We start from the raw sequence: 106,061 nt of genomic DNA, 5'->3' as shown, positions 1-106,061 counted from the left end.
CCACCGAAGCACTAGATCAGAAAATCTCTGACAACAAACTGCAGGGGAGAGAATGAAAATGAAGAGATAAATAGAGCCTCTTACTTGGCAGCCAGAGTGACTTCTAAGAAGATGATGCCATTGTAGGGCCACCAGTGGAGACCTCCAATAGCAGACAGAACAGCTTATAATCAACAAGTTCAAACATTCACATGAACAACACACTGTCTGGGATGATGTTCATTTGAAGGGTGATTTCTTTTGTAATCCAGAAACATCTGCCACTCCACTGACAAGCTCTTTAAGGGGTTTGGGATTAGGGTTAGATATTTCCCTATATTATATATGGTATTTTGCATTTGGCATTCCTAAATAGAAATCTTAAAACAAAAGAACTGTGAGCCTGAAATATGTGTAAGAGGCTGGATTTGAAAGGTAAAAGCTTCTAGTTTAGGAAAATACGCTTGTGTAACCTAACCATGTGGATGTTAACCCTCTGAAATCTAAGTGGTCACTAGTGACAACCGCAATCCTTTCTCTAATCCTAACTCTAACCCTAGGCAATCAGAATATGTAATTTTTGTTTTTCCTAAATTGCTTTCCCTAGTCTTGGGATTCAGGGAACAAAGAAAATAATCATTCTAGCTGAAATACATAAAAAACTATTCACATTTTTTTCCAAAAGGTTTCGCAAAAATTTAGGGTTGGAGTATTATTAGGTTTTGGGCTTTACTTTTGTTGGTGGTTCAGTCAACTTGTAAATGTTACATGGAAGAAAGCTTCTGTTGCAGCATGGTGTTTGATACTTAGAGTCCCGATTAAGATTTTAAGTTTTTACTTATGCGCTCTAGCAACAAATATGAAAAGCAAATCTAATTTGAGTTGTTTGTATACAAGTTGTTATTTTGGGAAATAAACAGGAAACGGAATCTCTTTCTGTGGATGCACACTATTGACACAGGGCTATAGTGATATCCTACCTACAAACCGGATTCCAAAAAAGTTGGGACACTAAACAAATTGTGAATAAAAACTGAATGCAATGATGTGGAGGTGCCAACATCTAATATTTTATTCAGAATAGAACACAAATCACAGATCAAAAGTTTAAACTGAGAGAATCTATCATTTTAATGGAAAAATATGTTGTTTCAAAAGTACATGGTGTCAACAAATCCCAAAAAAGTTGGGACAAGTAGCAATAAGTGGCTGGAAAAAGGAAATTGAGCATATAACGAACAGCTGGAAGACCAATGAACACTAATTAGGTCAATTGACAACATGACTGGGTATAAAAACAGTGTCAGTGTCTCTCTGAAGCCAAGATGGTAAGAGGATCACCAATTCCACCATTGTTGCGCAGAAAGATAGTGCAGCAATACCAGAATGGTTTTACCCAGCGTAAAATAGCAAAGGCTTTCAAGTTATCATCATCAACCGTGCATAACATCATCAAAAAGATTCAGAGAATCTGGAACAATCCCTGTGCGTAAGGGTCAAGGCCGTAAAACTCTACTGGATGCTCGTGATCTCCGGGCCCTTAAACGTCACTGCACCTCAAACAGGAATGCCACTGTCAAGGAAATAAGAGAATGGGCTCAGGAATACTTCCAGAAAGCATTGTCAGTGAACACAATCCACCGTGCCATCCGCCGTTGCCAGCTGAAACTCTACAGTGCAAAGAGGAAGCCATTTCTAAGCAAGCTCCACAAGCTCAGACATTTGCACTGGGCCAGGGGTCTTTTAAAATGGAGTGTGGCAAAATGGAAGACTGTTCTGTGGTCAGATGAGTCACGATTTGAAGGTCTTTATGGAACACTGGGACGCCATGTCATCCGGACCAGAGAGGACAAGGATAACCCAAGTTGTTATCAACGCTCCGTTCAGAAGCCTGCATCACTAATGGTATGGGGTTGCATGAGTGCTTGTGGCATGGGCAGCTTGCATGTCTGGAAAGGCACCATTAATGCAGAGAACTATGTTCAGGTTCTAGAACAACATATGCTCCCATCTAGATGTCATCTCTTTCAGGGAAGACCTTGCATTTTTCAACAAGATAATGCCAGACCACATTCTGCAGCAATCACATCATGGCTATGTAGGAGAAGGATCCGGGTACTGAAATGGCCAGCCTGCAGTCCAGATCTTTCACCTATAGAGAACATTTGGCGCATCATAAAGAGGAAGGTGCGACAAAGAAGGCCCAAGAAGGCCTGTATTACAGTAGATATGAATGGGAGAGAATTCCTATTTCTAAACTTGAGAAACTGGTCTCCTCTGTCCCCAGACATCTGTTGAGTGTTGTAAGAAGAAGGGGGGATGCCACACAGTGGTAAAAATGGCCTTGTCCCAACTTTTTTGGGATTTGTTGACGCCATGTACTTTTGAAACAACATATTTTTCCCTTAAAATGATATATTCTCTCAGTTTAAACTTTTGATCTGTGATTTGTGTTCTATTCTGAATAAAATATTAGATGTTGGCACCTCCACATCATTGCATTCAGTTTTTATTCACAATTTGTTTAGTGTCCCAACTTTTTTGGAATCCGGTTTGTAATAACAAAGGATAGGGCTGTAAAGTGAGGAAGCCAGTGGCCCATCAGCCCTGTATTGCTTTGTGTTATTCATCTGGAAGCAGTCATCAAAATCTAGGCTATGGTTTAAGATCTTATACCACCAAAATATATTTATGTTTTTCTGTTTTTCATCATACTTACTTAGTTTATCAACTATTGTGTCTCTTTGACTGAAAAGCACTTTGGGACTGCTCACATTTTATTTAAATGTGCTATGTAAATGAAGGTGACTTGACTTATCCAGTCACATTTAGTTATCATTAACTTGTAGATTTAGTATATTGTGCAAAAATGTACTCTTTGCTCTGTGTATTTTAGACTCTCACTTCTTAATTGTTTCCTACCCTCAATATATCCATCACTATGAACAGGTGCATATTTGAGATGTGACATACAATATATTCCCTAACAGCTGTCCTGGAGTCAGTATCGCTGGACAAATTTATTCCTGAGTCACCAGCTACCAATGAGCCAGGTGACATGTCTCCCTGCCGTTCACCTTCAACACCGAGGCATCTCCGCTACCGTCAGGCAGGAGGTACAAAATGTACAAACACACACATGCACCTATTGGTTTCCATCTGCTGTGGGGACCAGATTCACAATCATCACTTATGGGGGCCATGCTTTTCCAAGCTTAGAAGCATGAAAAAAAAAAATCATGTTACATGATTTCAAATGTCTGAATTGATGAAGTTATGTTAGCACCAGGCTTTATGGGGACTTATGAAAAGTTAAGTGAACATGGCTCATGGGGCTCTTATTTACATAATTCACACTTTTTTTTTAAAATTATTTCTGGGGACCTTGCAACAATAAATATATTACTAATGGCAAGTAACATTCATCTATATTAAGTCAGTCCCCGGGATTACTGTGTTTGTTCAACTGAATTGAATTACATTTTATTTAAATAGTGCCAAATCACAACTACAATTGCCTCATGGTGCTTTATACTGTACGGTAAAGACCCTACAATAATACAGAGAAAACCCCAACAATCAAAAAGACCTCCTATGAACACGCACTTGGCAACAGTGGGAAGGGAAAAACTCACTTTTAACAGAAAGAAACCTCTGGCAGAACCAGGCTCAGGGAGGGGCAGCCATCTGCCACAGCTGGTGGGGGTGGAGGGGAGGAAGATAGGACAAAAGACACACTGTGGAATAGAGCCAGAGATTAATAAAGTAATGGCTTAAATGCAGATGTATGTGATGTATAAACACATAGGCCCGGGTTCCCATACAGGGATTAAGCCCTAGTTCTCGACTAAATCACATTTTAAACCAGGATTTATGGAAATGTCAGAGTCAGCAGTAACCTGCTGAATGAATTTGGCAACACAGATCTTTGTGACCATTTAAATATGTACAAAGACAATACAGCTGAAATATTTTGTTTGCTTCAGACAAAATATGTCAAAATATACCATGGAAGGTATGCGGAACCTTTCATGGTGAAACAGGAGATTTGTACGTGAATCAATTGTGTGCAAAACAGTGCACAAAGTCCAAAATGAGAGAGGCTTACATCAGGTTTTGTGTTGCTGTTGATGAGCCCACCTTCAAGGTACAGTTCTATGAAAATGGGAACTTCCCTGGAGTAACTGGCTGTATTGATGGAGTTCATATTCCCATTAAGTGCCCTTCTGCAGAACATGCTGTGCTGTACAGGAATCTAGAAGGATCTAAAAAGTGGTTTTCAGTAAATGTACAAGGTGTGCACTCCCATTATGCAGTTGCATAATAACATTGTTGCATGTTGGAAAAATTGAACTCATGATTCCAGGGTTTTCCAGAACTCCTCTTTTTGCGCTCAGTTTGAAACAGGACAACACAGTGGAATTCTACTTTGTGACAGTGGCTATACACAGACAAATTTCATCCAGTCAGACTTGAGCAGCAGCACTTTAACTAAGCTCATACCCACATCAGAGGACTAGTAGAGTGCATGTTTGGTATCTGGAAGAATTATTTTTGCTGTATCAGGAACACGTTGCGTATTGAACAAAAAAGATGCTGCATTGTCAATGTAGTAACAGCAGTGCTTATAATGTCCTCACACAGCATGTTTGCCTAGGCCCACAAACTGAATATTACAATAACCTACATGTTCCCATGGAAGAAGCAGATGATATAACTGGACACACTTACAGAGACACTTTTGCTTTGCACACTTGTCTTGAGTGATACACAAGCAACTGACATCTGTGTTATTTTGCTTTTTATATTACATTCTGTGTTATCTGTATTTTGTTTTGAACATAAAAGATGGTTCATTGCTCTACTACATTTCACCATAATACAAAAAAAAATATAGGTTTTTATAAGATTTCTATTTCACAAAGGTACATAGATAATAGGGGCATTGTAGCAAAGACCTATTGCTCCTGCTGCTGCTACTTCATGTCTCTCAATCACAACTCATTTGAGTTCATGTTCTTCTTTTAAGTATTCTAATTTATGCCCATGAAATTCAATGGTAAGTTTTGTTTGAATGGTCAGCCTGGTCAGATAATCATACTCAGGTCATGTTTTTCTAGAGAAGGATTCCAGTATTGGACATAAGATTTCAGAAGTTGAAGCCATTAATTTTCAGCGTGCTAAAAAAAATAACACTATTTACCAAATAGGAAAGCTCATGGCAAATTAACGAGTCCTATACTAAATGAGTATTGGTATAGGCCTCGTTACTTGTGCTCAAGTAGAGTAGAAAAGCGCTATATACGAACCAGTCCATTTATTGGAGTCTTTTTTCTCACCCGAGCTGTCGAGCTGTCTGATCATTATCTGAGATACCTTCTAAGGGTTGTTGGTTTTCAGTCATCCCAGTCAAAACTCTCCCAGCTCTTCTGACTCTGGTTTAACTGGGGGTCTTCTATAAGCAATGGCAGTTTTTCAAATCTGTTTTAATGATTTTCCACAGGACCTTTTAATGGCAATACAGGAATTGTATTAACAGTTGTGTTATATTAGTTTTTGTGGTTGAATCATGCTGTTTTCAGTTGTAGGGTGCTTTGAAATAATTTCTTGCAGTCCTACATATTTGTTTAATCTGTGCATTGAAGGACATATCCTGGTCAGAAATGACTCCAAGTTGTCTCACAGTGTTACTGGAGGCCGAGGTAATGCCATCCAGAGTAAGTAAATAAAACTGGTCCTAGCACAGAACCCTGTGGAGCTTCATAATTAATCTTAGTTTGTGAACAAGTGATGAATTTGCAAGTAATGGTTTAATTACTGCCACCTTGAAGGCCTGTGGTGCCATAGTACGGTAGTGAGGCAGGCAGGCTGTGGACCCAAAATGCAGAACTTAGAGACAGAAGTGTAAACTCAAAACACAGCCTTTATTGCTGGCAGAAAATAGGGAATGAACTAAACTTAAAGAACATGGTTACTCAGACAAACTGGAGACACAGCAGCAAACCTCACTACAATGAGGGACGACAATGAACTAAGAAAAACTGAGGGCTTAAATACACACTGGGTGATTAAGGAAAAGGACACAACTGGGGAGAACAGGTGAACTGAATAAAAATAACAAAACAAGGGAAGCAAAACTGAACATAATGCACAAGAGACCAGACTGAGAAAACAAAACAGGAAGTGACATAAACAAGACAGAAATGCAGACTTGATACATGAGGTGGCAAGCATGCTGAAGGAATCAACACATAACTAAACCATATGCATATGTAACTTAAGCCCTAAGAAGGGCTTAAGTTACAAATGAACTAAGAACAGAACCCATAACACAGAACACCAGAAAATGTAACAAAGGGTTAAGTTAATCTGTAACTACAGGAGCAGTCAAAAGTTTGGACACACTCACCCATGGGTAAGTGTGTCCAAACATTTGACTGGTACTGTATGTAGAATTAAAAAATACAGTAGTAGTACATCAATAACTGTTCAAATAATGAGATTTAGCTTTGGATAGTTGTTTATAGAAAATATAGAAATGTAGAACAAGCCCTGGAAATGGTGTTAGTGATGGAAAGCATCATTCTTGCCTAGAAAACCCAGTGCTGTGCATATAGTCATCTTTACAAAATACCTATTTATGCCTGACTGATTGACATTCCCAGGTTTGATAGTGATATCAGTGTGATTTAACTCAGTACTAATGAATGAAGTAGTATATAGTAGTATATCTTCAATTGCATATAAAGGAATTGAAAAAAGAAGTGAATAATTATCTTGATATTTCCCAGTCCATATTATACCCACAAGTCAAAGCTTTAAGCCTTCTCCTTTTCATTGTTATGGCTATTCTTACTTTAATCCTCATATAGTCACATTTTTTTCATATATTTAGTAACAGCAAAGCATCAGCTAATAACTACTACTGACATGTAATATTGCTATAACTATTAAATATGACTTCAAGACAACATTTAAATTGCAGAATTCAACTTTTAATGAGTTCAGCTTCACAGAGTAACTCAATTGATGTCAAATGAATATCGATTGAGAAAACAAATAAACTCTTGTTGCCTGAGTTTCAAGAAAGGATTCCACATTAAAATAAACTTTAAACACAACTTTATGCTTCCTTTCAAATAACGGGCATTTTCCAGTTAGTGGCAAAATGTCTGAATGCTTTTCAAAAGGTAAGAAATAAGTTCAACATGTTCAGTAGACCTTCAGAACATATACAGTGTGCACTGCAAGGATCTACAGTACCAGTCAAAAGTTTTGTATATATTTCAAAAGAGACAGCTCTGGGAGTCACATCCTCCTGCAGGTGCAGGAGGACAATGGTATTTTCTGGAGTGTGTCATCATGACCAACAGTCGATGGTAATTCCCACTGCAATGTGAGCAGGAACCGAACAGTAGAGGTGGAGCTTTTCAGGTGGTCATGGAGGAGGCTGACGAGAATTGACAGAAAGCCGACAACAGTGAAGAAGAAGAAGCACCTCAGAAGGCTTGGCTTACAGCGGAAGAGAGGAGATCAAGCCCCTCAGGAGTCCAGAGAGGAGCCATGTAGCAGCATAGACGGAACCCCCAGGAGGTTTAGGAGAAGGCTGGTCACAAGAAGACAGGCAGGGACTTGGCAATGAAGATGGAAGAATCCCTCAGATGACTTGGCTGGAAGTTGGAAGTGAAGAAGGAAGGAAGCCAGCAATGATGAGGATGTCTGAGCTCCTCCAGAGGCCAGAGACTTGGCTGGAGGCCAGCAGTGAAGACAGAGTCCCACAGGAAGTTGGGCAGGAGGTCAACAGCAATTGCAGGAGACTAACAGCTGAGGCAGAACCCTGCAGTGGCTCAGGCATGTCAGTGGTTCTTTCATCCTACAGGAACTGCCTACATACCCTCGCCACATGAGGCCAGTCATTGTCACGCACCAGGAGGAACTCGGGACCCACTGCACCAGCGTAGGGTTCTGACAATGGCTCCAAGGATTTCATCTTGATACCGGCAGTCAGCGTGCCATTGCCTAGCCTGTAGAGGTCTTGGCATACCCTCCATGGATATGACTCCCCAGAACATAACTGACTCACCACTAAACTGGTCATGCTGAATGATGTTACAGGCACCATAACGTTCTCCGTGGCTTTTCCAGACCCTTTCATGTCTGTCATGTCTCCCACACGTGCTCAGGGTGAACTCTCATCTGTGAAATACACAGGGCGTGACTGCCAAAATGCCAATCAGGATCTATGGTCCTGGGCAGTGAGTGCAGGACCCACTAGAGGACTTTAAGTCACCCTCATGAAATCTTTTTGATTGTTTGGTCGGAGACATTCACACCAGTAATCTGCTGGAGGTCATTTTGTAGGACTCTGGCAGTGCTCATCCTGTACTGGTCCTGTTGATGGATAAGAACTTTCTATGGTATTGTCCAGGTCTTCTAAAGTAATTGCCTGTCTCCTGGAATCTTCTCCATGCTCTTGAGACTGTCCTAGGAGAGACAGCAAACCTTCTGGCAATGGCACATATTGATGTGTCATTGTGGAGGAGTTGGAGAATCTGTGCAACATATCTAGCGTCCAGGTATTGGTTCATACTACCAGTAGTGACAATGGCCCTAGCCAAATGTAAACCTAGTGTAAAAACAGAAAATATGAAGGAAAAGATGTCAGTGGCCTTCACCTGTAAAACATTTCTGTTTGGGGTTTGTCTCATTGTTTCCCCGGAAGTACACCTGCTGTTAATTTCATTAACAACAAATCAGCTGAAATTGATTAAAACTCCCCTCTAATACTTAACTGACAATATCAATACCCCAGAAGTTTAATTGACTTGACACTATACTCTAATTAAAATTTTTTCCTTCAATTTTTTTTAGCAGTGTACATAATAGACTGTGCAAAGAGAGGAGGCCCTGTTTTTCCTTGCTATTTTTAATGTCTCTGGCTCCTTGCAGTTACATCAGGGGAGAACTCTCGCTGCGCCATGTCACCAGCTTCAGCGTTTGCCATCGCCACTGCTGCTGCTGGGCATAGCAGCTCCCAGGGTGAGCATGTCAACTCACAAAGATCAAAAGATGCATGATAGAGGGAGGGAACTGTTGTTTTGGTGTCATTTCAATTACAATTAAGAGGTTGCTAGATGTCAGGATTGGCATGAAATCATGTGCAGCAAAGGCTTGTACAGACTGCATTTGCTGCTGCACATCTGTGCTTAGAAAGGCGCACCTTCCACTCTGGGGCTCTAAAATGTCATACAGAAGATAGAAACTTACATACAGAGTGTATTCAGACTGTTAAATAAATGTATTTTTCTCATGCTCCATCATGATTTTTAAAACAGCAGCTAAAAGCCTAAATGTTACAACCATTTATTATTTAAAATGTGTGTGCAGTGCCCTTCTTATGCTGTTTTTGGTATTTTTTTTGTTTCTCGGAGTTCCCATTGCACTTTGTAATTTCATTTTATTAAAAATGACCTGTTTTGCCTTTTCATATTTTTTGTCATTTATATACTGTTCCACTGATGGATGCTCATATTAAACATCCCCAGGATTCCAAATATTGAGGCATGTGTATGTTCAAATAATCAATGTTAGCTAAAAGCTCAGGCTTCAAACTGCTCTAAATTAGGGTTTAATCCCGGGATCCGGGATTCCCGGGAAATGCGATCAGAACCATTTCCCGTTTCCCGGGAAACGTTAGACGGGAAACCGGGAAAAAAGTCGCGCGCGTCGATTTGACTTTCAGAAAGAAAAGAAAGCTTCAGAATGTTAAATTTAAGGAAATATTGAGAGAAGGGTTCGTTTAATGCGAAAAGCATTACTCTTCATTTCAGGCACGTTCAGCCTCCGTTTAAGGCTTCAGCCTTCATCTCAAGCGTTTTAATAGAGGTATTACACAGTTGTACTTTTTTCCTCTTTAATTTGTTGAAATCGTAGGCAATGTGTTTACCCTAAGGTATTTTGTATTATATAATTTTATATTATTATATATTGTTATATTGCATTATATAGCCTATAAAATATGCCTGCCCTGAACAATATAGAAATATCTGTTTAACTTCGAGTGTTTCTTTTCCTCGTTTGCAGCCGCTTACTAACAATCATGAATTAGGATACGGGCCTAATGTGTGAAGAAATTATCATGAAATAGATTGCTTTAACATATTTCGCTTTTAAAATGGAGTTGAGTAAAATGTATATTTTTTAGGCTATAAGGATTGGCCAGTTTTTCAATAGACGATTCACAGCGAACCTACTTTAACCCTCAGACACGGTGTTATAAATTTGTTGTTGCCAGAATGGCAATGACCAAGTCGTGGTGCATTACTCAAGGCCCTGTGTTATGCCATATTATAGTGTAGTACAGTAGTTAACTTTTCAATGACTATTACAGCGTTCCACTGGTGGAGATATAGCGCAACAGATGTCGCCACGACAGCGTGGCTGAGCCTTTATCAATGCTGTGGAGATGAACCGTATTGTTTTGCACCAGCAGTTGTAAAATATCTTGGTATAATTCCATGTACAATGGAGGAATATTCGAATTATATTTGTTAAGGGAGTGTTGAGGAACGACACAACACCGCATAGCTCGAGCACTCGAATGTCGAGATGTAGGTTTTATTGCGTTAATCAAGCCGACGTTGCCCCCTACTGGGCATAACAGGACATAGCTGGAAAGCTACCTCTACAATATCACAATAGGTTAAGGCCGACACAGGCTACAGAAGGCCTAATTAAAATAAATAAATAAATAAACTTTTTCCCGGGATTCCCGGGAAATGGCTCGTCATTTCCCGGGATTTGATTCATGTCATTTTCGGGAAAAATATTAAACCCTACTCTAAATGCTCGGATTCAAGCAGTTTTTTTTCTCTTCTGGCTCTGTATGATGCCATAAAGAGTAGATATATCAAATATGGTCATCTCAGGCATGGAGCTGTGGCTGTTAGCCCCACCCACCTGCTGTTCAAATCTTCTAGTTGGTAAGGGGCAGCAAATCAGAAAAAAAAAGTAAAGGAAAGAAAGGATGGCCTTGAAGGGATTGTTAGGCAGCAAGGAAGCGTAGCCTAACAGCTACTGTCCCCAGACTTTGACCCTTAACAAAATCCAAATATAATTTATAAAAGACAGATTTAGGATGAGTGGAAGAGAAAGAATGGATGGCTGAAAAGACAAATTCAGTTTTGTTTCTACTCTTGGGTGTGTTTTTGTCAAAGACAGCAGATCACCTAATATGTTCTGTAAGATACATAGCCATTTAGCACAGAGGTTCTACCTACCAAAACCTATTTTGGCTGCAGCCAATCAAAAGAAACAGCTTACTTTAGACACTGGAGGGGCTTCACCAAGGCCTAATGTAAGATAAGTAAGCATCATTTCAAACTGTTGATCATGCAAAGCTACTCTGTTAAAAGTCCAGGAAAAAAATCTACAACTGATTCCCAGTTGTAGATTTTTCAACTGGTCACTTATACAGTACCAGTTTGGACACACTGTGTGTCCAAATTTTGACTGGTATTGTATTTTTCAGGTTTATTAATGGTTTATTAATAATATGTTACAAGTTACACCCATATGAACCCTTGCACCTTGTGAACTTTAATAACACTTTGGACACTATTACCTTCCTTTTTTTTCTTTCAATAATTCTGCTGGGTTCGTGCTGGTATACAGCCCATGTTTCTCCCATATTGACTTCTCTTCATTGGCTCTGTGTTAAATGCAAGATCAAATTTAAAATCCTTCTCAAATACAAGGTCTTTGATAATCAGGGCCTACCTTCTCTTGAAGTACCATATGAGCCCAACATTCTCAGACTACAGGTTTACTTGTGGTTCTAAGGGTATTTAAAAGTAGAATGGTAGGCAGGGCCTTCAACTTTCAGGCCCTCTTCAATGGAACCAGCTCCCAGTTTCTCCCAGTTGGGTTCAGGAGACAGACAGTCTCTTTACTTTTAAGATTAGGCTCAAAATATTCCTTTTTGATAACGCTCTCAGTTAGGATTGGATCGGGTGACCCTGAACCCTCCCTTAGTTATGCTGCAATAAGGCCTAGGCTGCTGGGAGTCCTCCATGGTGCACTTCATTCACCTCTTTTCATTCTCTATGTGTTTATACACCACATTCACCACATTTAATCATTAGTTATTATTAATGTCTGACTCTCTTCCACACTTTTGTCCTGTTCTGTCTCTGCCATGACCCCCAAACGGTCATGGCAGATGGCTGCCCCTCCCTGAGCCTGGTTCTGCTGGAGGTTTCTTTCTGTAAAAAGGAAGGTTTTCCTTCCTACTGTCACCAAGTGTTTGCTCATAACGGGTCATCAATGTGTGTATGGATGGATGGATGAATGAATTTAACTATTATAGCTAAATCAGTTGAGTAGGTGATCCATATGCTGTAAGGCTACTGCAGAGGCCAGGGTTCAAGTCTGCCCTGGGCCATTTACTGCATATCATTCACTCTGCTCTCCTGTGAGGAAATGCTAAAAGCCAAAAATAAATCTCTGATATGTCTGGAGTAGGTTTTGAGTGGTAGTAACTCAAAATTAAAGCCACTAAATATTGCCTGATTGTAATCTTTCATGTTTTGTTCTTGTAGGTTTTAGTAATTCTGAGAAAGCCTGTGACAAAGAATTCATCATCCGCAGAGCTGCTACCAATAGAGTTCTCAATGTGCTGCGCCACTGGGTTTCTAAGCACTCCCAGGTAAGTCCTCCAGTTGTATAAATCCACCTCTATAAGGACCCTGTTGCTTTTCTAAATCAGTATACATAGTTTTCCCGTGTAATGTCAGTCCAGGGGTGAAGTACAGACCTCTGGCCCCCAGATGACAGTCTGCTGGTCATGCAGTTATGGTGGGTGGTTTAGTAATAGGCTACATGAAAATATTCATGGAACTGTACACAGATAGCCTGTGATGGTGTCATTAGTACAATCAAGCGCTAAAGAACACTATACATTTGTAGCAGGTAAATCTGTATACAGCATACATAGTATGCATTATGGGTGGAGGAATGTAAATAAATATAAATGTATATGTAATATATGTATAAGGTGCACTGTATGCATAAAGTGATGACAGTGCAGGTAAAGTGTCCAAGTGACTTATGACTGCTTTGGTGCTTTGGTGTGAGTTGATGGCCATATGCTTTAGGGCTTAAAGTCAGCGGCCTGGGTTTGAGTCCAACCTATGGCCTTTTGCTGCATGTGTTCTCGTGCTCTTTCTCCCTTCTTCACTGTCGAACTATCCAGTAAAAGCCAAAAATTAAAAAAAAAGAAACCCACAGCTTACCTCGCCCACTGATAGGTGGAGAGGTTATGTTTTCAGTAGCGTTTATCCGTTAGCAGGATAACTTTCATGAAACTATGAATGGATTTCGATGAAAATATCTGGTGTTGTTCAGGGTAGTACAAGGAACAATTTATTAAATTTTGGTCGTGAACCGGTCAAAGGTCAGAGCCTCCAAAAATATTCAAACATTTTAAATATCCCATATTTCAGAAAGCTTTGAACCAAAATTCATGAAACTATTTCATTTTCAAGGTCAAAGGTCATCATCACCAAATTTTTTTTTCTAAAAAAAGTCCCTATCTCATCATTGTGAAAAAAATTTAAATTCATATCTCTGTGAATTTTTCATCAGTAGCAATGCAATTTGGCACTCAGGTAAACAGTTACTTTTGAGAATTTACTTTCTTTTTTAAAATATTCACAATAATTCAAATGAACTAGAAAACCTACAGAAAAATTATATACACATATACAATTCATATCTCTGGAAATGTTTTTCTTTTTTGAGAATGCCATTAAGGTACATAAACATAAAATATATCCAGACTATATGCCATTATCTGTTCATGTGCATCTCATTTTTAAAGATAAAAATATAAAATCATGTTTTACAGTTTTGAAAAACCAAGAAAAGAAACTTCTAGGCTTTGTGATCTAGTAATTTATGTAGTATTACAGCATTAGGTGGTAAATATTGCAGCGTAGTATTGACACATAGGCAATTTAGGCGAGGTATGCATGCTACTGAGAGCCTCTCTAGTCTGTTTTCATTGTGTCTCCTCTACGATCACTCTTTTCCCTGATGGAGGTGCTTTTTGCTCTGCATGTCTTGTCTCCCACCCAGGATGCATGGAGAAAGGTCAGTGTCTTCCCCAGGGACACTGAAAGGACTATCATTTTCATCTTACATTATATAAGATGCTATTTTTGTAGCTGAATGTTGTAGCCTGAAAAGTAAACTTTTGTTATTTGGGTCTAGGATAAGTGTTATGTGGCCATGACCTTTCAGTATTTTTTAAAAATCATCCTTCAAAGGTCTGTTCAGTTTGTGGCTTTTTACCCTCCTCTACTTTATTGCTATTGGTCCTATAGTTTTAATCTAATTTTCAGGCCTTTAGTGTGAATTTCCTATAAAATCACACTTTGTAAACATAGATATTAAATAATTGCATACTATTAACAAAGTACCAACAGGTTCACCTTATCTCGAAAACATCACATACTGAGAGGGTGCCAGCTGAAGTGCTGGAATGTTGCAACAGTAGGATATGATATATTCCACACAATGGGGGGGGGGGGGGGGGGGGGGGGTCATCCTCAGAAAAATAGGTTGAGAGTTGGTTTTGGTTGTGCAGCTTCATTCCAAGGAACATCTCTGAATGCATAGCTCCTGCAGGGTCCTGTTATTACTAGCTCACTGGTTGGAGTCATAACTAAGTTCCTTAAGGAGCCTGTTGTACTCATAGACACTGAGCCTATGTTCCATCCAACTGACTTGGACCTGTTAAGGTTTCTTTGGTGGCCAGTTGGAGATCATGGTCAGGATCAGGTGGAATATAGGATACCAGTATACTTGTTTGGAGCCACCTCATCGCCAAGCTGTGTAAGTTTCCCTGGAGGAAATGCACAGAGGATAACAGGGAGCAATTCAGACAAGAGGTTGTTGACACTGTTCTACATATTTTTTTATGTGGATGATTATCTTGCCTCTGTTGGTTCCAAAGTGACGCAGTGTCACACTGTCAAACACTTTCTGTGCTAAAGGAGGCTTTAAGCTTACCAAATGGATTAGCAACAGACGAGTTGTGCTTGCTGCCCTACCTTAGCAGGAGAGATCAAAGGAGGTTAAGGATTTGGATTTGGACAATGACACCTTGCCAGTAGAGAGAGCATTGGGTGTTCAGTGGTGTATCCAATCAGATACATTCAAGTTTACAATCATAAATAAGAACAAACCTCTCACAAGCAGAGGGATATTATCCACCATAAACTCTATCTACAACCCCTTGGGGGCTTTGCCACCTGCTGTGTTATCTGCTATATTAACCCTTCAGAAACTCTACAGAGATCATCAGGTTTGGGTTGACATGTTGCCAGCCACTGTTGCAAAAGAATGGAGCATCTGGCTGGATGATCTTCACCTTGCAGTTTTTAAGGTTGATGGGTGCTTTGAAGAAGAGTTTCAAATGTAAAAGTACTGGAGTCAGTTTTTTTGGACTGATAGTACCTTTGTACTGCAGTATAGTAGTACTTTTATACTGAAGGATATCAGAAACATTTCAATTCAATTCATTTTTATTTACACTGCCAGTCAAAAACTTTTGACTGGTACTGTATATAACCTCAAATCACAGCTTTATATTGTAAGATAATTACCCTACAGAAATACAGAGAAAACCCCAACAATAAGATGGCCCTTAATGGCAAGCACTTGGCAACAGTGGGAAGGGAAAGCTCCCTTTTAAATGGAACAGGAAGAAACATCCGCCAAAACCAGGCTCAGGGAGGGGCAGCCATCTGCCCCGACCAGTGATTAAATACAGAGTGGTGTATAAACAGAGTAAAAGAGGTGAATGAAAAGAAACACTCAATGTGTCATGGGAACCCCCCAGCAGCCTAGGCCCATTGCAGAGTAACTAAGGGAGGTTTCAGGGTCACCTGATCCAGCCCTAACTGTGAGCTTTATCTAAAAGGAAAGCTTTAAGCCTAATCTTAAAAGTAGAGTGGGTGTCTCTCTTCCAAACCCAAACTGGGAGCTGGTTCAACAGAAGAGGGGCCTGAAGGCTGAGGGCTCTATTCTACACTTAAATACCCTAGAAACCACAAGTAAACCAGCAGTCTTGAGAGCAAAGTGCTCTATTGGGGTGATACAGTACTATGAGATCTTTAAGATAAGATGGGGCGTGATTATTCAAGACCTTGTATGTGAAGAGAAGGATTTGAAGAATTAAATTTCATCTCGGATTTAACAGGGAGCCAATGAAGAGAAGCCAGTATAGGAGAAATGTACTCTCTCTTTCTAGTCCCTGTCAGCATTCTTGCTGCATCATTTTAGATCAACTGAAGGCTTTTCAGGGAGATATTAAGACAACCTAATAATAATGAATTACAGCAGTCCAGCGTAGAAGTAATAAATGCATGAACTCGTTTTTCAGCCGAGACAGGATGTTTCTAATCTTAGAAATACTGTGCAAATGCAAGAAAGCAGTCCTATATATTTGTTTAATAGGAAGGACATATCATGGTCAAAAATGACAAAGATTCCTCAGCGTGTTACCGGAGGCCAAGGTAATGCCATCGAGATTAAGCATCTGATTAGACAATAACCACAATGGACACAATAACCTAAATGGATTTAAAAGCATGAAGTTAAAGGTCATCTAGGTTGTTATAGATTTAAGACATTCCTTGTCAAGGTTAAAAATATTTGAAGCAAACCAGGTTACAGAGATACTTGAATCATCCATACCTTTTCACTGGAGATATGGCAATACATTAAGTAATCCTGCTGATCTGGTTTCTCGAAGAGCCAAAGTGCAATCTTTTTTGAAGGCTGACACTTGGATGACAGAACTGAAGTTTCTTACTGAACCAGAAACAAACTGGCCAGTGAACCCTGATGATTTTGAACGGGGTCTCTTCAGATGATCCTGATGTTAAGTCAGCAAATACTGTTGAGGCAAATGAACATCTGAAAAGGATGTTGCATGGCTTCTTAGGTAGAGTTTGCTGCTGGAGCTAAGGAAGAAGAAGAAACAGCTGAAAGAAGTCTTTGAATCTAGCCTGGGTAAAGAATAGTTTGAGGAAAGAGAATCAGATGGAATTATGTTAGAGAATAGAATAGAATAGCTTTATTGTCATTATATGTGACACATAATGAAATTATATGTCACATATAATATAACATATAACAGATAAGTTCCTGGAGATATGGTTATCATTGTGGATGATTCTGCACCTCGCAACTTATGGTTGACTGGAAGAGTTGTGGAAACACTTCCTGATTGTAAATGACTTGTATGTCAGCTTCATATCAAAACAAAGACTGAGTGTTTTTATAGGCACAAGGTGTTCCTTATTCAAAAAGCAGAGAATCCATTAAGATTTGTTTTGACCTTTGGCAGCTGTTTACTTCTCTTATTTACAATGGACGTGGGCTAATTCTTTGACTATTTAGAGTAAGTAGTGGCATTTAGTTATAGTATAAATATTTGTGATGTAGTATCTCCTTCATGGTAGTATGATGTAATTATTGCTCTGGAATAATTTGGGCCAGGACGTAGGAGCCATTGATGCAAGTTCTTTGTTTGTGTGTTGGGTTTAGTTTTTGTACGTGCACTTCATTAGGTTTTGGTTGTGGGGGTGTGCCACTTTGGGTGTGTCTTTTAGGGTTAAAGGTAGTTGCAGTCACCTGTTTAGTGCACCTGGTGTTGACAAGCATGAAGGTAGGTGAGCATGGGGGGTGAAACTTTGTGTTGATCAAAGTTCATGTGTTGCAGTTATGTTTGGCTTTTATGCAGTCTTTGTGTTTGTTGATGGTTTTCCTCCTGCCTGGCAGCTCGATCTTCAACATACTTTGTCCAGTATATCCACTATCTCTCCTTACACATGTCCAAACCATCTCAGCCTTGCCTCTCTAACTTTGCCTCCAAACTGCTCAACCTGAGCTGTCCCTCTGATATACTCATTTCTAGTATTGTCCATTCTGGTCACTCCTAGTGAAAATCTTAACATCTTCAACTCTGCCACCTCCAGCTTGGTCTCCTGTCTTTTTGTCAGTGCCACTGTCTCCACCCCATACGTCATAGCAGCTCTCACTACCATGTTGTAAACCATCCCTTTCACTTTTGCTGCTATCCTTCTGTAACAAGTCACCCTGACGCTCATCTCCATCCTGCCTGTACCTTCTTCTTCACATCTCTCGTGCTCTGTCCATTGCTATTGGATGGTTGACCCCAGGTATTCAAACTCATCTACCTTCACTATCTCTATTCCTTGTATGTTCACCTTTCCACCTGTCTCCTCATTCATACACATCATTCTTTCTTGCATCTACTGACTTTCATTCCTCTTCTCTCCAGAACATACCTCCACCTCTCCAGGGTCTCTTCCACCTGCTCACTATTTTCTCTAGAGATCACAATGTTGTCTGCAAATATCATAGTACATGGAGACTTCTGCCTGACCTCACACCTCACCACTGTTTCATACATGTCCTAGACCACCCTCACCCTCTGCCATTCCTGATGCTGCCATTCCCATGCAGTTTCACAGTTCCTCTCTTGGCACCCTATCATATTCTTTCTCTAGATCCACAAAGAGACAGTGCAACTTCTTCTGACCTTCTCTGTACTTCTCTATCAACACTCTCAAAGCAAACATCACATCTGTAGTGCTCTTTCTTGGCATGAAGCCACGCTGCTGCTCACTGATCATTAAGCGTCTTCTCAGCTTAGCTTTAACAACTCTTTCCCATAGCTTCATGGTATGGCTCATCAACTATATCCCTCTGTAGTTACTACAGCTCTGCACATCACCCTTGTTCTTGAAAATCAGTACCAGTACACTTCTTCTCCATTCCTCAGGCATCCTCTCACTCTCCTGGATTGTGTTAAACAGTCTGATCAAAAAGTCCACTGCTCTCTCTCCTAGACATCTCCATACCTCCACAGGTATGTCATCTGGACCAACCGCCTTCATCCTCTTCATAGCTGCCCTCACTTCCTCGTTACTAATCCTCTGCATTTCCTGTTTCACTAGCTATCCTCCATTTGTTCTCCTCTCTCTCTTATTTCTTTATTTATCAGCTCCTCAAAGTACTCCTTCCATCTTCAACACACACTCTCTTCACTTGTTAGCACATTTCTGTCTCAATTTTTAACCACCCTAACGTGCTACACATCCTTTCCATCTCAATATCTCTGCCTAGTCAGTTGGTACAAGTCATTTTCTCCTTCCTTATTGTCCAGCCTCACATACAACTCACTATAGGCCTTTTCCTTTGCCGCCTCTCTTTTTGCTGTATGCCTAGCCGCCCACTACTACTGTCTACTTTCTTCACCTGCCAGACTATTCCACTTTTTCTTTGCTAACCTCTTCCTTTGAATACTTTCCTGTACTTCCTCTTTCCACCACCAACTCTCTTTGTCCTCTTTTCTATGTCCAGAGGATACATCAAACACCTTCTTGGCAGTTTCCCTCAGCACTAGAGCTGTACTTTCCCATTCATCTGGTAACTCTTCCCTACTACCCAAAGCTTGTCTCAACTCCTTCCTGAACTCTGAGCAACATTCTTCCTTCTTCAAGTTCCACCACTTAATCCTTGCCTCTTTCTTCACTCGCTTCTTCTTTTTGATGTCCAAAGTCATCCTACAGACTCCCACCCGATGCTGCCTTGCTACATTCTCTCCTGCCACCCCCTTGTCGTGCCCTTTCAGGTGCAATCTGCATAAGATGTAGTCCATCTGTTTGCACCTTCCTCTACTTTTATATGTCACCCTATGTTCCTTCTTCTACTTAAAGTACATTTTCACCACAGTCATTTCCATCCTTTTTGCAAAATCCACTACCATCCATCCTCCTGCATTTCTCTTCTTACCACCATATGTATCAGTACCTCCTCATCACCTCTGTTCACTTCACCTACATGTACACTGAAATCTGTTCCAATCACCAATCTCCCTCCTGGGAACGCTCTACCACTTCATTCAACTTCCTCCATAATTCCTCTTTCTCTTCTGACATCCATGCATATGCACATTAGTTTTAAACGCGTGATCCTGTCTGACACTCTTCACCTTACATACTCTTACTTTAAAATGAACCCTACTCCATTTCTCTTCCTATCTACATCACAGCTGGAATCCACCTCCAATGCTCCTGGCCTTGCTTTCCTTCCACCTGGTCTCCTGCACACACAATATATCAAGCTTTTTTCAGTCCATCATATCAGCCAGCTCTCTCCTGTTACCAGTCATAGTCCCTACATTTAGAGTACCTACTCTCACCTCCACACTCCTGCCTTTCCGTCACTCTCGCTGCCTCCTAACGCACCTTCCACCTCTTGTTATGCTTTGTCTTTGGCCAACAGAAGCACAATTTCCACCGGCACCCTGTTGATCAATAGCACTGGAGGTGGTCATTGTTAACCCAGGCCCTGATTGATCTTGTATGGAAATCTCATTCTTTATGATCCATGATTGATTTGGCCAAGATTTTATGCTGGATCCCCTTCCTGATATAATCCTCCCCTTTTATCTGGGCTTAAGACTGGCAGTCAAAGTAAACTGGCTTGTGTTGACAACTTCAATGTGGCAATATCAGATTGTGTCAAATTAGTAACTTTAGTACAGTCAGGGTCACTGTAATTAAAAAAAAAATAAATTCCTGTGTCCATCTGCAGTAATTTATATTTGGAAAGAAACACTGCGTTCCAGGACCTTAGTTTGCACTAGTCAGCTATTATAGCTATACTGCCTGGCCAAAAAAAAGTCACCACCAAAAAAAGGGCACACATTAATATTTCGTTGGACTGCCTTTAGCTTTGATTACGGCATGCATTCACTGTGGCATTGTTTCGATAAGCTTCTGCAATGTCACAACATTTATTTCCATCCAGTGGTGCATTAATTTTTCACCAAGATCTTGCAGTGATGATGGCAGATTCTGACCACTGCACAAAGCCTTCTCCAACACATCCCAAAGTTTCTCAATGGGGCTGAGGTCTGGACTCTGTGGTGGCCAATCTATGTGTGAAAATGATGTCTCATGCTCCCAGACCCACTCTTCTACAATTCGAGCCCGATGAATCCTGGCATTGTCATCTTGGAATATGCCCGTGCCATCAGGGAAGAAAAAAAATCCATTGATGGAATAACCTGGTCATTCAGTATATTCCGGTAGGCAGCTGACTTCATTCTTTGAGCACATAATGTTGCTGAACCTAGACCTGACCAACTGCAGCAACCGATCATAGCACTGCCCCCACAGGCATCACTTCACGATGGGTCCCCCCTATCCTTCCAGTTTTTAATAATGCGTTGGACAGTTCTTAAACCAATTTTAGTAGTTTCTGCAATCTCCTTAGATGTTTTCTCTGCTTGATGCATGCCAATGATTTGACCCTTCTCAAACAGACTGACGTCTTTTCCATGACCATGAGATGTGTCTTTCGACTTGTTTGTTTAAGACATGAGAAGTAACTAATTTCACCAGTTGGGGTTAAATAACTTGTTGCCTGCTGAAAGATAATCATCCATGCAGTAATCATCCAATAGGAGGCTCGTACCTATTTGCTTAGTTAAATCCAGGTGGCGACTTTTTTTTTGGCCAGGCAGTGTAGGTTAAAATGTGTATGAGATTTTTGACTTAGTATTCCCATTACCATGGAAGAAAGGTAACTTTAGCTTATATGGGCGAGTGACTCAGGCTGCTACCACTCTAAAAGAAATGTGATCTTTTTGGCTCTAATTAAATCAAACAAAGTAATATAGACATTGATATTTTTATGACCTGCCTAGCCCTAACTAAAAAGCTAAGTGTAAACTAAAAGTTGGGTAACTAGTAAAAATGAATAAGTTAGCAAACCAAAGAGACTAACCAACTCTAATGTGTATGATGCAGTCACATATGAATGTGTATGGTACTGGTGTATGGTGTATTTAACTAGAGGTTAAATACAAAATACACCACAGAAATTAATCTTTCAGCACGCGCTACTCTAATCCTAACTGTAAGCTTACTTATAAATGTATATGCATGTGTTTTTGTTTTTTTTTAATCAGGACTTTGAAATGAACGGTGAGCTGAAGATGGGGGTGATTGGTCTCCTGGAAGAGGTGCTGCGAGATCCAGATCTGCTCCCGCAAGAGAGGAAAGCTACAACAAACATATTAAGGTAAACAGGGACTGCTTCAAAATATCATTTGTACTTGTCCTTATTTTGTTCTTACACTGTCCTAGAATTTTTCTTTTCTACAATAGGCAAGGTGAAGTCATAGACTGTGTATAAGAAATAGACATATCAACCATGATGTCGCCCATTGGTTTGTGCATTTTGAAACACCATGAGTATTTTAGCCCCTGTGATGCTGGGGGGAGGGTTTGGACTCAGATGTTGCCATATCTGGAAAAGAGGTTGGTCTGCATTGATAAATTGTATGGGGGCAACACAGATATTTGGTAATTAGTGCAGTTTGCAAATATCTGTTTTCAGTAACAAACTAACACAATACAAGTTTCTTAGATGGTCTATACAAAACAACTGCTTGTGTCTGTGCACCTGTCAAACAAAGCAGATATGCCCTAACTTTAAGGCTTGCCTGTAAATACAGGATAAGTGAGTTAAACATGGTTTTCAGTGCTGTTAATTTGGGCATTTTAACACTAGAATTTGTTGGGATTGACTCACACTTGGAGGCAAGTGCTGTTTACCTACTTGCCTCTAGGATCATGAAGGTAAACAGTAGATTATATAAGAAGAACAGATACTGCTACTTCAGTTCCCTCTGTTGTTAGCCACATGACCCTGCTCATGCAGGCGCGTTTCAATACCATAAACTGTATCTGAAAGATAGGCGTGGCCACCGTGACACCACCCATTGTGAGGTCTCTATGTGAATCCTCAAGCTGAGTATTATCACCTTCACCCTCTTAGGTTTTTGAACCAGACATTGTGAGTGCAGGGTGGATATGACTGTGAAACCAAGGCACACTGCATACTTTATTCAAATAATGTATACCCTGCTTCATTGTCCTTTTTGACCAATGAGGACCATAATTTACAAAATGCTGTATTGAAAAACACCTGAAAGTAAAGACTGAGGGGAAAAAATGATCAGAAGGTGTTTACCAAGGTCAAAGATCACAGGAGCCATTTGCTTTCTATGCAGACTTCTTTTTGCAACCAGAGAAGTCGCCCCCTGCTGACCATTAAAAAGAATGCAGGTTTAAGGTACTTCCTCATTGACTTTGTTATTTTGACCACAGCTGTCTATTATATGCTAGTCAAGAGTCTCCTAATTTCAGGGGTTAAATAACTATTACTAAATTGATGAATAATAATGCATACAAATTTTAGATAATAATTTTTAAATGGAGTCATTTTCAATGCAACATGAAGTATTGTTGTAGTTTGCATAATGTTCATGAGTACAAATACAGAACACCCTTCGTACTGCATATATATAATGCTGTTTTATTTTTGCTCTCCAGTGCAATTTCTCAAGAAGAACAAGACGACACTCAGCTAAGGATAGAGGACATATTACAAATGGTCAGTATCATCTCATTAACAGAAGGGTTTCATTGAAGATTTTCCTGACAAATTTATAATCCTTTCAATGATTGTTGAAATCCTTTATCTCATGAATGACACAGAAAAGCTGCCCCCTCCTACACTTCATTGTGGTAAGAATACTGTTCTTGTTATGAAGACCTCCTTCCCTCATGAAAAAGACCAGCTGTGGTTACTCTGTACTGTGGTGAATTCTGTTACCTCCCTCATCGAATATCCACAGGTGGTTTCCTAATATGTGGAGTTACTTTGTGCTTGTGTGGTGCTGTAGTCCTCTGTAGCTCTTTGCAATTCAGTACTATTTTGTACGCATGCAGTTTGTTTGTCTGTGAATGTGTTTTTAAGGCGGAGAGTCCCAAAGCAGAGTGTTTTGAGTCTCTCTCAGCTATGGAACTGGCAGAACAGATCACCCTGCTGGATCACATTGTGTTCAGGAGTATTCCTTATGAGTAAGTATATTATACAGGACATTCAAACTCTCCTTGCATCAGCCTGGAGTTATTTTATATGATCATCCTTTTGAAATATTTTAGTATAGGGTACTAGTCAAGTGAGCAGCTTAACTAGCATCTGCAGGCAAGATATATGAGATTTGCCAAATAGATGAGCCATGAGCTGATGTGGGCTGCCAGTGAGATCAGATTGATTAGTATAAAATGGAAATACTTAAGTAAAGTACATGCCAAAGTTACACTTACAGTAAATATAGTATTTGAGTCAAAGGTATCTTCACATCAGTGGCATAAGACTAGGTGAGGTAAAGCTGAGAGACTGTAGGTAGCAGGTTATGACATGTGGACATACAGTGTGTGCAAAATATGATCCTGCATGTTTCCTTTCCTGCAGGGAGTTCCTAGGTCAGGGCTGGATGAAGCTGGACAAAATGGAGAGGACTCCGTACATCATGAAGACCAGCCAGCACTTCAATGATGTAAGACTTAACAGTGGTGTGGTGGTGTTTATGTGCAGCTTTATTTATTTATTTTTTTTTTAACTTTATTTTTTATTCTTTTCCTTATTAGTGGAAACAAAAATAACACAGTCAACACTCTTTAGCTTCAATACAATCAACCCTAATTCAGTCCCCCAAAAAAAAGAGTATTGGGGGAGCTAAAGAAAAACAAATGTTTCATACTGTCTCCATCTTATTCAATTCAATTCAATTTTATTTATATAGCGCCAAATCACAACAAACAGTCACCTCAAGGCGCTTTGTATTGTGGGTAAAGACCCTACAATAAATCTTATGTCTTCTTTCTTTTTTTTAACATATACTTGTTTTATAGAGAAAAGAAAAGAAACAAGAACATTTTGACAAAACAAAAACAGAGAGGGAACATTAACATGTAGCAGTGTTTAACCTAAGGGGAAGATTGCAAAAGTAAGAGTTTAGCAAAAGAAAGCAAGACAGGGTTACATTTTCATACTTTAGGTAGTTCCTCATTTACTTCAAGTAAAGTTAGGTATACATTTTCTAGCATATTTCTCCCATTTCTCCCAGTGTTTAACAAACATATCCATCTGTAGATTCACAGAAAAAGTCATTTTTTCCATTTTATAAATAGACATGGTCACCTCGTTCCAATCTTTAACAGTTGGTTCATGTTGTACCATCCATTTTTTTCATTATTGTTTTCTTCCCTGATGCCAAAAGAACATTCCACAGATATCCATCTATTCCTTTAAGTTGTGGAGGTTTGTATCCTAGATACATTATTTTAAAATCAAGAGGAATGGCAGATTTGAAAATGAGTTGCATTACTCTATCCACCTCCTTCCAGTAATTCAGAACCTTTGGGCAACCCCAGAAAATGTGATAATGATTTGCATTCTGGAAGCCAGCAATCGGCAGTGCCTCCTGTATGCGCAGCTTTATAAAGGCCCAGATGTCTGGCTGATGGTATGTCACTCCTGTTCAGTCAGTGGCAAAAACCAGATAATTTTTATAGGAGTGGCCAGGCGGAGACCATTGCTTACAGTACATTGGCATCTTACCATCACTTATGCTGTGAGCTAGAGGGAGACAGAGCTGAGATGATGCAACAGACGTAACATTAGAAAACATTCAGTAATCAGAAAGTAGTAGTTGAAAAAATATAAGTAAAAGTTGTGCCTTTAAACAGAACTAAATTAAAATATATCCGTAATTTTGAAATAGTGCATTACTGGGTTCTTACTGCTGAAAGGAGAGGGAGCATTTCACCGATCTAGCTGAATTTGCGGTACAGATAGAAAGCATAGACTGCAGGAGTGCATCATATTTTATCAGTCTATCAGTTTCAGGTGGAGGATACTATATGTGGGAGTCGAGGGTAGCGCCCTGAGCATCTGTATACTGACATGCTGCTCTATAATAACCATTGGTGAAAACTGGTAATTAATAGTTATGAAACTTTTGTCAACAGTTGTTTTACTCTTAACGACAATTTTATTATTCTTAATAATTCTATCTAATCCTTATTTATTTATGTCATTAGTTTGCATAAGTACAACAGGCTTGAGGTGACTGTTGTTGTGATTTGGAGCTGTGTAAATAAAATTGAATTAAAATTGAAAGTATATTTTTTATAATATAAAGTGTTTTGTATGGTGGCATAGCTGATAAGAACAATTAACACTTACATTCTGATGACATTTGTCACACATAATATTGTATATTATTTACTATGTATTATAATATTGTATTAGTGAACACACACATTAATGAGACGGGACTCAGTCCTAGCTGGTCATATTTCATTAGTTAAGGTTTATTTTGGGTGGTGGTGGTGGTGTTTTATATCAGCAAATAAGGGCATATCTGTGAAGATAAACTAATTATTGGAAATAACTCTCATCTCTCTATTCCTTGCTTCACAGATGAGCAACCTGGTAGCGTCTCAGATAATGACCCACACTGATGTGGGCTCCAGGGCTGGCTCCATTGAGAAGTGGCTGGCAGTGGCTGACATCTGTCGCTGCCTCAACAACTACAACGGTGTGCTGGAGATCACCTCTGCACTTAACCGCAGTGCCATCTTCAGGCTGAAGAAGACCTGGGCAAAAGTCTGCAAACAGGTTCATATCACTTCTTTGATGCTACAAATAAAATAAAAATAAATACTATAAATACACTATACTATAAATAAATACAAATAAAATAAAAAAAGCTGCTACAAATAAAATCGCATCTGCGTACTAAACAATTTGTGCTTTTTTCATTGTTTTCAGACAAAGGCACTGATGGACAGGCTGCAGAAGATTGTGTCATCAGAGGGGCGGTTCAAGAACCTCAGAGAGACACTGAAAAAGTAAATGCTACCAGTTACCAGAGGAAAGTAATGGCATACATGTCTCAAATCAGTTCATAAACGCTGCCTATTTTTGCTTTGCGTGTGCAGCTGTAATCCTCCATGTGTCCCTTACCTGGGCATGTACCTCACTGATCTGGCTTTCATTGAGGAAGGGACGCCCAACTTTACAGAGGAGGGTCTTGTTAACTTCTCCAAGATGAGGATGGTAAGAAATACTCTTTCCTAAAACTGTAACATGGCACAAAACTCACAATTCATTGTAAATTTATGATTTCTATATAGCCAAAAAAATGAAAGAGATTCAAATCTGTTTTTCTAAAAACAGACAAGGCATTGAAATCTCAATAATAGAATCCAGATATGTATAACGGACAGATCAGGATTTTAATATTGAGTTTTCAATGCCTTGTCTGTTTTTGGAAAAACTGATTTTAATCAGTTTGAGGTGTGCATACCATACGGTATTGCATACTCACTAATGGTCATCTAGCACTCATGTCATCTACTGAGGCACTAAACATCTATGCACACAACTGCTGTTACTGTCCTGTGCCTAAAGTAGTTATAGCACCTGTGATGTGATAGAAAAACACCTGAAGTCACAGTTTTGGTTTTGACTTGATACCAAAATGTCTGTTCTGGCTACATCCCTCCAGCTGCTCAGTCTTATAAGTTGTAAATTTGCACAAAAGATGAATAAGTTGCACAAGAAAATTACTTTCTTATGCATCAATTACTGCTACTCTTTTAAGAATTTTGGCTTTGAGTTAGTACCCAAGAATCTGTTGTGACTACATCCTTATAGCCCTGCAGTCTTGTTAAGTGTAATTTTTTATGTTGCTTTTGGGTTTGTCTGTTTTTTTCCTTTTTTAATCAGATTACTGTCTTGTGTGCACAAAATACAAAAGTCTTCATCCACCCCTCATTTCTTTATATTTTGCTAGGAAAATTGGAAATAGGGACAGTGATTTACTGAAACATGTGCAAACATATTGTAAATGAAAATACAGTATATAAGGCAAAACAGTGTTTGTACAGTTCTAATGAGCTTCAGAGTCAATATTTAGTATGACCCCTTTGAATCTTCAACACAGCCTGAACTCTCTTAGGCAAGCTTTCCTATAATTTCTTTAAGAAGTCTTCCAGAATAGTTCTCCAGGCTTCTTGAAGGACATTCCAAAGCTCTTCTTTGGATGTTGGCTGCCATTTGTTCAGTTTTCTGTCAAGTGCATAGCTCTTGGTGATGTAAGGGTTGGATGCAGCTGCTCGGCCATGAAAACCCATTCCATGAAGCTCTATATGCACTGTTCTTGAGATAATCTGAAGGCCACATGAAGATCGGACGTCTGCAGCAATTGACTGCAGAAAGTTGGCGACCTTTGCGCACTATGGGCCTCAGCATCTGCTGATCCTTTTACATGGCCTATCACTTCATGGCCGAGTGGCTGTCATTCCCAGTCGCTTCCACTTTGTTATAATATCACTAACAGTTGACAGTTAATGATGTTTTTATCATTGTCTGCAGCGAGACTCTTTTTACATTCAATGGTGAAATGAAAACTTGATTAGCTGAGTTCTCTAAAATATATCATTTAGATACATCGTTTATGATAAAGCACATATGCTTTATCATTAATTATCAAGATAAATACTTGTTCCCACAAGGAAACTGTGCTGTTTGCACAAGATTAAAAAATATTAATCTTACAGGACTTAAGGGGCTCCATATTCACTGAAGAATTAAGCTATATGAAAACAATAAAAGTTACTACTTGCAGTTCTTAAAATCAAGCTAAGCTTTGATACATATTGCTCACGTTTGTTATAAAACTAATTACCCTTGCAGTGATTCAATTTATATTACTGTAATTTTGTTTCATATAATATTAAATCTGCAAAGGTTTGCGAATGTGAAAGATTTTGTCGTGTCAGACTTCAGGTCTAAGCATGTTGCCGTCTTCTGGAGGCTAAGATACTCATCACGGATTACAAGGGCACATGTTTAAGGAATACATGTGCTCTAATTTAAGATGCAGTTTAAACTTTTCCACTTAAATTGTTTATCAACTACATTAATTATCTAGTGTTGACTTTAGGCCTTGGATGCATAAACAAGAGTATTGTACTGGCTCCCAAAAAGGCCTATACTCCATGTAGCCATAGGATTGGAATTCAACCCAAAACACCATTTTTGATTAGCTTTTTTTTTACAGTATTTGCTTTGAAATACAAGCATGTGGCTCCAAGCCAGTAAACAGGGAGTAACTTCAGGTTACTGGTTTGAGGCAGAAAAGTCCCTGACCAGGACAGATAATGGTAAATAAATCCCCCACCATGGAGAAACTCATCCTGTCTGAAACTTTCTAATGACTCTGTCTTTCTTCCCTCAGATTTCTCATATCATCCGGGAGATCCGTCAGTTCCAGCAAGCACCCTACAGGATAGAACACCAGCCAAAGGTGTGTCTAATAGGATATCATTAAATCCACCATTTAATAATTGTTCTGATTTATTTATTTATTTTAAAGTAGGGGTTATATGAGCTATTTATATAATTTAAAAAAAAAATAGAAAAACTGGAGCACTGGCATGGAAGTTAAACTGCTGTGGACCGTACAGCACCAAATGTATTTCAGTCATCTAAAAACAGGATCAGAGTAAGTGTGGGCTCTATTCAGAATTGTTTTCACTGCTTAACTTGCCAAAGCTGAGCTCCTGTGTTGGCCTGTGGGCTGTATACTTTGTGGACAGCTGACTTTGGAGAGCTTAATATAGATTTAAAAAAAAATCTAAGCTCTTTCACTTAACATATGTTTTCTGTCTTACCTCCTTCCAGGTGACTCAGTTCCTGCTGGATAAGACCCTAGTGATGGATGAAGATACTCTCTATGAACTCTCACTCAAGATTGAACCCCGAGTACCACCTGGCTAATTTTACCTTAGAATAGATATATTGTTTATATATACATAATTTCCAGCTCACAGCAACACAATGTGATTCATTCATTATACAGCAGGGTTTGTTACATAACATGCCACCAGTCATTGTGCTTAGGAAACTCAGGAGAAAATGTGCCTTATTGAAGTGTATATTTATTGAGCAGGCTATAAAACAGATACAACTCTTTGCCATGCAGTGGTACAGTTCTGACTGTAGAGATATTAGCTACTCAACGTGATGTGGCGCTAGAAAGTAACCAGTTGCTGCTATCATGCGGAAAATACAAGATATTATATAATACAAAATATTCTGCCTATAATATTGTACATAACCATTTTCAAATGAGCTCTACATTATTTGCATGATGATGGCCAGATTAGCTGCTTAGGGGCCTCGGCTGACCCCTGGTTCACCTTCTCTCTGTGCGTTGTGTTCAGAACTGTTATGGTGTAATAAGGCCCCAGGTTTGCTCTGTGGGAGTTTCCAAGCAGATTTAGGGTCTCCACGAGATGTGTAAAAAAACGATTGTAGCCAACTCTCTGCTATGCTGCTCAGTATGTGAAAACGATTTAATTTGGTGACTCACCCTGTTAGGACGTTTAAAGAAGTGCAGCACTTGAGCTGTTTAATGTTTGATTTCCCCATAGCATTATCCCTCATCCACCAAACTTGACAGTTGACATGGTGCAGTGAGGTAAATAACATTCTCCTGGCGTTTGCCAAACCCACACAAATCTATCAGGCTGCCAAATAGAGAAGTGTAATTTGTCACTCTTTACAACGATCCATTCTTTCACAGCTGTTTATAAAGGCTGATTTACATGGCTAGGCACTTGATTTTATACAGCTGTGCCAATGAAACTGAAAACTCCAAAAATTGAAAGATTAAGAGGTGTGGCCCAGTGTTTTTACACTTTAACTGTCATCATATCATGTCTGTTGAATCAGTTGTGCTTACATAAGTTTTCTTCAACATAAATCAAATCAACACAAACCAGATACCACACAGTAAATCTGGGGTTGTTGGGGTCCCTGTAGCAAGTGAGCTCTGTGTGTGTGTGTGTGTGTGTGTGTGTGTGTGTGTGTGTGTGTGTGTGTGTGTGTGTGTGTGTGTGTGTGCGTGTGCGTGTGTGTGTGTGCGCGCACATGCGCACGCTGGGTTTCCTAAACAGCTGAAGTTCTTCACATATTCTTGCTCGTCTGTGTCACAGGAGACGTCATCTCACGCTTCAAATTTTATATCTCATTCTCTGATAAAATTAAAGTTGTATGTTCTCACGCTTTCTCTTGGATGTTAGAGCAAAAAAAACCTTGTAGATTAAATACATTCCAGATTTTGAAATTTGCTCATTATAATTTTTAAGATATTGTTATTCCTCTTGCCCATCAAATCCTGTCTTTTGAGTTTTTTAATGTTCATGATTTTGTACACAAAACTTTCTGATCTTCACTTTTTGAGAGTTGGTCTAAAAGGGTTCTTTCATAATACAAAAGCGCAGTTAAAGAAATACGGCGCCATTCTTAATAGTTCCCCTCCCATTTTTCATATTCGTATATCAAATTCTATTGACTGTATTAGTGAATTAGTAAGATCTTTGCACTATTAATTTATAAAAACTTTCATTAGACTGTAAACTTGTTTATAGCATGAATATAGCATGATTTCCCCATCCTTTAAATGATTTCTGTAGGGTTTTTGTTGTTTTGCTTATTTTGCCCCATTTCAAAGGTGAAGAATCTACTTTGTTACACTGCTACACTTTGAAATGACAGTTTTGCTGATGTATTTTTCCATGCATTACTCTGTGTAATGTACAGATATTTACATATTCCAAGCTTGAAAATAAAATCAAAAAAGAAAAAAAAAAACTTTGTTAAATTGTTTTTATATTGAGCTGAGGAAGCACACATAAAAACATCAACCACAGGCGAAAATCACCAGATAATTTTACAAAACTAAAACGTGCACACAGACAAACACAAGCATGTGGAAAGGCTCCTGAACCATGTGGAAAACTCACTTGCAGAGCCATGCCACAGAAGCAGAAAGCTAAATAAAAGGTGGCTTGAAAATTGTGTTGCAGATGTGCAGCAACAGAATTGTGCACCCTTTATGAGATTTGCTGATTGGACATGTACAAGGGTATCAGCTAAGCCATCAGCCATAATATTACTGATATTAGAAAATGCTCCAAAAGGACACACACAGAAACGCCGTCCCTGTCTTTGAGACATTGAGCGCAGGTCCAGCCGTCAGTTTCAGCAGAGACCGTTCTCCTGGCTGTTGGACTCTGGTGATGGAGCAGTACGTGGCTGAGTTAATAGCGAGCGCTGTTTCCCTTAATGGCATTTTTCAGCAGGTGTCCACGCTGGCAGCGCCATCTACCCAAATCAGATGTCAGGTGTTCCTCTGTTCATTCCCAGTGAGGCACTGGGGCAAGAGCTGCAGTGTTTCAGGAAGCTGGTCAGAACTCCAGGCCTGTGTTGCAAAGATGAAAAACTGAAACATGTTCAGTCTTTCAGGAGGCAGGTTCTTGTGTTTTTAAACTCTCCATGAGACAGAAGTAATGCACTGGGGAGGACACTATATGATGTATTCAAGCATGGGCACAATTTAATGTTTTGAGTGTGAAAATGTGGGGCACAAGAGGGCTGCACAAGTGTACGGAGTTAACAGAAGTATCTGATGACAGCTTGACCAATACTAATGTTACAGAGTAACAAAGGAAGGAAGATGATGAAGGTTAGTGGAGACAGTTGGGAGGGAGAAGAAGGCAGGCAGCATCTGGCTGCTGGTTCTCAAAGAAGAGGAGGGGAGCCAGGTTTTCTTGGAGAGGAGGACATGGATTGTGATACTGACTCTGACTGTGTGTCTGTGTCGGAGTCACAGTCACACACTGGGGACTTGCACACTTTGGAAGAAAACAAAGACTTTCTGGATGAAACGTTTGGAAAATGTGTTAAAGTGACCAAGTATTTCACAGACACAGAAAAATGCATCAGTAGTTGTATGGATCTATTACACGAAAAAAAAAATTCCAGCTAAAAAAACCTGAGTCTCAGAAAGAAACTTAAAGCTGATGGTAAATGGACTGGTTTTTATATACCTCGTTTCTACTTTACTTCGAGCACTCACATGCCTCATTCACCCATTCACACACATTCATGCCCCATCGGTTGTATCGAAGAGCAACTTAGGGTTCAGTATCTTGCCGAAGGATACTTCGGCAAGTTTAACAGACTACTGGAGAAACTACGGGAAGAGATCTTTGCCTCTTCACCTCAAGTTCTTAGAGGGTTTGTTGAAGATCCTACACTTTCTGGCCAATGGAATGTGTTTCCAAGCCTGGTTGTTTCTCCTGCTGCGAGACAGTGGCAGGATGAGGACGATATCCTGCTGTCTCTAGAGACCTCAGAGTAATTATTCTCTTATCTAAATTGATTATTTTTCTATTTTGAGAAACAAGTTCAAGTGAAAATTAAGGTTTGTGTTAAAATTCAGTCCCCTCTCTCGCTCCTCTCTCTCCATTTAGGCTGTCACAATATTACAGTTTTTCACTGCATGGTAATCTTTACCTAAAGAAGTCACATTAAGGATATTATCAAAATATTTTTAATAATAAAAATCAGCAAAATTCAGTTTTGTTTATTTTGTTGTTGCTTTTTATGGGCAAATGAGCTATGGTCAACATACAAGGGCCAAGGAGAGGATAGAGCAACTAACCAGAACTATACAAACGAATATGAAAAAAAAAAAAACACTTACACAGTTGTTTACAACAAAAGAAAGCCATGCCATTCTTATATGGCACAGTGGCTCAGTAGTTAGCAAGTAGGTCCTGGGGCTCTGTGGCGTTTGTGTGTTTTCCCTGCACTTGTGTGTAGCTGTACCCTGGGAGCTCTGGTTTCTCTTGGCATCAAAACCATGCTAAGCTAAAGAGGTTTTTAATCTCGAGAGTTTCCGGTCCTGGTTAAATACAGGTGAAGGACATGTAGAAAAATAAAGTAGAAAAGCACTATGTAAGTACAAGCCCACATATCCAGACTTCTGAGATATGTTTAGAGATATTCTGGTGTACCAACCACTCCACTAGGCTTTTCTCACAAAATTTTACTAAATTTTATCCCTGTGGATTTTTGTAATATGCAATATGCAATCAATTGCTGTCAGTCAGGGTCTGACTGATGATTCCAGTCACTTACTCTCAACTGTGGGATCATTCTGAAAGGCAGAGGCAAAATCATAGCACCGTTTAAAACATGCAGCATTTCTGTATTTAGATGTGCTTAATAACTTTTCCTGACTTGCTAGTATTTTATGTTAAACTGCTGCTGTACAGAGCTCTCAGGGTCACAGTGTGTGTGAGAAGTGGAACAGGAGACCATGTCCAAATATCAAGGTCAAACTGGACAGTGATATTGGAGCCTTGGGGTTCATGGTTAATCATGGCTCAGCACAAGCATACTGTACCTCCATTGGCTTATTATCATTTGTTTCTGAACTTATGATTGGCTTCCACGTTTTAATCCCACATGAGAGGGCGGAGCGTCGTGTGAAAGGAGAGTGAAAAGCTCTTTAACAAGAGACCCTCAGCAAGAAGGCAGCAGCTTTTCTGCAGGTACTGTACCGTTTTTCTTTTATTTCTCCTACAGAAAGCCTCTATTAGCTGTACAAGCAGCTTGAGAATAAAAAAATCTGCTTGTAAAGCTGGTATAAAGATGCAGCCTGTATACATCTTAACTTTGTTTCTTTTTTTGCATGGTTTTAAAGTTAAACGTGACAATTCAATGCTTTGAATAGGGAAAGTGGATGGAAGGTGAGGCAGGGAGTGACGATAATTTCAAGGTGATTTTTAGCTGAACAACTACAGGAAGTCCCAAAGAGAAGTAGAAAATCAAGGACAGACTAAAGAATAAAACAAAGCTTTAGTGCTATTTTTTAAATGAAAATGTTCCAGTTAAAAGGTCACAGTGACCAGAGGAGGGGAGACTGATCCCAGATTCCAGCCTGTAGAGGTTTGCATGTAATCCCAACTAGCTGGCTGGCAGACTGATCTCTAGAAATAACTCTTACAGTTCCACATTTCCTTCATTTCTGTCCTGATTTTCATCCTGACCTCTCCTGTGCACTTCACCTTCCGTCTCCCCTGTTTCCCTCTCTCTGTCCCACTGTCTTGGCCTTTTGAGGCTCTGGTCTTATGACCAGTTCAGAATGTCACTGCGTGAGCCAGACATGGCTAGGATCTTGGCACTGAATCCTGGCACCGCAACTGCCTCCCCCCAGTCTATAAATAATACTCCCATTGACCCACAGTGTGCACCGTCTTTAACCTGCACAGCGAAAGCACCTGATAAAAGCATGTGACTTCTGAGTGACTTTAAAGTTCATTTCTGACTTGGATTAACAGGAGTAACAATGCGCTCTCAGCTCCTCTCTATATTAAGACTCTGTCTCATGGACATGGTCCACAAAGGGCAAGCTAAAATATGACCTTCCAGGACAGTTTCATGAAACTAAATTTATTGGTTTTATGGGACATTTCAACAAAATTTACAACACTGATTATTAATTTCATTTCTTTATAAGAAAGTCTGGCATTTTTTGTGAGCTTAGAACTGATTTCTTAGTGTAACTGCATTAATGGTTACATGAAACCTGCCGTTCTGTGGGTGATAATGATCAGGCGCTGAGAGCGGCTGCTACAGCCCCTCAAGCTTCTTACAGTATTAAACACAAATTAGTTAAGGGCAAGTTAGGAATAAACATTTCCACCAAGAAGAAATGCAATAAGAACATTCATTCAGCTGATGCAGCTGAATGAAATCATATTTGAGAAAAATAGTAATGAGAGATTTGTAAGTTAAGTTTGTGCTGTCTGTCTGCAAACTTTGCTCATTGAAACCTTCTGTTTCTGTTGAAGATAGCTGCTCAACTTTGGTGATTCCCTTAAAATCAGTTGGTTTTATTGCAAAATGTTTCCAGTTTAAAGGGTAATGTGGCCTGTCTGAAGTGTCAAGTTGTAGTCAAGTTAGGGTACTTTCCTTGCCTTATTAGATTTGAATGATTAGATCTGGATAAGACAAGGTGCTTGGTATGAATAGCCCTGTAAAGCATGAATGAAGCAGCTAATTTGTGTGATTTTGGTGCTTGGTCTATTTATGTGTATGTCCATGATGTCTATACATGTGTATTTTAGTACTGTACGCAAACCATTAACAAAGCCTTGTCCTTTCGGTTTTTATGTGTAGTCATTTTGCTACCGAGAGTTACTCAACTAGCAGAGAGATGGCAAGCTCTTTCACGCGCCTGATCTCCAGCCGCAATGCGGCTGTGCTGTTGGCCAGCCTGGGTGCAGGAACAGTAACTACTGGATACTTCCTCAGTGAAGACAGTTCTCTAGCTGCCGAGGCAAGGAAGAAGCTTTACCCTCCCAGGTAAGCCAGGGCAACATTAAGGCCCGCAGACGCTACATGAAAGATGGATGCAGCTTCTCATGGCCTGTTGCATAGAAGTGAATGTAAAAATTACCTTTTGGCTTGCTTGTTCTATGACCTCAGTAGGCTCCTTCTTGACCAGTTTATGGTCTCCACCACTAGTCTAAAGTCTTATGAATACAACATGATGTTCATTTCGTAAATTATGACGAGAATAAAAAAATGAGGATAAAGTCAGGCATGCTTTAGAGTGGACCTATCTTGTGATTGACAGGTTGTTACAGTATGAGTATGTATCCCACAGTCAGAACCACCCCTTGCTAGCTGCATCTGCATGAAAATGCCAACATAGCAACCAAAATGTTTAGCTTGAACCTTCAGGACAGGATTTTACTCTAGATGATGGGGCGCAAGGCTCTGTGCTGGAACCAATTCTATTATACATTACATACATTTTTACTGTCTTTCACACGATCTGATGTTTTGCCCCTTTTGATGTATACCCTCCTGTTTTTACCTCCCATGAGTTTCTTCAGATGTCAGATATTGATTTTTAATAGCTGACATTATTTATCCATGAAGATGATACAAGTCATCTAGTTAAATTACAGGGATGTCTTAAAGGCATAAAGACCTAGATAACCTCTAATTTCCTATTACTAAATCCAGACAATGAGTTATTAGGTTAGGAGGTTATTGTACTTGGCCCTAAAAATCTTGGTGTCTAACAGGATACTTACTCTGGATGGTATTACGTTGGCTTCCAGGATTATTGTGAGGAATCTTGGAATCATTTTTGACCAGGATATGTCCTTCAATGCGCACATTAGCTACTTAAGTAGGGCTGCCTTCCTTCATTTGCACAATATCGCTTAAAATGAAAACTGGGCTCAAAACTTTCCTTTTTGATAAAGCTTATAGTTAGGATCAGATCAGGTGACCCTGAACCATCCCTTAGTTCTACTGCAAGAGACTTTGGCTGCTGGGAGGCTTCTTGTGATCCACCGAGTGTCACTCACATCTTTTCACTCTGTGTGTGTTTATACACCATTATTGCATTTAATCATCAGTACTTATTAAACTCTCTTCCACAGTATGCCTTTTGCCCTGTCTCTTCCTGCTCTCTTCTCTTTCCCCTCACCCCCAACCTGTCACAGCAGATGACTGCGCCTCCCTGAGCCTGATTCTGTCAAAGGTTCTTCCTGTTAAAAGGGAGTTTTTCCTTCCCACTGTTGCCAAGTTCTTACTTGTTGGGGGTGGGGTGGGGGGTGACTGCTGTTTTGGATTGGTGCTATATAAATAAAACTGAATCTAACTGAATGATGTTATAGTCACCATCTTTTACATCATCTATGGTAAACATGAAGAAAGACAGTGAAAAATATGATGGGGTCACTTCATAGGAACAGATGATTATAAGACAGATGAGGACTGAGCAGAAAGCTGTATATGCAGTGGATGGATGACCTTGACCAGTCAGTGAGTAGCTGTTATGCTGTGATTATCTGCCTTAACAACAAAGAAACCAACTACGTGCCTCACATCACTTGCACATTTCACAAGAATGACTCACTGCAAAGAGCTCCGACAACAGAAGAAAGCGGAAGGTAACATCACCAGACCATTTATGAACTGATTCATGTGTTCAAAGTATCATGCAGCCTCTTCTGTATTTTCTATTTAACTGGTTGCTGTCGCACAATTTCCCAACTTTTGAGATAAATGAGGTATTTCTTATCTTATGCACAGAACGTGTAGCATTAATAAACTATCTTTAATATTTTGAAGGTCAGTATGACTGTGGGGATTGTACCAGCACGCTGCAAGTGAACCTCTGAGAATATCAAAGAGTGTACGAGGTCATGTTAGGCACACTGGCAACGTCCTGCAGGATCAGTGACGCTCTCACGTTTCATCTGTGTTACCTTTGACTCACACTCGCTTACTCTTTCACACTCTATTTTATGCCTCTCCATTCACTTACTGCGTGTATACAGTACACTTGGCTCTATGGTTTTAGAAGGTAATTCTTTGACACTTGCTGAGCTCATTTTAAGGCTCCAGAATAAATTTGGAGTGATTAAATACCTACTTGGTGGCTGCATGCTGAATCAGAATCTAAAAGAATCTTTCAGAAGCCAGAACGTCTCTGAATATAAGCACCACTGGCCTTTGCCATTGACAAGGAGAGCAGTGTGTAACATGATGGCTATTTCCTAAGCGAGAGCTGATCCTGTGGAGCCATTCCAATTGTTAATACCACTGTACAGTGGGCAAAACAAATTCTATTACAGTAACTCATGACTCTGCAAAAACTGTAATCTGTATTACTATATTGACAATAGATATGCATGGGTCATATTTACAAATTATACTGTCTATATAACTCTCAATTAATTTTAGTTCAATTTTATTTATATAGCGCCAAATCCCAAGACACACCTCAAGGCGATTTATATTGTGGGTAAAGACCCTACAATAATTACAGAGAAAACCCAACAGTCGAAACGACCCCCTATGAGCAGCACTTGGCGACAGTGGGAAGGAAAAACTCCCCTTTAACAGGAAGAAACCTCCAGCAGAACCAGGCTCAGGGAGGGGCAGTTACTTGCAGTGACGGGACAAAAGACACCCTGTGAAAGAGAGCCAGAGATTAATAATAACTAATGATTAAATGCAGAGTGGAGTATAAACAGAGTAAAAAGCAGTGGATGAAAAGAAACACTCATCATGGGAAGCCAGTATGGGAGAAATATGCTCTCTCTGTCAGTACTCTAGCTGCAGCGTTTTGGATTAACTGGATGTAGTGTAACTCAACCCTTTCAAAAAGGAGGGGACCAACATAGCAGTGCCATTCTGTAGTTGTACTGTACAAACAAAGAGTTGAATTAAAAGAACATAAATTACCCCAAAATCTCCCTCTACAACCCCAAACCAACAACGGACACACCTAGTTGTCTATTTGCGTGCTGCACAGGTTGATGGGAGAATCATGTTGTTGCCATTATTAGCAAGCAGAAATATTAGAGTGGGTGGAGTAACTCTCAAAAGGCTGAAATTTCTCCAATTCTTCTTCTGCTGAAGCTCTGATTTCCCTGACCTGAGGAAACACAACAACTGCATGGCCTCTGCTCTTACTCCAGCCGTTTATGCCAAACTGAGGGATAAAGTCACCCCCAACAACTGGACGTTGGACCAGTGCATCCAAACTGGAGTTGACAACCCCGGACACCCTTTCATCAAGACAGTGGGCTGTGTGGCTGGTGACGAAGAGAGCTATGAGGTAACACAAAGTTTATTTCGTCTAAATTATCACCCTGCACTCTGACCAATAAGCTTAATTAGCCGCACAGCTGTGAGTGCTTATTTGGATATTTTGCCCTCTTTTTCATCTGCACACGGGCTGGTTACAGCCCAGTCTGAGCTACTGTTCTATTGACTTGAAGCTGAAAGTCTGCACTTCATATTGATAATATGATTTAAACTCTACCCTGATGGTGTACATAGGCAAAATTTACAAAAATGGACCTCACTGTATCTGCTGTTTGAAATGAATGCTGACTGGCCTTGTTGTAATGGTGCAAATCCACATGATCTCACAAGACATCAGTTGTCGAAGATACTTTTTGATGTTCTAAAAACAAACCTACACTGCTGACTTTGTCTGCTGGTGCCTCCAGGTGTTTAGTGAGCTCTTTGACCCTGTCATCAAAGACAGGCATAATGGCTACGACCCCAGAACCATGACACATCCCACTGACCTGGATGCCTCCAAGGTTGGCCCATAACTCCTTGCCACTGCAATATCAGTGCATCCATCTACTGTTTCTACCTGTATGCACCAGTTTTTTCTTTTGCTTCTGTCTGCACTCCAGATAACCCATGGCATGTTTGATGAGAATTATGTTCTTTCATCGCGTGTGCGGACTGGACGCAGTATCCGCGGCCTTAGCCTCCCTCCAGCCTGTTCGAGGGCTGAGCGCCGCGAGGTGGAGAGGGTGGCTGTGACAGCCCTAGCTGGTCTTAAGGGAGAACTGGCTGGACGCTACTACAGCCTAGGAGACATGACAGAAAAGGAGCAGCAGCAACTCATTGATGTGAGTTAATAATTTCAGGGAAAGGCATACTTTCCTTTACACTTTTGTTTTAATGTGATTTTTGACTATTGTTCAGTTTGAATGGCAAATTTAGGGATTTAGGGTGGATGTGTGTTTGGTTTTGAAGGTACTTTATTTAAATAGAGTTTAAAACCTTCCAAAATTAACTAAAGCTTTCTTCAGGTGAAGAAACAACACCTCTGTCATTATGTCCAGGTCATCCGTGTATTTTGTTGCAGCAATATCAACTGACATTGAAAAGGGACAGGTTGTACTCTTGTGTAATACCACTTTAAACCACAAGTTGGTGCAGTGAGTCTGTATAGCATCTGTAAAGGACTTTCATCCATTTTTTAAACAAATCTCATTCCAGAAAAAAATGAATGGAAATATTTTCCCTTCATTTCAGCCTTAAAAAGATTAACATTTAGGACACATACCCTCTCATATTAGCCTGTGAATCTTTTCATCACCACATTATAAAGAAGTCTTTCTGCTCTTTAAAATCCTTCTACCCCTGTTTCCTTCTTCATCCTCCCTTTACCCTGCTCACCTTTAGGACCACTTCCTCTTTGACAAGCCTGTCTCTCCACTGTTGACATGTGCCTTTATGGCCAGAGACTGGCCAGACGCTAGGGGCATCTGGTATGGTCCATTCAGCTCTCCCGCATGTCCGCTGCTGTGTGACATGAGTTATTATTGTGCTTGTTCTTGAAAAATAAGCCACTAAAACAACAGGAAGTGTGTTTCTGTGTTTTCTATTTGGTGTGCATTGTCTTTTATAAATGCATGTTCAAATTAAGCCTGCACAGACAAGCAGCATGAATATCAAAGTGCCCACGTAGCCAGTTCCATAATGTCCATGAGTCATCAGCAGTAATGAAAGGTGAGTTTTGCCTGGAGAGCTCTTATTTAGTTCCCTTAGCTGCTTCTCCTCAGGCACAACAATGAGAAAACCTTTCTCATCTGGGTGAATGAGGAGGACCACACCAGAGTCATCTCCATGGAGAAGGGCGGCAACATGAAGAGAGTGTTTGAGAGGTTCTGCAGTGGACTCAAACAGGTACAGTGGAGTGTGAGCAAAGACTTTTTTAGAATATAATTCTGATAATTAATGGAGCCTAATTTCTTTGGATATAGGATGGTAATGTTGCTCTCTTCTACTCGCTGAAATATCTCAACAATTCCTGGATGTATAAACATTAATTTTGATACAAACCTTCATAAATAGAATTAAAAGGATAATAGAATGCTGCGTTGTGACACATTAAACCCACTGCGAGATATATACTCAGTTGTAAAGTTGCAGTAACTCTGTTTGACCTCTGGTTTAAAAAAAAAGCATCACACTCACAACCTGTATATAAGAGATGGGCAAAGCCACCATGACATCCCCCATTGGTTTTGAAATCTGCATTTTGAAGCTTTAATGTTAGAATTTTGACAATTGTTATGTTGCTTTGGTGAGTCAAAAGAAACCATATTTGGACAAGAGGGTGGAGGACCAAGTTATCAGCTTGTGCTACCAAGCTTGGTTAGCAAGCTGGATCCATAAACTATAGAGATGCAAGGGGCATATTACACATACCTGCTAAGCAGCACACTAATATAATATAATATAATATAATATAATATAATATAATATAATATAATATAATATAATATAATATAATATTATATATGGTAAATGGACTAGTTCTATATAGTGCTTTTCTATTTTTCTATAAAATTTACCTGTTGCTCTTATTTGCCCATTATTAAAAAAGGAAGAATTCATACAGTATTCAAAACCTCATTTCATAAATGAAAACAAAGTTTTTTGACATATTTTGATTCATAATAAAATAAAATTGTATTTATTTTGGGTATTTATTTTGTTTAGATGAAAACTCCACAGGTTAAATGTTGGATATCTAGTAATCAAATGCACTGATGGAACTTCCCCTCCTCAGCTATAAATCAAACCAGTGCCAAAAATCATTATCTTGCTCAGCTGTTATACTGTATAGAGATAATATGTAACTGGTCAACTGTTACAGGTGGAACGGCTCATCCAGGAGAGAGGGTGGGAATTCATGTGGAATGAACATCTGGGCTACATTCTCACGTGTCCTTCCAACCTGGGCACTGGCCTCAGGGCGGGTGTGCATGTACGCCTGCCCAAGCTGAGCAAGGTAATATACTGACACAATAAGACACAACTTTAACTTTTTAAAAAAAAAAAATTTAGTTTACAGTTGCATATCTTTTTCTGAGCACACTTTTCTACTTTTTGCTTCATTACTTTTGATTCAGTCCCCATATAATTGGTTCTGCTGTCCCAAATACCACTAAAGTTTATTAATGCACTGCTGAAAGTGGCAGTGGTGTTTCAGTGGTCAGGAATGAACTTTGTCTCCATTTTCAATACAGAGATTTTTAAAGCATTCAGAAGCTCCATAGAGCGTAGTGATTAAGACCTAACCCACAAAAGATCCCTAGTTCAAGACTGGGAGAAGACACAAATTCCAGGGAGGGCTGCATCAGGAAAGGCATCTGGGATAAAAAAAATAAATAAAAATTTGTACTAAATCAAATATACAGATCTGCTGTGGTGACCCCTGGTAAATAAGGGAGCAGCTAAATATTATTTCTGTTCTTCAAGAAAAAAATAAGTGCAACATTTTATAAATGATTCAAATTCACAGGACCCACGATTCAGCAAAATCCTTGACAACCTACGGCTGCAGAAACGCGGCACAGGGGGAGTCGACACAGCCGCCACCGGCGATACCTTTGACATTTCCAACCTCGACCGTCTGGGGAAATCCGAGGTAAAGATCTTCTTCCTTTGTTACCTCTTGCAGCACTTCCCTTTTCATGCTTTTCACTCCCATTAAAAAGCTCAGTCTAAGCTACTGTTGTGTTGGTGTGTGTTTCTAGGTGGAGCTGGTCCAGCTGGTGGTCGATGGGGTCAACTACCTGATTGAGTGTGAGAAAAAGCTGGAAAAAGGCCAGGACATCAAAATCCCAGCTCCCATTGTTCAGTTTAGGAAATGAAAACTGAACTCCTCTGTGCCATAAGGATCAGTCATCTGATCAGTGCTCTGATGGAGCCGACTAGAGAACCTGAGAGCGACATCCATCAGCTGTTACAGAGGACGCGTTCTCCTGACGTCTCCTACAGAGTGCATAACTTTAAGATAAATCATCTCAGAAATGTTCTGAATTTAGAGGGAAACTCTACCTCAAGATAGTTGTAACCCCAATTTCAATTAAAAAACTACCAAATATTTTGATGCTTTCATTTTACTTTTTCTGTTGCCTCTCTGTTATTCTGTAGTCCACACTGGCTGGACAATAACGCGGGATTCTGTTGGAATATGTGCAGAAAGTGGCTGGACTTTCTTTTCTTCTTTAATACTGTAACAGTCAGACTATTAGATAAATGAGTTATGACAGCTGTACTGTACAGTAAACTACACTCACCAGCCACTTTATTAGATACACCTCGCTAGTGCAGGTTGGACACCCTTTTGTCTCCAGAACTGCTGTAATTATTAATGGCATAGATTCAACAAGGTGATAGAAATATTCCTCAGAAATGTTGTTCCTGTTGACAATACCACACAATTACTGCAGATTTGTCAGCAGCACGTAGACATCCCAAAGGTGCTCGATTGGATTAAGATCTGGTGCCTGTGAAGGCCGTTTGAGTACAGTGAACTCAATGTCACGTTCAAAAAACCAGTTTGAGATTATCGGAGCTTGGTGAGCATCCTGCTGGAGGCAGCCACCAGAAGATGGTACCCCTGTCATAAAGGGATGGACATGGCCAGCAGTAATACTCAGGTAGGCTGTGGCATTTAAAGAGTGCCTAATTGGTACTAATGGGTCCAAAATGTGCCAAGAAAATACCCTGCACACCATTTCACCACCACCATCAGCCTGAACTGATACAAGGCAAGATGGATACATGCTTTCATGTTGTTAATGCTAACATTAATTCCAAATTATAGCTTCAAAAATCCTGTTCTTAGCCAACAGGAGTGCCACCTGGTGCGGTCTGCTAATGCTGTATCATCAGCTGCAGTTCAGTTGTATATTCTTGGTTGTAATGTGTAGTTCTTTGAGCTGTCCTATTTTCTATAAAGCCTAGAGTTGATGTACAGGAAAAATCCGAGTAAATCTGCAGTTTCTGAAACCCTCAAATCAGCCTATCTGGCTCCAACAACCATGCCAAGCTCAAAGTCACTTAAATCACCTTTCTTCCCCCTTCCAGTGCTCGGTTTGAACTTCAGCATCTTCATCTTGCCTACATACCTAAATGCACTGAGTTGCTCACAAGCTGTTAAAAAGCATCTGAGCAGGTGTACCTAACAAAGTGGCCAGTGATGGTAGTGTTACCCTTACTTCTTATCCTGATAATAATGAATTCAATTCAATCCAGTTTTATTTATATAGTTCCAAATTACAACAGTCGCCTCAAGGAGCTTTATATTATGAATACCCCACAATAATACAGAGAAATCCCAACAATCAGACGAATGTCTGGTAGCTAACTCGAAGTCCTAATCTGAACCCAGCTGTAAATACTCCTGTTGAGACTACAGAGAACAAAGTTATGCCTAAAAACCCACTATAGTGAGTACAAACTGAATGAGATGAGAATAATAACAGTCACACAAAGGCAATGTAAGCAATAGATCCTGCAGGTGCAAATGTGCTTAAGAAGAGGCCCTCTACACTTCCTACAGGATTTTCAAAGCATCTGTAATTTTATTTGTAAATGCATCTTTACTGTAATGTTCACTAACAATAAGTACTTTATAAAGAGGCCAACAGAGGTGGAAGAAGTTTAATTCTATTTCTCAAGATACAAAAATGATTCAATGACGTGAGCGTTCTTGCATTTTCAGAAATTTCTTTGCTCCTTCATGGAGTAACAAACTTGAACTCGCTTAAAAATCTGTAAACAGGTCTGCATAAGCTAATGATTAATCTGAAAACACATTCAGCATTAAAGTAAGCAGAACAGCACTTTTCGTTGATTTTACTTTCCAAGATGCCACCTCAGAAATTTTTTTTTTTGGATTTTTTTTCTAAAAAGAAAATCAGTAGAAAGAAGTCAACAACCAAAAGGTGACACCTAGAGGCCAGAGCCTACCTGTGCACCAAAAAGTCCTGCTTTTCTTTTTTTTGGCAAAGTGAAACAGCAACACAAGCCTCTATTAAAGAGTGGTTGAAGAGTGCTAAACAATGCAGGTTTGGAGAACAGGCCATCTCTGTGAAACAAGGGGATAAGAACAGAGAGTCAGGCTGGGTTCTTTGAACAGGAAACAGAAGGAAGCCTAACAAGCAAGTCGTCAGTCTACAGGTCGTTTTTCACTGTGTTTCTTTGTGAACTCCTCCGCATTCTTCATGAATTTCGCACGGTTTTTAGTGAACTCCTCTGCCAGGTCAGCCCTCAGCGGATGCTCTGGCTGAGGCATGTTCACCATCGCAACCAGACACTGAATCACTGGAGGAAAGAGGAAATGAGGAAGGTACACGTGAGCCTCTTTGGTACAGATATACAAGACAGCAACAACAAGGAGGAGACATTTGGTTTCACCTTGGTAGGTTTTTGTGGCTGGCTTCCAATTCTCCACACTGATGATGGGCAGGCAGACCTGGCCCTTTTCATCAATGTTGGGATGGTAGATTTTTGTCTTGAAGGTTATCTTAGGTGGCTTGAAGGGGTACTCTGCAGGGAAGATGATCTCAATCCGAAATGCTCCTTTGTCATATGGAGCACAGTCCTTGGAGAAAATAAGAGTAAGTGACTTAGTATGTGCTGTTTTCATATTTGTAATTGTAAATATTTTACAAAGGTTGTCAATCTACTTCTGATCATTTCCCACTTCTAATCTCTATAATGTAATATTCTGCAGTGGACTGTGGCTAACAGACCTAGAGTAGAGAAAATTACTGCTGCAGAAGGCTTGGTGCAGATGCTTTATGCCCAATGTGACAAGACAGCCGCAAATACTTAGCCCCCATAATAGTCTGTTATTTGTAAGAACAGAACACAAAAGCTTTTTGATTAATTGCATTTTATCTCTCAGTAGTCAGAGAGGCAAGTTTGTGTCATGGTTCTGTTTGTGCCATGCAGCCACTAAACAGAACATGTTGGGATCCCATTTGCTATTTAATGGGACCTTTCTGCTTATTACTAGCTCCATATTTTCTTCTCAGGCTCTACTAGAGTAGCTTTGTCTGAGTCACAGTTCAAAATAACATCGGGCCTTTGTGCAGCTCCTTAGTATGTCTGAAACGAGCCCTCATCCCCTTAACCCAACTTTCTTTAGATCAGTGGTCCTTATAAGACAGAGTGAACAGCAGGTGGGCGGGGCTTCTGTAGTTCTGACCATATTAAGGATACCCACCGCTACATCATCATATGGAGCACAAAGCAGACAAAGCTGAGCAGCCTGAGCTTTCGACTGACACAAAAACACCACAACAACAAAACAACAAAAATATTTAGATTAAAAAAAACAAAACAGAACTGGTCATGGACTGTAATTATATAGACTATAATAAGAAAATATCTGTCATATCGGCCAACCCTGAATGCTACCAAAATGTTCAGAAAAGAGGAGAGAGAGGGAAAAAAAATAAATAAAAAATAAGAGTAGGTCCTTCTCAAACCTCACAAAGAGGGATCTGAAATTAGAGATATTAGAGAAACATGTAACACCAAAAAAACCCAAACAAACATAAAAATATATTTTATCCTGGGGTCAATACTTACAGGAATAATAAGCCCTTGCCAGTTCAAAATATTTGATTCATCCACTTGAATGATTCGGAAATTCTTTATCCCAGAATCACGAATGTCTTGAATTTCCTGAAATGAAACAAAGGATTCAAGTTCAGTGCAAAAAAGAGAAAAAAGTGCATGTATTATTCACCAGTCAGCCACAACATCAACAACAGAACATCAACAAAAACCTACTAAAACTAATCCAAGGAAGGAGAAGAAAGGGGAATACTGACCCATGTGGTCTCATCCCACAGAAGAAAAATTACAGCTGGTTATAATTTTAAAAAAAATAAAAAATTAAAGTGTCAGCACACAGTGTGCTGTGTATGACACTGCACAACACGCAGACCATCAGAACCGACATGAAAGTGGCCTTGTCTGGGGAACATGATAGACATCAAGGTGCTGACTTAGCCCCCAAATTCCCCAGATCTCAATCCAAATGAGCATTCATGGGCTGTGCTGAGATAAATCCAATCCATGGAGGAGCTGCCTCATAAACAGGACCTAATGCAACTGCTGTTAGAACTGTGCCGATACCTTCAGAGGTCACAGCTGTTTTGGTGACAGAGTGAGAGCTGTTGTAAGTTTTAAAGGTGCGGCTGATTGGTGTTTATGAAAAGTGATAAAAAGTCAAGAAACCAGCCGAGGAATCAAATCTGCTGGGTGAAGGGGATTCACAGGAGCCGTGTAATATGGCCCTGATGGACTGAGTCCAGTCAGACAGTAAACAGTTACATCACTTCCTCCACAATGACTCACACCCTTGGTTCAGATTACCGTTCACACAATGCATTTTTCCCTCTAGCCTGTTCACATAAATACTGCAATACTGTCACAGCTACTGCTCTGTGGCTGAGATACAGACAATTTCTTTTGTGTTTTTTTTTTTTTTTTTGGAAAAGGGGTGGCCAGACCAAGACCTTTGCGATAGCACAAAGTGGCACAATGCAATTAAAATGTGCCTGTTTGGCAAAAATGGCTGAAAACGGTTCCAAAACAAACAAAATTAATAATAATAAAAATTCAGCAATAAAATTAGCAGTTACTGGATGTTAGTCTAATTCTAGTTAGCCTGCAGCAGGTTTCACTACTGGTTCTAGGTTCTTGTGGTCATGGCCACCACTTGGTTCTGTTCCTGCAGTCTACTCTGATCAAAGAACCTCTAAATGCCCAGGAGTTCCCACTTTTGTATAAGCGCTTTGAGTGCTCTGACTGAGTAGAAAAGCGCTATATAAGAACTAGTCCAATTACCCTTTACTTTGCAGGGTTTAGTTTTGTGACAGTCACCTTCAACACCTACAACAGTGCGCACGTGCGCACACACACACACACACACACACACACACACACACACACACACACACACACACACACACACTTTGTTTGTGGTTTAACTACACTGCCAATGTCTAATTGTTGCTTGTAAAGAAGCGCTAGCAAAGGAGCGCTTTGCTAGCGCAAAGCAATCACCATGTATTAGCTGACCTTCAGCAAATGGCCAAAACCAGCCTTCTGTAAGAAAAGGTAAGTGCTTTGTATTTCACTTCAGACCTATATTCAAAACTGTATTTGTGAAAACCAAAATAATATGTGGACTTTTTCCATCCACAAGCATGTGGAAACAGTTATTTTAGCAGTGTCAATTTAATGACACTCATTGAGGACGGTAACGTGAGCGCCGCCTACTGTGCCCCAGATGAATTGCAGCCAATTTCTGTACAATAGGATTAATAGGAAGTGGAAGATCAGCTCTCTTGTCACTTTATCATTTTAGAAGATTAAGAAATCCACAAGATTCTCACATAATTAGTTTATGTAAAAATAAAAAAAAATAGGCTAAGACAGTTACAAAAAAAAAAAAAAAAAAAATCTGGTGAATCAAATAATTTTCATTCATAGAAAAGGCTCTAGAAAGTTTCTAGAAACAGCCACGAGTTTACTTGAGTCAACTGCCTGTGTGTGTGTGTGTGTATATATATATATATATATATATATATATATATATATATATATATATATATATATATATATTTCAGATGAACACACAGATAACAATAAACAAAAGACACAAACTATTAAATTTTATCAAGCTGCTGTTAGATTGGAAGAAACAAAGTGAAAGTCAAAACGTTTTATACAACCAACACTGTCACTGTTTTCTAGAAGGCTGCTAAAACGGCCTATTCCCGTTCTGGTCGTTTCAGATGATTTTGTAGCTGAACTGACAACAGAAACCGAATCGGTTCAACTGCTGGCACACACTTTACTGGAATCCACATCAACTGTAATACTGAATTGCCAGGGGAATTCAGGAAGTACTGACGACATACTTCACTTTTGTTTTTGTGTGAGGAAATTCTTCAACGCAAAGGCTGTGTTACACCTGAGGCACAAGAAAGCAAAACTAAAATAAGCCACAGTTTAAAAAAAAAGTATTAAGTCCTGACCAGCCAGCACACTGTTAACTTTAGTATATTATTAATTTATTCTCCCCTTTAAACCAAAATGCCCTTATTAGCTACAATCTTCCACTCAAAGTTTTAATCATTCCAATCGTTAAATCACGCATTTCCTCATAATTTAGTGTCTATTCTATTTTTTATATTTTACTTCTCCTTATATGCAAGTATGTATAACCAAGCAAAATAACTTCGTATATGTTTTACAAATAATTATTCCTGACATTTTCCCAAAACTGGAGATGATATTTTAATTACTGAAAACGGTTGAACTGGATTTTAATTCATGAATTATTAATCGTTTAGCTAAACATTATTTATTAGACGTATATGGCCCAGATGAGGTCTGACGTCACACCCCAACCCCAAAGGCTCCATGTTTTCGCCTCCGCGGCTGCCTTCAGATGGTGACAGTGGATAAAATAAGCTGCTACAGTTTCCACCATGCTTGCTCTTTAAACACCAGCTTGCTTTCCGACTTGGAGCGGTAAATGACGGGTTTCCCTAAGTGCTGAATCACGCTCTGCTGGCGTCTCAAACTACTAAACTCCCGAGTCACCGTCTGTCGGCCGTCATTATCCTTTCCTTTCGTTTTGTCAGACACTTGAACGAGAAATACCCGGACATTTTTTCTTTACTGACGAATCTGCTGCTGCACTCAAGAAGCTGAAACCATTGTTTAAACCGCGTCAAAGTGACAAAGATCCAATAACTCGGGTTTTTTCTTACCCTGGTTAATCTCCTAGCCGAAGTCATTGTGGTACCGATTCCGTCTTCTCCTTCTTCCTTTTTCTTTCCGTTCGCCTTCGACTTCTTCTCAGTTTGCTTTAAAGCGGATGACAGGCGGGGGCCGCTGCGTTACCGCCCTCTTTGGGCCCGGAGGGTGTAAAATCTGACTCGGGATTCCGCGTGAGGCCGGTGGAAAGTATACTGTATGAGTTTTACACATATTCAAAGCTAGAAAGAAATAAAGATAAATTACAAGACTAATGTAATAGGAACTGATTCAAAACTTGCTTTTTCAGTAGGAAAATCATTAAATGTCCAACACACAATGATGTGGAGCAAAAACAAACTGCTGGGAGTTAATCTGTCGTAATTAATCTTCCATAAGGCAAACAAACACTGGATTCAAAGGTTATTTTTGTGATCACCCTCACAGAATTTAACCAAAACTTTTACCTTCATGTTTTTGGATATGTGATCCCATTTCCTTCTAGCTACTCCCATTTCAAGAGACTTTTTTAGTGTGAATCTTAAAGGTTAAAGTCCACAGTGAGCCAAAGATATATGAACTTATTTATAATGTGAAGCTCCTCCCCTTGCAGGGTACACTGGAGTGTGTCACCTCTACTGGTTGTTTTGTAAAGATCACACACATGTTTTGTTTATTTCTTACTATACATGAAAGCTTTGTGTTTGTTAGTTTGTCCATGAACCCAGCTGTCACAGGGCAAGAGGCAGGGTACACCCTGGATAGGTTGCCAGCCTGTTGCAGTTTTATTTATATGGCAACTTTATACTGTAAAGTAAAGACCCTACAATATTAGAGATGAAACCCCAACAATCACATAATTCCCTGTGAGCAAGCTTGAGGCAACAGTGAAAGGGAAAAAAATCCTTCTGTGTTTAGGGATGTAGACATGGTCAAGATAATCTACTGAAGTTCAAATTGAGCATCAGAATGGGAAAGAAATGTGATTTAAGTGACTTTGAGCTGGTTGTTGGTGCCAGATGGACTGGCCTGATGATTTCTGCTGCTCTACTAGGATTTTCCTACGCAGGGTTTAATGGTCTGAAAAGGAGAAAATATTCAGTGAGGAGCAGTTCTCTGAACAAAAATGCCTTGTTGATGCCAGAGGTCAGAGAAGAATGTCCAGACTGCTCCGAGCTGATATCAAGGCAACAATAGCTGAAATAAGCACTCCTTACAACCAAGAGCAGAAGAGCACCTCTGAATGCACATCACATCAAATCTTGAATTTTCCAAATTTGGGATAAAATACATTCTTGTCTTATCTTGAACAAAAACACTGAGTGCATTTTGTATCACAGTACTGATAGATGTACATCTAATGGCACACCAAAATATAGAAGAAGAAGGTCATATAAGGTCCTTAACCCTTCAGCGAGACCAGTATCTGCACCATTGTGCAAGGAGGAGCAGGATGAGCGCTGCCGGGGCCCTGCAAAGTGACCTCCAGCAGGCCACAGGTGTGAATATCTCAGACCAAACATTCAGAAACAGACTTCAGGAGGGTGGCCTGAGGGCACAAACATCCTCCAGTGAGCCCTGTGGAACCCACTGGTATTTGCCATAAAATACCAGAACTGGCACCCATTCAAATGAATGGGTGAGTGTGTCCAAACTTTTGACTGGTATTGTGTATGTATGTATGTATGTCTCCCTCGAAGAAGTACACTACCACCACCTTCTGTGCTGGTGAGCAAACCTGCATGCAGTCAAACCATAGTCAGCCTCGCTTTCTCCTCAGGCTGAGCGGATCCTGTCTGTGACCTCCCGACAGTCTGTCTGTTCAAGATGGCCGCTTGAGTGGAGAATTTACACCTCTCCAGTAAAACTAATCCAGGAGCTAGCTGCCCGAACAACTTTTACCGTGGTCTTAGAGAATGGCCCGAAGATACCAGCAACGTTTTCTGCTGCTTTAAATCTGAAGAGAAGCACGGTTGTTGAGGTTGGAGTCATGGAATAAAACACTGCTGGTAAGAAATTCTTAAACAAACCCACAGTTTGGTAGCTACATTAGCCAGCTAGCGCTTTCAGTAACAAATAACAGGCTAACTTTAGCAGCGCCTTCCATAATCGCGCTAATTTCAGTAGATGTACAGCAGGGTCTTCAAATGTGGCTCACGTTTAAACAGGTAGCCACAGTTAGCGCTACAAATATGACTCGGGCTAAGTGCTAAGTGGGTTAGTGTGAAGTGTAGCTGCTAATGTTACCTGCTAACGTTTCATATATGATGGTTTGCTACTTTTGTGTACCTTACTCGCTCTTATACTCTATGTGTGGTTTGTAAAATCCGATTTAAGTGACACCAAGAAACGTATATTGTCTATGCTGCTAACATTGTCACAACGCTATCTGTGACTTCAGCTGTAAACAGCTACAGCTGGTGTATTTTTACTTCCCAATTAACTTGGTTTCCTCATAGTATTTAAACTGTGTCACAAGCAATGAATGAGCAGCAGAGCTTGCATTAAATATATTCATAAATATAATAGTAGATATAGTATTTTTTTAATTTGACCTCGCCAGAAACACACTGACAAACAAAGCCAACCTGTCAGCTGACCTCAGGTAATTATAGTTTATTAAAGCTAGACAACTACATGACTAATAAGTGACAGAATAATTGTAAGATAACACCTATTAATAAGCCTCAATTCACCTTTGAGAGTAGTGTGACAAATACTTATAAGGTCACTGACTTCCTTCTTCCCATAAACCTCAAACATCCTTGGAAACAGTTACTGAATAACAGCAGCAGGAAAAAGAAGACTACTGCAGTTTCTGGCGCTGCTACATTACCACGTTCTTGTTAAGGTGTCATAAGCAGTTAAGAGAAGGAAGACTGAGTCAAAGCAGTCCTCTGATTTAAATCTCAGGCACATAGTCTTGACCTGGTTTCTAATGACAGGTTTATCAAGAAGCTGGAAACAACCCCATATAGACATTTGCTGCACTTGTTCTATATATTTAAAAGTTCTTCTGAAATATGGGTGTGACAATGGAAATTCAGACTTCTGTTGTCACAGTTTCTTTTGAAAGTATTTGATGTTTTCCTCCAACTTTAAGTGTTATTTTTAGCCATGCTAGAAACACGCTTTTCCAGAATCTGACCCATTTTGATGCCCACTATTATTAACTCATATCCATATTTAACATCACTAAATTCAGGCAGTGTGGGATATTTAAAGGCAACTTGTTGCCTTGTCTGTTTGTATGGCTGCAACGATTCGAGTAACTCAACTCGACTATAAAAAAAAAAAAAAAAAAAAAAAACCTTGACGCAAATTTCTTGCGTCAGTGAGACACACACACACACATACACGGAGAAAAGCAAAGTGGTGGAGCCGTTACTAAGACAGTGAGCTCAGGTAGAGTGAAAGAAAATGTTTTTTTCTAGTGTCCAAATAGCAGCGCTTGCTACTGTAATTGCCATGAAAGCCTTGACTGGTAAAAAGCTGGCAGGAGTCCTTAATTACACCATCTGTTCAAACTCCAATGTGAAGAAAAGTGAACTTTTCTTCATTTTCTTCATTGCAGCCACCACATACTGTTTAAAGGGTTACAGACACACGTACTCATTCACATGCACTTTTAAACATGCAGACACACACGTGTGCATGAAAACACAAACACCAAATCTGCCTTATCCAGGAGATGCAATACTGTAAGAACTCTTTTTTTTTTTTTTTTTTTTTTTTTTGTAAACCTTCCAAGATCACAGCGAAAGTCTGTTTTACTTTATGCCTTGCTTTAGGTTGTACGTATACCTTATTTTATTTGACATTACTGTACTTGTGATTATTTATTTTTGCATTTGGCATTAACATTTAACATATGGCAAGTGAATACAGTGAAAGGGTTTATTTTTTGACAGTCTCTCTGCAGTTAAACTACTAAAAACTTTGCTGTTTCTAAAATGAAAACCAATGAGCAGTTCATTTTTAAAGACCTTTTTTTTTCTTTTTTGAATATTTATTATTGCTTATTAATAAGACAAAATTACTTCTTTTCCAATTACTCTATGAATTGATGAAATAATTGATAGAATAGTTGATTGTTAAAATAATCAATAGTGGCAGTCCCATTTGTTTGTTTTGTGTTTCTTTGTTCATGGACCTTAGCTTTAAGAATTGTGTGGTGATTATAAAGCTTTATTATTGAAGGTGAGACTGAAGTTTGTGGGAACTGCAATATTATCAGTCTGTAGTTTAGCACTACTGAGAGCCATTTGTGCACACATCCTACTTGTGTTGTTCCTGTTAGGTTACTTGAGGCTTGTGAATTACATAGTTCTCCTTTCTGGGAAAAGTCCAGCTGAACTTCCTGCTCTTCAGCTGAAGAGCTTTTTTAACCACGGCGTGACTCTTACATTACATAAACTAAGACAGTTGTCAAGCAGTAGTGGAAATATGATAATAATGAATAACAGTTGACTGACAATAGAACTCACATGCATCATATTAGTGTGAATCATGTGATGGCTGTGAAACGGGTTTGTGTGAAGGTGAAAGTTCTTGGTTGACGCAGGTCAGTTTTTAATTCCATGTTACACTGAGTTGGAAGTAAGATGGAGGCTTGCTCTGAACAAATTAGACTTGTGCACATAGTACAAGATAATATGCAGTTATATCAGAAGCTGGAAAAAGGTTTTTATCTTGACTTAAGTGCAGCAATTTAGCAATATAGTTTGAATATTGAGGCCTCTTTGTAGGGCTCTCTACCTGCTAGCCTTTTACCTGATAATGAATCATAAATACACACAAATATTAGTATATACAGTAGGGTTGTCAGAAAAATTGCCACTCAGATACTGATTGATACTAAAAATTGATATCGGATTAGATACTCATTTGCAACATAATTGAAACCAACAGTGCCATCTTTGCCTCCTCCAGCAGGCACAGCTTCACACAGCAAAGCCCCTCTTCCCACCGGCAGCTGAAGCAGTTCACATTCACAGCACTGAACAATGCTTTGAAGAATTTTGAGAGGTCAATAATTCTCCCGTTTTAACCGCACTCAGCTGTTGAACAGATTTCATAAATGTTAACCTGGTTGGTTAACATTAGCTGTTTAACTGTTAGCAATTACCTGACAGCAACATTAGCTGTTGCGGCTAGGGGACTGTAGTTAGATAACAGATGAATATTGTAGAGCTGAACGGGTCACAGATGGGATATTGAGCCGTGGCAGAGAGGATTATGGACGTGTGGAGAACTGGGCAGGTTGCTAGCTTAGCAGAGCAGCGGGGGAACCATAGATGAACTGAGAAGAGAGTCCAGCATGTGGAGAGCTAATCTGAGCAAATAAAAAGCGAACTCCAGAGCATAGCGGCCAAATCAGATGGGTTTCAGGCCTGACGTGGTAAAGGGCTGCAGACTGAGGTGGGGTTGTGTGGACGCTGGATGAAAGAGACTGCAGCAGAGAAGTGCTGCGGCTAAAGATTATTTTGGTAGTCGAATAATCTGTCAATTTTTTTATCGATTAGTCAACTATTATTTCAATCTTACCTCACTTGTTCAAGCCTGCCCAGCTGTTAATATCACCTTGTTGTCTCTTCTCACAATTAAAAAAATGACTTTGAAACTAATCAAATGTATTTTAACATTAATGTGACCATCACAATAAATATCAAATAAACAATGCATATTAAAGTGAATGCAATTTTTATTTTCAATGAAAATATAATGTGCAAATAAATAAAAATGGCCTCTGTCCAAAAGTTCAAATAAGACTTCAACTTAAATCAAAAATATTTTTCTGTGCAAAACAAAAACAACTGAAAAGGAAGAAAATGGATGGCTGGAAACACCGGAAACGTTTACGATTGAGCTCATGAAGAGGTTTACTATTCAGAATGAAGGCTAATATCAATGTGAGAAAAAAAAATAGGAGCCAGTTTAGCTGCTCCTGTTGTCCTTCACTTGTTAGCTAACATAACTGAAATGGTGGCACTTAGCAAACATCTGTGTACTTAAAATGACCGCTTTTACAGTCAGTTAGTCATCAATATATAAGGAAGAAGACAGCGATTATGTCACAGATTTATAATGAGTTCAGAATAAAATCTATATATAATCATGTAGTCTATATCTTTGTTACTCTGGACACTTTCAGGTTGTCAGTGTCCTTGCATGACAAACATTTACTGTGTGTTACTGTAGGAGTCACTTTTATACAAGTTTTCTGTATAAAGCTTTAGACGCAGAACACAAAGATCAATCATTTGTCGTGTGGTAAATAATCACACTAATGAAAAAATACACTATATTGCCAGAAGTGTTTGCTCATTGGCCTTCACATGCATATGAACTTGAGTGACATCCCACTCTTAATCCATGGGGTTTAATATGATGTTGGCCCACTCTTTGCAGCTATAACAGCTTCAACTCTTCTGGGGAGGCTTTCCATGAGGTTTGGGAGTGTGTTTATGGGAATTTTTACCATTCTTCCAGAAGAACATTTGTGAGGTCAGACACTAAACTTGCTCACCCATGTCTTTTTGGACCTTGCCTTGTGCACTGGTGTGTGCAAACTCCTGAAAAACAACCCTACAACATGATCTACCCACTGATCTTGAGCTAATCTGAAGACCACATGAAGTTTGGACGTCTGTAGCGACTGACTCTGCAGAAAGTTGATCACCTCTGTTTACTGTGCGCCTCAGCATCTGCTCACCCCGCTCTGTGATTTTTACATGGCATACCACTTTGTGGCTGAGTTGCTTCATTTCCAATCACTTCCACTTCACTATAATACCACTAACAGTTGACTGTGGAATATTTTGTAGTGAATAAATTTCACAACTGGATTGTTGCACAGGTGTCATGACGGTACCGTGTTGGAATTTGTTGAGCTCCTGAGAGCGACCCATTCTTTCACAGATGTTTGTAGAAGCATACCTAGGTGCTTGATTTTATGCACCTGTGGCACCGCCATTAGTACTAGTGACCACCATTAGTACCTGCCTAATTCTATGCTCCTGATTCCTGTCAGGCTGGCCCATTATAGCCCAGAGCAAACAGAAAACTTCAGACTAAATCAGAACAGACACAGCAGATACTGGTTATACTGGTTTTACTGGCAACGCTACAGAGTTTGTGTTGCAGATGGTGCAGATCCTGCCGTGCAGCAAAGCTGTGCTAGTTACCTTGCAGTCGTGTCCCAGTTTTTACATGTGATGTGGCCAGCAGAAACAAATAAAATGCTGGGACTCTTTTTCCCTCCTGGGTCAGTTTTACTATTATTATTTTTTCCAGGTGTGAACATATTTGTCCCTCTAGTTTTTCCACTTATTTGTTCATTCCCTCACATCCATTCCGATAGTTTCAGTGAGTCCTTATAATGATGCTGTGATTATTTTTTCTTATATTGAGAGGATTATTGTTATTCTCTCACTGAAAAATTCCAAAACTCCAGGGAAAAGTAGTTGGAAGTGCACAGGCGGAATCTGCGGTGCTGACTGGGCCAATCAGTCGTTGGTTGCGTCGACCTGACATGTTACATTTCTCGGGAGGTGCATGTCCGGTTCCCCCCAAAAAACAAATGCCAGGTTATGCCGTAGATTACTGTTATTCAGAGGAGGTTTCCAGTTAAGCCCCACAAAGCCGACAGACCATAATGTGACATCATTTTTATAATAATTGTTTTTTGACGTTTACACTGTTTTTGTGATCGTTTGGAGCCAAAATCAAAATCAAAATTTGATTAATTGCACAGCCCTACACAGCATGCTTTGCTACATGAAGAATGAGCAAATGAGTGTGTTGATGTCATGAAGTGACTACATTCTTGGGTCTTTGCCCTAGTAATCATATTTAAAATGATGAACTGTAAATAAAAAATACAAGTGTGTATAAAGTTGTAGAGAATGTTTTTTTTCCAGGTTTGAAAGTTGTAACCAAATTCTGTTACTTGGGTGCCATACTATCTAACTATTGCGCTGTGGACACCCAAATGAACGAATTGAAAAAGATTTTTCAAAGTTTTAGTTAAGACAAAGTTTTAGTCATTTTGCTTTGAGGCTCTTGAACACTTGTGACATGTTTCTTAGCAACACCAAAGTGTCTATCAGGCGACTGTTTTGACAGTGTTCCTATATGGCTGTGAAACGTGGAGAGTATCTTGACGTCATGTAAAACAGCTTGACACATTTCATTTGTGAAGGATTGCTGGAATATCTCTGCTGGATCACATACCCAACGCCGAGGTCCTGTCTCATTGCTAAATTATGGAAGTAAGACTCTGATGGGCAGCACATGTTGTTCGGACCTGGTCGGGACTCCTAAGAAGCGTTTTAAGGACGTTCTAAAGAGTTCTCTGATCAAATGTGGCATATCGAACTTTGATGGAATGCTGTCGATGTCGAAAGGACCGGAAATCAGCACCTGGAATTTATCCTGTGTCCATGAATCTGTGGATTAGCAGTTGGACTTGTGAGCCATCAGAGAGCTCACGACTGTAGAAGAGACTGATGAGACGCTGCTACTTAACATGGATCTGTTGCTCGCAACAGCCAAACCAGTCATTGTTTTCAGGTTTTAGGAAGCTTTTTGTTTTTTAATTTTTCATATTCAGAAATTCAGTTTCTCTTTTCATTGTTTCAGGGCAACTTTGTGTGATAGGGCTAAGGTTTGAGTACCTTATGGTTAGGTAAGGTAACCCTAATCCTAACCGCCCAACCCTACTCTAACTCTCAAAAAAGTGGTACCACCACCTTATCTTTCTTGATGGACATGGCAGTGGTTACATGCTGGCTGCTCTGCAGATGGGACTGCACTGAGAATGGGATGACAGAAAGGAATTACATGCACTTGGACAATACTTCACACTGCCCAACAATATGTGACAACAAGGGAAGATGCACGGTTTCTGGATGGACAGGAAAACCAAAATCAGTGTGTATGAAGTGTAATTTGCACCTTTGTTTTACAGCACAGAAGAACTTGTTTTTGAAGTTTCACACAGTGACAGGAATGTCTCACAACATGAGAATCTGTATGACATGACACTGGGCAAAATGAACTTAAGCCTGTATCAAATCATATCTGTAAATATGTTTCCACTATTTTTCAGTTCTTTGTTTCATAATTTGACATTTTTGGAAGAATTTCCGATGTTTTTATTCCTCTCAAACAGATGTCTCATGATCTGTGAATTAATAATTTTCTGTTTTTGTACCATTGTTGAAAATATCTTGGACTGGGGGTGTCTGGAGTAGAAATATATCTTGTTTTGACAATAAAGAGACCTGAAGTGAATTAGTAAATTATGTTTAATAATTTTCAGCATGTACCATCAAAATGTGTGCAGTAGAAGGTTAAATGGATTTTTTTTCTCGACCACCAAAAGAGCAAAGATAGAGCATGAGCTTGAAAAACAATCCAGCATTTGAAATAAGCCTTTTTTTCGCCCGGTATTCCAACAGGCCTGTTTTTGTTTTTCTTTCCAGGAACTGGAGGGCATAAAAGGCCCCTTTCTTGTAGCACAGCATGGACAGCTTCTTCAAGGCAGCTGTAAGTGATCTGGACAAGCTGCTAGATGACTTTGAACTCAATAGTGGTAAGACCACTCACACATCACATGGACCGTAACATCTGATAAAGGACGTTCATGATTCATTGTTAGCGCATTCATTCATTTTGATCATTTATATCAGCAAAATAATAATTACTGGTAATGCAAGGAACAAAGGGTGTGTGGCATAACCGTCAGAAAATTAATTTTAGATATTTGCTGTAGTCTTACTGTGTAATATGATGCAGTTACAGGTGTGTTTGCAAACCGCTTTCAAAGTTAGAAGTTAGCAAAAACAACAGAAGGAAATTAGTCTCCTTCTGCTGGCTCTGCGCACTGTGGCCATCATGTGAGTTGTTTTCTGAATGTTTAGCTAGTAGAGTTGTCATGATATTAGAATTTCAAACTTTATACAATACCCAGGAAATTATCAGGTATCATTTTTTGATACCAAGGGGACGGTTTTGACCGGTTCTGCAACAACAACAATAATATAAGAGAAGTAATTTCTTTAAAATGGTTTAGTGAAGTACAGTTTGCTAGTTGCCTAATGTGGCTATCGGGTAATACTTAAACGGCTAACATATTGATGTGTGCTGGCCAGGTTAACATTTATGATAACAGTTCAATACTTAAATGTGGTTGAAACGAGAGTTTTAGTGATCTCTTGAAATTCCTCAAAGTGTGAACGTGAACTACTTCAGCTGTTAGTGAGAAGAGGAGCTCTGCTGTGTGAGGTTGTGCCTGCTGGAGGAGTAAATGATGACTTTTGGTTTCAATGCTGTGAATTTTTAGTATTGATTAGTGTCCAAGAATAGGTTTGTTTGGTTTGTTTTGTTTTGTTTGTTTTTTTTAAATATTAGCTAGCTGTCTGAAGCTTATGCTAAACTAGCATGTTTTGCAAACAATTGCAGGGTTAACAGGAGCAGAGAAGAAGATGATGCAAAGCAAACCAGAAGGACTCTAATGCACACATTTGCAGCCAAATTAAAACATTTCTAATGAACCTGCTTTTAAGTACAATACATGTTAAACTTGAGGTATAGTGTCTTTAATCCAGTAGAGATTACACTGTAGGAGGTGTCTTAGTTGTTTGCATTCATACTTGTGCGTTCTTATGTCTGCATTGCTCTGCTCTCCTGACTGAAACAAAGCTGTTCCTGTTAAACTTGAAGCTGATAAATCTTGAAAGAGTTACTTTTACTAAAAAGCAGGAAGGAGAGAATATTTCAGAAGACATATTCTAAGCACATTTAAATATGTTTTACACAACAACAACAGTCATTATGCAGACAAACTGCTGTCTTCATTTGTCATGTTACTGACCTGCAGGGTTGTGTTTATGTTACGGTCACAGAATGCCCCTCTAAGTTACTTAGAGCTTGGTTTTCTTGGCAGTTAGTGTAACAATCATGTATTCATGTTGTATTACTCATGGTTAATTATAGCACCACAGCTGTTAGCCCCAAAACCACATTACCCAGTACCATTATACCTGCTTAGTATAAAGGTGAGATGGAGGAAAAAAAAAAAAAAAACAGAATTAGTGAGCCTGCCAGCATGTCAAAAGGAGACTTTAAGTGTAATTGAGTTAACTGTGTTTTTGTTTTTTGTTTTTATTGCAGAGGAACCTGAATGCAACCCTGCTTCCCTGAAGCCCTCCGTGTACCCCTTCTCCTCACTGGGGTCTCAGTGCTCACCCTCAGAGGTGTCCTCTGTTCCACCAAGCCTCCCGAACCTTAATTCTCTTCATTATGGTTTGGTTCCCAGCTGTCCTGATGGTTCCGGCACTTATAATCATAACCACAGAACTGACGATAGAGAGGTCAAAGTTCAGCCTCTCACTGGGGTGGACCTTCTCTCGTCTGTGGATCGCAGGTCAGTCAAAAACTCGGCCCCTCCCTGTCCGGACAGAGCTCTGAAACCTGTGTGCGACCTTGTGAATGACACAAGCTCAGCCATTCTGGTCAGGGTCAACAGCCATGATGCCTTCAGCGAGCTGGACATGGTGGAAAAGCAAATGGAGGAGGAGGAGGCACTGCTCGTGGATTTTAACAGCCCCGTAGTTGTAGAGGAGCAAGGAACTGCATGCCAAAGTCAAAAGACCCAGGAAGCGCAAACCCCTGTAGGGAATGGAGCTGAACTGTTGGGTCTAGATTCACATGAGAAGATTGATGGATACTCTGCCTCACTCAGTCTGCTGGATGTCATTCTACCTGCAGCAGTGGAAAGAAGTTGTGATCCCCCAGATCCTTCACTGTCTTCAAGGTCCACTGAGTCAGCCGATAGAGAGGAGGGAGACAGTAAAGAGGGGGACGTCTCTGACCAAGTAGTTGAGAACTCTGTGGAGCACATTGATCCTGAGCCCACTGATGGCATTATAGAAACTAGGACAACCCAAGTTGGTAAAGAGGATGAGTCTCATGAAGTCTTGGATGAATGTGAAGCAGAGTCAACTGCAAGTCTGAAATCTGGAGCCTCTCACAGCGAGCCAGTGGGCCTGTCATGCCTGCCCATAGCTGTGTCCATGTGTGGAGCTCTGGTGAACCCAAAGACCACAGAAGATGATTCAGGGCAAGCTTCTGAGCAGTGTGGTGAGTCAGATTTGTCCAAGAGCACAGAGACAAACTCCCTGTCAGGTGTGGAAGCCAGAGAGGAAGGACCCCACTCAGAAGGACCTGGGCCTCACTCAGAAGGACCTGAGCCTCACTCAGAAGGACCTGGGCCCCACTCAGAAGGACCTGGGCCCCACTCAAAAGGACCTGGGCCCCACTCAGAAGGACCTGGGCCCGCTTCACCAGCTTCTATGTTCCAGGAGGTTGCAGATGGCAGATTATCTCCAGAGGGGCAACAGCAGGATTTTATTGAGCCTGGTGATGCAGTGCCTTCTGCAGACTTTGCCTCCACAAATTGTTCAAAACTCAGCTTAGTAGATCCTCCAGAGTTTGGTTTTGAATATCTGCCCGAGAGCGACCAGGCTGAGCTGCTGATTACGGATGAGGAGCTGGATGCTTTCCTGCAGGCACATGCTGAAGCAGAGCAAGGTGTTTCTTATCCTGAGTCTCTCCCAGAATCAAACAGGGCTCCAGAGGACAGACTTGTACAACAGGAACTGAGGAGTTGTGGACGTGGGATAAGTAAGGACTTAGAAGGTCTGGCTTTTCCAGAAAGTGATCAAACAGTATGTGTGTCTGTAGAGGGGAGCATTAACCCCAGTGCTCTATCAGTATCACAAGACTCTTATAGACCTTGCCAAGAAGATTCTTCTGGGGTAAGCCATTCACAGACCAGCAACACTTTCCAGTCCCAGCACAGCAGTAGCCCTGATCTACAGCCCTCCTATGGAGGTGCAAGACCTAAACAGCTACACTGCCAAACTGCAAGAGCTCCACTAGCAGGAGAAGAAGAGGAGGAGCTGGTTCAGACATTAAGTGTTTCTACAACAGTGCCAAATACAGAAGAGGATGGAGAGAGTTCACCAGAAAACCCCGGTATTACAGATGAGCATTCCAACTTTAGGGATTCTAGCCCTCTGTACGCCACTCAGGAGCATCAGGATTATAGTCTGGGGTATGATGAACTGTCAGAGCCCCCACCTTACCCTGGGGAGTTTCCCACAGACAGTGTCAGGCCAGTGAACTGGAAAAGGGAAGGAGTGGAGGAGCTGGGGAACAGACAGCCTGCTTGGGTGCCAGACGCTGAAGCTCCCAACTGTATGAAGTGCAATCAGAAGTTCACTTTCACCAAGAGGCGGCATCACTGTCGCGCCTGTGGGAAGGTATGTTAGTCAGTGAATACAATACAATTGTGCAGTGTATTTTACACTCAGATACACTCTCAAATAATTAAATCATTTTGTAAAAGTGATATCTTGACAAATGGCTTTTTTATTCCTCTGGCTGGCCACTCAAAATCCAGAGGTTTTCAGTGACACATTCACGTCACGTTCATTAAGATAGAACATCTTTAACTTTGGTATTTTTGTCTTAACTATTCACTATGCAGTTGTTTTTAAAATACTAAACTACCAAATACTAAAATTAATGAGACATTCCTCAACTCTCTGTTGCCTGTGAAAGCCTTTAGATTTATTTCTTTGTGAGGATCTCAAGTGGTGTTTTATCCCACATTATGTTGATTACTAATGACCACAGTCGGCCTTGAAAAATCCACATTGGTTGATCCCTTGTGTATAACCAGGTACTGATTTGTACAGTAATGGTGGCTTCACAGTGTAGTGGTTAACACATTTGTCTAATATGCGAAGGATCTCCAGTTCAAGACCGGGAGGTGATGCAAATCCCTGGGAGGGTTGCATCATGAAGGGCATCTGGCATAAAATCTGTGCCCAGTCAACCATGCGGCGCTACTGTGGCAGCCCCCTGCGAATAAAGGAGCAGCTGAAAAGCCAGTTTCTACAGTAATAGCCAAGCAAAGGCAAATGTGAGGCATAATGTGCAATTTTTCAGCATGTGAAGCAAAAGTTCTGATAAAATGAGGGCCCAATATAGCACAGCGGATTGATGGAAGCAGAGAGCGTGAGTCAGCAGTTCTCTTTGCAGCGCTTCTATAGATCTCCCCTGAGCCATGTGTCCTACAGCTGGAACTAAGGCCGTTAAAGCCCAGTGATTAAATCAGACTGTGGGGGACGTGTTATTGTTTACAGTACAATCTAATGCTGTTTAAAGGAGCAGATGGATAAACACGTTTCAATGTCCTGTTAATTGTTTTCTTCCAGACATGAATTTACTGTCCATGCAGCGTGTTATGTAGCATATCTCTGTCGTCACTGTCCTCCTCTCTCCTCTGTGGCAGGTTTACTGTGCTGTGTGCTGCAACAGGAAGTGTAAACTAAAATACCTGGAGAAAGAGGCTCGTGTTTGTGTCCTCTGCTTTGATACCATTCACAGAGGTAAGGTTTGGTGTATTTGTATGCCTGGATACAAAGAATATAAATAAATGTTTTATTCATTTTGATCCCCATGTGTTGTACCACACCCAAAGGTTCATTATAAAACACACAAAAAAAATTGTATTGAACAATAACCGAACATAAATATAAACAAACAACTTTAAATTTGAATGTTTACTGATATGGTTGAACTATTTATATATTTGAATTTCTTAATTGTGCATGGCATGTCAGCGAATGGAGAGACACTATCTGCTACTAATGTTCGTAATAAATATTTCCCTTCTAAAGAGAACTGGGGCAGTGTGTTGTGCATTTCACAGGTGTGGTATTGATGTCTTTAAAATAATCAGACATGCTTTGTTCTTGACTGCTTGAAGCCTGTTGAGGTCCTTTCTGTTTGCAACAGACCATATTTTTAACTAGACTCCACATGAGATCACAGGAATGAGTAAAAGAGACTTTTCATAACTAATGGAGTAACAGCTAACGTCTTTCTTTGCAATTTTATGTGTAGATGTGGATTCTGAAAGGGAAATATTCTTGATTAGGCACTTTTCAGGAGTTGTTGTTTGGCTGATCTTTAGGGCCAGTCAGTTGATCAGATTTCACTTTCAACTCATACAGTACTTGTTTGGGAAGAATATAACCCACATTTTGTATCTGTAGTTTACCAATGTCTCTGATGCATTGCATAAAAAGTTATTGTTTTGAAATGAGTTCAGCTGAATGTGTGTTTGTGCTTGTTCAAAATGTGGCAGATTGTGATTTGCACACCTACACACCTTCAGAGGCCTGTTTAGTGTTTAAGACTTTGTTTTAGAGTTAAAGTTGGAATCAGGTTTGAACTTGCCCAAATCTAACAGTGACTGCTAGCATAATTAATGTTTATACTTACTCAGCTTTTGGAGTGTGGCTCAATTTTGTTAAAATGAGCAAGAAGTCAAGTGCAAACTTTGTGGCTGTTTGCATGTAACAGCTTGACTTGTGACAATTGAAGTCTTTTATTATTAACACCCTCCACATTACATGTCTGTGTTTTGTTATACACACACACACACACCTAAATTATGAAATAACAAGCTTCAAACGCAACTATCCATTGTCCATCATCAGTCATCAGTCCTTCACAGTGCGAGTTAAAAGTTTGTCATTCATCTAATCTGCCATCTGTGCACATTATCCTTAAGTATCCTGCCAAGCCTGGAAACCAACCATCCATCAGCCCAGGCATACATTCCTGGAAGGGTTGTGCCACCTTTTAATGAGGATGGGCGGTAACATCAGAGCTCCTGGTTCCAGCTGCTTTACAAAGATTGTCTCTTAAACAGAGAGATCATTCAGGAGTAAATTAAAGAACCCAGTCTGGTCAAATTTAAAGTTAAGTGGAAAGACTGAAAAATAGACTGTAGGGAATTAAGCTGAAAAAGAGCCGCTGTCTTTTGATGATTTGCACTTTCAGTGCTCTTAATACATTGATTTGTATTTATTTTAAATTGTGTAGTTTCTTTTTTTTTTTTTTATAAATTGCTGTTTTGTGAGCTGTGGACATTGTGTGTGCAGATGGTTAAGACATTAGTGACTGCTACAAACTACCAGCAACATATATCAGCTAAAAATGCTAAGCTAACTGGTTAGTGGTATGATGTTCCTCCAACTTTTGTTTTTAAATATGACTGTTCTACAAGTGTTAACACTGTGCTGTGAGGGGTGTCCCACCAGGTTAAACTTGGAAAATTTAATAGCTTTACTAGCTGACATTAAAAGTTAATAACATGTTTATTATGAAGCTGATGACAATTTAAGACGTGAAGAACAAAAAGGGTCCTGTACCCAGTAGCACGGAGGATTTCTTCTATTAAAGATTCAACTTTTTGAAAAAGAATCGTCTTCAGTACGATTAAAAAGCAGGTTTGTGTGTGTCAGTTTGTAAAAAAACATTTAATATTAGATGTTTGTTCTCTGGTGTCCTTGACTGCTTTGACAGTAAAAACATGTGAATATGCATCTTTTGTATAGCTGGACTGGAGCAGCAATTATGGAGAGAGAGAGATGGGGAGCAAAGTTATAACAGGACACTGGTATTTGTCCTTGAGTGTGTGAGTGTAGTACAGGACCACCCAATGCAGTGGACACGTGATGCTCACACGCTGTCTAAATTAAGAAGAAAGCAATGGTCCACTTTGGTGGCTTGTGGATGCTCGAGCAGTGCGTTGCAGTCCTTCTCTTCTCTCCCTCACCCAGCTCCTCCTTTTTCTCCCTCTTGCTTTCCTCTCCCTCTCTGACATCAGTATGTGAGGCTTACTGCACACACCCCAGCCTACAGCTAACAGCCTATTACTGCTTACAACAGGAGCTGCTTCAGAAAAGCTGTGAGGACTGATCTGAAATCAGTTGGAGAGATAGATTTGCAGTTATGTGGACTAGTTGTGTTTTAACCAAGGAGATGTTGTTGATGAGGTAAGACGCATCTTGTAATGAATACAATGTTGGTAACTTTGTACTGCTGCTGTGTTGGATTGTTGTAGAGTTTAGAATGTGTGCATGGATTTCAAATCAGTGTTTTGTCGCCATTTTTGTTAAAATATTTCTGCTGCACTGAAAATGGGGTCAGTAATTAGCCTTAAGCTTTGGATGACTTTTTTTTGTGCCATGTCATGCTTTCCTTGCATAGCAAGGTAAATAAGCTGTGACTGTATTCCTGTGCATTTGAAAGCCACACTGTTGTTGCTGTTATTACATACTGGATCAATAAAGCTGTATGAGCCTTAATCAATATAATGGATATGATTGTTGGATCAGCAGTATTGAGAAAAGGCATTTCTTGAAAGTAATAACTCATGTTTCCTTCATTTAACTGAACAGGCACTAAACCAATGCCCAACTGGGACTGAATTTTTTTTGTTATGCTAATAATTTTTAAGGGCAGAAGTATAAACAGAAAAAAAAATTTTCCTACTGCTTTTTGTGACATACTGTATGTACAGTAGTTCAGTGTTTCCTGCACAGACTTTACTTGGGCAGACCACATAACATAACATAACATAACCGAATGTATTTGGCGACTGATTTTAGCAGTTTTTATTTTCTCACCTGACACATTTTGATTCATTAGAACATTATCCTAGTCACTCTGATTTTAAAAGTCTAATCACTGCTAATCAAACCAGCCAAGTTTCCTCCAGCTTGCTGTCCGGGACCCTGTTGTAGCAGTCCTCTGTATCATTCACCTCCTTCTCCTGCCATGTTAAGGGGGAATCTAACTCCACCATCTTGGGCTGCAGCTGGTAATGATAGCTAGAGGGCCACTAACAGGAATGTGGAGCAGGTGGGGAGTCATTTATGTCATAATGAGAAGATCATAGAGGTTGCAGAGGAGAATGGGGGCTACTATCTGCAGTGCAGGACACTGAAGTTGGAGTCTAGCAAATGCTTTTCTGTCTTTACCCCCCCCCCCCCCCCCCCCCCCCCAACACACACACACACACACACACACACGCCCCAGTATCAGCACTTATTTTCCAAATTTGTAACAGAACCACAGAAAATGCAAGTCCTCTTTAATTAAACCAATGAAATATAGCTTTAATAATGTGTTGCAGAGTTCTCCTTTGCACCACACAGGCCACTGGCACTTTCTAGACACAACTTATTCATTACAGAAATAATTATTCACAGAGCTTTCTTGTAGCAATAAACACATCACAAAATGTCTTCCTCGTCATCAGTTGCTTCAGGCATCGTGAAATCAAAGAAGATTAACTGAAACTAATGAATTATTGTGTGTTAATTTATTGTGAAATGACATCTTGCTTCATCTTGTGATAAAAAATGGAGGACTTAACAGTTATACACTACTCCCAATAACCAATGTTGCCCTGGGGGATCTCCTCTCAGATGTGGACCAGGGCATCACTGAGCTCCTAGACTGTCTGAGGTGTAACCTGGTGGTGTTGAATGTCCCAGAGGTGTTCTGTTGGATTTAGGCGAGCATGGAGGACAGACAATGGTATCAATTCCTTCATCCTCTGCACCAGGAGGAATCTATTATCCGCTGCACCAGTGTAGGGTCTGACAATGGGTCCAAGGTTTTCATCCCAATCCCTAATGGCATTAGCCTGTAGAGGTCAGTGGGCCACTGGGCTTATAAGTCCTTAGTCACACAGGCCTATAGGCTGGTTTTGGGGAAAAATGCATATACCCCGACTGGTTGGGGAGTGGCTGCTGGGTGAAAATTGGTTGCAAAGAGGGTACCACATCAAAAACCTCATTATCATTGCTTTGGTCACTTGCAGATTATCATGGTTGCATGGAGTTTGCATGGAAGATGAATTCTTGTCTGGAAACACTAACCACTGAGTAGTATTAGAACTTTGGGGGGGTGAGATACAACCCTGAAACACAGAACATTTGCCTTCAGAGTAAAAATTGTGCCTTACTGCTGAAACCAGCGTGTTTCAAATGGCACAACTTTTATTTTCAAGACAAATATATTCTCTGTTTCTGGAGGACTAATTTAGTTTTGACCTGATAATGATCCAGGATGAAAAAATAATTTGATCACTGAAGTTATATGATTGCTAAATTCATTGGCATTCATCATCAAGAAACAGTGTCTGTAGATTAAACATGAGTCAAGTAACTAATTTTTGAGAATTGAGCTAATGGCTCATATTTTAAATAAATAAATAAATTGAACTTGCTTCTAACGACAACTTTCTGTTGTAGCTCAGGCCCTGGAACGGATGATGAGTCCTACGGGTCCTAGCCCAAACCCAAATGTCCCATCTGAGTACTGCAGCACCATCCCCCCTTTGCAGCAGGCTCGTGCTGCTGGTACGCTAAACTCCCCGCCACCTACTGTCATGGTGCCTGTGTCTGTTCTGAAACACCCAAACAATGACAGTAAGATCACTCTTATAGACTACAAACTGTCTGTGCTTTGCTTTTCACTTGTATTCGTGAATGGTACCCCTCAAAACACTTCCTTTGTTTGTGTTATCAGGTTGTCCTCGTGAGCAAAAGCGTGTGTGGTTTGCTGATGGTATCTTGCCCAATGGAGAGGTGGCAGACACCACCAAGCTGTCTGTGGTGAGCCACAGGAACTCCCAGGACTTCAGTGCTGTCACCCCAGATGAGTCAACAGTAAGGCAATTGTCCACACAACTCACCTATCAGGGTCCTACCTTTTAAGACCTTTTCAACAAATACCTCAAATTACTATCTCTTGTTTTTGATCAAAAAGTTCTTAAGGTGATTAACAGACATTGTTTTCCCCATACAATGGGTGGGCTGCCTAGGTATACTAATGACTGCTAGGTTATATTTGAACACTCAATTAACAGTCGGAAAAATATCTGATGAGCCCATCAGTCGTGAAATTTCAGTCATGACTGTCCAAGTAGCCCCAGCCAGCTCTGCTCCTTCCCATCTCATGTTTTCCCAATGGCTCAATCGTTCAAGTTGCTGTTGTAGCACTATTATACATCATTCAACTGCTTGTATTTCTCAACCTGTGGTCCCACAGACTCCACTGCCAATGTGTTGGACTGCAGCTGGTGTTGCTGGTCCTTCTGCTCCATTGCGAGCTTCAGGGCCAGAGGTACCAGAAACTGTTTTGTGAAGTGAAAATAAGTGTTGCCGGCTGCAGTCCAAGCTTGTGGAGTTGGAAGTTTGTGCACATGATGAGAAACTCTCTGAAAAGGCAGCTGATTTATGTGTCACAGAGTACTGGCAACTTGGCACTTTCTAGTACTGCTACCATCACAGACAGAATCCAAATGTGTGGGAAACTCTAAAATACATATAAACATTTAATTACAATAAAAATAAGTAAATTAAACTTGGTGCAAATCAGTGTTAAATTAACTTACGCTCTTATTTCAGCCTGGATCACCTGGGTCAGAGACCGGAGTTGGCAGTTCATCTTCTCCTGAGGCTGCTGTGGCTGCAGAGGTAGTTTGCCCCCCAGTGTCTGGGCCTTGGGATTTTGCGTTGCTCTGTGGAATTGGTTCTTCAGTGAACAGAGTTCCCAGTCTGCTGCCAGACAATGAGGACGAGCTGCCTCCACTGCTCATTGCCACCGGAGAGGACGGAGGAGGAGGTATGTGTTTGACTTTTGTACATCTAGAACAGTAACTCAAGGTTAAAATCTCAAACTGTTAAAGCCAGTCTCTGCTGATGTCTTACTGTCGTGCCTGGCTAAGTCTCACACTGGCTTTGTTGTGAGGTACTTTAATAAATGCTCTGCTGTGTTTTCTGTTTAGATGTTTTGGTTGAGGAAAATCCTGCCCCATGCCAGGTTTTCCACTTACTGGAAGAAGGCGGACCCCGCCCTCTGACATTCATTCTTAATGCCAACCTGCTAGTCAATGTCAAACTGGTGACATGTGAGTGGAATATATCTCATATCCTCCAACCTTGTCTAATCTTTCAAGGCGTGTGAATCCTCACATGCCTTCCCACATATTAACTCTGTATTTTGTCTTCCAGACTCTGGCAGGGAATGCTGGTGTTTTGGCTCAAATGGGCTGCAGGCTCTGGGACAGAAGGAGTTGGTATTTCTGTTGGAGTGTTTGCCTCAAGAAAAAACAATTCCCAAAGACCTCTTCACACTATATCTTAGTGTTTACCAGGATGCCCAAAAAGGTAAGACAGCATATGCAACCCACTATTGTACCTTTTAATAAGTCATGAAGGATAAACAGAGTCATCATCTTGTGTTACAGGGAAGTTTTTGGAGGAGCTGGATAATGTGACTTTCACAAGCAGTTTCTTGGGCAGTAAGGATCACGCTGGAATGGTCTTCTTCTCTCCCACCTGTCAGTCCCTAGATGGCCTCACTCTCCCTTCACAGCCGTTCTTGTTTGGCCTGCTTATCCAGAAACTGGAGGTGCCCTGGGCCAAAGTCTTTCCCCTCAGACTGCTTTTGCGCCTTGGAGCTGAATATAACTGTATGTATCATTGTTTCATGGCTCTGTCTCACTCACTGGTGCTGTAGTTTCATATTGAAACTTTAGTAATTTTGTACTTTGATTTGGCCAAATTTTCTTTTTAGAGCTGCCATAATTGGCGTACTTAACTTTTGATAACCTGCACTTCTGCAACATTATGATCATTAGTTTCAGCAGTTTGAGTAAAAAATACCCCAAATTAGTAGTTCCACCTTCTCATTTGTAAAGATTAGCATCTTTTTTTGTTAGCAAGCTTGATGGTAAATTACATTTATTTAGGTTTTGGACTTTTGGACCAAAACGTTATTTGTAAATGGCAGTATCCATGCAAAATATATTTATGGATTATGCCATTATAAATTACAGTCTGCAACTTACTGACCAAACTGCATTTTGCTTTAGGAGAAAGACAAAGGAGAAACATTTTATTCTTTTCTGGTTTATTAGCATATAAAAAACAAACTGTTTTCTATATTTCAGCGTATCCCACCACACTGACGAGTATCCGTTGTCGGGACTCGGTGTATCGAGAGACAGGACACACCATCATGAATTTATTGGCTGTAAGTAGTGCAAGATAAAAATATTTATTTATAATTGGGATGCTAAGCAAAGTTTTGTCAGCGCTAATACAACATATGGTTCTGAACTCCACTGAAGCCACATTTTTAAGTAATGCAGACTTGTTATATTCATAGGTCTGTTTTTATTGTTGGGCTCTTCCAGAGTAGTTTTGTATGATTCACAGTTCAGAATAATCCTTGTTTATCTTATACTGGGTGAAACCTAATTTTTTTGGACAAAAATTCTATTTAAATTAGAATGGCTTACTCCAGCTTTGTGCATGGTTAAAGTAACACAGGAGTGTAATCACTAAATATTCTTCAGTTGTACTACTACAGAAAAATTCCAGTCATTTCTATGAATCCACAACAGCACAGAAACCCGTTGAGTTACTGTTGTTGACAATAACAGAATAAATCTAGCCGCTAAAAAGCAGGTTGATCATGTGGACCCTGCAGCACCGAACAGGAAGAGCATTATTGGAGCTTGGAAACAAAGCTCACTGGTGTTGAGTTCTGTGTCTCTCTGAAACAGAGAGACTGGCCTGTTTTAGGTTGATGGGTTTGGGAGACATGACTAGGGGTCTGTCTGTTATAAGGTCTATTATTTTATTTGCAGCTTTCTGTTATTTTAGTAATCGGTTATTCGATTGTCTCTCCCATCAATTAACTGAGTAATCAGATAAGAAATCACTTATTAATGAACAGTAATAAATATTCAAAACAGAAAAACACAGGTCTTTTAAAACGAACTTCTGCTTAGTTTCCATTTTAGAAATAGCAAAGTTTTTATTAGTTTAATAAAATGTTTAGTTCAAAAAACAAAAACCTTTTATTGTTTTTACGTGCTATATGAATATCTTATTTTTTAAAGGAAACATTTTTCTTAAAAATCCATATCCAAATAATCACTAGTGCAGTAATGTCAAATATAATAGGGTTTACATGCAACCTAAACTAATGCATTAAATAAAATAGCCTTTACTTTTTTTGTTACTTTACTGTTCTTACATTACTATAAAGCAGCAAAGAGTTCTGATAGTATTGTATTTCCTGGATAATTTGGGTTTGGCGTGGCTTTGTGTGTGTGACAGAGTATGTGATTTCTCCAATGAAGAAAAGCGAGCATATCGGCGTTCTGAGGTTTGCTCTGTGCTTTGCGATGGTGTAGATCCCAAAGTCAAGAGTGCTGCGGCCCACTTGAAAAACAGCAAATCCCATGTGACCCACTTACCACTGGGACACAAACTTCAATACAAGAGTAGTAAATTTAGGTCAGTCTGATAAGTAATATCACAAATTAACCACCTCCTATTACCAGTTTTAATTCACTTTCATCAATACATTTATATAAATGTGTAAATATGTATACTTGTAAGTAATTTCAAACTGAATTTCTGTTACTACTGTGACCCACCTGCGATACCCGGTGGGCTGTGGCCCACACTTTGGGAATCACTGGTGTGGATGTTAATAATTAATGTTAAGTTGGACACTGAATTATTATTCAGTGGCAGAGTTTTACGGGCCCATGTTTATTTTTACTAACCAGCTTTTTCCCAGCAAAGGTTTTAATGGTGCTCACAGTAACAAGCGCTGCTGTTTTGGACGCTAAAAACGGTTTAATTTCACTCCACCTGAGCTCACCGTCTCAGCTCCGCCTCGTTGCTCCTCTCCGTATGCGTAGACAGACTTTAGCTCCATGTTAAACTATGACATCATCACCATCAGCTGCTGCTGCTATCAGTGTTTTTGTCAAAAAACGGGGGATTGCATGCGTTTAATGTTGTAATATTTTTCATTCACACGCATGCTCCTAGACACATTTCTATTGCAGGTCTATTTTTAGTTGCACATGTGGTGAAACGCTCGCGTTTACACGCTCGATGACTGAGCGCTACAGAATTGTGGATTAAACAAAGCATAGAAGCAAAAAATGAGCTTTGAGGATTTTTTAAGTAATTGAGTTAATCAAGTTGCTTGATTAATCACTGCAGCCCTAGACAGGACTATGCACCAAAATCTGATATTCCCAGTAAAAACAGGTGAATGCATGTTAGTGACAGCAATTCTGGGCAATCTTGAAAAAAGCTGATTTGAAGATTTTGTAGACGTGGTTCAGATTCTATAAATGGTTCTCCTCCAGGATCTGAGGAACTACCAGTATAGCCTGTCAGCGGTGGAGGGCCTGAGGATCCACATGGAGATGGGTCACAGCTACATTGAGATTCCCAAAAGTAGATTCAATGAGGTAAGAGTGCCTTTGAGAAATTATTTTATAAAATAAGTTTATTTCCTTACAGTGAGTTAGAAAATCAATAATGCTCTGATACATCCGTTTTCACAGTAATGACTAAGAAACGAACAGCTTCACAAGTGTTTTGGTGCCCAAGTTTGATTTACTTGGTTTCAGTAGATGTTTGCTTCTTTATTTATAAATGCTTTGAATTAACATGTTGATAACATGGTAATCAAAGTGTAGAGAAGTCAAAACTACTACAGAACCCAACCAAATTTCTGAAGATCCTAGAAGCAGCACCTTGATTGGTTTGGGAATTAGTTGTTGTGATCCCCCTCTAACTGCATGCAGCAGACAACTGAAAAGAGCACAAAGTAAATTCTAACATCAGTTGGATGATCAGTACAAGATCGATTTTGCTTTACTTTAGTAACTACTGCATTTTGCATAATTTCCTGACATATGCTGAGAAATAATGTTGAGGCAAGCCATAGCAGGAAACTCTATGATTGGCTACTGAGTTTCTTATTTCTATAATGTTGTTTTAGGGCCGTTGTTTGCAAATAAGATGATCAATAAAAATAAATTGTGGTGGCTTAAGAGAGAGAACAATCCCTAATATGCCATTGGTAAATGTATTAATGAAGATGTAGTGAGCCCTATTTTGAGTGAACAACCAGACCACGATTTCCTCACAGTTTTTGAATTCTATCTAGAACAGGCCAAAATGAAACGGTGTATGTAAACATAAAAAATAAATTAAACCAAAAGTAGTTTAACAGCATTATCAAGACTGCTGAGAGGATCACCGGCACCCACCTCCCCAGACTAGAGGACATGTACAGGACCTGCTGCACCAGGCGGGTCACAGCCATAATCAGGGACAGCACACATCACATGGCTCTGCCTCTTCACCCCCCTGCCTTCTGGGAGGTGTTTACAGGACACTGTATGCCCGGACCTCAAGACTGAAAAACAGCTTTTACCACAGAGCTGTCACACTGATCGCACCAAACCCAACAGACAACCTCTTTGCACATCCACTGCATCACTTCAGCACTCAGTTGTAAATAAACCGTTTATTGCCATTTATACTGCCGCTTACTGTAAATCTTGCATCATACTACCTCTGCTCACTACAAATACCAGATCCTTATTTATCTTATTTATATTTCTTATTTCTATCTTGTATTTATTATTTCGGCACCTGGAGGATGGCTTCAATAAAATATCATTGTATCATGCAATGGCAGTAAAGATATCTTACACGTGTTGTACAGAAGTGGATATTTTTCTGTTTTCCAGGTGCAGAAGGTGGTAAATGCATCCAACGAACATGTGATCAGCATTGGAGCAAGTTTCAGCTCAGAGGCCGACTCTCACCTGGTGTGTTACCAGAATGAGGAGGGAAACTACCAAACCCAAGTCAACAGCATGCCTGGGAAGACCCGCACAGGTGAGTGTCTTCAGTAGTGCTCCTTTGCTCTGTCTTTGTTTAAAAAAAAAAACAAACAAACATTGGGGGCAAGCTGTTGAATCAATATCTCGGTCAGATAAAGTGTAGCTTATATATTTTGACTCTGTTATACACAAATAGCTAACCCTCCGGGGACATGTGTTTTGTGACAGTGACTGGGTCCAGTTTTGTGGTGTTCAATGGCGCACTGAAAGCCTCCTCAGGTTTCATTGCCAAGTCCAGCATTGTTGAAGGTAGTGTGACTGATTGTTGTCTCTGAAATACTTAGGGCAGTGCTGTTAGACTTGTGCTTGACTAGTTAATTCTTTTGTTGTTACCAGATGGGTTGATGGTGCAAATCCCTCCAGAGACTATGGAGTCTCTTCGCTCTGCCCTCAGGGAGCAGACGAACTTCCACATACCCTGCGGCAGGATTAATGATGAGCAGCTCAGAGAGAATGTGACTGTCCGCTGGGTGGACTGGAGTTCACCTGTCAACACAGGGTAACCACACAGTTATTTACACACTGTCCAGTGTGTTCACCAGTGACAGTATCTGATCATATTCTGGCCAAACCGCTGTTGTCACAAATCAATCTAAATCACTCTGAATAAAAGTCTGTCTAATGTGAATTTGTTTTCCTGCAGCAGAACTAGTGGAGTTGATGGAAGACCCCTCGATGGAGTGCATAGTGTGAGGATGCAGCAGGACACTGAGTTTGAGTTGGACAGTTGCACCATCAGATGCACTGAGGTAATTCTTCCTTCATCACATCCTTTGCTACTGTCTGACACCTTCCATAGGACTGGAAGGTGTCAGACAGCTGACAGTCCAAATGTGTGTGTGTGACCTGAGCTGAATTTCTCTGCAGGTTTTCTACCAGCTGAAGTCTCCTGACTGCAGCCTGGCATCTGTCCTGTCGTCCTGCAGTGTTTTTCAGAAGGAGATAGCTTTGGCAACCTGCAGCGCTCTCACTCCTCACCTTGCTGTTCTCACCTCCAACGGCATCAACTCGCTGTCACTGCGTGTCTCCACACAGGCTGACATGGTAAACGAGCAGTGATTCGGATTAATCTGATAATCGTATATTGATGATGACTGTATTTTAAAATGCAATACATCAATGTAGTGTCACTACTATTATGGTTACAGACTTTCTCACCACCTCCATACACTTGTGTTTTGAGTTTAAACAAAATTTTAAGTTTGAATTTGACTTGTAGCATAACTGCTGTTTTTTTGTTTTGTTTTTTAAAGACAGTTTTATTTGTATAACTCCAGTTAACAACAACAACAGTTGTGATAATATCTTTTGACTACTGTAACCGTGAAGTGAAAGTCGGTTACAGCCATATTTCTCCCCCTTCCTTTTTTTTTTTTTTTTTTCCCCCCTGCCTCAGGTGGAGTACCAGGCTGGTTCCAGAGGCAGTCTCCTCCCTCAGCGCTACATGAATGAGATGGACAGCGCTCTGATCCCTGTCATCCATGGAGATAGTGCGAGCGTGCCACAGACTGCCATGGACATGGAGTTCACTTTCTACATCACACATGCTATCGAATCCGCATGTAGACCATGACACACTCAAAATATTGGAGACAAAAAAAAAAAAAAATCCACTGCAATGGCTGTTGTGGCTGTTTTCAGGACAAAGCTGCTGTTTCAGGCAGGACAGCTGCTTGTGCACAGCTGGATCGGCAGCCAGCCACACAGGAAGATAAACAGTCCCACTCTGACGTTGGGGATTTAGAGGGATCCAAGCTGATCGGATGTTGGTTTTCTGTTACGAAGCCATTGCACTTTTGAGTGTTTCGTGTTCACCAAAGCTGCTTTAATACAAGAAGCCAAACACTAAAGGAATACAACAACATGACCAAAAGCAACCAAAAGATTCAAAGCGCTTTCCTTTGCTCTGCCTTCCAGACTCCCTGCTGGCCTCCGTTAGCACGGAGTACCTCAGTGAATGTTTCCCACAGACACTATGGAAGTGGCTCTCATTATTTTTACATCAAAACGAGGGACATCATTGAGCATCAAGAGGTGATCAGGTGCTACTGTAAGAGCCACTTCACATACATAGCTGACATGGCCTAAAAGCAGACAGTAGGCTGACTTTCTCTCAAGGTACTATGCTCATTTTACATGTTGGTTATGATGATACTGCGCAGGAGAACAATGGGCCTCGTGCAGGAACCTTTTTTTAACTTTGTCCTAGGGCTCGGCTATTGAATGAAATTTAATTTCAATTCCCATTTTACCTTTGAATGATTTATAAAAACTAAACCGTGTCTTTGACAGTGCACTGCTCTAAAGTACAGCTATCTACATGTCCCGCGTTTCTCACTGTTTAGCTCAGCTTGAGCCAGGATACTTAAAGGAGAGTCTTTGGTCAACAAGAGGAAATAAAACTCAGATGTGGGTGAACCTGTGAGACTGTTAAGGGTTGCCCTTGTGTCTGGATCACTCAGGGTCTCTTAGCGAGTCTGCTTTCTGCAACAAGTAACAGTTGGCTAACGGAGGCTTCGGCTCTCTGCCGCTTACCCTGTAACTGCCATGCAGGTCTCTTGGTGCACACAAGTCCACTGCTGCCTGAGGCTCTTTTTTCGCCTCTGTCTGCACCAACAGGCTCCTCACTCAGTATGGCAGGGACCAGTGATGCCAGTCTGGGCATTATGGTCCAAAACTCCCCATTAATTAGGACCCAGCTACCTACTGGAAGACCCTGGGTCTCTTACCACTCTCCCCTCTTTTTCATTTATTTATTTATTTTTAATTTGAAGTATATTTAAAGTTAATGATTATCCCCTGTTAGAAGAATAATTGAATTAATTATTTGCATGTGTTAAATTTGTGTGACACTTTGTGACAGAATCAGCAGTGCGGTTGACACCTAGACCTGCTGTGTTTGGTTACCTGTTCTGCTTTATTTGTGGGCTAGTTTTAATTAAGTCTTATACAAAAGAGTCATAATCATTAATTTTTACGCAACAACCTTACAAAGCTGAGAATGAATGACGTGTATAAGTTACTGGTTTTAAATATGCAAATAAAATTTCAGACCTTAAAGTAAAATGACATCAATGATGATGTTAAATCAAATTAAGATTTTTTTTTTAAATTTTAGTCAAAGAAACATTCGACTTTGGAAAAATCAGAAAATGTGCACGTGAATTAAGCGACAGGTCAAGAACACACATGAATTTCACATGACAGAAGTACAGAATAAAACTCATTCAGGGGAGGCAGCCTCAAGTGTAGGTGGCCAAGTGTAGATGACACTTCTTACGCAGTCATCCTCTCACCTGAAAGCAGCTGAAAAAACTATTCTGAGCCCAGATTGTACAATAACAGCAACAATAATGAAGGATGTTTCCCTGCATGAGGCCCAGCGGGTGTCAGTAACACAGTTGGAGTCGGCCATCTGGAACTTCACTTTTTAGAAACAGGCAGGTATATTTTCTGCAGGGTTGGCCTACTGACCTTGATGAAACTACAGCACTATGTGGCTAATACTATTATAACAGGTGGAGGTGAGGGGTTAAACATTCCCTCGTAGTTGAACTTGTCCTTCTTGACGGGACTTCAAGTGAGTAGCTGACGTTACATCCGCTCATTAATGAGCTTACAGGTGTAGCTCTTCTCAAAGCTTTAGTTTCTTTTTCTGTCATCCTGCTGGCGCCAAATTACCCAACAGTATGTTTGTCTTATAATGTTCCCATTTATTATTGGACATCATCTTTATAAAAAGTTGAAAAAAAAATAAAATGTCACTCCAACCCAGGATTTATTTCCCCGAAGGAGCTAGAGGTTTGTTTAGAAAAGAGGATGTAATATCAGCTGTAATACACTCCAAACTGGATTAAAATGTCTAACCAGAGGAGCTAATCTCACTTAGAGAATTGTGAATTCCAGCCAGTGGGGTTAAAGGATGATTTTCATTATCTTTAATCACTCTTATTTTGATCAAGTTGCTGTTTAAATGCTGATGGCTTTTTGCCAGCTCTAACTTAAAATACCAATGATTTCTTTCTTTAAGATATTTTACATCATCTGTTTGAGTCTGTTATATGATCAGTTTTTGCACAGCTAATGAGAACTTTTGCAAGTCATCTCACAACTTTTATGAGTTTAAAAAAATGAAGTTGAATCTTTTTTAGGATATTATTAGATGAGAAGATTGATTGCACTGCCATCAAGTCAGTATTATAGACTGTATATAAAAGAGAGACTACAGCGACGTCGCCAATTGATTAGGTAGGGCTCAAGGTGCGAGTTTTCACTGTCAGCGTCTCTGTGTTTTGATGGTTGGATCTGACTGAAACCGAGGGACGCTGTGCGCTCACTGGGCGGCGACTTGTGATTGAAGTTGAAAGCCAGTAAGAATATGCTGGGTAATCCTCCTTTCTGACTAATAATGATCAGAAATTGCAAACTTAATTGCATATTCTATTCAATATGAATTGAAACAAGCAATTAAGACCATAAAGTCATCAGCAAAGTGTTTAATGAAATTTTCCTTCCTGTACAACTGGATTACTTTTTGCAACCAGAGGGGTCGCCCCCTGCTGGCCATTTATAGGGATGCAGGGTTAAGGCACTTCTATGCTGGTTTCATTTTACAAGCCCCGAAGCTACCTCTACATTTTATATATTTTATGTTCAGGAGATGGCTTAGCTTAGTTTAGTGTGAAAGCTGGAATTGGGTGAAACGGGTGACCCTTCAAAGCTGACAAATAATTTCGGTATATTTGTGGCTGTGATGCGTCGATTTTTTTTTTGGCATGCATGGGTAGATCACCTCAATCTTTATCTGCTTATATCAGCCTTATTGGCTGCCACTGACTAGTTGGCAGATTCAATGACATTTAACGATAGTAATGGTACATATCTGTATTAATTCTATGTATATAGACAATGTGAAGAAGAGCTGAAAGACTTAAAATGATTGGTTATTTTGTTATAATGAAGATTTCTTTGTTTCTGTTGCACAAAAGGCAGAATATCAAAAAACTAAATTTCAGTTGTCAGCTGAATTTTTTTTTTTTTTAATATTGGTATTGGCCCAGCTTTTCACAACTGGTGCATCTCTATTGTCTGTTCCTTTAAGACAGCCAGTTCCTGTTCATTGTTTCAATTTCATTGCTAATATTGGTGCACTTCATATAGTACTATAGCTACACTACATACTGACTATTATGTACATTAGGACATGATAGTGTTGTCTCAAATCAACACGTCAGGTTGTGCTCTTAAAGAAAATGTTTGACTCTGGTTAACTCACACTGGCTACAGCATTTCTCGTTCTGCCTCTGACCTTGCAGACAGTGAAGGTGACAATTTGCAAACCAAACCACAGCTCGTAAAGTGTGTAATTTTATGTTGAATACCTGGGGGGGAAATCTGTTGCCAGCTATCATAGCTATTATCACTGCAGTTTATGATTATCCTCCTCCTGCTGGCTGAAACATGTTTGATGGGCCAAGATCCTGGCCATTGAAGGCCATGATGGTTACATATTTGACCGTTATGAGTACACAATCTCTCCATGTAGCTACATTTCGTAATGGGAACACATTTATGCGCTCAGTGAAGTGTTTAAACGTGGAAGAAAGTGAACTGAGACACAACTTTGGTTTCCGGTCTAAATGCAAGTCTCAGCTAGCAGGTTTGTGTCTTTAGCTTAATAATTACTAGAGCGATATGAGGGTGGTATCAATCTTCTCATCCAACTTTGGTCCAGAAGGCAAAAAAAGCTCATTTCCCCAGTTTATTCTTTGGAGTGGGAATTGTCTTACCACAGTGAAAAGCTTTAGACTGGGTTCATATTTTAGCATTATTTAATGTTTATAACAGCTTTAAGGCACTTTAGAAGTATCAGTGTACTAATGTGTTGGTTTGATGTGACCAGTCAACAGATGGACCATGGCTCCTGGGTTTATTTGATCTTTCTAGCTTAGAACTGCCAGTTCTCTCTGAAGAGTGGCTAGAGGTCTTCTGGTTATAATAAATGCTTCTACCTTCAGTACAGAGAGGTTATGTCCCTGTAAAATGCGTTCACTTTGCTTGCACTGTTTGTAGGTGCTCTGTGCAGTCCCCGTTTATCCAAGGCTAGGTCTCCATTTTCTTTTTGTTTTTGGGGCAAAGTGCATTGTTTCACATCTCATCTCACTTTTCAGTCAGGAATCTTTCCAGATGTATTGAAGATATCCTGTATGCATAGAGATTGTATCAGATGTTGTGCATTTTGTTTGTTTTTAATTATTACAGAGTTATTTTTGGAAATGTTGGTATCAATGGGGGGGACGGGGACATAAGAGTCAATATTTTTGATAGGGAGTAAGCTACATTCATTTTGCAGTTTGCGTAGCGAGCTGTGTGAGAGGGGAAACAAATCCAGAAATGAATTGTGGAAAATATTTAGTCCCAAAATACAGGAAGCGCTTTAGTTTGACATGAATGCTCCGGTGAAAATCTGAAGACTGAGTTCAGTTGTGAACTCTTCTGTAACTCATGCTCTAATTCTTAGCAACTTCATAATAAATCTGTTGGAATACAACAACAACTCAGTTACTACAAATATGTTCTAACTTGTAAGCCTCCAGATTTAATTTGCAGTCTTCTGGGTGTATGAAGGTTTATATACAGTTTGCTTTTTTTTTTTTTTTTTAATCCCTGAAATCTGCAGGTTGTTCATTTTTCTCCATGTGAGAGATGTTTATTAAACACTAGAAAGGTAAACTTTAAATTACACTTATATACAACTAATCTTCAGCAGATTATGCTTCCTGCTATCATAATAGGCTGCTGGTCCAAAGATTTAGATCTGATATAAATCTGACCTGTAGGAAACCTACTCACATCCAATGTATGCAATGGACACATGTAAAGTAATGTAGACTCAGTCTTTTCTTCTTTTTTTTTAAGATGCAAACTTATATAAGCAAAATTCCTATTTATGTCTTTTTAATACAGAAGTTGTGAATAACTTACCAAACTCTGCCCTAGGTTTAGTAGAGTTTGGATCTGGCCTGTCTTAGGTCAAAGGTCAGGTCTCTATTCCACATAACCCAGAGGACCTCTAATATGAGGAAATGTTAATTTACATGTGATCACTGATTACTTTGCCATCTAAACATAACATAATCTTAATTTTTATCAGTGCTGGACTTTTCCTGTAGCAGAGTTTAAATGTTGCCCTCAGAGAACAAAAGAAATCCGTCATGTAAAACCGCCAGAACTGTACAGCTGATAATCTGTTATCTGTTTTCCCGGATGATCGAGTCTGAATCTGTATTCCAGGAGTTTCTTTGCTAAATTCCAACTCCATTTTAATCAGAGGCTCATGAAAACTTCCAACTTTCCACCTTGAAGCCATATTTGTTTCTTTATGGTGGGTCAGCTCATGTTTTTTAAAAAGTCATTATCATGATGATGGTGATGATGGAGTCATTTTGAAGGGAAACATTTTGACTTTTGATTCTCAGCAGAAAGCAGGTGTGGCGTGGTGGCGACAGGTGGATTGTTATATTTATACTGCTGTGCAAATAACTCCGAAACTTCAGGCAATGATTGATGTAAATCTTACTGATTTTTACACCTTTTGTCTCCATTACTGGCTTTGGATTGTGGAAGAACCTATTTTCAGTAAACTTATTCAAATTTTTTTCTTTCTAGGGTGATTAAAACAACCTTCCACTATGTCAAAATGAGAAGTATTGTTTGTGTAAGTCATATATTTATTCATAACACCAGCTTTATTTTGGGGACCCTGGGGTCTGGGTCCTAACCAGTTTTTGAATAGCCTGTGTATTTAAAGAATAAAATTAATTTTATGGGGAAAAAAAAGCTGCCTGTTATTTTCTTTACTAGAATTAAAAAAAAGTACTTTGAGATTTCACTTTCCAGGAACAGGATGAGTACTGTCAGAGCCCTAGAACATGACCTCCAGCATGTGAATGCCTCTGACTTAATGAGGGTGGCCTGAGAGCCTGATGTCCTCTAGTGGGCCCTGTGCTCACTGCCCGGCACCATGGAGCCCATTTGGCAGTTACGAACAATGCCTGTAACATTGTTCATCATAACCAGTTTGGTGTGGGTCAGTGATGGTCTGAGGTGGCATATCTATGGCACAGAACTCTACAAGCTAGGCAACGACACCCTGACTGCCATTAGGTATCGGAATGAAATTCTTGGATCCATTGTGTGGGTGGCTGTAGTTCAGGAGGTAGAGCAGGTCACCTACTAATAGGAAGGTTGGTGGTTTGATCCCTGGCTGCTGCAGTCTGCATGCCCAAGGATACTGTGGCAAGATACTGAACCCCGAGTTGCTCTCTGGAGATTTGTCAGAGTGTGAATGTTAGATAAAAAGCACTTAAGCATAGAAGAAAGTGCTTGTGTGAATGAGACATGTTGTATAAAGCACTATATAAGAACCAGTCCGTTTACCACTGTTAGTGCAGTGGGCCCTGGGATCTTCCTGGTGCATGACAGTGCACAGCCTCATGTGGCGAGAGTATGCAGACCGCCCCTGGAGGATGAAGGAATTGATACCACTAACTGGCCCCCACGCTCGCCTGACTTAAATGCAATAGAACACCTCTGGGACATTATGTTTCAGTCCATCTGACGCTGCCAGGTTGCACGTCTGACTGTCCAGGAGTCTGGATGGCTGTAGCTTAAGAGGTAGTGCAGTCCACCCACTGGTCGGCAGTTCAATTCCTGGCTACTCCAGGCTGCATACCAATGTATCCTTGGGCAAGATAGTAAACCCCAAATTGCTCTCCGATGCAGTGTGAATGTTAGATAATAAAAGCACTTAGCTTAGTTAATCATGGAAGTGCTTGTGTGAATGGGGTGAATGTAAACATGTTGTTTAACCTGTTAACTGTTTAAGCGCTTTGAGTGCTCAAACGGAGTAGAAAAGCGCTATATAAGAACTAGTCCATTTACCATTTGGCCCAGATCAGAAAGGAGATCCCCCGGGATACCATATGTTGTCTCATTAGGAGCATGCCCTGACGTTGTCTGTCAGGCATGCATACAAGCACATGGGGGCCATACAAACTAATGAGTACCATTTTGAGTTGCTGCAATGAAATTTTGACAGTGGACTAGCCTGCTGCATCAGACTTCCTTTCATTCCTAACCTATTACCCAGTCCATATCAGTATAGATATCCTACATGGATTTTTTTTTTCCCAATTTCATTTTCTTGAGCAGTGTATTTTAAGGGTGATTATATAATTTATCCACAAATCTCCATTAACTGCTTTGTAATTATGTTGGAAAATGGCAAAAATCAGTGCCAGAGATGCCAGCAGGATCAACAAACTGATTCGCAAGGCTGGAACCATCACTGGTCAGAATTTGGAGGCGTTTCAGTCGGTGAGGGACAGCAGGTCACTGAACAAACTGCTCTCCATCCATCTCACCCAGACTGATTCAACCTTGCTGCCATAAAGAACATTTCAGGAATGAGTTCCCTATCAAACTATATGATAACTCTTCTTTCTGTGACAAGTAAACACACCTGTCAGGACACAAGATCCCACACATATTTCTGTATTATATCCTCTTACAGCTGTCTTTCAGGTTCCTAGTGCAGATTTTATTTATTAATTCAAATTATTAATGCACAATGTCAGTCTTACAATTACTCTTCTTTACCAACATTTCTATATTTTATTTATTTTGTTTTCATCACTGCTGTGTATGTATAGTTTTGCACACTCTGCTTGTGGCACTTCTACTGCTTCTTGCTGCTGTAACATAATTTCCCTTGCGGGATCAATAAAGTATTTCTCTTCTCTTAACAGAGTTTATCAAGATGCCACATTTTCAATTTTCATATGTATATAGCACCTTTAAAGATAAATATTGCAAAGTGTTTCACAGTAAAAATGCTAGAACATCGGAACAAAAAATGACCCAACAGCAAGTCTGAAAAGATGAGTTTTAGCTGCTTTGTGAAAGAAATCACTGAGTCCACAGATCTCAGGCTCAGTGGGAGAGACTTCCTTTCTGTTGACCACTGCTGCAATTCGGCATTCTGTAATTAAAAGGCATAAATAACAGTTTCCAGTGCAGACCATGACACTTTGGAACTCAACTTGGCAATATTTCTTAAGTGATAAAAGTAAGAGTGAACTAGATGTTTAACATGAGCATGCAAAGTGAAGGCTGAGTCAAAGTTACCTCAAGGTTTCTGATAGAAGATTTAGCAAATCTGTCAGGACAACAAGGACGTATGTTTTCTCTTTACTAAGTTGGAGAAAATTATCAGACATCCACCTTTTAGAATCTAAGCACCTAAGCAAGATCTCAGCTTAAAAACGTCTTGGTGCTCAAAAGAGATCCATAACTGCCTGTTAACTATGCCACATCGTAGGAACAGCTCCAAAGCAGACCCCTGTACACCCAGCCAGTATCTCAGTGTAATGTGAGGGTCACCAGTATCAAACGCGTTTTAGCAAAACTCCTAACTTACATTTGTAGATCACATAAAACTGCATGGTTTACACAAGACAGTACACAGATATACAACAAAACAGAGACAAAGAAAAAAAATAGCAGATTGGATTTACAGAATAGAAATGTGTTTAGTCTCTGCTTAAAAACCCCTGAAACCTTCAAGGTGCTTATAAATTACCCCCCCCCCCCCCCCCCCCCCAATACATTTATTGCATTACTTTAGTTACTTTTATAGAATTGATTTAATCATGCAAAGCAATCAACAAATAGTTTTTGGTGTGTCGTTAAACTTTATTGATCTCTGGGGGGGAAATGTACAAACTACCCAGCCGTGAATAAAGCAATTAAAATTAACAACGTTAAAAAGATTCTATTCATGAATCAACGTGCCTTCTATAATTAAGTGATATGATTATTTTGGGTGGCTCATTGTGCAGTAATGAGTTTTACATAAGACTCCTTTTGAATGCATGACCTGTAATCAGGCTTCACCAGGTGACAGAATAAGCAGACCTTTGAGCTAAAACATGAAAGTCCACGTCGTGCGTGTGTGTGTGCGTGCGTGTGTGTGTAAGGGGGTGTGGCTTCTTTACTAGTCTACCTTAATTTTCCCCCGGTGCAGTTCATTCACATGCTCCTTCCGTTAGAGACACAACAGCAGACATGAGCGGACGAATAGGAGACCTGACCCCAAAGCAGGCCGAGAGCTTAGCAGAGGTAGGACAGTTATAATCAGTATTACTGCACTAAATTAATCTTTTTTTTTCTCTCTCCAGTGGACTGGTTTAGTTGTTTTTGCTATATCTGGGGGCTTGTAGTGTCATATACACTATAATAAGGTGTCATTGATGTTTTCCAAGTTTGATTTTGTGTTATCAGTGTCCTTTTCCCCTACATAACAACAGAGGTAGGAGGTAACGCAGTATTTTGTACTTCGTTACTGTTCTTGAGTAGGATTTAAGGTATCTGTACTGGAGAATTTATTTTTCGGACAATTTTTAACTTTACTCCCAACGTTTTTACACAAATATCTGTACTTTCTACTGTTTCCCAAACAGGCTCGTTACTTTAGGTTTAGGTTGAGGGAATTTTTTATTTGTTTCCCATCACTGCGCCTTCAAACCGAGCTGAGCCTAAATGGATGAGCAATAACGCAGAAAAGACTACTGGTGTATCCTCCACCACCGGGGCTCACAACAAGAGATGATTTAGGCAAAAACACACAATTTATGTGTCATTTATAGCGCGGGACTCAGGGGTTAAAGTGGGTCGGAACGTAAGTTGTGGTACTTCAGCATCTAGCTACTGAAGCGGGGTCAGCATGAACGGAGTAACGTGTTGTGGCAGGTGCGAGCTAAAGCCACAGCTGCTGTGTTTCCCAAAAAGAGTGATAACTTCACTGAGAGCTGCAGGAAGATGTAAGAAAGACAGGACCGGAGAGGAAGAAGGGAGGTTATATTCAAACTGCTCATAAAACTATATGTAATGTCATTTTAAACAATCAGATATTGGATGTGTATATGATGTGACGTTCTGTTTTTTTCATATTGTAAAACGTCTTGCAAAACAAACACACTAACGTTGTGTTGTTCAAAGGTTGCATGAAAATACTGCAGTTTAGTGCAGGATTAACAGGCCAGCTTGTTGTACTGTGGTGAGTTTACAGGACAGCTCTGTGTTGGACTGATGTTCATGGTCAGAGTTTGGTTACATTAAGTTTAAAATAAAGCTGATGATGCTTAGAATAATTCCCTGAATTCAACATTTATAACAGCTGTATACAGTGGCGGATCTAGGATTTTTCTGAATAAGGGGCCATCAAGGGGCCACAGTATTCATAGAGGGGCCAAGTATTTGTGGTAAATGTGGTGATAGACGGACCAATAAAAATTAAACTCATTACAATAAAGTTATGGTAAATCTTATCACCATGAGTTGTAAGAATTCAGTGAACTTATGTGCCATTTTACTAAATAACAATATCAGACATTTCATACATTACAGCATTAACTGCTGTTGCTCTCCCTAAATGATTTCTGACCTGATGAAAAGGGACTGGAGGTGCCCTGTTCCTGACCAGCCTCTGGTCTATTGTGTTCTGCTGCTCTCTCCCTCCTCTCACCCTGCTCATTTCACTCTTTGGTCAAAAACTGCTGAATTCCCACCAGAGACTGACCCTTTCTTTTCATATTCTTCTCTGTCACTGCCAAACATTATAGTTAATGTTAACACACAAATGCAAATTACAAAGAAGTACATGAATTAGTATTACATGAATTAGTGAAATGCTAACATTCATGTCCAAACACATGTAGGGCCTCAGTTAACATTACTCTTAAATAACTTTGCTTCTTAATTTAATGTTTGTCAGACTTACGCTGTGTGACAGCTCTGAGTAAAAAGGAATTTATGACTTATCATTACCGACAAATTCCTCAAAATATACACTGACATTGGTTGTCGGTTAAAAAACTTTCTCCGCGAGATCATTCAGATCTTCTTTTTCTTCTGTAAGCTTTATTCATGCTGGACATTCCTATTTGGCTCATTAGCGCTATTGGTGTTTCGGCACGGAATTGCATCCACCTATAATTTGATCCTCGCTCTTGGACAAAGGACAGATGAGTGACAGGACAGGGGCACTTCAGGGGGCCAATCAGATTTCAGATGGGGCCAATGCCCCTGTGGCCCTGCCCCTAGAACCTCCCCTGGCTGTATAAGAGAGTATACTGTAAATAGTACACTGTTATTGTAGGGAATGGAAATCAGCTAAGATAGTTTGTGAGACATCTGCTTATATCTTGCTGAATTCATCTGTGTAAATCCACAAAGAGCAGTAAACCTCAGAGCAGCACAGTTCAGCTATAATTTTCTTCTCTCTCTCTTTTTTTTGATTATATTGCCAAATTTTATGGCTTAAGGAAAGTTATCACAGTATGCTAAATGTGAATGGGTGGTGGGGGTGGGGTGGCCTTTTGCACTTTTTACTTATAGAGTCGAGCTAGCAGTTTTTGGCTGTTTACAGTCTTTATGCTAAGCAGGGCATCTCCTGGTTGGTTCATATACATTATATGCGCAGCATATGACATAAAAAAAGAAACAACTTTTATGCTGGTATAAAAATATTGCCCATTAGCTCAGCTCAGCATACAGACTGTTGCCTGAAACGGTGTCATCAGGGTAGTAAACTTTGAAGTGTAAACATTTTGAGATAGGAATATCCTGGAGAAGCCACGAAATTGTAGTTGCACTTGAATTTTTATAGTTTACATCTTATGCTAAGAAAAGGTAAACATGCCCTGCCTGTAATTTCATACATGAGCTCTATCAAACCTCTCGTCCAGCTCTTTGTGATAAAGTGACGAATATTCCTGATGTAAAACTGTTCCTTAAATAATAACAGAATTTTGATTTCTCTCCGGTTCTCTCACTTCCAGTTTCAGGAGAGGATCCAGGACATTCTTCCGAGCCTGCCTGCACAGCATGATCACTACCTCCTTCGCTGGCTCAGAGGTAAGACCTGCACCTGTGCACAACACACACTGAGCCCATCTACTTAGCAACAATCTGAAATCTGCAATTATTTATCCTAAAGTGAAGTTAAACATAACAAAACAGTTTTGATATGTGAGTAAGTAAATGTTAAAAGGGAATCCAAAACCAAATCAAATACACTGAAGTAAAATAAGTATCAATTCAGATTACAGTTACAATTACAGAATAAATAAAGTAAAAGATTTCAAAATTCAACAAAGGAAAAAACAAATTTCAAAAGGCTTAAAAAACGTAGTAAAACCAGCAGAAACAGGAAATATCAGATGACAAATGAAAGTGGCTCAGTGTAACGGTGTAAGGTGTGATGTAGCAGTTGCTGAGGCTCAGGAGGTAGAGCAGGTCATCTACTAATTGGAAGGTTGGTGGTTCGATTCCTGGCTGCTCCAGTTTGCATGCCAAAGGATCCTTTGGCATGATACTGAACCCCAAGTTGCTCTCCGATATGACCATTGGAGTATGAATGTGTGTGAATGTTAGATAGAAAGCACTTTGAAATAGAAAACAGTGTTTGTATGAATGTGTGTGTGAATGGGTAAATGCAGACGTGGTGTATAAAGAGCTTTGAGTCCTCAGCTAGAGTAGAAAAGCACTATATATAAGCCCATTTACCTTGTAATGGCAGAACAGTGTGAGTGTTCAGTGTGGTGAAAGTGCAGGACTGAAATAAACTGTTAGCATGAGAGAACAGATGATTCTCTGCTGCACAGATATGTTACATTGTAGTTACTGGATGAAATATAAAAGATTTCCTGTATCTGTCATTGTGGCAGCTAACTGTGTATAAAACTGTTAAACACCCTCAAAATGAGGCTAACTAACGAATAATGTTATCGATAAGAAGATGTCAGTCACAGGGGGCGTGGCTGAAATGCCTTCAGCTACATTTGCTGGCAAAGTTTACAGACCTTTATTTTGAATTAAGGGCTGAAATATTTTTTGCATAATTGTGTTGCAGTTTTACCTAAACTGCCTGATAGAAACAGATCAGATGGAAACCGATAACTTTCCTCTGAAACCTTTGTGGAGCATACTGGCAGCTTTGTAACACCTGAGGCTACATTCACTCTCTGGTAAACTGTGATGTTTGAAGCAGGTGAGTGCTAACAAACAAACCTGTTCCCAACGTGAAACTAGATTCAGTTTCAGTGCAGGAGTGTGTGCATACCAGAGCCGGAGGCTTCAGTATCGATGGAATACATCTCCATGGAATAACCACTGCAAAATGCTAAATTAGTAAACATTTACCTCAGCAACAAAGCACAGAAAGCAGACTTCAGATTATAAAGCTGTCAAATGAACTGTCAAATTGTGAAAAAAGTGCTACTTGCTAAGAATTCAGTAGCTTGAGACTCGTTTGATAAACAGCAGCTTTTAGATGCTGAAAGTTCAGCTAAAAACGGGTTAAAACTGGGTTTTAAATAAATATTCCCCTGAAGAATTTCCATGCTGCTCTTTTCTAATCTGATAGAAACAATGGTATAAATCACACTCCTCTGCATGTGTATCAGCTGAAATGATTGTGTTGTCTAAACAGCCAATGAACAGTAAGTCATCACTGATTTAATCTAAAGGAAAAAGACTTTGTTGCTGCCTTCATGATCCACTCATGAAGCTGTTACTTGAACTGTCTATCACATTATAATTTGAATTACTTAGGTTAGCTAGGTGTGTCTTGAAACCAGTTTTTGTGATTCAGACGGTTCTAATAGCAGAGGGAGTTGTTGTTGTTGGACAGATGCTCAGATTTGTCCCATTTGATTCATCTTACTCTGACACTTTGCCAAATAAGCTAAAAAGAAAGCTTACATGCACTTGTGCCTGTTATGTTTAGATTAAACAGCTGAGAGCTGTAGTATATTGTCTGATTTATAGTTAAATCAGAATTAAGGGCATGCCACATATGATAAAGGAGATTTAAACCTGCTAACAGGCTCCCAATGGGTGAAAGCTGCCCAAAAAAACAAAAACCCTTTAACATAGATGTTTGAAGCATGGCTTTACCATCGGTCGGCCCATCGGTGTCTGACCGTCAGTGTCCGACACTGAAACATTTTACTTCCTGTAATCTGGTAGGAAAATGTATTAAAAATAAATGTGTTTACATCCTTTCAGGTACAAAAGTCACTCTTCTGTTTGCTGTCCATTCCAGACAGATCCAGATCCAAACGTGTTGCCCTGAAAACACAGTGTTTTCAGTCCTCTGTGTTTTCAAAATAATTACAATTGGAATTTATTGTACTTATAAAAGCTGATAATGATTTATTACTTAAATTGCTCACTGCTGCACTGTTTCATTGAAACATGACACTCTCAGTGCACTTTCAGATGCACTCTGTTGCCAAAAGCATTCACTCGTCCACCTTCACACACACATGTGAACTTGAGTGACATTCTTAATCCATAGGGTTTAATATGTTGTTGGCCCACCCTTTGCAGCTATAACAGCTTCAACTCTTCTGGGAAGGCTTTCCACAAGGGTTAGGAGTGTTTATGGGAGTTTTTGACCATTCTTCCAGAAGCACATTTGTGAGGTCAGACACTGATGTTGGACAGATCCCTGGCTCACAGTCTCTGCTCTATTTCATCCCAAAGGTGTTCTGTCAGGTTGAGGTCAGGACTCTGTGCAGGCCAGTCAAGTTCTTCCATACCAAACTCACTCATTCATGTCTTTATGGATCTGCTTTGTGCACTGGTGTGCAGTCATGTTGAAACAGGAAGGGGCCATCCCCAAACTGTTCCCACAAAGTTGGGAGCATTAAATTGTCCAAAGTGTCTTGGTATGGTCAAGATTAGGAGTTCCTTTCACTGGAACTAGGGGGCTGAGCCCAACTCCTGAAAAATAACCCCACACCATAATCCCCCCTTCAGCAAACTTTACACTTGGCACAATGCAGTCAGACAAGGACCGTTCTCCTGCAAACCACCAAACTGAGAACTGTGATTCATCACTCCAGAGAGTCCAGTGGTGGCGTGCTTTACACCACTGCCTCTGATGCTTTGCATTGCATTTGATGATGTAAAGATTGGATGCAGCTGCTCGGTCATGGAAGCCCATTCCATGAAGCTCTCTATGCACTGTTCCTGAGCTGTTCCTGATGTTTGGAGGTCTGTAGTGATTGACTCTGCAGAAAGCTGGTGACTTCTATGGGCCTCAGCATCTGCTGACCCCACACTGTCAATTTAATGCAGCCATTCTTTCACAAGTGTTTGTAGAAGCAGTCTGCAACAACACAAAAGAAGTCTGCTTGTATAGAAATCCATAGACCCATCAGCTCCCTTGATCTGTGAAACTTTCTCCTGATCAGCTTGTGGTTTCAGTGGCTAATTTCAAGTCTTATTGCATACACCACTGTGTTTACTTTTTGAATGATAGTCCCCATTAATTTCAAAAGGGAGGATCAAGCGAATGCTATGCTTTAGGCTGGGGCTCCCTTGTATTTGAGAAGTGGTCCATGAGGGTGTTTAGTGTACCTCTCAAAAAGATTCATTTGGCTCTGATTATGACTAGTTTTAAAACACCAAGATGGTGACAGAAAAAAATCTCACCTTCACAACAACTCTTACTAGTGGATGAAGTCGTGGTGGCTTTGTCCTTCTTTTGCTATACAGTTGTCGTCTCTTAGTTACCTTATTTTGCTCCATAGATAACGTGCAGCCTTACTGTCACTACTGTGCTCCATTTTCTCAAATACCCTGTAGTTAAAAGACAAGAATATGATCTTTAATATATTTTTTCCATCAGTAATGAATTTTCTTATGACCATCTGCATCTGCTTTAAAACTATGAAAAGTTAAATCTGATTTTAAGGTAAATGAGATACTGTAATGTTTGTCCTGCAGGTTCACCATACATTTCATACTCGAACCACAGCAGGATGATGCGTTCAGGGAAAGCTACAAGAAACAGGAGCAAAAAGCTGTTTTACCCTTTATTATATTACGTATAGTTTTGAAGCTGTGCATTAGATTTGTTATTGTAACCTCTGAACTAAGCCACGCCATCTGTCGCCTGTCTTTGCACTAGGTTAACGACCTACTGGCTGCCATCTTTATGTGTGACCAGAAGTGCATGAACTCTGTTCTTATGTAATGTTTAGCATTAAGTCTTACATAAGTATACTTTCCAAGTATGCTTATGTATTTATTTCACATTCATCTTCAATATGAAGATGAAGGCCACCTTTAAGTTTTACTTTCAGCCACCTGTTACTTTTGATTGTATTAAGGATTGTGTTATGGCTTGATTAGGTTATGGCACCAATATTCCATGGTTAGTGTTAAGAAAAGATTATGATTTGGGTGATCTGGTTAAATACACAAGTGCTTTTCAGCCTATAGAGTCCAATCCATGTAAACATTGTGCATGTTGGTATTTACATGGGTGCTGGGAGATGCTCATATTTAAATGTAAAAATCCTTTAAATCTAAAACTAAATGAATCAACCGCTATGAGTTTACATGCAAATCTGTTTATTATCAACTGGAGTGGATCTGTAGAAGATTGTAGTTTTGGATAATACTAAGTTGTACCACAGTGAGGAGTGCAGTGAGTAAACCAAGCAGGTCATTGAAAAGCAGATACTTATTATACCAGGAAACAGCAAAGCCACTCGAGGAATCTGGGTTAGAGTTAAAAAGAAAAATCTGGAAGGTAGAAGATCAGCAGAACACAGCTGAAAACCATGCCCCCTGGTGGTGAAAGTTGTAGTTGAAGTGCAACTAAAAGTTAATTATTGGAACAAGGTGTCATCTTTTTGGAGGACAGTCTCAAACAAAGTGTAAATGCTGGCATCCACACACACCAAAGTCTGCAAGAACAGGTTAATGTAATATCAAAGAATCAACACAAAAATCATGGATGCAGAAACAGTTCTACAACAAGAGCAGTCTGACACTGCATACCTCCATCAAGATTCCCTCCCTCCACACCGTGCACAAATCCATTCCATGGATCCACGAGGATTTCTGTATCTGAACTAGCCTGTGATATTTTCTTGAGAACCTCAAGACAACGTCTCACAGTTTTTCTTATTTCAGTTTGATATTCATTCCAACAACGGGGAAGAAACCTTTCAAAAATTCCTTCATCAAGATCGACTCCACAAATTCAGTCTATTTAACGCCAAGCCCTACCTCTGGTAACATGCAAACTTCGTTTTTTTTTTTATAACAAATAATCCCGCAAAAAGACAAACAAACCAAAACACACAGCAAACCAATCACATAACCTCTTTGGTGGAGTTAATAAAGTGTCTGTTTCAGTGTCTGTGTCAGAACAAACTCTCAGAAACAGTCAAATTCATTGTTGCTTATCCCATCATAGCATTTCGAATCAGTGTCTGTGTCTTGCCCACTGCTGATCAATAATGCACGACACCCAGGGTACTGGCTGTTGACGCATCTGTTTAACGGTCCATAGTTCAGAGGTGCTCAGATCAATGGGAGACTTTGCGTCTGTAGTTCAGTCTGTTTGCACTGACTGTTAACCTTGGCCAGTTTCTGTGTTTGAATAAAACCAGTTGACCTCCATCTTCCACTGGGGTGCCGTTAAGTCCTGAAAACAGAGCTCCACAGGAAGACCGGATAAGCAGAATAAAAGTGTCAAACTTGATTTAAACACAGGACTCCTCCACCAGGGCCAGATAATGAGCTAAATATGTGAGACTGGTTATAGCTAGCATCATACTTTAGAGTCCAATTTAGTGTTGTGAATAATTGCCCATTAATAAGTCATCTGTGTTTTCTCCCAGGGTAGCATGGGAGTGGGAGGCCCTAAAGGTGTTCCTTAAGGTTCATATTTTTCAGTTTACTTCATATTGTCAAAGGGTTAATAATGAATTAATTAAAATGAAATGTCCTGAAATAGAGCTGCAGCAACTGAGAACGGATTCAACTGATTAACTGATATTATTTTATATTATAGTATTTTAGTTATTTATATTATAGTCACATGAAGCTGGTTATCACCCAGGGTTGCCCCTGTGCGTTCAGATGATGGGTGCTGTTGGCAGCATGTGACCAATCTAAAAGGGACATTTCACAGTTTCATGACTCTTCCACAGAAAATAAGCCATATGAGTGCCACCTACTCTGGAGTCGTTATCACATGATGATAAAATGGTGATCAATAAGTTGTAAAGAACATAAAAAATATAACAACAAAATGCAAAAATGAGACATAATTAATGCTGTGAAAATTGTTAATCTGGTGATTAAGTGCACAAAGAGGTAAAAGAAATATTTTAATCCCAGTGAATTATTTTCTCGTTGATCAACACGATCAAAGGCCTTTCCTGTGTTCAATTAAATGATCATATTATCAATATTTTGTGCATGTATGACAGAGATTAATAATAACCAGGAGCCAGGGAGGGATTGCCAGTAGACTGCCTGTTAGCAGTGAGGAAAATTTCAAATTCGCTGTGCAAATATGAAAAAAAAAAAAAAGATCTCAACATGACAGCAGGTGATAAAGAGTAGCGCAAGATTATTAAGAATATTAAAGCAATTTCATGTGATTTTAGGACGTCTTATTCAGTTTATGCATCAGTTTTATTCAGACTTAGACTGAGGGCTACTCCAAATTGTTGGAGATGCAAGTCCGAAGATGAAAATTTAATTCATCTTCTATGGTCATGTGATAAGGTTCAGGAATCTTGGGAAAGGGCTCATAAAATTATATGTGAGATTTCAGAGATTCCACATCTCTGTGCACCACTTGGCTCAAGCTTGTTTTAGAGGATGGCTAAAAAATGAACTCTATAAAGGGAAAAAAGGAAAAACAAAAGTTCTGAAGTAGTTAAAGTAGGTATGGAGAGGATGTTTTTTAATAGTGAGTCACAAAAATCTGACAATCTAAGAAGTGTTGTTGCCAGTTTGATTGCATGTGTGTATTTGCTGTATGTTAAAAGCCTAGCGTGAGTCTAATGTGGGATTTTTTTTCTTTTTTTTTCCAGCCCGTAGCTTCAGTGTTCAAAAAGCTGAAGTCATGATCAGAAAGGTAAACTCTTTGTCGTTCAGCCTGTTTGCCTTCCAAGCACCAAACAATTAACACTTAACTTGAGTTTTTCCATCTGATGCTGCTTTTCAGATCTCTGTACTAAATTTATCAGGTTTATTTAAAATGAATATGATGAGTTTATGTAACACAATGCAGTGTTAAAGATTAATCCAGTGTTTGTTTTGTGGCCCCTTTCAGAGAATCTGTCTGTAGTTTGGGCGCCTTTTCATGTTCAAGGACGACATTTAAAGCAATGTTTACCAATGGATTAAAAGGAGGGGACGTTATATAATCTTATAGGTGATGCTTGATGTTTTCAAATGTCTTGTTTTTTGCCTGACTAGTCACCCAAAGAACATTCAATTTACTATCGTGTGTCAAAGAAACGTATCAAATTTTAGATTAAATGTTGCAAATTGGCACAGGTGACTAAGTTGAGTACAGTCTAGTATTGCATTTAAGTGAGTATTTCCAGTTCTTTTAAAAATATTATATTGCATTTATTTGATAGATTAGATACATTAAGGGTCTTTTTTGTTAATTAAAAAAAAATTCTAAAAAACAAGTAGAATTAGAAAAAAAGAATATTTTACATTTTTGTGCAGATTTAGCATTTCATGCTTTTCCTTTCAGCAGTTTATAAATTATGTTGATCTTTTACGTGTATCATTTAGATTTGACCACTCTGAGCTCTGGGCCATTGGGGGCAGTGTTTCTATCTCAGACTAAATTTTTCCAAAGCAAACATTAAATTAATGAATCTAAAAATAATAATTAGTTCTCTAAAAACATTAGTTTTAGTGCTATTGAAAATGTAGTTGATCAGCTCCATAAATAATGTGTGAATCTGAAGATTTAATAAATCATCTTGTACTAAATAACCAATGTTGTCAAAGTGAAAACTTTTTAAAATACATTTTTGCAAAATTACCAACTTATTAACTCGACTCTGGAAAAAATATTTCCTGGTCTGATGAGTTTCGGTTTCTGCTGCGACAGATGGATGGTAGGATCAGAATTTAGCACAACCAACATGAAAGCATGGATCCATCCTGCTTTGTATCAGTTCATGTTGTTGGTGGTGGTTTAATGGTGTGTGGGATATTTTCTTGACACACTTAGCACCAAGTGAGCGTTGTGTAAATGCTGCAACCTCTATGAGTATTGTTGCTGAGCATATCCATCCCTTGACCACAGTCTCTTGATGGATAATGCACTGTGTCGTAAAGCTCAAATCATCTCAAACTGGTTTCTTGAGCACAAAATGAACAATCACAATGAGTTCACTGTGCTCAAACGGCCTATACCTCAATCCAGCAGACACCTTTGGGATGAAGGCAGATTCACATCATGGATGTGCAGCTGAAAAGTCTGCAGCAACTGTGCGATGCTGTCAATATAGACCAAAATCTCTGAGGAATTTTTCCAGAACCTTGTTGAATCTGTGCCACTAGGAATTGCCAGAAGAACTGCCATATCCTCAGCGTTCCATCAGTCGTGCCCTTTATGATAGAGCAGCTAGACAAAAACCACTGAGTAAACATGACAGTTTCTTAAACATCATTTTGATGCCTCTGGGAGCATAAAGGGAAAAACTGCTGATTTGGACCACTTTGAGCAGAACCCAAAGCATGTGTCTGGTAAACAGCAGGTGCTGTTCACCTGCTTAACCATCCCTGTAGTGAGGTGTGGTGGTAGCAACATGCTGTGGGCATGTTTCTCAGCAGCAGGAACAGGAAGACTGGTCAAAACTCACGATAGGATAAATGCAGTCAATTGCATAGAAGTCCTTGAAGATAAACTGCACCATCTTTCAGCATCACAGTGACTCAGACCAAACACCCAAAATAACCTCTGACAACCTCTGACTGTCTGAACCAATGCCCAGAATAAAATGTCACTCAGAACCAAAGCCGTGTGCCTGAGATGACCGTATTAGAGATATCTGCGCTCACTGACATCAAACAGATCCACGAGTAGAAAAAAACTGTTCAGAACTGTTTAGATGTTGAGGTTTACTTCTACATATACTGGACTCTGTCTGAAATTTTGGCCATATTTAATAAGAGCAGCCAATCACTGTAACAGTATATGCTGCATATATGAAAATAGGGAAAAGGCATGAAAAAATGTCTTCCATTACCATCAAAACATAAAATAATTTCTAGAAGAATAGATTTGGAGCGTCTCTGACAGCTGTAGCTTTGTGTTCCTGTGTTCCTCCTCTAATTTGCCGCCTGTCTCTTGTGTGTGCTGTTAGCTTCACCTGCCTGGCTTCTGTAGGCTGTAGTCTTTAACTCCTACCTGTTTCACCTCTGTCTCTGCAGCACGTGGAGTTCAGGAAACAGATGAAAGTAGACACCATCATATCTGACTGGAAACCTCCAGAGGTAACCTATTGCATTTTCTTTTTATTTAATATTTGTGAAAAAGTAGTCTGAACTAGAGAGGAAGGAGACTGCTGTTAAACAAGTCTTTCAGTCACATTTTTCCTCCTTTTTCTTCACACCCTTCTCAGGTGATTGAGAAGTATGTATCTGGAGGGATGTGCGGCTATGACCGCGAGGGAAGTCCAATCTGGTACGATGTGATTGGCCCTCTGGATCCTAAAGGTCTGCTGATGTCAGCCACCAAACAGGACTTCTTAAAGACTAAGATCCAGCACACAGAGATGCTGCGGCAGGAATGTCAGAAACAGTCCAAAAAGGTCAGCAGAAGTTCTTCCTTCTTTCCCTCTCTGCTCCTCTCTGCTCCTCTCTTCTCATGCTGCTGTGTCTGTCTCTCAGTTGGGGAAGAACATTGAATCCATCACTCTAATCTATGACTGTGAAGGACTTGGACTGAAGCACATGTGGAAACCTGCTATTGAGACCTATGGAGAGGTTTGTTTTCAACTTCTGTCACAGTCATCCACAGATACACATGAAATATCTGTGTGTAATTACCTCTTCCTCTCCTGTAGATCCTCACCATGTTTGAAGACAACTATCCTGAAGGGCTGAAGAGGGTGTTTCTCATCAAAGGTACCAAAGCAGATCTATGACAAGTTGTCTGCATGTCTGACTTCTGCATTGTGTTTCAGAATTTTGGCTGATAATTTCTGTCTTTGCTGCAGCTCCCAAAATATTTCCTGTGGCCTACAACCTAATCAAACACTTCCTGTGTGAGGAGACACGGCGCAAGATCATCGTTTTAGGAAGTAAGACAACTTTTCTTAATCCCAGTGAGCCTTTACTTAATCTTGATGCTAATTAACAGTGAAGGAACTACTCATCCCGTAACCCATTGCAAATCCCAGATTCCACAGGCAAGGACTTCCAAGCTTATCAAATTTAAGCCTTATCATTATCATAGTGTTGTATAATAATAGTTTTGAATATATTTTGTAGTTTGTGTGTGTGTGTGTAGTAATAGTTCTTCGTTCCTGACTGCAAGCACCGCTCTTGCCAGTTTCTGAAGTTTCGAGCTCACTACGTGACCTGATCTTTTAGGGTTTAAATATAGAACTTTTAATGCAAAACTAAAGTTGAAGACACATGATCAGTATGATTGTTACACTTCTCTAGGTAGAGCTTTTAAATATGTTGTAAGTCTGTAACTTATCGTTAAAATGATTAAAACAGTGGTAAGAATTCTGTCAACGTCCAAAAGTTGACAGGACGTCATTATCATGCTCTTTTTGACAAACAACATTAAGATTTCTTTATAAACTTCTAGATTAATTTAGGAAATATTGCAGCCTTACTTATCCCCTTTGGTCACCGTGTACATCACTTTCTATAGTTATATATTGTACTGTAATATTAAATTTCTGACATGTCCCACCTAAAAAGATTATGTAGGGATAAGTTGACCCCCACCACCCCCATAATTCCTGTAATTTGACCAAACAGGCTGTATTTACTGTTTAGAGCAAAGCAAATTTTATCCTCTTTTTTTCTACATGAAAGAAACTACAGCTGTGAAAACAATGTAGTAAAAGGATGAAGCCTCGTGAAAACATCATTCAAAATTTTAAATTACATTACTGCTCTTCCAGGTAACTGGCAAGAAGTGCTACGTGAAAATATCGACGCAGAGCAGCTTCCAGTGGTGTACGGAGGAACCCTGACTGACCCTGATGGAGACCCTCGCTGCAGAACCATGGTGAGGGCAGAGGGACAAGATCGCTCGAGCACAGTGCTGCTTCTCTAAAACATGGACACTAAAACGATGTGTGCGTTTGTGTATTGTGATTGCAGATAAATTTTGGTGGCACGGTTCCCAAGTTCTACTATGTGCAGGACTCGGTGAAGGTTCAGTATGACAAAAGTGTGACCATCAGCCGTGGCTCTGTCTTACAGCTGGAGTATGATGTTACTGCAGCTGGCAGCATCCTGAGGTACAGCAGGTTTATTCTGTGTTCTAAGGTCTTCATCAGCAACTAACAAAATGATCTCTGAATCACTCACCTGCAGTGCCTGGTGGTGGTGATTTTGTAATATAGACTAATATAGATAAAATGGATGTTTTACTCACATCAAGGATGTCATTTAATTATTTCAATGCTCTAAATGTTGCATAAAGCCTTTTGCATATATTGTACAAATTAATACAAAAAAATATTAAAACTGTCAGGTGGCAGTTTGCCAGCGATGGAGCAGATATTGGATTTGGAGTGTACAAGAGGACCAAAGAGGGCAGCCAACAGAAGGTGGCTGAAATGCAGCAAATTCTTCCCAGTGAGCGCTACAATGCACACCTGGTCCCTGAGGACAGCTGCCTCACCTGCACTGAGCCCGGAGTCTGTAAGTAACTGCACAGCCACATGTACAGGATGCAGTAACATCTGCAGAAATAGTCCCTAACAATGGAAAGCCTTGTTTTTCATTTTGCTTGCAAGGAGCCAGTTTCTGAAGATCTTTTAAATTCCATTCAAAGACTCTGGAGCTTGAAAAAAGGCGACTGGACTTCTTTTGGTTCTCCCCCAAAAGATCAGCAATGTAGTGTATGCTGTCCAGTGCAGTGAAGAGTGCTCGGATCTCTACATTGGAGAAACCAAACAGCCTCTTCAGAAATGAATGGCATAACATAGAAGAGCGACAGGGAAGAGAGATGGTTTGAAAGGGGAGTGAAAGAAGCCATCTATGTCCACTGTGAACAACCATCACTTAACAGAGGAGGTGGATTACGTCACCAACTTTCCGCCGCTTACAGTGCTGTGCTGAGCTCCCTTCCCAGACGTCTCAACCCCCATTCACACCTTTGTTCCAGTGACCTCAATAGGCCACAGGAAACAATGGAGCGAAGTCCTAAATTGGTTGAAATGAGCCACGCCTCCCTTCATACTTGGGCACATGTGTTTACGCACATGATCAATAGAGGGTCATAACCACCTCCAGGGGACTACGCCCACAGGGGTTTAAATACCTGGGTCTCTCCACCATTTGGTTGAGAACTGAAGAAGCCTTTTGGATGAGAGGTGAAACGTCTTCAAGAAACAAAAAGAAGTCCAGTCGCCTTTTTTCAAGCTCCAGAGACTACTATGACCTGGATGACTGAGAATCTACACAGACATATCCATTCAAAGACCACATTTAGAGGAATTTCTAGTTTGTTTGGTTGTCAAGCCACTTAACATTTGACCCATGACTCCCAGTGTTGTGTCCACGCATAAGAGACAACCTGGCAAAGAAGCAATTTAAAATTCTTTAGGCATTTTGTTACTAGCAGCCTGTCGTAAAAACACATATTTTATTCTCTTTTCTTTAGCTGAATCTAAGAAACATGCCATATTTCCCTTGTGGGATCTGTCTAATTCATGTTGCAGGATGCTAGCTTTTGTTTGATGTTGTTGACTGCATCCTTTGCTTTGTGCAGATGTGCTGTGTTTTGATAACAGCTACAGCATCCTTCAGTCCAAGAAAGTGAGCTACAAGGTCGAGGTTATTCCACCAGCAGATGGTCAGATGCAGTGTCCACACAGCAGAGGGGATGGAAGGCTGCAGTGAGTACGTTGGGACAGCGCAGCTCCGATCCCTGTCAGTAATTCCCATCAGCACGATCGATGTTGTCCCATCAGGGCTGAATCACCTCCATAAAGCTCCACTTCTTCCACTGTGTTCAACATGTATGAATTCATGCATCCATGCATACATTTGTGGAAGCTTTATTAAAAAGTGAGTTAAAACCAGGCTAAAAAGATCGTTAGATGTTTCCAACATTACTGTGTAAAACCGATATGAAGGAGGTCACGCAGTGATGATGAAAGACATCAGCTGCATCTGCAGCTTTCTTCATTATAGAACTTTTCAATGATTTGAGCTCGGAGTTTACCTCACTGATTGCTAAACAGCTTCAGATAACTGATTTTATTGGTCACTTTGAGTCAGCAGAAAAAAATCTGTGAACACCATTATTGACGTGTTATTAACAACATCACCTGTCAAACCAAAATGATTATGTATTTGGAGTCGTTTGTGTATACCTGATAAATGAAAGTTAAGCTGCTCCGAGGGGAATTATCTGTTCCTTCAGCCCCCCCCCCCCCCCCCCCCCCCCCCCTTTGATCCCAAACTTCATGCCATTCATCTTCATGTACAGTCTGTGAGTTAAACCAGGAAAGAAGTCAGAGCAAGAATTCTAAAGGGGTTATTATTATTATTAAGTATTAAATTATGAGCCATCGTGATCATGTATGTTGACTGAATTCCATATTAATTTACATTTAGGACACTCTAAACATTATAATTAAGCATTGTAGGTATGTTTGTGTTTGGCTTCTTTAAGCTTGAAGCTACTGTAATGTACGATGGAGTGCTCTGAGGATTTAATTGGTGATCTTTTAATAGTGGACAGCACAATGTTGGTTAGCACTGTTGTCTCATAGCAAGAAGGTCTTGGGTTCAAATCCACCATCTGGCTGGGGTCTTTCTGTTTGGCATTTGAATGTTCTCCCTGTGTCTGAATGGGTTCTCTTCGGGTACTCCGGCTTCCACCCACAGTCCAAAGACATGCAGTTAGTGGGGTTAGGTTAATTGGTGATTCTAAATTGCCCATAGGTGTGAGTGTGAATGGTTGTCTGTCTCTCTGTGTTATCCCTGCGGCAGAGTGACTACCTGCCTCTTGCGCTATAGCAGTTCTTTTAGTAGTAGCTTTTGGTACATATGGTATTACTAAACAAAACTGCAACCAAATTTCCAGAAACAATACGGTGTTTTTGTCCACAGTGTAATGTAGCCATGTTTTTCAAAGCAAAAAAGAACCACTCGGAACAACAGCGACATAAAGATTTTGTTTGAACCAGCATTTTAAATCAGAACCACAATTACATAAGCTCATCATTTAGAACCACTTTGTAAAGCTTTAGTATGTTTTGGTAATTTATAATGTAAAAGGAAAGCCCAAGATATTAGAGACTATTAAAAATCTTTAGACCTTCCTACCAGCTGTTCACAGAGGTCTGAGGGATCTTCCAGGAATGGTGACATTATTTTCCAGAGAACTGACTGATCTGTAAGTGATAATTTCATACCTGTTTATCTGTAATCTGGGACTTAACCTGCATGGTTTGCAGTATAACTTATCATAGGGATATACCCTGGTAAGAGCTGGACCGCCTTCACAAACCCAGGGTTAACCCTGAAGTTACCGGGATAAGATGCAACCTTGCTTCATGGAACAAGACTCAGGTTGTATCTCTTTGTTGCGATGTTGAGTTTTGTGTACATACGTTTAGCCTGTTGTGGTTGTTTTGTATCTTTTTGTATTAGTTTGGTGTCACTTTGTCAGGTTGTGTGTCTTTGTCTTTGTGTAAACTCTTTTTGGTCATTTTGCACATCCTTGTGGAGATCTTTCTTTCTTGTTTAGATAAAGCCCACAGGCACCCTGTGCTCAGGAGCATCCATGCAGCTGCTGACTGAAGGTTTTGTGTTTTGTGTAGGTGATAAAAGCACATGAGAATAAAAAAACACACACAGAGGCAACAATCAGTCAAAGTTACTTTCTGAGGCTGTTCACCAAGTGAAGTTCTGAAGTTTAGTTTCATAATTGTGCTATCACTGCTAAATGGAGATAATAATGACCTGTATTATTACTGTTTGTTGTACTATAATGTGCTGAAATTAAAGATGTACAGAATTATAACCGATGCACAATCTATAAAAAGCATTAAGTCATTCTAAAGTCATGAAGGAAAAATTAATGCTGTTTTTAATCAGTGGAAACTTTCATCGCAGAGCTGTAATAAACTAATAAATGTGTGTTCTTAAATACATGACTGTTTGTTTTTATATACTATTCCTTATTTACAAGTACTGTACATGCAATTGTGACATTACAAGAATTAACAATAATGTCACACAGAGAGAGGCCTGGGCAAAGGGGGTGGCAGTGGCAGCAGTGGCTGGGCATGCGGCTGGAAAGGAGCATCAAGCCGGCCAGCGCCAATGACTTATTTCCTGAAATAAGACAAAATATCTACTCATTCTAAAGACTAGATATTTTGTCTTATTTCAGTGATCTTACCAAGTGGAATTATCTTACTGCACTGGCAGATTATTTCACTCACTTTGTGAAGATTCAGACTATAATCAAGTGTAAATATCTAGTTTTTAGACAAAACACGTTTAATAATCTTACACATTCAGCTCTTGCTTAGTATATCACTCTCAAAACAAGATCAAACATACTTTTTTGGCTGAATACAAGATTATGAGACTTAGACAGTCAATTTTTGTAGTGTGGCTGCTGGATAGGCTGGATAGACTCAGGCATAACCCATGTAAAATTACCACAAAATAACAACAAATAAATACAAAAAGACTCAACAATGATGACCAATGTTATCTGTGCATTTGTTTATTTGTGAAGGAAGACACCTGAAACACTTTAATTAAAAAATTAAGACATTTAATATATTAAAGAATCAGAAAATATCACACATGTACATGCAGGGCTTCCCGGTCAGGGGGAGACAGGCCTCACTCAGAGTCTGCTCCTGCTCCCCTCCCTGAGGTTCCTCACTAACCATAACATTTTTATACTGCCACTATCTACACGCTGCAGTTTAGCCTCCATCATTGTAGT

The 106,061-nt window shown here is 39.9% G+C and overlaps 5 protein-coding genes across 6 annotated transcripts; 4 read left to right on the top strand and 1 right to left on the bottom strand.

Annotated features, from left to right (window-relative positions):
• Positions 1-2,974: 2,974 nt before the first annotated feature.
• rasgrf2a (Ras protein-specific guanine nucleotide-releasing factor 2a) lies at positions 2,975-31,659 on the top strand. Its single transcript, XM_030742774.1, has 13 exons — positions 2,975-3,095; positions 8,929-9,018; positions 12,579-12,685; positions 22,055-22,167; positions 23,484-23,544; positions 23,649-23,678; positions 23,911-24,014; positions 24,412-24,496; positions 26,425-26,622; positions 26,776-26,855; positions 26,946-27,063; positions 29,249-29,317; positions 29,695-31,659. The coding sequence occupies exons 1-13, from the start codon at positions 3,038-3,040 to the stop codon at positions 29,788-29,790; spliced, it is 1,209 nt and encodes a 402-aa protein (XP_030598634.1). The 5' UTR covers positions 2,975-3,037; the 3' UTR covers positions 29,791-31,659.
• Positions 31,660-34,347: 2,688 nt separating this feature from the next.
• ckmt2a (creatine kinase, mitochondrial 2a (sarcomeric)) lies at positions 34,348-43,596 on the top strand. The gene is made up of 10 exons (XM_030742273.1): positions 34,348-34,418; positions 36,049-36,234; positions 39,319-39,517; positions 39,915-40,010; positions 40,110-40,331; positions 40,891-40,976; positions 41,271-41,394; positions 42,371-42,505; positions 43,019-43,144; positions 43,254-43,596. Exons 2-10 carry the CDS (start codon positions 36,086-36,088, stop codon positions 43,368-43,370), a joined length of 1,254 nt encoding a protein of 417 aa, XP_030598133.1. The 5' UTR covers positions 34,348-34,418; positions 36,049-36,085; the 3' UTR covers positions 43,371-43,596.
• Positions 43,597-45,069: 1,473 nt separating this feature from the next.
• On the bottom strand, positions 45,070-50,512 carry ube2l3a (ubiquitin-conjugating enzyme E2L 3a). The gene is made up of 4 exons (XM_030742403.1): positions 50,310-50,512; positions 47,107-47,202; positions 45,925-46,111; positions 45,070-45,831 (listed from the first exon to the last, which is right to left on the bottom strand). The coding sequence occupies exons 1-4, from the start codon at positions 50,334-50,336 to the stop codon at positions 45,677-45,679; spliced, it is 465 nt and encodes a 154-aa protein (XP_030598263.1). The 5' UTR covers positions 50,337-50,512; the 3' UTR covers positions 45,070-45,676.
• A 1,583-nt stretch (positions 50,513-52,095) lies between these two features.
• Positions 52,096-83,815, top strand: zfyve16 (zinc finger, FYVE domain containing 16). Of its 2 annotated transcripts, none has more exons than XM_030742215.1 (18): positions 52,096-52,304; positions 59,784-59,893; positions 61,474-63,626; positions 64,664-64,760; positions 69,489-69,665; positions 69,766-69,905; positions 70,647-70,863; positions 71,027-71,149; positions 71,253-71,408; positions 71,489-71,713; positions 72,194-72,276; positions 74,423-74,527; positions 75,821-75,971; positions 76,145-76,225; positions 76,313-76,475; positions 76,623-76,725; positions 76,844-77,020; positions 77,373-83,815. In XM_030742215.1, the coding sequence occupies exons 2-18, from the start codon at positions 59,824-59,826 to the stop codon at positions 77,547-77,549; spliced, it is 4,398 nt and encodes a 1,465-aa protein (XP_030598075.1). In that variant the 5' UTR covers positions 52,096-52,304; positions 59,784-59,823; the 3' UTR covers positions 77,550-83,815. The 2 variants fall into 2 exon arrangements, with proteins under 2 accessions (XP_030598075.1, XP_030598074.1); XM_030742214.1 differs by having other exon boundaries at positions 76,620-76,725.
• Positions 83,816-87,041: 3,226 nt separating this feature from the next.
• Positions 87,042-105,208, top strand: sec14l7 (SEC14-like lipid binding 7). The gene is made up of 12 exons (XM_030742576.1): positions 87,042-87,157; positions 89,878-89,953; positions 96,952-96,995; positions 99,323-99,385; positions 99,514-99,702; positions 99,782-99,877; positions 99,958-100,018; positions 100,111-100,194; positions 101,035-101,141; positions 101,237-101,376; positions 101,613-101,782; positions 102,855-105,208. Exons 1-12 carry the CDS (start codon positions 87,104-87,106, stop codon positions 102,983-102,985), a joined length of 1,215 nt encoding a protein of 404 aa, XP_030598436.1. The 5' UTR covers positions 87,042-87,103; the 3' UTR covers positions 102,986-105,208.
• The last annotated feature ends 853 nt before the right edge of the window (positions 105,209-106,061 follow it).

The sequence above is a fragment of the Archocentrus centrarchus genome, chromosome 12 (assembly GCF_007364275.1).
Source record: "Archocentrus centrarchus isolate MPI-CPG fArcCen1 chromosome 12, fArcCen1, whole genome shotgun sequence".
Taxonomy (NCBI): Eukaryota; Metazoa; Chordata; class Actinopteri; order Cichliformes; family Cichlidae; genus Archocentrus; species Archocentrus centrarchus.
Note: the sequence above shows the minus strand (reverse complement) of the source record. Positions and strands in the feature narration are given on the sequence as shown.

Coding starts and splice junctions, on each gene's coding strand:
- rasgrf2a (XM_030742774.1), top strand. CDS start 3,038: ATGTCTCCCTGCCGTTCACCTTCAACACCGAGGCATCTCCGCTACCGT. Junction 9,019..12,578: donor TGGGCATAGCAGCTCCCAGG/GTGAGCATGTCA, acceptor TTGTTCTTGTAG/GTTTTAGTAATTCTGAGAAA. Junction 26,856..26,945: donor CTCAGAGAGACACTGAAAAA/GTAAATGCTACC, acceptor TTGCGTGTGCAG/CTGTAATCCTCCATGTGTCC.
- ckmt2a (XM_030742273.1), top strand. CDS start 36,086: ATGGCAAGCTCTTTCACGCGCCTGATCTCCAGCCGCAATGCGGCTGTG. Junction 39,518..39,914: donor GTGACGAAGAGAGCTATGAG/GTAACACAAAGT, acceptor TGGTGCCTCCAG/GTGTTTAGTGAGCTCTTTGA. Junction 40,332..40,890: donor AGCAGCAGCAACTCATTGAT/GTGAGTTAATAA, acceptor GCTCACCTTTAG/GACCACTTCCTCTTTGACAA.
- ube2l3a (XM_030742403.1), bottom strand. CDS start 50,336: ATGACTTCGGCTAGGAGATTAACCAGG. Junction 47,203..50,309: donor CGGCTAGGAGATTAACCAGG/GTAAGAAAAAAC, acceptor GTTTCATTTCAG/GAAATTCAAGACATTCGTGA. Junction 45,832..45,924: donor AGCCACAAAAACCTACCAAG/GTGAAACCAAAT, acceptor TCTTTCCTCCAG/TGATTCAGTGTCTGGTTGCG.
- zfyve16 (XM_030742214.1), top strand. CDS start 59,824: ATGGACAGCTTCTTCAAGGCAGCTGTAAGTGATCTGGACAAGCTGCTA. Junction 69,666..69,765: donor GAAACACCCAAACAATGACA/GTAAGATCACTC, acceptor TTGTGTTATCAG/GTTGTCCTCGTGAGCAAAAG. Junction 77,021..77,372: donor TCTCCACACAGGCTGACATG/GTAAACGAGCAG, acceptor CCCCTGCCTCAG/GTGGAGTACCAGGCTGGTTC.
- sec14l7 (XM_030742576.1), top strand. CDS start 87,104: ATGAGCGGACGAATAGGAGACCTGACCCCAAAGCAGGCCGAGAGCTTA. Junction 89,954..96,951: donor CCTCCTTCGCTGGCTCAGAG/GTAAGACCTGCA, acceptor TTTTTTTTCCAG/CCCGTAGCTTCAGTGTTCAA. Junction 101,377..101,612: donor GCAGCTGGCAGCATCCTGAG/GTACAGCAGGTT, acceptor TAAAACTGTCAG/GTGGCAGTTTGCCAGCGATG.